Source organism: Schistocerca piceifrons, chromosome 2, assembly GCF_021461385.2.
Source record: "Schistocerca piceifrons isolate TAMUIC-IGC-003096 chromosome 2, iqSchPice1.1, whole genome shotgun sequence".
Taxonomy (NCBI): Eukaryota; Metazoa; Arthropoda; class Insecta; order Orthoptera; family Acrididae; genus Schistocerca; species Schistocerca piceifrons.
In genome coordinates this window covers 887,011,223-887,155,401 of record NC_060139.1, presented here as the reverse complement: position 1 = coordinate 887,155,401, position 144,179 = coordinate 887,011,223, and the positions used below count along the sequence as shown (strand labels likewise).

Below are 144,179 nucleotides of genomic sequence, written 5' to 3'. Positions count from 1 at the left end.
TAGCTTCCCATACAGTACATTAGTTTTTCGTATTCACTTATTTGTAGAGCTAGTTTTCAATAGAATAGTGTGACGTATTGCATAATCGATACAGTTTAATCGGTTGTAGTTTTATGTGAACTGCATTGTTCCTTCTTATTGTAAGTAGCTGCAGATAGTGTAATATAAATCGCACTTAATTTTCGCACCGTTAGTATATTCATTAGCCTTTTCCTCTTTGTAGCTTACTCATTAACATTTGTTTTATTTATTCCTTGGTATAATGTTAGATTTTCTGTAAATAGTTCTTTCCTCATGCTCTTTCCATGTAAGTAATTTCTTTTACATATATAGCTTCTTACATGACATATCATTCTTCTTGTACATAGTCCTACACCTACGTACGGTCATATGTATGGAGTTGGTTTTGAAGTTTGTCACATAATGACGTTGCAAAATGGACATGTTATTAGATAAGTAATACTCGTTATATATGTTTATTCCTATGGTTAATTCATTGGCTAGTTATAAAATAGTATTTGCAGTAAGAGGTCACGTATCCAGTCCACACAGCGTGTCTGTGTGGTGTATACATTCTGATAACCCTGTTAAACTGACGAAATACCCGTTCTTTTGCCTGGCCTTGGGGTAAATTTGCATATATATATACATTTTATTTTATGTGACTTGACAAATTTTTTCCACTTCGCACTTGTGAAATTAGCTGGATTATCAGTCAGGATAGCTTTTGGTTTCTTTTCAAAAACATGCATATATTGCGACCACGATGTACGTAGTTTTTATTTCTGTGTAGTTGATAAACTACCTGGTTCTTCTACTATGGATAGTACGTAAAACTCTCATTTCCTCTGTGATCCCTTACTCTGAATAGTGCGTAAAACTGTGATTTGTTCCTTACATTGATCGTACATGTAAAAGACTTCTGGATACATCAGACAGATATTTATTTTATCTGTCAAATGGTTATTCACACCAGACTTTGTTTGCATTAAATCACCTGAAATAACATTATAGCTTGAGTGAAGATAACATCTGCCGTTGCCTAGGTCTATTTTTAGTTGATATTGTCTGAAAAATATCCATACCTGAGAGTCAGTTAACAATTAGTTTTCTATCACCAGGAAAGTACAAATAATTGTGATTCCAGAAAAAGTTATTTGAATATAGGTTTATAATTTGATGCCTTTTAACTTATTTCCTATAACTATTAAAATATGACAGCTCTGCACAGGTAAAGTTAATAGGTTTAGTCTCCGTTTTATTTCGTTGAACTAGCTGTATGAAAAAAGAGTTGTAGCCGCTCCTATGTCTAGCATCACATGTACATCTATTGTTCCTCTTTTGGCATTAAGTATCGTCTGTGTATCATCGTTTTTATCTTTTGCACCATTTCTCTTACCTGTATAAATATCATCTCGCATATCGATTACTTTGTCACACCTTAAAAAATAATTATTTATTAGCGTTGTGCCCCCAACTCGCATTTTCGGTTGGCTGCGCAGAATCTAGGCTCACTGATCGCCGTTTACGATCAATGTTTACAACATGGTCGGTAGTTTGCCATGTTCTTATTCGAACCATAATTGAGGGAGGTGTTTCACTGACTTTGGTTTACGCCGTTCCAATTTCCGTTGTTTTCATAATTGTTATTTATGCGTGGGTGTTCATTTACGTTCCTATATCCATGTTGCCTATTATCGCAGGGACCGCGACAACTATTACGTTTATTTACTGATGGCGAGCCACGGTAGCCTGAATTTAATTTCTCTTATTTCTCCCAAGCAAACCGTTACCTCGACGATTTCCTAATCACCCATAACCGTTAGATCCCTGTGGCTGCTCATATGGATGCCAATCTCAAGCATTTGAGTTTTTACTGCTCTCATAAATGAGTTTAATCTAATCCACAATCGTGAGAAACTGTTCCAGGTCATAAGTTGATACAGTTACCAAGAATGTTATTCGGCAAGCAACCCTTTAATATTTTCGAATGTGATATCGGATTATTCCAGTATCTTGTTCAACTATTTTTCGAAATATCGGCGCAGTCCTCCTTATTTTATGTTCAATGTCTGTGTGACAAAAACATCCACTGCCGGCCGGAGTGGCCGTGCGGTTCTAGGCACTACAGTCTGGAACCGAGCAACCGCTACGGTCGCAGGTTCGAATCCTGCCTCGGACATGGATGTGTGTGCTGTCCTTAGGTTAGTTAGGTTTAATTAGTTCTAAGTTCTAGGCGACTGATGACCTCAGAAGTTAAGTCGCATAGTGCTCAGAGTCATTTGAAGCAGCCAAAAACATCCATTCGTAGTCTTTCCTGAATGCTCTACTTCCAGTATTTCTCTCGGAAGGCCTGTTCAGATTCCTCACACGTTCGACAATGATCGGCATCTTCGGCTGCACACAACCGCGCATCACCGTGTGTGAAACCAACGACGAACTGAATCTCTTGTATTTCGAACCAGTGCCGAGGTAAAACATTTCTAAAAGCCCTCCCAAAGACAACGGGTTGTGTTTCCTTGGATTCTTGTGAGAAGACTGGGAATTGTCTATGTTTTACCAGACGCTCGTCTATTACGACTGACGATAGGCCAGGTATTGCGTCATCAAATTGCGACTCCGTCCTACGCCTTTTTCGGAGGCGGTTATGTTGGGTATGGTGACACTGGCACATACGTGTGAGTGTAAATATTACACACTGTAATTGAATTATTGAATTAAAGAGGAAAATCAGCATTTATGGAAAATTTCACTCGCAATATACATTCGCGAAAAAATGGCTTCTCATTATTGTCATTGCTACGTATATAAAAATCATTTTCTATGGCAATGATAAGTAAACTCTGCCATAAATTTTATTGCTTGCAAAATGGTTTTAAGCGGATTAAGGATCAGGATATTGTGGCGAAATTGCTTTTGCGTGCAATGATCAACAGAATATTCTGGATCCTAACTTCTGTTCACATTCTCTAAGGTCTAAACATTTGTCACTGCTGAAAATTTTCTTCAGTTTTCATAATTTTATTCCGTTCTTACTGGTAACATTCTCCTTTTCTCATTTATGCTCATTGTCCAGTATATGGAATAAAGACAGAATACAGTTAGTATTTTAACAATCACTGTTACAATTACATTACTTTCTACCGGAGACTGATCCTATCACGGTAACCAGGCTATTGTATTCTATTTTTTACAACTGGCTGGATAATGAATTAGAGTTTTTGAATTGAAAATGTTTTCTGATTTTTAACTATGAAGTCATAAATAGAAGTTAATGAAATGATTTTATTTCCAGGTGCCGAACAGACACCGTCAAACATATCTGAATCAAAATTTCTAGGAAATTTAATAGTAAATGTTATTAGTTGTGTTTTCTTCTCAGTGAGAAACCTTACCTATTCTTTCTGCCTCAATAGTCGTCTCGAACACAGCCGCCGTAGGAGTTACTAATTGTTGACCGTGTCGTCTAATGAAAGAAACTAATATTTCGATGTTGTGTGGTGAACTGTTCATCAAATAATTAGACAGGCACTGTAATTTACTGCAAGTTATTTACTTTAACCCAAAATCCAATATGATTATGAAAACTGTAACAGTAAGGAATAGCGAGAAAATGTTCACGCTCTCTCTCCATCAAGAGACACCATCGATTTCTCTCTTTTTGCCAACTTAAAAAAAATAACAGTCATATGTCTCTCATCAGGCGGAATCTCTGCTGCAGCGCAAGGACTCCCTTTTTATCTTACATATACCTCTTTGGAAACATCTAAGAGGTGTCATTACACTCTATAGAAATTGAACTGCATGTTGGCTCGAATATGTGGGCGCTGTCCCATAAATATTCGCCAGTGTTGGTGCTAACTATACCATTAGTGTGTGGACCAAGGTTAACACACACCACATTTAGTCCGTGCCAAAACTTATAAAGCATATTCCATTCATATGTGTTGCCACTATCCACTAGTGAAAACTTAAGGCAGAAGTTTTTGTTTAAACGTGTTGAACAAACTCGAAACACTTGAAATCAGTCTCTCATTTTTACAAAGAACAGTTTGCAACGCACAGTCACGAAATCAACTTTCACACAAAACAGTTACAATGTTGCTGGTTTGGTCATTACCCTGAAGACTGGTTTCAAGTAACTCTCCATGCTTCTCTATCCTGTGCAAGCCTCTTCATCTCTGAATAACTGCTGTTACCAACATCCATCTGAAACTGCTAACGATATATATCTCTTGGCCTCCCTGTGCGATTTCTACTATCGAAACTTCCCTCCAATGCTAAACTGTTGACATCTTGATGTCTCGGAGTGTTTTCTACCGACTGATCCCTTGTTCCAGCAAGGTTGCGTTACAAATTTCTTGCTCGTATACTCCATAGGCATGCCTTCTTAAAAGATTTCCTATCGTTTAAATCCATGTTCGAAATTTTTTTTTTCTTAGAAACGCTTTCTAGTCTTCATTTTATATCCTTTCTACTTCGCCATCATCAGTTATTTTGCTGTCCAAATAACAAAATTTGTATACTACTTTCAGTGTTCCGTTTTCTAATCTAATTTCCTAAGTGTCAGTTGATGGAATTCGACTACATTCCATTATCTTTGTTTTGCTTTTGTTGATTTTCTTCTTCTATTCTCCCTTCAAGACTCCGTCCATTCCGTTCAGCTGTTCTTCCAAGTCATTTGCTGTCTCAGATAGAATTGCAGTGACATCGGCAAAACTCAAAGTTTTTATTTCGTCTGCCCGGACTTTAATACAGACTCCAAATTTCTGCTTGGTTTCCTTCACTACTTGCCCAGTGTACAGATTGAACAACATCGGCGATAGGGTAACAACCCTGTCTTAATTCTTTCTCAACTGCTGCTTCCCTTTCACGCCCCTAGCTCTTATAACTCCCGTCCGGTTTCTGTACAAGTTATAATTAACTTTTCGGTCTATGTATTTCACCGACCCTACCTTCAGAATTTAAAAGACAGTGATCCAATCAACAGTGTCAATAGCTTTTCTAAGTCTACAAATGCTATAAACTTAGCTTTGCTTTTCCTTAAGCTTTTCTTTAAGATAAGTCATAGAGTCAGTGTTAACCCGCGTGCACATTTTTTTCCGACTCCAAACTGATCTTCCCTGAGGTCGGCTTCTGCTAGTTTTTCCAATCTTGTGTAAACAATTCGTCTTTCAGTTTTGGAACAATGACTTATCAAACTAATAGTTGATATTTGCAGTTGTCAGCACCTGCTTCCTTTAGAATTGGAATTATTACATTCTTCTTCGCCTGCCGTGGTGGCCAAGCGGTTCAAGGCGCTTCAGTTAAGAACCGCGAGACTGCTACGGTCACAGGTTCGAATCGTGCCTCGGGCGTAGATGTGTGTGATGTCCTTAGGTTAGTTAGGTTTAAGTAGTTCTAAGTTCTAGGGGACTGATGACCTCAGATGTTAAGTCCCATAGTGCTCAGAGCCATTTCAACCATTTGAACATTCTTTTTCCTCCCCTACGACTTATCTTAGAAGATAGATTAAGGAAAGGCAAACCAACGTTTCTAGCATTTGTAGACTTAGAGAAAGCTTTTGACAATGTTGACTGGAATACTCTCTTTCAAATTCTGAAGGTGGTAGGGGTAAAATACAGGGAGCGAAAGGCTATTCACAACTTGTACAGAAACCAGATGGCAGTTATAAGAGTCGAGGGGTGCGAAAGGAAAGCAGTGGTTGGGAAGGGAGTGAGACAGGGTTGCAGCCTAACCCCGATGTTAATCAACCCGTATATTAAGCAAACAGTAAAGGAAACAAAAGAAAAATTCGGAGTAGAAATAAGAACTTTGAGGTTCGTCGATGACATTGTAATTCTATCAGAGACAGCAAAGGACCTGGAGGAGCAGTTGAACGGAACGGACAGTGTCTTGAAAGGAGGATATAAGATGAACATCAACAAAAGCAAAACGAGGATAATGTAATGTAGTCCACTTTTTGAAGCAATTAGGATAGGAAATGAGACAACGTGGTAAATGAGTTTTCTATTTGGGGAGCAAAATAACTTATGATGGTCGAATTAGAGAGGATATAAATGCAGACTGGCAATGGCGACGAAAGCGTTTCTAAAGAAGATAAATTTGTTTACATCGGGTGTAGATTTAAGTGCCAGGAAGTCGTTTCTGAAAGTATTTGTATGGAGTGTGGCCATGTATGGAAGTGAAACGTGGATATTAAATAATTTTGACAAAAAGAGAATAGAAGCTTTCGAAATGTGGTGCTACAGAAGAATGCTGAAGACTAGATGGGTAGATCACAAAGCTAATGCCGAGTTATTGAATAGTCTTGGAAAGAAGAGAAATTTGTGGCTCAACTTGACTAGAAGAACGGATCGGTTGGTAGGACGTGTTCTGAGGCATCAAGCGATCACCAATTTAGTATTGGGGGGCAGCGTGGAGGGTAAAAATCGTAGACGGAGACCAAGAGATAAATACACCAAGCAGATTCAGGATGTAGGTTGCAGTAGGTACTGGGAGATGAAGAAGCTTGCACAGGATAGAGTAGCATGGGGAGCTGCATCAAACCAGTCTCTGGACTGATGACCACAACAACAACAACATTTTTCTTGACGTTTGAAGGTATTTCGTCATATATCTTGACCAGTAGATGGAGGAGTATCGTCATGGCAGGCTCTCTCGAGGCTATCAGTACAGTGCGGGACGTCTGCAGGTGAGTCGAGCAGCTACGAAGTCCCGCGCAGAGTGGCGCCAGACAGCAGAGCGGCGCGGCGTGGCGCGGCGCAACGGCTCCACGTTTGATATAGGTACTCGCCAGGCGGCGTCCGGCGCCTGGCGCGCTGTCCGTGTTTGCTATGCGCATCCCAAATGCGCGTCCCCAAAGTGTTTACGGTCTAAAAGAGAATTTAGGGCCGCTCACCAGCCGCCCCCTCCAGCACCGCAGCCTCGCGGGGCGCTCTTTCGAAGCGCGTGTAATCGCATTAAAACCACGTGCACTGCGCAACGGGTGCTTCAGCCGCTGCCGCTGCCGCTGCTGCCGCCAGGTACGGATGACAACACAAGCGCCAAGGCCGCTTTTGCGTGCGTTACCGTGCAATTTTCAGGTGCTTTTTTCGAGAAGGAATATGTCTACATATTATACAGCGGCTTCTTTATGAAACCAGTATTCCAATTTTTTTTTCTCTTTGACGTGTGCCTAGGCCACTGAACCATTAGTTGAACAAATTTACTTCAGTATGGAGGTCCCTCGCTCCATCCCTCTCCATACACAGAGTGACTGCGAAGAAGTTCCTGATTTCAGAATTAAACACCTCAAAAACAACAGACGGGTACAACAAAAGATTTGTTTACTGAGAGAGCTGTAAGTACCCAAATTACAAAGAAAACTCGAAATAGTTTGAAAAACTGCTGTCCACTGTGCAGCTCGTACAATTACAGCGGGCACAATTAAACTCGTCTTCTTTAAGCAGTCTTTACAATTACATAAGAATCTTTTCGAAATGTCCATCACTCGCAGTGCGGAGATGGTGCAAACGAACAATGAAATTTGCCATCTCATCCTGTAGTATCTCAACGGAGATTATACTCGTCCTTACCGTTTAGTAAGTTGTTTAATACCTGTTGTAGTGAATATAAAAACCAAAAAAGAGAAAGGCCTACTATAATGATGACGAAAACCGCAAAGTCATGTTTACGCCTATCTTTAACACGGTGATGTGTGACGGTGGAAAGATGATTAATCAGTTTTAACTATCAGAATCAAAATGTCGCTTATAAATCGGACTTCATCTGGATGAAGATAGGTTCGGTTAATGGAACGTGCTGTGAGCACTTAACGCTGCGACAGTGGCGGCCGACCCATTGCATCATCGTATTAAGACGACCAACAGCGAATATTTGCTGAAAAAGATTAAAAATTATTAGATAAAGACAAGGAGTAAATTAAATAATACAAACGAATAAAGTAAATATTCAGATTAATATAATTCAAATTATTTAAACGGTCGTAATGAGACACCGCATTTTATTCCATCCATTCATTAAGAGGCTACGACGAGCGAGGGAGTACGAGAAGTAAAGACACGAACTACATTTGTTTAAAAATAAATTAGAATCAAAAGTAAGTCATAGTATATATCTTTGAGATCGGGAAGCTGTGAAAACGCTGATAAATTGCCGAATTACAAAAAGGACTGAGATACCAGACAGATCATCGATTGAAGCTCGTACGTCGTGGTGGGATGGTAGCGGTAGACAGTACCTTTCATTGTGCACCACAAAAAGCAGTCACGAGGAGTCAAATCGGGCGAATATGGAGGCCAGTCCATTGATGTCCGGGGTGGTCTCTTGCATGAGCCACTCGGTGCCTGGTTGATCCTCCTAGCTGTGTAGCGACAATATGTTTCAACACTGCAACGTAAGGTTCACTACTGATCGTTTCTCGCATGAAAAGGGGGCCGGTCAGCCCCAGCAGTAACTTTGGGAGAATGCTGTGGTCTCGCTTTACACAAATGGGGATTTCTTTTCGCCAGTTTTGTTTATTCATAACTCCAGTCAGGTGGAAGTGTGCTTCCTCTGTAAACAAGAGGCAGCCAGCATCACATCCTTCATTGTTAATCATTAAGAAAATCTGGTTCGCAAATTCAGCCCTCTGCAAGCACAGCTCCTACAGGTGTGTCCTGGACGCATCGAATTTTGAACGGAAACGTGTGTAGGCTCTGTCTCAGTTTTTTCTGCGTGCTGGAAAGCTACCAAAAAAAAAAAAAATCTCTGCTGCTCTTCTCCGGCTAGATTTCCTTGGATTTTTCTAAATAAACCGTAGCGACATTTTTAGAAGGTTCTACAGTTCACCTAAGATCAACAGTCTCTGTTAGGCGACTGGAACAGTCCCTGTCCGTTGGAATTTTGTGAAGAGCCTGCGAATAGTTGGATCGTTTTATGTTTAGTATTCCAAAAACAGAAAATCACCCTGTGCAGTGGAATACATCATTCCAATCTCTTCCTTTGGTGTGCTAACCTCCTTTCACATTTCATCGGAACTGATGGCTCTGAGCTGCGGGGCACTGTTTATAGGCAGTATGTATCCAATTACAGCACCATCTGTTAGAAGTTTTACAAACTATTGCGAAACTTCTGTATATCCTTCAGGAAGTGTTCTATCAATTGTCCCCTTCTTCTAGTCAGGTTGTGCTATAACCTTCCTTTTTCCCCAATTCGATTCAGTACTATCTCATTAGTTATCCGACACATCCATGTTTAGCATTCTTCTGTGGTTCCATATTCCAAAACCTGCTACTGTCATTTTGCCTGTGATGTGCATCATCCACATTTCAGTCCTGTATAAGCCTACTCTGCAGACAAATACTTCACCACCTCCGTCTCCTCAAACTCCTCTCTGGTCGAACATGGGGATTAGACCCTTCCATTATCCTACATACCTATAAGTCCCTCATCTGCCCCATCCTGTGTTATGCGCACCCCACTTGGGTCTCCGCCCCTCCCATCTACTACAAATGCCTCCAAATTCTTGAGCGTCATGCACTCTGCCTCACTTATCGCACCTGTCTACCACCCCCCCCCCCATGCAGATCCTTTATGATTTGATTCCCTTCCTCCATCTCCTCCTGTTCCTAGAATGAATGCGGATCCTATATGCCCTATCCATTCGCACCCTAGCCCGCTGCCACTCCTGTACCACAGCGTCCCACCTGGTCACCATCTCCACACACTCCATACCCTTGCCCAAAGTAGCTTCCGCTTACTCTCCCTTCCAAATGATGTCCTCATGCCTTCCATCTACCCCTTGTACCAGATCTAATCCATCCTTCTTACCCCACTCCTCAGGGCTCCCTCTCACCCTCCCTCTCACCCTTCTCTTCTTCTTCCTTTTCCCCTGCCAAACATTTCTTTCCCCCCCCCCCCCGGGCTACCAACTCCTTTCCTTCTCCCCTCCACTGCCCCCCTCCTCCCCCTTCCCAGTTTTCCCCTATCGTCTCTCCCTCCATTTCCTCCCCACCCTCCTCCCTTCACCCGGTGCTAGGTCCCCTTCGGTGCAGTGATTTTTAACGTTTTCGTTGTGGTGTCAGTGTTACTCCAGTGCTGTGTGCAGTGCTACGTTCCACCAGCACCAGCAGTGTCACCAGCATCATTTATTTGTGTTCCTGCTGTGTTTCTTTGTTTTCATGTCAACTCACATTGTTCATTCACTGCATGTGTGTATGGCTCTCATCTATGATGTTTTTAAATCTAGCGTTTCTACTCATCTATTTTTGTTCTTGTTAATTCATCACTTTATACCATTCCATGTTATGTGTTATTTTCTCATTTGCCTATATTTTCTCTGTAACTCACTTGGCTGAAGAGTGGCTTATTGTGCCGCTGCCAGGCCGCACCTTTTTGGGGAGTGAAATAACAATAAAGAAAAATAAAAAACAAATACTTCCAAACAATTTCCTAACACATGAATTTTTGTATTTGACACAAATATTTCCGTTTTTCAGAAAAGCTTTCTTTCTATTGTTGGTCCGCATTTTACATTCTCTCTCTCTCCCACATCGCCGGTTACTTTCTTCCCCAAATAGCAAAACTTCTCCAGCACTCTCTGTTTCTCAGTTCCTAATCTGATTCTGTCTGTTTTACTTGATTTATTCATTTTAGTTTGGTCGATGCTCATCTTATAACATTTGTTTGGACACCATACGTTACATTCAACTGATCTGCCAAATCCATTGCTCTCTCTGCCAGAACTTCAACGTCAACAGCAAATTTGAAGTTTTTATTTCTACATATTGAACTATAATTCCCTTTTCAGATATCTCCTTGGTTTTCGTTACTTCTTGTTCAGTGTGCAGAGTAAATAACATGGGGCAGTCATGGGGCAGTTATTATCAACTATTGCCTTTATTTTATCTCCTACAATGTTAGGACTGCTGTCTAGCTTCTATACTGTTTGTATATAACATTTCACTCCCTTTATTTCATCTCTGATACCGACTGAATTTAAAGGAGTGTGGTCCAGACAGATTTCCAGGTACTTTCTCCGCATCTATAAATACTGGGAACGTACCATTGCCTTTCACTAGTCTAAGTCATAAGGTCAAACTGCTCCAAGCGTTCCTATAATTCATTGACAGCGAAACTGACTTATCCTGAGTGGATTTCTACCAGTCGTTTCATTCTCCTGTAAATAATTCGTATAAGCATTTTGCATCCACGACTTATGAAACTCATGTCTCTCTAACAGATAGATAGATACTGCAATCGTCTGTCATAACTGTGGGTTCTTTGGTTGCTCTGGGAGACGATTGATTGGAAGTACATCATATAAAATACTAGTTCACTTTATTACGATAATGATAAAATGATTTACATAACTTAATACAATTATTAGCCACAGAAGTGTGGCGAATAACCTGTCTTTGAATATTAAAGTATCACTTGATGCAAACATTTAGGCAACTATTCTTTGCAAATACAAATATCTCTGTATTCAAAAGCACAGTTCCATCTAAAACATGAGTGACACATGAACCCTAACTAGTCGATGTTGTCTTCTTGATCGGAGGTCAGCACCTCGGACATGTGTTCCTTCGTGCGCCTGCGCTGCAGAGCTGAGAGCCAGTGTGTGCCTCCGCTAGCGCGTCCCATTCGTCGGTGCGGATTGCGGCGAGTCATCGCTATCTTCGATGGTATCTATGCGAGTTGCCGACTTTGGTATGGTACCGCCATCTTTGGACGATATCAGACTATGCACCTCACAAATCCACACTGCTGATGAGGTCGCTGTCAAAACATTTTCCACTAGCACTTCGCTGCTTACAGGGGTTAAATTTTAAATAACTTTGCTTTATCTACTAAACAGTAGCGCCTGCATTCACTGATGGTTCAAAATGGCTCTGAGCACTATGGGTCTTAACTTCTGAGGTCATCAGTCCCCTAGAACTTAGAAGTAATTAAACCTAACTAACCTAACGACATGACACACATCCATGCCCGAGGCAGGATTCGAACCTGCGACCGTAGCAGTCGCGCGGTTCCAGACTGTAGCACCTAGAACCGCTCGGCCACCTCGGCCGGCCATTCACTGATGGGGCGGGAACAATTACAGCCAAACCATACGAAAATCCTCTTGTAAAAACCTTAAATAATCAAGGAAACAGTGAAAGGTGGCTACACTGAGCCACCGCGCCAGAGATCGCGCCAGAGAATATTGTTCCGCCGCCTCCACTGGCTGTGATTATTGAGAGGTAGAGGTAGCAGCAGGCAGTTCTTGCCGAGAAGTTGTGGTGGTCACTGCTTTTCGTGAAGTCGGAGTGAGATGTGATAGTGGAGAGTGTTGTTCCATGTTTTATGCAGTTATTTGATGAGAGAGATAGCAGATGTTATTCTAATGGAAATACTGTAACGATCAGAGTGTTTTTCGTCAATATATATGAAGGTAAAATATTGCGTGTTTTTTCATTAATTCCATGTTTTAAATAATGCGTCATTACAGGTTCAGTCAACAAAGCATCTGGCGTGTGTTCTTGTATTAGAGTTTAATTCTGCTTTCCTTACGCAATTGTAGTATTTGTAATTTTCTTTTATAACGTCAGTATAATTGGTATTTAAAAATTCTTGTCTTGTTGGAGAAGAACCGTGCCAGATGTGTACGTTGAGTCACACTCCCACATACAGAACTGTTACTCTTGTGCTTTTTGGTTTCGTAGGTTTTATAGTTGCTGGGGACTTAATTAATTAACTGTGTTTATGAAAATTTTCATTTCATTGTTTGTTGTTGTTCTAAGCAGTCAGATTGCGTAATAAAACTAGTCAGGGCCAGCCGTTTACGAGACTTACGTAATCGGACTTACAGCTACTAAAAACTAAAAAATATTTTCAATAATATTTAATTAAGCCCCCATGCACGTGGCGACCGCTGCTTCGGATCGTCCCTTGGAATCTTCTGATTGTAAAAATAGTAGACCGTAGTATTGTTGTAGTAATTTGAGTTTAGTAATTGTAGTTTATATTGCATGTGTAGATTTGGTAATTGGCATTCTTCTAATGGTATTTTTCAAAATTTATTTAAATTTGTTGTCTTGTCAACGGGTTTGACAATTTTGTGCAATTATTTCAATTGTTCGTTAATCGCGTTTGAGGGAAATATTTTGTGTGAATGGTATTGTTGTGTGCAATTTTCATATAGTGACGAGTTTTGTATATTTTGTAAATGATTACGCGGTCAATGAAACATGCAAAAATGATGAATAGTCAGAATAACGAAATTGTTGACATGGCGAACTCGCCAACACAGGACAACAGTATGATGAATAATGGTGTTGTAAACAATTTAATAAGCAGGGAAAGTAGTCCGGGAACAATTCAAAATTTTTCTCAATCGAAAAATTCTCAGATGGCGTGGTTAACGACAGAAGAAATGGAGCAGTTAATGAGTGCAATATTAAATTTGGGATCACAGTTACGATCTGAAATTAGAACTGAGATGGAAGCAATGACAACACGGTTATGCTCACGAATAGGGACATGTTTCAAAAATACGAATGATGAATCAAAGAAAGAAATTAGAGAAGAAGTACAACCGATTTTGAATGCTCACAATAATAGTTTAATTTCAACAGAAATCAGACAAGAGGAACAGGACAGAGAATGGGAAGAAAAAGATCGCGTAATAGTACAAAAATTTTCAGAGTTGAATTTACAACGTGCGCACGATAAGGAGGAGATGTTTGAGATAATCGAGGAATCCGTACCAAATGACAGAGTAAATAACCTAACACAACAATATGAACAGCTAGCTACCAAATGTGTCAATACTGAAACCCGAGTCGCGACACTTACGGAAGACGTAAATAAACAGAAAGAACAATTAGGTGACTTAAGAGTTGAGGAGATTTCAGACAAACTGACAAATCTTAGTTTACATGGGGACAGAGATTCGGATGATACAGCTCCATTACCATTCGCAGAAACCGAAGAGTACCAGAACATAAATAAACATGTTGAAAATCAGGGAAAATTTAATGAACGCGTTAAAAGGGAAGTTGAGACATTACGAAAGCAAGTCAAACAGATCGAAGGCGAAATCGTAGGATAAGACAGCAGAAGAAATTTAGAATCGCAGATAGCAGAGGGCTTTGAAGAAAATAATTTGTTTCATTTACGGGATGCAACAAGAGAGCGCCAGGCGCGTAAATTTAACAATAATCGTCATTGGGACTGGGACAGACGCGGCAGGTCTTTGTCGCCACGAGGCGAAAACTTTGATTATAAACACTTTTTCACTGTCTGGAAATTTAAGATCTTCCGCAACTCTAAGAATGACATACATCCATGTGCATGGTTAGATCAATTTATGTACGCACTTCCGCCAAATTTGCCACTAAGTCACAAACTGGAAATTATGTGCGGTTATTAAAGTCCTCAGGGGATTCACTACACTAAGTGAATATGTGCCGTAGCGAGCATAGGGCCCTGAGCTGTAGTGGTGCTATTTCTCTTTTAGTTTTCTGTACCGCTGCCTACTCTTTTACTATTCTTTGCATCTATCAAACCAACTCTTCGACTATCAATCTATCTAGTGAGTAAGTAAACATTAACCGGATATGACTGTTTTACCCAAAAGTGATTTCGGAAATTACCGTTTGGACTTACTGTACCTTCAGCAGCATTCATTCCTAGTTTAAACGAAATTTTACCCGTTTATCTTCGTGACAATATTACTTCATATGTTGACGACATTCTTATTGCTAAACATTCTTGGAGTGATCACAACAAAATTTTGGATTCATTATTACGTATCTTTGTGAGAGTTGGCATTACAGTAAACTTGGACAAATCTGAATTTGGTCGTTCTCAGGTGAAATTTCTCAGTCACATTATTGCTACAGAAGGTATTCTTCCTGATCAAGAGAAACTAGATGCTATTTAGTCCGCAATGACATTCTTTTTAAACGAAAATCGGTTGACAACTCCGTTTGGTTAGTTTGTATTCCTGATGAGTGGGTCAATAAATTGATTTGGTATACGCATTTCAGTTATGCACACTTTGGTCCCAGAAAATGCTTTCATAAATTACGAGAAAATTGTTATTTCAGTAATATGGAAAAACGTATTCGATCTGTTCTGGCCAAATGCAAATTATGTCAAAAGGCTAAGCCGCCAACAGCTTCTCACAGAGCACCGTTCTTTCCTATCATTCCAGCGAAATTAAAGGACATGGCTGCAGTCGATTTGTTCGGTCCAGTGGTTCGTTCTACTAATGGTTTTGCGTACATTTTCGTAGCAGTGGAGTTGACGTCAAAATATGTGTGTTTTACACCTTTACGCAAAGCAACAGCTCGTTCAGTATCTAATGCTTTTATCAAACATTTTCTTAAAGAAGTTGGTCATGTTGATAAGGTTATATCAGATAATGGATCACAGTTCCGTTCTAAAATTTGGCTTCGTACTCTACAGCGTCGTAAAATTAAACCAATTTTCATTTCATTTTTTCACCCTCAATCTAACGCTTCAGAGAGATGGATGAAGGAAATCAATAAATTGTGTGGTCTTTATTGTCATCAGAATCACAGAACTTGGGATCAGTATCTTCATATTTTTCAAAACATTCTGAATGAACTCCCTAATGATTCAACTTCTTTACCGCCTATATTGACATTAAAAAACAAAGCACCGACAAATCGCATATCTGAAATCGTTCCTTTTCCGCCTTCACGGAAACTGCGTCATTCTGAAGTTGTCAACCTGGCTGTGCGAAATATTGCATCTGCGGCTGCTAGAAGAGAGAAATCAGCTAAGCGTCCTGGTCGTTCAAAAATCTTGTCAGTTGGTCAGAAGGTGTTAATTAAGTCCCACCGTTTGTCTCACAAAGGAAAAGGCTTGTGTCGCAAATTTTTTCTGCTTTATAACGGTCCATATAGAATTCGCAAAATTATACATGATAACACTGTTGAAGTAGAAACTCTTAAGTCACGACGCTCTAAGGGAATACATCATATATCTAACGTAAAAATTTTTGTGGAATGACATACTTGTGAGAAACCAACAGCTAAATGTAAACATGCGGAGAGTACAAAGATACCGCGCTGTGTTTTGGCGGCGGCACATACTCAAAGCAACAGTCAAGTCTGCGCGCCGCACAAGGCAGTCGTTGACCGCGAACAATTGCTTCCTACGTCACGCGCCTACAGCTGATCGAGCGCTCAGTGCGAATGCACTGACAGCTGTAAACAAATACACAGTCTAAGTTCTCCGATTAAATTCAGTATAAAGCTATAGTGACTTGATGAATTCTGTTATTAACATTCAGTATTTTTCAGGATAAGGTTCTATAAAATATTTAAGAACTTCAGGTAAATTTTGTGCGTGTCCGACGTTAAGACGACTTGCTATCGAGAAATTTTCAGGAAGAATGTAATTTCGAAGAAGAAACTAATAAACTAAAAAGGTAACTACTAATTGAGTTTATTTTTCAGGTAACATATTTCCACTTAGGTACGTACTTTAGACGTAATTTGCTGCTCGCGATTACGTGATTCATGCTTTGTGCTAATTTCATGTTCTATGAAATTACTTGTGAAGCGACGTGCTTGCGTACGTTAACTGATTTTGACAATGATTATTAATGAACTGGGTTGTAATTTGTATATATTATGCATCGCTTGGCTGCTATGCTTTTTCACTGATGTCATGTTTATTTATTATATGTTTGCTGTGCTTATTTATTTAAATTATAATTGTAACCTGATTAATTGTGCTGACTGTGATTATGTATGTAAGTTATACTTTGTGATTTATCTGCTTGCGCCTTCATGTTTACTTATTAAGATTACATATGAACATTTATTTGCTTATGCTGATATGATGCTAATGACCTGTTGATTATGTTAGATAACATGTTTACTGCTATGCGTATGGATTGCATATTTATATATATCTGTTGTTGTCATAACTACTCTTTAATCCGGTGTATAGAAATGCTGATATACTGTGTACAAACATAGAGTTTAGGTCACACTATTGTATTAATTATAGATTGTTCGCTTGGCAGAGCCTCGTTGTACGAATTGTGCTGCATCCACTTGTTGACATTCTGTTCTCTACTGGTATATTTACTCGCTATTGCTTGTTTTGCTTACGCTCAGTGCCTTATATTTTTAAGATAAGAAAATGAACTGCTATCATTCGACGTACGACATTGGTACAAAGAACTTCGTTGAAGTCACATGAGCTGAGGTTTTATGGAAGCTGTATAAATTTATGCTAATAGGAAGGAAGCTAACGACATGACAAACCATTACTAGGTTTAGACCATTGACAGTTATTACACTGCATTTTTCGTGAGCAATTGAAATAGGAAGTGACACTTGATACAAGAAATACTCCACATGTTTGATTCTGCCATAATTGTTGAAGTGGTGTACACACTGTGAAACATTATGATCATTCACATTCCGTAATCGTACTTAATTACTGAGAATTATTCGAACTAAGTCTGTTAGAGGTCATGTATGCATTTCTTTGTTTATAATTCACAATGAGTAGAAGATATGGGTCAGATGGATTACACAGAGGTTGTGTGTTGACAATGTGTCTTCGGATTGTATGGGAAGATGAGGTTGCATTAGGATTTTATCTGTACTTGTTCGAGGAGACTGACTAGAGGAAAGAGTTGTTATGGAAGTGAAATGATATGGGTAATAAGGTTCATATTTATCGACGTATTAAAGAGGTATTATTGAGGTATAGAGATTATATGAAGTTGATGATTATTGGAGTTTTTGTAGACAAGAGGTAAGGTAAATGATATTGATGGTAAGATTTATATGTATCGACATAAGAAGTATTAGTGAAGTATTGAGATTATGTGATGCTGATGATTATTGGAGTTTTGGTGTATAAGAGGTAAAGTAAGTGAGATGCATATTTTTTTTGTTGGTCTTATGGAACAAGGAGGATGAAGATAGCAGACTAGAACACTAAAGTAGAAGGAAGATAGTCTATACACACACTTTGTTAAATCACTAAGCAGTATATAGTTTTTTTTGAAGAGAGGAAGTAATTGCATATCGTGGCTCACTGACAGTTGTTCAACAACAGTACATTTGATCTGGCTTGGCAAACATTGGTCTTGACATGATGACTATGACGTTGACCTAACTATTATTGACTGTTATACATTGCTGCCAGTACTACTTGATACACATGATGAACATCAGATTTTGACAGAATTACATTTACACAATTAACACTATTCAGTTACACAGTAGTACTTAATGTGGATGAGAGATGAGTGAGTGTGTTTTGTGTGTTTTCCTTTCGTAATCCTACCCACCTATCTCCTAAATATTATTTTATTTGTTTGTAGTGGCTTGCACTGACACCCATAAATATTATAGGTTTACTGATATCTGAGTATTTGTAATAGTTAATATGACAATTATCTGATATCATTTGTGTGTTTATTAGAATTTGTATGTTTAGTGTAAGAGCATTGTAAAAGCATTTGTATGTGCATTCAAACTATTGTTCATGCCTGAACTGTCTGATCAGTGATCGTGAATATTATGGACTGTTACTTGTGCTTTTTCTTTGGTGTCACTAGGACATGTTTAATTTCTGCTGATGAACAGTGTCATTAGTATGTGCATTCAAACTATTGTTCATGCTTGAACTGAGTGATCGGTGATAATGAATATCATGGACTGCTGTCTGCACCTGCTCAACATTGCTGGGTGCAACTGATGGACTACTTCTACTGAAATGAAGTCACTTGTCGGTGTCTGCACCTACTCAACATTGCTGGGTGCCTCTGATGGACTGTTTCTACTGAAATGAAGTCACTTGTTGCTGTCTGCACCTACTCAACATTGCTGGGTGCCTCTGATGGATTGCTTCTACTGAACTAATGTGACTTGTTGCTGGGTGTACCTGCTAAACTTTACTGGGTGCCACTGATGGACTGCTTCTACTGAAAAGATGTCACCTGTTGGTGTCTTTTTTTGTATAAACTAATCATTGAAAGCATTTTATGTGAACATTTGTATAAACTGATTTTTTGTGTATTGTGCAAACTATTATGTAAAGCCACATGTATGAAAAGAAGTTGTATTGCTTACTGTATTTTATATATTTATGTCTTCGGATTGTATGGGATGATGAGGTTTGCATTAGGATTTTATCTGTACTTGTTCGAGTAGACTGACTAGTAGAAAGAGTAGTTATGGAAGTGAAATGATATTGGTAATAAGGTTTATATTTATTGACGTATTAAAGAGGTATTATTGAGGTATAGAGATTATATGAAGTTGATGATTATTGGAGTTTTTGTAGACAAGAGGTAAGGTAAATGATATTAATGATAAGATTTATATGTATCGACGTAAGAAGTATTAATGAAGTATTGAGATTATGTGATGGTAATGATTATTGGAGTTTTGGTGTATAAGAGGTAAAGTAAGTGAGGAGCATATTTTTTTTGTTGGTCTTAATGGAACAAGGAGGATGAAGATAGCAGACTAGAACACTAAAGTAGAAGGAAGATAGTCTATACACACACTTTGTTAAATCACTAAGCAGTATATACTTTTTTTTTGAAGAGAGGAAGTATTTGCATATCTTGGCTCACTGACAGTTGTTCAACAACAGTACATTTGATCTGGCTTGGTAAACATTGGTCTTGACTTGATGACTATTACGTTGACTTAACTATTATTGACTGTTATACATTGCTGCCAGTACTACTTGATACACATGATGAACATCAGATTTTGACAGAATTGCATTTACACAGTTAACACTATTCAGTTACACAGTAGTACTTATGTGGATGAAAGATGAGTGAGTGTGTTTAGTGTGTTTTCCTTTCCTAAGCCTACCCACCTATCTCGTGAATATTATTTTATTTGTTTGTAGTGGCTTGCACTGACACCCATAAATATTATAGGTTTACTGATATCTGAGTATTTGTAATAGTTAATATGACAATTATCTGATATCATTTGTGTGTTTATTAGAATTTGTGTGTTTAGTGTAAGAGCATTGTAAAAGCATTTGTATGTGTTTTCAAACTATTGTTCATGCCTGAACTGTCAGATTAGTGATGGTGAATATTATGGACTGTTACCTGCACTTTTCAACGTAATGTGTGACACTAGGACATGTTTAGTTTCTGCTGATGAACAGTGTGATTAGTGATAGTGAATATCCTGGACTGCTCTCTGGACCTGCTCATCATTGCTAGGTGCAACTGATGGACTACTTGTATGGAAATGAAGTCACTTCTTGCTGTCTGCACCTACTCAACATTGCTGGGTGCCACTGATGAACTGCTTCTACTGAACTAATGTGACTTGTTGCTGTGTGTACCTCTGCAACTTTACTGGGTGCCACAGATGGAACTGCTTCTGTTGAAATGATGTCACTTGTTGATGTCTGCACCTGCTCTCAACATTGCTGGGTGCAACTGATGGACTGTTTCTGCTGAAATGATGTCATTTCTCGGTGTCTGCACATGCTCAACATTGCTGGGTGCAACTGATGGACTGTTTCTGCTGAAATGATGTCACTTGTTGGTGTCTGCACCTGGTCAACATTGCTGGGTGCAACTGATGGACTACTTGTATGGAAATGAAGTCACTTCTTGCTGTCTGCACCTACTCAACATTGCTGGGTGCCACTGATGGACTGCTTCTACTGAACTAATGTGACTTGTTGCTGTGTGTACCTCTTCAACTTTACTGGGTGCCACAGATGGAACTGCTTCTACTGAAAAGATGTCACTTGTTGGTGTCTGCACCTGCTCAACATTGCAGGGTGCAACTGATGAATTGTTTCTACTGAAATGAAGTCACTTGTTGCTGTCTGCACCTGCTCAACATTGCTGGGCGCAACTGATGGACTGCTTCTACTGAAATGATGTCACTTGTTGGTGTCTGCACCTGCTTAACATTGCTGGGTGCAACTGATGGATTGCTTCTACTGAACTAATGTGACTTGTTGCTGGGTGTACCTGCTAAACTTTACTGGGTGCCACTGATGGACTGCTTCTACTGAAAAGATGTCACCTGTTGGTGTCTTTTTTTGTATAAACTAATCATTGAAAGTATTTTATGTGAACATTTGTATAAACTGATTTTTTGTGTATTATGTAAACTATTACGTAAAGTCACATGTATGAAAAGAAGTTGTATTGCTTACTGTATCTCATATATTAGGTTATTGTAAGGTCAGTGCAAAGCCAAAATTTTTAACTAATTATGTGATGTTTAGGTATTAATATTATCTTTTATTTTTGTCTGTATTTTTCTGGACGAATTTGGTGGTATTTTCACCACCAATTCTGGCAAAAATACCATCAAATTCTGGCCTGTGGAGGAGGGGCATATGAAAGGTGGCTACACTGAGCCACTGCGCCAGAGATTGCGCCAAAGAGTACTATTAAGCCACCTCCACAGTGCGTGGAGAGAACTCGTGGTAGTCAGTGCTTGTTGAGAGCTCGTAGTAGTCAGTTCTTGCCGAGAAGTTGTGGTGGTCACTGCTTGTCGTGAAGTCGGAGTGAGATGTGATAGTGGAGAGTGTTGTTCCATGTTTTATGCAGTTATTTGATGAGAGAGATAGCAGATGTTATTCTAATGGAAATACTGTAACGATCAGAGTGTTTTTCGTCAATATATATGAAGGTAAAATATTGCGTGTTTTTTCATTAATTCCATGTTTTAAATAATGAGTCATTACAGGTTCAGTCAACAAAGCATCTGGCGTGTGTTCTTGTATTAGAGTTTAATTCTGGTTTCCTTAAGCAATTGTAGTACTTGTAATTTTCTTTTATCACGTCAGTATAATTGGTATTTAAAAATTCTTGTCTTGTTGAAGAAGAACCGTGCCAGATGTATGTTGAGTCACACTCCCACATACAGAACAGTTATACTTGTGCTTTGGTTTAGTTGGTTTTATAGTTGCTGGGGACTTAATTAATTAACTATGTTTACGAAAATTTTCTTACATTGTTTGTTGCAGTCAGATTGCGTAATAATTCTAGTCAGGGCCAACCGTTTACGAGACTTGCGTAATCGAACATACAGCTACGAAAACTAAAAATATTTTCAATCAAATTTAATTAAGCCCCCATGCAACAGTTACGAATTTTGTAGGGACATATAAAAATATTTTTGAATCACAACTGAAGAGTCATTATCCGAACATGGCGTAAGACGCTTGGTGTTTACTTCAATGAAAACCAAGATGATTCAAGCAGGCACTATTTCAGCACTTTTTATAGTCCGGCATAGAGAATATCTGCATAATGAAATGTAACCAAACGTAAATTATTGACTGTTTCAAAGTGCTGTCCAAAGATATTAAAAGCCAGTTAACCATAAAACCATTATCGTTGCGACAGTTCTTTGTAATCATACGACCCTATTGAGTTTCCCACCAATTGTGTCATTTTCAGTTATTTTACTGTGCTAATAGACTAGTAATACGGATCTTATGCTAGGTGCACTAAAATAAAATTTACTTTGCGTAACAGTTGTTTCTCTTTTCAGATATTGAAAAGGTCGTAAAATTACTTTACAATCAACAAGCGACTGTAAGAGATGCTGAAGGGAATCCAGAAAACGATCAGTCTAAAGTAATTTATACTGACTGTGAGATACTTTTAACAAGACTGACGGATTTTTCAAAAATAGAAACTACAACTATAACGGATCTTCATATCTGTTACAATTCAACGGATGTATAAACGATTTGCCTTTCTGATAATGAGCAGCAAATAGCCAATTACTGCAGCGTCTTCCTGCCTCTTACCAGAAATATAGTTGCAGCTAGTCGTTTTGATTTTCCATAACCATCATGCACGCTGAACTTGTAGAGCGAGCGATGTTAGATTTTTACAGCCTTAAAAAATCTTGCATCCAAGGCAATGATATAAAAAGAAAACAAAGTACTATAATTATACACAGCTGAGTCCTTCGATCAACGACACGCAACGCAGTTCGTAGCAGATAACTACTGCTCGTTGCGAGTGTCTACCTGAGAATGTCTGACCACGACTGACTCACAAGTGCTACGCCAACACTGCCACTAGGCAAGACGAGGCACCACAGTAAAAGGCATCTTGGCATCTTATCTTCCATACTTGAATGGTATAAAACCAAGTTCAGAAACAGCATGATCGTCCGTTAGGTAAAGATCAGTAATTTACATTTATATTTTAAGGTTTCACAAGATGAACAAATATTTTCTTTATAGCAAAAAAATATTAGCTTGTCATAGCAAATATTATGCACAAGTGGCTCATACAACGCCAGTTTAGTAGTTGTTATACAGAAAGCCTTTACATAGGACCGTAGTCGATATGATGATACAATGACGAAGATAAGAATTAATATAGAAAATATTATTTTGTTACTTTGCAAATACTGCGAGTAACGTACATTTTTGGAAATAGTGTGTCGAAGATTTACGCTACTGGTAACTTACGAGTCATGAAAGACTGCGGCAAACAGCAGAGGAGAGATGCTGAGCAACGCTTTAGTGAACTGATGTATCACGCTTTGTTGGGTGTGGTTAATCACAGACACGCAGAAGAGCCAAAACGTTACGTGGAAGATAGCCTTAGCTGCCATACAAAACTTCTGAGGCAACAGAGAGAACTTGAGTTTCGTCGTTGCTGGAACTACAGGCGCCGGTCGTAATTCTAAACTTCTCAACAGTAACGGTAGTATGTCAACGATTTTCTGTAGTCTCAGCGTCTAGCCAGATTTTTAGTCAGATTTCTCTTCAGAGCACTCGTTACTACACAGATAATCTAGGATTATAAACAATTATTTTGAAACTCTACTTTTTAATCAAGTTGTCACTATTTTGGTCCTGTTTGCAGTTTGCTCCTCTGTTCTGTACAATAATGATTTACATGCATGAGTCGTTTTTAGTATCCAAACTGGAGAGTACAATTAGAGGAGTAACAGGATCTTACCTAAATTTTATTTGGCTGCCACTATTAACAGAAATGAAGCTTCATTCCATCACAATTACATAATACTAACACCTAATATGGTACAAGAGAGTATCAATAAATCAGCCCCTCTGAATCTTTTCAGCCCTACAATAAAAGGGTAATGAATAAATAGACGCAAATACCCACACACAGTTAGAGGAGAATGCAGGAATACACAGTAAAAGATTTTGTCCCATAACCAAATCCTAATTATCCTCAGCCAAAGCTGACACCTTACTTAATATCAGCAGTCAGTAAAAGGGAGACAAAATTCACAATAAAATTTACCATATGTACACTCAGATGACCTTCAAAGATAAGAACACTAAACCAATGAAACCCAACAGCAATGACAAATAAAATCGTATTAGACACACTACCAAGAAGTAGAATTGTTTCAACTGAGTACTCTAGGCGACCCCATCGCTCTTCACAAATGCAAAAAATAGGCAACTTAATAAGGCCAGACGTGACTCAGTTGTGTGCACTACAAGCTAGCGCTTGTCTCAGCAAGCATGCTCTCCTCTAACTGTCCCATCCGAAAACACTCCGCTGCAACCAACTATTCGGTCAGAGTTGCGCTGTGGTTCCTGGATCCACGAAGCCAAGCACTAACCGCTTCGCCAGCTGGAACAATGTCCTGTGTTGACAACAAGCCCCCACAAGCCGAAGCCGTCTATACACCAAGCTGCGTTGCTGTTCCACGCCACGAGGCCTGCTTCGTCCCTCCAGATAGTTGTTCTTGTACTCCAATTTCCTAGTAGTGTCACATGGTTTTTAATGGCTGAACAGTTATCTAGATAGCGATTTGGAAACACAAACTGGGTAAACTTCCTGGCAGATTAAAACTGTGTGCCGGACCGAGACTCGAAATCGGGACCTTTGCCTTTTGCGGGCAAGTGATCTACCAACTGAGCTACAGGAGAGCTTCTGCAAAATTCGAAAGGTAGGAGACGAGGCACTGGCAGAAGTAAAGCTGTGAGGACGGGGCGTGAGTCGTGCTTGGGTAGCTCAGTTCGTCGAGCACTTGCCCGCGAAAGGCAAAGGTCCCGAGTTAGAGTTGGAGGTGAGCCGCCAGGAGTGGTGGATGTGGGGAGAGAGACGGCGGAGTTTTGAGAGCGGATGATCTGAACGTGTGTCCATCAGAGACGGTAAATTTGTGAGACTGGATGTCATGAACTGATATATATATATTATGACTTTTGAACACTATTAAGGTAAATACATTATTTGTTCTCTTTCAAAATCTTTCATTTGCTAACTATGCCTATCAGTAGTTAGAATCTTTTATGTAGCTGGCAGTATTGGCACTCGATGTATTGCAGTAGTCTGAGTAACGAAGATTTTTGTGAGGTAAGTGATTTATGAAAGGTATAGGTTATTGTTAGTCGGGGCCGTTCTTTTGTAGGGATTATTAAAAGTCAGATTGCGTTGCGCTAAAAATAATATGTGTCAGTTTACGTGTTGATCAGAATAGGTAAAGAGCGTAATTTCTGAGTACGTTCAGTTCTGCTCAGCTGTGTCAAAATCAAATAATGTAAGTGGTTTATCAGCATAGTAATTCATTAATTTTTCTAAGCGGACGTTACATATGTCGACCCTTAGCCGAGCATACCTCACTGGAATCTTCTGATTTTTTCTTGTAGTTTGTGTAATTAGTGTAGCTATTGTTTATTGCTAGCGCGTAATTGTAGAGAGAATTTTCTTTGTAGTTCTAGTTTTTCATTGTTGTACAGTAAAACAGTTGTGGCATGCATGTAGATTTGCACCAAGTATTTCGCATCTGCGCTTGCAATTAACTAGATATTATTTTCAGTGTTATGTTAATGTGTTTTCTTATTTTGCTCTTCAAATTGTGCTTTTCTGTGTTGTCGTGTGAAATATTGTGACAATAATGGCGTGTGAAAAATGTAATACTAGGCTCCAAAGTAAACTGAGAAATGACAGTGAAGACGAAAGCAGTGTGTTAGCGCCGCCGTGTAATGAATTAACTAATGTTCAAACTAGTAATTCGGTAATTGTGCATAGGGAAATGGAGCGGGCTGCAAATAATGGTGTAGGCAGTGAAACAATTAGTGAACAGGGAAGCATTATCGATCGATCGGTCGGCAGCAGCTCGCCTCAGGAATCCGAAATGACAGGACACAATCTCGCAAATACTGTAGATTCAGGTTTTGGGTCCCCACCGTTTTCTCAAATAAGTCAAGACACATTTTCTGCTTGTCAAAATGTGAATGTTGACGGTGTAAATGCACTGCCGAAAAGCATAGAGGAACATTATTATTGCAGTTAATGCAACAAATGAAACAAAATCAGAGACAAACACATCAACAGTTAGACACAATGGAACAAAATCTTCAAAAGTTAGACACAATGGAACAACACCAGAGACAACCACAGCAACAGTTAGACGCAATGGAACAAAATCAAAAACAGTCATAGCAACAGCTTCAAAAGTTAGACACCACGCTTGAACAAACACGTGAAGGTTTAACTGCTGAGTTACTTAAAATCGAATGAAAATGTCAAAAAGTCTGTAATGACGTAAAAACACAAATTTGTGAGCATTTCCAACCTATTTTTTTCGCGTCATGAAAATGCATTACAGAATCACGAAGCAGCCACAAAAGAATTGCAAACTATTGTTCATGAAATTCACGACACTTAGCAAGCTAAAATTGACTCCGTTGCATCTACTGATTCGGTTACGCAACTTGCAAAAACTCAGGAAAAATTAAAGGATACAGTAGATACGATTTCATCACAAACGGACACTCTGAAACTTGGTTGAGAAAAACACACTGAGGAAATCAGTTCACTATCGAAGAAAGTAGCCGAACTTTCGGATCAGTTCACTAACTTATCTACGAAGGTAGATGATACTCTGAATGACACAAGACCGGTAGTCTTTAACGACACAGAAAAGTATGAACAAATTAGAAAATTCAAACAAAATCAGAATCAAATCAATACACAGTACAAAAGAGAAATCCAGGAAGTACAAGATCAGTTGGACAAGTAATACAAGAATTACATATTTCAGAGGAGACTCGCACTCCAACACGGGAAGAGGGACTTAGAAATACGGAAAAGCCACAAAATAAAAACACACGGCATTTCGGAAAGTATGAAAGAAATTGGCAAGGTACACCGAATTTTGAGATGGAACCTCCGAAACGACGTAACAATGACCGACATGCGACTCGCTGACATGATGATTTTGACTATAAGCTGTTTATTACTACACGTAAATTCAAAACATTTAAGAATTCTGGCAACGACATTCATCCACAAGCATGGCTCCATCAATTCTCTCACTGTTTTCCTCCCAACTGGTCACTGGAGCACAGGTTAGAATTTATGTGTGGCTACTTAGAAAGTGAACCAGCTGTAAGAATGCGATCGGTCATTCACGATTGTCACAGTGTAGGAGAATTTTATCATGCCTTCCTCTCAGCATATTGGTCTCAAGCTACACAAGACCGAGTAAAACATAGCATCATAATGATGAAACATTTCGAACAATCGGAATTTTCTAGTCTTGTCAAATATTTCGAAGACATGTTACATAAGAATCTGTATGTTTCAAACCAATACAGCCCCTCAGAACTCATCCGCATTTGCTTAATCAAACTGCCTGAACATTTACGACATATTATTTTGGCTGGACGTTGCAAAGACGACATTGACGCTTTTCAGGGACTCTTACACGAATTGGAAATTGACACTGACAATTGCGGGACACGAAACAGGAACACAACAATTACAGGTCACATCCGTGACAATTCCATGATGAAAGAAATAATAACTGGACACGACAAGGCTATTCTTAAAACGCAAATCGTGAACAAAACAGACACCACCCATATGACAACCACTGGCAGAGTAATAGTTACAGGGAAAGATGGCATTTCCGTAGTAATGAATATGACAGAGACAATCATAGAAACGGACAATATGGCAACCAGAACTATTATTATCACGGGAGACAGAATAACTTCAGACGCAACGGTCCACCGTGCAGTGATAATTCAGGGAGAAATTCTCCACCACTTAACCGACAAGAAAGGAACTACAGGAACTACCGACATGATGACAGACGGTATAATCGTAATTTACAGACCTGAATTCCATCAGAACTGGCTGGATTCAAACAGGGCAGGGCCCTCTCGACAATTTGTAGAAGTTATGTCTCCTAATCCCAATAACGACGCACGCCAACAGAAAGATAGCAGACAATGACTCTCACCGCAGGGAGCCACGTGCGCCGGGTGGCTCAGAGAAAAATAACATAGACGCTAACCTTGAGAAAAATTTTAGCATTCTTTACCGATGTACAATACCACATGATAATTCCGTTGAAGCTGGAGCTCTGCATAGTAGGAAGAGAAAAGGATTACACTACATTTCACATGTAAGACCATTTATTGAGAGATAATCTGCTTTTTAAGTTAGTTTTTACTACAAAACTTTTGACTTCACGTTACCAGTATGCTTTGTCAGACTTAGAAACTGTTAACATGAAACAATGTTTGAAGTTAAATATCCAGTCATGAACCAAGAGAACTTGTTTAGACAGTAATTATGAATGCATTGTTATAGTGAACAGACGACACAGTGTTATTGTGTGTGTACATTCTTGTTTGTTAGTTACACGATTAGGTAATGACTATAAGGCTCATTACTTAGAACATATACCAGTATCGCTAATGACATTGTAATGCAACATTTTGATTTACTTGAAAATACATTCTGGATTTAAAATACTTTCTGAGAGATACCAGATGACACAGTGCTTAGTTTATTTTTATATCACGACGCTACTAATGTGTGACACAATTTACATTGTTGCTTTTATGCTGTATCTGTTTTATATCTGCACAGTTTTTCTGAATTATTCTGGAAAGTAAAACATGTTTTAGTAGTAACTTTTGTGGTATAGCTACAACGAGATAGCCTTTTCTGTAGCACAACAATACGTTACAGCACAGTACTTACTTCATCACGGCAATAAGCGTAACAACTACGATATCTATAAGCATAGCAATTCACTTTGTTTATTACGAAGTAAGTTCATTGACTTCTATAGAACTTTGCTTATGGACGACGATAATTACGACAATTGGCACATTTTTAACGTTAAGTAATGACAGAGATTATCTTACAACAAGATGCACAGTTTAGCTCTATAGGACACGTATTTGAGTGATTAATTTTATTGTTAAAGTTTTTTGAATCACAAAGATACAAAGGTTTTCTGTGATACATTTCATTCCATTGCTGTAATCTATAACACCTGACGGTATAATTACACTAATCTTTAGGGGGGTACACGCTTACTTTGTGTACTATGTGTTTGGCAAGCACTAGGAGCCCTTTCTAGTATGGTATTTGCTTATACAACTTTACACATCGGTACCATATTTCTCTAACACATAATTACACAGCTATCTGATCATTTAACAGAGAAACAAACATTTTTTACTATGTCAGTGACACATGTTTACGCAGTTACACAGTTGGATAACTTCATACTTACGAAATTGTATTTTGCCTGTACTTTGTGAACTGTTCATATTTTTTCGGAACCAGTGTGATACTATGAGAGCTTTGAATGGTGTATTTGGTATGGAATCATGACTTTTAAAGTACGTTCAAGGTAGATGACACTATTTAAATGAGCAGAGAATTTTTTTTAGGTTTTGAAATTATTGGAGGAAGCTACGACGATTTTGAGATTTGACTGAGGTGTTATGATGTTATTATTCCAACGACGATGTGTACTATGCTGTTGAGGTATGTTTATGATCAGTGAGCTGATGCTATATGAGGAATTTGATTGTGCTACATATTTATTATGATGAAATATTGAAGAAGTGTCGACGAATATGTATATGTGTAATAAGCTAAGGAATAGCGAGTAGTGGTTAGGGACTCTGATTTGTGAAAAAAAGATGTTGGAAACCAAGAATCGTACCTTAAGAGTTATGAAATGTGTGTCAATGCGTGACGAAAATTTTTTGGACACTGTTATATTTATAGGATATTGTTTCTACACATTTGTATCGCAAATTCTCAACCTGCACAATTTTTTTATATGAGACTGTCACTGCTGTCGTAAATATTTCGGTAAGAAAGTTAAGTGGCCTACATGAAATGTGTCGTGGGCACTCAGCTGTGCTACCTGCCTGGAGAAAAAGCCATTAGGTGGAGAAAAAAAGAGACCATTAACCTCGCTATTTACATTCCTTTGTAGAAAGCATCGCAAATACGACACGCTATTACTTAGAAACATAGGATTATACTGTGGAGCACGTACTTTGTGCTACATACTGAAATGCCTAATGAAATAATGAGAAACATTTTACATCTATTGTCTTTCTAGTTGAGAGATTGCTCACTTTGTTTAATATCTAGTTTCTAGCTGCACTGCTTGCGTTGGTTAAAATAAAATTTAATAGATGTACTAATATAGATATTTTATGCCTACAGATCCAGTAAATAATAATGTTATGATCTACTGCAAAAAAAAAAAGAGGGAGCACAAAAAGACATTTCACTTCACTGGAATTGCATAAATAATTTTTGTCAATGAATGGGTAACTTGTTTCGTAGTGCTAGTCAAGGTGATGCATCACTCTAGTGTTAAGATTTGACATAGTTATTAGACATTTCCTATCTTTACTGTAATATATTTTCTGCTTCAGCTTTGTAATGTTGAGGTATAAGTTATAGCATTTGCTGCTGCTGTTTGCCAGGCATAGTGTTACTGTGTTACTGGATTTGACTTGGCATTACTCTGTTAAGCCAGTTTTACTACTGATTTATTTGTCTTGTTGCTGCTCATTGCCTCATATTAGTTGCAATGTTGCATTTGCTTTGATAATTTAGATATACTGCTACTTGCTTTGCCAATTTGCATTTTTTTGTCATTGCTGTTTGTGTTAATTTGTTGTGTGTTGCTGCATTGCCTCATCCCTTAGTATATATATCTGAGCTCAGTAGATTTAAGTTAGCTTAAGAGGGGGTAGGCTATATAATGGAATGAGTTGTGATGAATTGGAAGAAATGCATTGACAAGCTATAAAAAAAGGTGAAATAAGAGGAAACATCTATGAAATGAAGTTTTGGGTTGGACTGCAGTACCAAATGTCACACTGAAAACAAACCCTGTCCTGTCGTTTTGTGTTATTCCGCTATGTGTTTGTGTACTTTTGTGTATTTATGTTTTTCCTGTCTTTATGTGTTTATGTGATAAGATTTATGTTGTAGAATTTTTATAATGATGTGTTTTTTACTATGTAAAGATGTTTAGACAATATTAATTCTGTTCTGTTTCAATGCTCATGTGTGAAATTAATGTTTCGAAAACTATTCTCAATATTTTATTTATTTATGTCATAATTCCTGTATCACTGATGTACATGTTTATTTCTATTCTTTTGTAAAGCCTGTCATCTGTATTATTCTGTTTTTTAATGATGTTTTCTGTGCCTTTGTGATTGTATTCTCATGTTATAAAATTGTAATGGACACCAATTCATCAAATTAAGTAACTTGTAAGCATACATTTCACTGCACACATTTCTGTTGGTCGTAGTATATGCACAATATGGGAGAAGTTGGGACTGTTAGTGTTTGCACGTGTGTTAATAATTCAGCAAGGGACTGGTTAATAGCATTGCTGGTTCTAAGGACAATTCCAAAAACTTTGTGAGTGCACAAGTGGTGGTTTATGGACTTGCTATATTATCTGCAAGACTCTTCGATGGTGATTGTGCACCTGCACAGTCGCAACAGATGGCTGCTGCCCATCTCTACAAGGACTGCAGTGGGTCTGCACCTTTGATGGCCGACCAGTACCAGTATCTCTACAAGGACTGCAGTGGGTCTGCACCTCTGGTGGCCCACCAATACCGTAATCTCTAATAGGACTACAGTGGACTGCTTTGTGATGACCTACCTACCAATATTCTTTAACTCCGACTGACTCTGCTGTGGGTTTACTCTGTTGTGGCCCATTACCTGTCTGCATGTCAAGAGTCAGCACTGTCTTCCCGTTGGAAGGATAACAATACTTCTTCAAGTCTGCATGGAAATCCACTACTTCTGTGTGCAATTTCTTTTACTAATGAGACTTTGTGAAAAAAACTGTAATTACTATTGTGATAAATGATCAGGACTGTCTTTATTAGAACAATTTTTGCTTTTGACCAACAGTGTATCCATAAGTGTGTGCATTTGATTTCTTTGTTATTGTAATTATGAAAAATTATTTCAAATCTGTATTGGCCACTGCCCAAAACAATTTGTAAAATATTTTGTGGGGAGCATGGGGGCTATGTAAGTAGGCTGTTTAGGTTTTTATATTGGTAACGCCATGTAGCGCTCTGTAGGAAATCACTGGCTGTGCTGTATGCAGTCTGTGGCTGGTTAGCATTGTTGTAATATTCGCTACTGTAGTGTTGGGCAGTTGGCTGTTAACAGCGCGTAGCATTGCGCAGTTGGAGGTGAGCCGCCAGCAGTGGTGGATGTGGGGAGAGAGATGGCGGAGTTTTGAGAGAGGATGATCTGGACGTGCGTCCATCAGAGACAGTAAATTTGTAAGACTGGATGTCATGAACTGATATATATATATATTATGACTTTTGAACACTTTTTTCTTTTTTGGTTATCAGTCTACTGACTGGTTTGATGGGGCCCGCCACGATTTCCTTTCCTGTGCCAACCTCTTCATCTCAGAGTAGCACTTGCAACCTATGTCCTCAATTATTTGCTTGACGTATTCCAATCTCAGTGTCAGGAAGTCATTTCTGAAAGTATTCGTATGGAGTGTAGCCATGTATGGAAGTGAAACATGGACGATAAATAGTTTGGACAAGAAGAGAATAGAAGCTTTCGAAGTGTGGTGCTACAGAAGAATGCTGAAGATTAGATGGGTAGATCACATAACTAATGAGGAAGTATTGAATAGGATTGGGGAGAAGAGAAGTTTGTGGCACAACTTGACCAGAAGAAGGGATCGGTTGGTAGGACATGTTCTGAGGCATCAAGGTATCACCAATTTAGTATTGGAGGGCAGCGTGGAGGGTAAAAATCGTAGAGGGAGACCAAGAGATGAATACACTAAGCAGATTCAGAAGGATGTAGGTTGCAGTAGGTACTGGGAGATGAAAAAGCTTGCACAGGATAGAGTAGCATGGAGAGCTGCATCAAACCAGTCTCAGGACTGAAGACCACAACAACAACATTCCAATCTCTGTCTTCCTCTACAGTTTTTGCCCTCTACAGCTCCCTCTAGTACCATGGAAGTCATTCAGTCATGTCTTTGCAGATGTCCTATTATCCTGTCCCTTCTCCTTATCAGTGTTTTCCACATATTCCTTTCCTCTCCAATTCTGCGTAGAACCTCCTCATTCCTTATCTTATCAGTCCACCTAATTTTCAACATTCGTCTATAGCACTACATCTCAAATGCTTCGATTCTCTTCTGTTCCGGTTTTCCCACAGTACATGTTTCACTACCATACAATGCTGTACTCCAGACGTACATCCTCAGAAATTTCTTCCCCAAATTAAGGCCGGTATTTGATATTAGTAGACTTCTCTTGGCCAGAAATGCCTTTTTTGCCATAGCGAGTCTGCTTTTGATGTTCTCCTTGCTCCGTCCGTCATTGGTTATTTTACTGCCTAGGTAGCAGAATTCCTTAACTTCATTGACTCCGTGACCATCAATTCTGATGTTAAGTTTCTCGCTGTTCTCATTTGTACTACTTCTCATTAACTTTGGCTTTTCTCCGATTTACTCTCAAACCATACTGTGTACTCATTAGACTGTTCATTCCGTTCAGCAGATCATTTAATTCTTCTTCACTTTCACTCAGGATAGCAAAGTCATCAGCGAATCGGATCATTGATATCCTTTCACCTTGTATTTTAATTCCACTCCTGAACCTTTCTTTTATTTCCATCATTGCTTCCTCGATGTACAGATTGAAGAGTAGGGGCGAAAGGCTACAGCCTTGTCTTACACCCTTCTTAATACGAGCACTTCGTTCTTGATCGTCCACTCTTATTATACCCTCTTGGTTGTTGTACACTTTTTTTAGAATCTCGAACAGCTTGCACCATTTTGTATTGTCGAACGCTTTTTCCAGGTCGACAAATCTTTTAGCTTTGCTTCCATTATTAGCCATAACGTCAGAATTGCCTCTCTCGTCCCTTTACTTTTCCTAAAGCCAAACTGATCGTCACCTAGCGCATTCTCAATTTTCTTTTCCATTCTTCTGTATATTATTCTTGTAAGCAGCTTCGATGCATGAGCTGTTAAGCTGATTGTGTAATAATTCTCGCACTTGTCAGCTCTTGCCGTCTTCGGAATTGTGTGGATGATGCTTTTCCGAAAGTCAGATGATATATCGCCAGACTCATATATTCTATACACCAACGTGAATAGTCGTTTTGTTGCCACTTCCCCCAATGATTTTAGAAATTCTGATGGAATGTCATCTATCCCTTCTGCCTTATTGGACCGTAAGTCCTCCAAAGCTCTTTTAAATTCCGATTCTAATACTGCACCCCCTATCTCTTCTAAATCGACTCCTGTTTCTTCTTCTGTCACATCAGACAAATCTTCACCCTCATAGAGGCTTTCAATGTATTCTTTCCACCTATCTGCTCTCTCCTCTGCATTTAACAGTGGAATTCCCGTTGCACTCTTAATGTTACCACCGTTGCTTTTAATGTCACCAAAGGTTGTTTTGACTTTCCTGTGTGCTGAGTCTGTCCTTCCGACAATCATATCTTTTTCGATGTCTTCACATTTTTCCTGCAGCCATTTCGTCTTAGCTTCCCTGCACTTCCTATTTATTTCATTCCTCAGTGACTTGTATTTCTGTATTCCTGATTTTCCCGGAACACGTTTGTACTTCCACCTTTCATCAATCAACTGAAGTATTTCTTCTGTTACCCATGGTTTCTTCGCAGATACCTTCTTTGTACCTATGTTTTCCTTCCCAACTTCTGTGATGGCCCTTTTTAGAGATGTCCATTCCTCTTCAACTGTACTGCCTACTGCGCTATTCCTTATTGCTGTATCTATAGCGTTGGAGAACTTCAAACGTATCTCGTCATTCCTTAGTACTTCCGTATCCCACTTCTTTGCGTATTGATTCTTCCTGACTAATGTCTTGAACTTCAGCCTACTCTTCATCACTACTGTACTGTAATCTGAGTCCATATCTGCTCCTGGGTACGCCTTACAATCCAGTATCTGATTTCGGAATCTCTGTGTGACCATGATGTAATCTAATTGAAATCTTCCCGTATCTCCCGGCCTTTTCCAAGTATACCTCCTCCTCTTGTGATTCTTGAACAGGGTATTCGCTATTACTAGCTGAAACTTGTTACAGAACTCAATTAGTCTTTCTCCTCTTTTATTCCTTGTCCCAAGCCCATATCTCCTGTAACCTTTTCTTCTACTCCTTCCCCTACAACTGCATTCCAGTCGCCCATGACTATTAGATTTTCGTCCCCCTTTACATACTGCATTACCCTTTCAATATCCTCATACACTTTCTCTATCTGTTCATCTTCAGCTTGCGACGTCGGCATGTATACCTGAACTATCATTGTCAGTGTTGGTCTGCTGTCGATTCTGATTAGAACAACCCGGTCACTGAACTGTTCACAGTAACCCACCCTCTGCCCTACCTTCCTATTAATAACGAATCCTACACCTGTTATACCATTTTCTGCTGCTGTTGATAGTACCCGATACTTATCTGACCAGAAATCCTTGTCTTCCTTCCACTTCACTTCACTGACCCCTACTATATCTAGATTGAGCCTTTGCGTTTCCCTTTTCAGATTTTCTAGTTTCCCTACCACTTTCAAGCTTCTGACATTCCATTCCCCTACTCGTAGAACGTTATCCTTTCGTTGATTATTCAATCTTTTTCTCATGGTAACCTCCCCCTTGGTAGTCCCCTCCTGGAGATCCGAATGGGGGACTATTCCGGAATCTTTTGCCAATGGAGAGATCATCATGACACTTCTTCAATTACAGGCCACATGTCCTGTGGATACACGTTACGTGTCTTTAATGCAGTGGTTTCCATTGCCTTCTGCATCCTCATGTCGTTGATCATTGCTCATTCTTCCGCCTTTAGGGGCAATTTCCCACCCCTAGGACAAGAGAGTGCCCTGAACCTCTATCCGCTCCTCCGCCCTCTTTGACAAGGCCGTTGGCAGAATGAGGCTGAATTCTTATGCCGGAAGTCTTCGGCTGCCAATGCTGATTATTTATCAAAATTTAGGCAGTGGCGGGGATCGAACCCGGGACCGAAAACGTTTTGACTATGAATCAAAGACGCTACCCCTAGACCGCGGGTACCCTGCTACTGTTTTTCGAACACTATGAAGGTGAATACATAGTTTGTTCTTTATCAAAATCTTTCATTTGCTAACTGTGCCTATCAGTAGTTAGTGACTTCAGTAGTTAGAATCTTATATTTAGCTGGCAGTATTGGCGCTCGCTGTATTGCAGTAGTTCGAGTAACGAAGATTTTTGTGAGGTAAGTGATTTATGAAAGGTATAGGTTATTGTTAGTCAGAGCCATTCTTTTGTAGGGATTATTAAAAGTCAGATTGCGTTGCGGTAAAAATATTGGCTGTCAGTTTAGTGTTGATCAGAATAGGTAAAGAGCGAAATGTCTGAGTACGTTCAGTTCTGCTCAGCTGTGTCAAAATCAAATAAGGCAAGAAGTTTATCGGCATAGTAATTCATTAATTTTTCTAAGGGGACGTTACAGTTGCTCTATATTACATTGTCGAGTGCTTTTTCTAGATCGACAAATCCTATGGTCGTGCCCTGATTTTTCTTCAGTCTTGCTTCCATTATCAAGCGCAACTGAGAATGTCTGTTGCCTTCCAAAAGCCAAAGGCACTGTCATCTGACAGATCTTTAATTTTCTTTTCCATTCCTCTTCATATTGTTCTTGTGAGGAGGTTGGGTACAGGAGCTGTTACGGTGATTGTGCGATAGTTCATGCATCTATCTGCCCTTGTTATGTCGAGAATTATGTGTATGATATTTTTCTGAACGACTAATAATATTTCGGTTGCGGGTTCGAATTCTGCCTCGGGCATGGATGTGTGTGAGGCCCTTAGATTAGTTAGGTTTAAGTATTTCTATGTTCTAGGGGACTGATGACCTCAGATGTTAAGTCCCATAGTGCTTACAGCCATTTTTTGACTTATAGCAAGGTTTTGCACACTTCAAGATTCCGTGTGAACTTACAAGTGAAGGTGGCACTGGGTTATTGCTAAAAGGATGCTGTGGCTCAGTGAGGCGGCTGAAGCCACCCTGTGGGATATTCCGGCCAAGAGTGATATACGAAATTTGCATTTGACATAAAAAATCAAACAATTTCCTTCACAGCTTCGAGAATGCAAAATACTTCACAAGCAACGATAAAGGTGAAGCCTTTGTTACAAATTATGGAACGTCGTCTTATGCTTTGTAAGATTTTAAGTGTCTTAAAGACCCTGTCAGTGAGTTCATCTACTAATCCTGTCGGCATCGAGAACATAACGGCCTTTATGCAGCCTTACTGGAAAAAGTCGGTAGGGTGGAGATCAGGAAAGCGCAGAGGGCAAGAACTAGGTACTCCCTTCCACGTGGGCGCGCTCTCTTCTTGAATATGTCTGTGAGATATGTTTGAGCCAGGCGATTTAAGTGCGCTGCCCTTCATGGTAAGAAAATAAATTTCTTACAACTATGTGGAACTGAACAATACTTTCACTGGTAGTGCAACACAGGTTAAGACAATAAACAAACATTCAAAAGTAGAGAGTGAACACTTCAGCAGATCTGAAGCTCTATGAGCTGAGTGTCGCAGAAGAAGATTAACACCTGAATGAATGATTTCGTATTGGCGTCCTATGATTCTACTCTTTGTCATGACGAAGCATGTATTACTAAAAAAATGCGCACTTTTATCCATAACCTCAGAAAAAAATGGTACACCCAAGACCCACTCAGAATCAAAAAGTTAAGTCTTTTGTTTTTTAGTTACACTCCCTGTTCTTGAACAATTCGCACATAAGCCCTTGTCATGAAAGCAGAAGACCATCTAAGCGGAGTCCGGAATAAGTTAATATACAGTGCAGATAACACTGATTAGATGTTGCGTATCAGTTAGCTTGTTACATTGGCTTTCGTAATCTCTACCCAGGAACAATTCTTGGCCTAGCCCCGTATTAGTGCAAATAATGCTGCCGTAAGAAACGAAGAGGCTCCCAAAGTTAAGTAAAACATTACTATAGCAGGGCAAGTATCTCTCACACAACGCTGCCCTGTATTTCAAAGTGATACAGATACATAACGTTGCTCTTCATCGTAGCCACCAGGCCTCTGTAAACCGCCGTCAGAACGTTCTACCAGTCGTTCACTTCCTCGACGATAAAAGTTCGCTCCTTGGAAATATTCGAGAACTGTTTTGCGAAGGTGTTGATCACTGGAAAATTTATTTTCCCACAGATACTGTTTCAGCTCGCCGCAGATATGTAAATCAAATGGCGCAAGTTCTGGCCTGTATGGCGGATCAACATCACACAAGTCTGTGCGGCCTTTTTGAAATCGTTCGCGCCGTTTCATTGCGGCTGGGCACTACTTTGCGTTTGGTCTGTATGTCGCCTGAATTTTACTGTGATTCTGTGTGCAATTTAGACGTTTTCCTCGCAGGATTTTACCACGCAGCGTACATTTACTATGGACATGTTTCAGTTGGACGCGCCATTTCGCTCTCACGCTGTCTTCTTTGTCTTGCTCTTCTTTTTCCTTTTCTTCTTTCTCGAATGGTATTGGCATTGTTATGTGGGTTGAAGCAATGTTAGGGGCTGATGATTTTCACGACGCCACCACTTCTCCCCCCACTCCACTCCCTCCAACCTCCCTCTGCGGTTAGAATCTGTGTATCCCCTCTACGCTCAACCCCTTTCCTGACTTCAAACTGCACCCAAGAACGAAGAGCAACGCCATGGCCTGGCTACTGGGACACACTGCCTATGCTATTTTTGAGTTACAATAGAGTGACGCAGTGCAGTACATGGCCTAATGAAACGTCCCCTTAGAAAAATTATACATGACTGTCCTTAAACTGATACACAATATTTTTAGCGCAACGCAATCTGACTTTCAAAAAATCGCTACAAAAGAATGGCCCTGACTAACATTAACCTATACGTTTCACAAATCACTCACCTCACAAAAATCTTCGTTACTCGAACTACTGCAGTACAGCGAGCGCCACTACTGCCAGCTAAATAAAAGATTCAAACTACGGAAGGCACTAACCACTAATAGGCATAGTTAGCAAATGAAAGATTTTAATAGAGAACAAACAATGTATTTACCTTAATAGTCATAATATATACAGCAGTTCATGACAAATTTCAAAACTCCGCCATCTCTCTCCCCACATCCACCACTGCTGGCGGCTCACCTCCAACTGCGCAACGCTACGCGCTGTTCACATCCAGCTGCCGCTGCCCAACACTACAATGGCAGACAACAATGCAAACTAGACACAGACTGCACACAGCACAGCCAGTGATTTTTTATACAGAGGTGGCGTTACCAATAAAAAAAACCTAAACAGCCTACTTACACTACCTGTGGGAAGGTCATCAACGACTGAACCATTCACCGAAGTACAGTGAACATTCTGCACAAACAGTTTATCAGTTGCGTTAGTGTATGGTTATCAGAGGATGTTTCAGTTAATGTGATATCTTTGCTAGAAGTATCCTTTTGTTTCCCATTTTTCATTAGAGTTTTCCATTTTTTTCACGTTATTACATGATATACCTATTTAAATTTGTTTAAATTTCAAAATTCATACACGTTTCTTTCAGGATTGTTACCAAAAGCACTCTGTGAATAACTTGACACACATTTAAATTGCTTTTGTCTGCATTCTGTTTTCTTTAAACGATTTCGATTCTGTATAATATTGACCTGCTACTCACAATTACATTTCTGTTCATGTATGGTTGTAATGATGTAATGTTAATAAATAAATATATAAATTAAGAAAAGCGCGTCCTTCGGCGGGTGCATAATTTTTTGAAGTCGGGATTGTGCTCGCGTTAACCTGCCGAATGTAAAAAAAAATAAAAAAAAAAAAAAACCTCTGAGGACCATGTCTAGGACCTAAATGTTTACTTATTGAGTTCTTGTCCCGCGCAGGATCCCATGCCGGGGCCAAGGAGCGGCGCTATAACGCGCTCGGGTATCCAAGAGGGTTGCACTGTCACACTGTGATGCGCCACAGAAGCAAAACTGTGTCTGTAGGATAATGCGGCACTCTTGGTCTTATCATCGAACGACATATGTAACTTACTTTCTGAAGTTACCATCTGACTCTGAGCACTATTGGACTTAACATCTGAGGACATCAGGCCCGTAGAACTTGGAATTACGTAAACCTAACCAACTTAAGGACATCAAACACATAAATGCCCGAGGCAGGATTCGAACCTGCGACCGTAGCGGTTGCGGTTCCAAACTGAAGAGCCTAGAACCGCTCGGTCGCATCGCCCGGCTGTTACCATGTGCTTTTGTAAAATTGATGAAAATGTATTATAAGTTGGGTGTGTCAATTCTAATAAAAACAGTGCGTCCGCTGTGGTAAAAGTACCCTGAGGCGTGAAAATTTATGCGATAGCCATATGCAAACTTACAGACGGCTGTAGTAGCGCGTACACAGGGTGTATAAGAGCTGTCATTTGTACTCAGCTGATTCATGCGAAAAGGTTTCCGACGTGATTATGGCCGGACAACGGGAATTAACAGACTTCGAACGCGGAATGATAGTTAGAGCTAGAAGCAGGGGTCTTTACATTTCGGAAACCGTTAGGGAATCCAATATTCCGAGATCCACAGTGTCAAGACTCTGACGATAATATCAAATTTCAGGCGTTGCCTCTCACCACGGGCAACACAATGACTGATGGACTGCGCTTAACGTTGGCGTTTGGGTCGAGTTGTTAGTGCTATGAAACAAGTAACCGCAGAAATCGATATCGGATCCACTACGACAATGCGGCGAAACTTGGCGTTAAGCGGCTAAGGCAGCTGACAACCGTCGCGAGTGCCTTTGCTAACAGCCCGAGCCGGCCGCTGTGGTCGAGCGGTCCTAGGTGCTTCAGTCTGGAACCACGCGGATGCTACGGTCGCAGGTTCGAATTCTGCCATGGGCATGGATTTGTATGATGTCCTTAGGTTAGTTAGGTTTATGTAGTTCTAAGTCTAGGGGACTGATGACCACAAAGTCCCACAGTGCTTAGAGCCATTTGAACCATTTAATAGCACAACCTCGCCTCCAGGGCCACTCCTTGGTTAGTGACTTAATCGGTTGGACCCTAGACGTCCGGAAAACCGTGGCCCTTTCAGATGAGTGATATTGGAGTTAGTATCTCCTGGATGTGGGATTCGAGTGTGGCGCAGATCGTACGAAGTCGTGAACCCAAATTGTCAACAGGCACTGTACAAGCTGGTGGTTCCTCCACAATTGTGTGGGCTGTGTTTACAGGGAATGGTCTGGATCCTTTGCTCGAACTGAACTGATCACTGACTGGAAACGTTGCGTTTGGCTACTTGGAGATCATTTTGAGCCAAAAAACGATGGACTTTTAATTGATGACAATGCGCCATGCCACTGGGCCACAACGGTTCACGATTTGTTTGAAGAACATTGTGGAAAATTCGAGCGAAAGATTTAGCCACCCAGACGGCCGGATCCCGTCGAACGCTATGGGACATAACCAAGAGGTCAGTTCGCGCACAAAATCCTGCAACGGCAACAATTACACAATTATGGAAGGTTCGAGCAGGCACACGGGGAGAGGGGTTTATTAGTGATTGGGAGCTCCAACGTCAGGCGGGTGATGGAGCCCCTGTGGGAAATAGCGGAAAGGTCGGGGAAGAAGGCCAGTTTTCACTCTGTCTGCTTGCCGGGGGGTCTCATCCGAGATGTGGAGGAGGCCCTGCCGGCGGCGATAGAGAGCACTGGGTGCACCCGACTGCAAATTGTTGCTCATGTCGGCACCAATGACTCCTGCCGTCTGGGTTCAGAGGTCATCCTAAGTTCATACAGGCGGTTGGCGGAGTTGGTGAAGGCGGAAAGCCTCGCTCGCGGGGTGGAATCTGAGCTAACCTTTTGTAGTATCGTTCCCACAACCGATCGCGGTCCTCTGGTTTGGAGCCGAGTGGAAGACTTAAACCAGAGGCTCAGACGATTCTGCGGAGATCTGGGGTGCAAATTTCTCGACCTCCGCTATCGGGTTGAGAAATGTAGGGTCCTCCCGAATAGGTCAGGCGTGCACTGCACGCAGGAAGCGGCTACAAGGGTAGCGGAGTACGTGTGGAGTGCACATGTGCGTTTTTTAGGTTAGAGAATTCCCTCCCTAGGCCCGACAAGACGCCTCCTGAGACGCGGCAAGGTAGGAGTAGGCAAAATGCAACAGGGAATAACAATATTAATCAGCTAATAGTAAACTGCAGGAGCATCTATAGAAAGGTCCCAGAACTGCTCTCATTAATAAACGGTCACAATGCCCACATAGTACTAGGGACAGAAAGTTGGCTGAAACCAGATGTAAACAGTAATGAAATTTTAAACTCAGATTGGAATGTATACCCAGGGGCAGCCTGGACAGTGAAGGGAGAGGCGTGTTTATAGCTATAAGAAGTGCAATAGTATCGAAGGAAATTGACGGAGGTCCGAAATGTGAAATAATTTGGGTGAAGGTCACGGTTAAAGCAGGCTCAGACATGGTAACTGGATATCTCTATAGGCCCCCTGGCTCAGCAGCTGTTGTGGCTGAGCACCTGAAGGATAATTTGGAAAATATTTCGAGTAGATTTCCCCACCATGTTACAGTTCTGGGTGGAGATTTTAATTTGCTGGGAGACTCAAACGTTCTTAACGGGTGGCAGGGACAAAGAATCCAGTGAAATTTCTTTAAGGGCTTTATCTGAAAACTACCTTGAGCAGTTAAACAGAGAACCGACTCGTAGCGATAACATATTAGACCTTCTGGTGACAAACAGCTCCGAACTATTTGAAACAGTTAACGCAGAACAGGGAGTCAGCGATCATAAAGCGGTTACTGCATCGATGATTTCAGCCGTAAATAGAAATATTAAAAAGGTAGGAAGATTTTTCTGTTTAGCAAAACTGACAAAAAGCAGATTTCAGAGTACGTGATGGCTCAACACAAAAGTTTTGTCTCAAGAACAGATAGTATTGAGGATCAGTGGACAAAGTTCAAAACCATCGTACAATATGTGTTAGATGAGTATGTGCCAAGCAAGATCGTAAGAGATGGAAAAGAGCCACCGTGGTACAACAACCGAGTTAGAAAACTGATGCGGAAGCAAAGGAAACTTCACAGCAAACATAAACATAGCCAAAACCTTGCAGACAAAAAAAAATTACGTGAAGTGGAATGTAGTGCGCGGAGGGTTATGCGAGAGGCGTTCAGTGAATTCGGAAGTAAAGTTCTATGTACTGACTTGGCAGAAATTCCTAAGAAATTTTGGTCTTATGTCAAAGCGGTAGGAGGATCAAGAAAAATTGTCCAGACACTGTGTGACCAAAATGGTACTGAAACAGAGGATGACAGACTAAGGGCCGAAATACAAAATGTCTTTTTCCAAATCTGTTTCATAGAGGAAGATTACACTGTAGTTCCTTCTCTAGATTGTCGCACAGACGACAAAACGGTAGATATCGAAATAGACGACAGAGGGATAGAGAAACAATTAAAAACGTTCAAAAGAGGAAAGGCCGCTGGACCTGATGGGATACCAGTTCGATTTTACACAGAGTACGCGAAGGAACTTGCCCCCCTTCTTGCAGCGGTGTTCCGTAGGTCTCTAGAAGAGCGTAGCGTTCCAAAGGATTGGAAAAGGGCACAGGTCATCCCCGTTTTCAAGAAGGGTCGTCGAAGAGATGTGCAGAACTACAGACCTATATCTCTAACGTCTATCAGTTGTAGAATTTTGGAACACGTAATATGTTCGAGTGTAATGACTTTTCTGGAGACTAGAAATCTGCTCTGTAGGAATCAGCATGGGTTTCGAAAAAGATCATATGAAACCCAGCTCGCGCTATTCGCCCACGAGACTCAGAGGGCCATAGACACGGGTTCCCAGGTAGATGCCGTGTTTCTTGACTTCCGCAAGGCGTTCGATACAGTTCCCCACAGTCGTTTAATGGACAAAGTAAGAGCATATGGACTATCAGACCAATTGTGTGATTGGATTGAAGAGTTCCTAGATAACAGAACGCAGCATGTCATTCTCAATGGAGAGAAGTCTTCCGAAGTAAGAGTAATTTCAGGTATGCCACAGGGGAGTGTCGTAGGACCGTTGCTATTCACAATATACATAAATGACCTTGTGGATGACATCGGAAGTTCACTGAGGCTTTGCGGATGATGCTGTGGTATATCGAGAGGTTGTAACAATGGAAAATTGTACTGAAATGCAAGAGGATCTGCAGCGAATTGACGCATGGTGCAGGGAATGTCAATCTCAATGTAGACAAGTGTAATGTGCTGCGAATACACAGACAGAAAGATCCCTTATCATTTAGCTACAATATAGCAGGTCAGCAACTGGAAGCAGTTAATCCCATAAATTATCTGGGAGTACGCATTAGGAGTGATTTAAAATGGAATGATCATATAAAGTTGATCGTCGGTAAAACAGATGCCAGACTGAGATTCATTGGAAGAATCCTAAGGAAATGCAATCCAAAAACAAAGGAAGTAGGTTACAGTACACTTGTTCGCCCACTGCTTGAATACTGCTCAGCAGTGTGGGATCCGTACCAGATAGGGTTGACACAAGAGATAGAGAAGATCCAACGGAGAGCAGCGCGCTCCGTTACAGGATCATTTAGCAATCGCGAATGCGTTACGGAGATGATAGACAATCGCTCAGTAGCTCGTTACGGGCTTTTGTTGAAGTTTCGAGAACATACCGTCACCGAGGAGTCAAGCAGTATATTGCTCCCTCCTAAGCATATCTCGCGAAGAGACCATGAGGATAAAATCAGAGAGATTAGAGCCCACACAGAGGCATACCGACAGTCCTTCTTTTCGCAAACAATACGAGACTGGAATAGAAGGGAAAACCGATAGAGGTATTTAAGGTACCCTCCGCCACACACCGTCAGGTGGCTTGCGGAATATGGATGTAGATGTAGATGTAGATGTAGATGTAGAGGCTCAATATTTACGCAGGGACTTGCATCGACTGAGTCCCTGCCGCATCCAGTTGCTGCGCCACGCCTGTCAAAAGGAGGTTCAAATGGTTCAAATGGCTCTGAGCACTATGGGACTTAACATCTGTGGTCATCAGTCCCCTAGAACTTAGAACTACTTAAACCTAACCAACCTTAGGACATCACACATACCCATGCCCGAGGCAGGATGCGAACCTGCGACCGTAGCGGTCACGCGGTTCCAGACTGAAGCGCCTAGAACCGCACGGCCACACCGGCCGGCCTCAAAAGGAGGTCCGATACGTTATTGGGAGGTATCCCATGAGTTTTGTCACCTCAGTGTAAGTTTGGTGTATGTCGCAGAGCTGAAAATAAAGGTGGGGTTCACGTGGTTTTAGATGTACAAAGCAGTTCTATGTTCACTGAATTCCGCACTTTTACACTATCTGCGCCTGCTAGCACAGTACAACAGCATTTCAGACCACTAACGTACACGCCACCTACCATTGCATCCTCGATATAGCTGCGAATGTGCTGCTACCTATACTCCTGGTGACTTGCAATGCCGCGAGTCTGTTGAATTGTAACAAAAATGCACTGAAGACGGCTATTTATAGCCGATATCTAGATTAGCAAGCATAATAAAAACTATTTTAAGCCATTTTGACTCTTTTCGACCGTGACTATCTCAAGAAATATGTAAAGGTTTTTTTAAATAACAAGACGTGCAGAAGACATTTAACCATCTGACACCACATATATCGACAAATCGACAGTCAAATCGAAACCAGTAGTATTTCTACCGCCATCTTGTCCATTGCACTACAGAACTGTTTGTGATCGTGTTTCCAAGTTACTGTTATGTTAGTGACAATATGTGAACAGTGACCAAGAAAGCCACTGAAATGGAAACACCTCAACGCATCACAACGAGACTGCCACCCCAGAAGAACAAATGAGTGACCGTTATAAAACATTGTCCTGCAAACATCAGTCCAGCTTCCATAGTGGCATCGCCTCTTACTAAGTTTTCTCTTATTCCACAGGATGACCACAGCATTTCGAAAAGACTATGTAAGATCAGTATGACCTTATTGTAAAGTTATTTTTGTAATGCCATTTAGCCTGATGATGGGATATAACCCTCGAAACATGTCGATAAATAAATAAGTAATACAATAGCTGACAAGTTTGTGACTGGTAGCGGTAATTTTGAAAAAAAATTTACATAATTAAAAACTAATGGGACTGCGACTGACTGCTGTGTGCCTCTCCTTCCTTACAATCCACGGTCGCTGTGCGCAACAGTTCCTGGTGGAATCGAATTGGTTACTCGTTAAAATGTTTATTTCGTTGTAGGCCTACATGAGATGGCGAGGAATATCTGCGTCGGTGAAGAGCTTTATTCGGCGCAGTCGGTATTGCTCTGCAGCTAAAAGAGATCATTTCTCCCCATCTGCGGAGCAGCCGAACTGCCGCCATTGATCGCGGCATCGCTTTGCGTCTGACAATGCTGGGCAGCGCGTGGTTGTCGATGGGGCGCCGTGATCGATTTCAACCCGGCGATACTGTGCCAAGGGGATTCCCCGCCCGCGCCGTGCCACGCCGCAGTCGCGGTGTATCCCGTTTCACCTGTCAGCGCCACTCGCGCCCCACGACGGCCTAATCCAGAGGACAGGGCACGGCCCCGGGATAATCTGCCGAGACCCGGCAGTCGGCACTTACCGCCTGCGGTTGGGGGGCGACCCGGTTATTAAAACCGCAGCCCGGCCCCACGCTTCCAGAGTGCCGCTGAATTAAACAGCAGCCGGGGGGCACTCTCCCGTTTCTCTCCTGCTAATTCGTCCCTTCACCCTTCTTCCTCTCCTGCTAATCGTCATTTCACCTTGCGCTCGAGAAGCCCACTCTGACTGAGACACGACGTCGGAAGGGGTGTTCCCCCTTCACGTGCTTTAATTGTTTCATTATCTCGAGACATTTTGTGTAGTCATGATTAACACTAAGTCCAAATTTCACCCTACAGAAGTTCAAAGCAGTAATCACAGAGCAAAAGTTTTCTCAACTTCAACAATTTCGTTACGTTGTTCACCATTCTACAATCTATATTCTATTTTCTGCCTTTATCATAATTTCTCAGGGAACCGTGATCTCCATTGGTGTAGTGAATGGAAAAACCCATTTGTTCATTATTACACTACTGGCCATTAAAACTGCTACACCATGAAGATGACGTGCTACAGACGCGAAATTTAACCGACAGGAAGAAGATGCTGTGATATGCAAATGATTAGCTTTTCAGAGCATTCACACAAGATTGGCGCCGGTGGCGACACCCACAACGTGCTGACATGAAGGAAATTTCCAACCGATCTCTCATACACAAACAAAATGTGACCGGCGTTGCCTGGTGAAACGTTTGTGTCATGCCTCGTGTAAGGAGGAGAAATGCGTACCATCTCGTTTCCGACTTTGATAAAGGTCGGATTCTAGCCTATCGCGATTGCGGTTTATCGTATCGCGACACTGCTGCTCGCGTTGGTCGAGATCCAATGACTGTTAGCAGAATATGGAATCGGTGGGTTCAGGAGAGTAATACGGAACGCCGTGCTGGACCCCAACGGCCTCGTATCACTAGCAGTCGAGATGACAGGCATCATATCCGCTTGGTTGTAACGGATCGTGCAGCCACGTCTCGATCCCTGAGTCAACAGATAGGGAAGTTTGCAATACAACAACCATCAGCACGAACAGTTCGACGACGTTTGTAGCAGCATGGATTATCAGCTCGGAGATCAAGGCTGCGGTTACCCTCGACGCTTCATCACAGACAGGAGCGCCTGCGATGGTGTACTCAACGACGATCCTGTGTGCACGACTGGCAAAACGTCATTTTTTCGGATGAATCCAGGATCTGTTTACAGCGTTATGATGGTCGCATCCGTGTTTGGCGACATCGCGGTGAACGCACATTGAAAGCGTGTTTTCGTGATCGTCATACTGACGTATCACCCGGCGTGATGGTATTGGGCGCCATTGGTTACACGTGTCGGTCACCTCTTGTTCGCATTGACGGCACTTTGAACAGCGGACATTACATTTCAGGTGTGTTACGATCCGTGGCTCTACCCGTCATTCGATCCCTGCGAAACCCTACATTTCAGCAGGATAAATCACGACCACATGTTGCAGGTCCTGTAAGAGCCTTTCTGGATACAGAAAATGTTCGACTGCTGCCCTGGCCAGCACATTCTACAGATCTTCCACCAATTGAAAATGTCTGGTCAATGGTGGCCGAGCAACTGGCCCGTCACAATACACCAGTCACTACTCTTGATGAACTGTGGTATCGTGTTGAAGCTGCATGGGCAGCTGTACTTGTACACGCCATCCAATCTCTGTTTGACTCAATACCCAGGCGTTTCAAGGCCCTTATTACGGCCAGAGGTGGTTGTTCTGGGTACTGATTTCTCAGGATCTATGCACCCAAATTGCGTGAAAATGTAATCACATGTCAGTTCTTGTATAATATATTTGTCCAATGAATACCCGTTTATCATCTGCATTTCTTCTTGGTGTAGCAATTTTAATGGCCAGTAGTGTATTTTTTTTTAGTTTAGTTTATAATTATCGGTTTCGGTCAGGCTAGCACATGATGTTCAGTTCTAAGTTGGGAAAAGGTAAAATACGGTATTATGAAGTAAAAATTACACAAATGCCACACTATAAATAATACCGACAATCGTATTACAAACGACATTAAAATATCTTGAAGTTATTCATACCCAGCGCTGAACACTACAGTATCTCGGTAGTGGTAACAGTGTACGAGAAGCATTCGATATGCAACGCCTTTTTTTTATCGGCCGATTTCGGTTGACTTTGTTGTAGGACACAGTGGAATATTCCTGCTTCAGCCTCAAAATTCTCATGAAGTTCCGATAGGTGGCGGCGCTATACGTAGCCTCCAAAATGTCGTCCGTAAGGAAGGTACGTTCCAAACAAAGAACTGTCATTGAGTGTTTTTGCCGGAAAACCCGAGCAACACAGATATTCACAGCCGCTTTCAGAATGTCTGCGGAGACCTGGCAGTGAAAAAAAGGGCCAATCTTTGGATGTGTCGTGTGTCAACAAGGTCGCGCAAACCTGTCTTACTACCCGCGTGCTGGCCGGCCACAGGCAGCTGTGAATCGTGTAGTATTGCAACGTGCGGACACTCTCATTCGAGGTGACATACGTAACAAATGGATCACAATCAAACATTTCGCTTCTCAACTGGAAGTCTGTGTTGGTAGTGGTGACACACTCACCCACCAGTTGGGGTAATCATAGGTGAGTGCCAGCTGGATTCCTCGCATTGTAACTTCCATCATTTTGGTCCATTGATGATGCAGTCCGCGGGCAGCAGTACGAGGACGAGTGGGAGGCTATTGATGCAGCAAGACATTGCCTCCGACATCGACCAATAGACTGGTATCATGTGGGCATAAAGGCCCTTCCAGAAAGGTGGCGTAACACCGTCGGATTGAACGGAGATTATGCTGAAAAATAGGGTATTGTAACCAAAAGAATGGGGCATAAAATGGTGTATTGGAATCCTGAATAAAACAAACCCGCTTCCAGAAAAAAGTGTTGCATTACTTAGTGAACGCCGAATGCCCCTATTATATATGAGGGTATTTTTGCTCTGTCATTGCAACTACTTAAATGCGTGTTTTCTTCACCAGACACGTTTCGTTTTATTGAGGTAAAGCATCATCAGTGGTCTGTAATTAAATTATTTACATTTTGAGTTGTTTTTAGATCGAAAAACAGTTCGTTCAGAATATATTGTTTTGTACTTAACGGTGATTTTCCCTTGATTTCTCGCTTACATAGGGAAATGCTGTCTACTAGCACATCGTTGCTTTTCTGCGTTAGACACATAATGTTGGTCTAATTTTTAGTTGTTCTGCAGCACAATGCATTTCTTATGTTTTTCAAAACACGCTTTTATGCACACCACTGTATTCTGTTTGTTTTCGTACATCTACGTGTGTGTTGCGATTTGTGATTTGTAGTGTTGGCAGCATAACTTTTCCACTACTTTGCCTTTGACCTACAATCTTTTTTTATATATATATGAAGATGCTCACCGCCCATTTGACCATCTTCTTCTGTGCGGATGCACAAACAGTGCCAGAACTCTTACGGGAATCGGCGGTAAAGCCGCGAGTGATGAGTATGATGGGCAGGGGCACTATGAATATAGTGCGGGACAATAAGCTGGGAATGTGGGTCTCACGGGAGGCGTGCCAGAGATAAGTCCCTGCAGTCGCACTATCCTCTGTGTCCTCGGTGGCTCAGATGCGTAGCCGCACGGTAGCTCTGCGTGTTCGGTCTGAGGGCTGCTCGCTCTCTGTAATAATAATAATTAAAAAAAACTGAGTAAAGGAATCAACTATCAACTTGAACGGATGTCTTGTCCACCCAGACCAAACTCAACAAAAAATATCGAACAAAATACAAAAAAAAAAGATGGATAGAACGTCTGCCATGCAAGCAGGAGATCCCAGGTTCGAGTTCCGGTCGGGGCACACATTTTCAACTGTCCCCGTTGACTTATATCAACACCTGTATGCAGCTAGAGGTATTCATTTCATTGTAATTTATTTATTTATTATTGTATGCGTGTAATTCTATTTAATTATGTTTCTGTGTATTTAAATACTGTGTAAGAGTAGGGAAGGAGTAGCGAGGGAGGAATTTTTTTTTCAGTGTAGGGGAGGGATAAACCATGATGAATGGACACAAGTGTATAGCAGTGTGGTGGTGTGTGAGTTACAGAAAAAGGTGTGGGGCTAGAAGTGAAACGAAATTGTGAGTTTGAGGGGGTGAAGGATGGGCCCTCTCTTTTCCACGTAATTTCATGAATTATTTTATGTAGAGTCTGGCTTCCAATATTTATTTCGTCATTGAGCAACTGTTTGTATGTTGAAAGGGAGGAGGTGTCTGTCTTTACTGATTTTTATGATATTCATATCTGTGTCAATATTTCTTGGTCTATGGTGTTATTGTTTTAGATGATCTGCAAATGATGAATCGTTTGTACCGTATTTAAATGGTGTGCATAAAAGTGTGTTATGAAGAACATAAAAAAGCATGTGCTACAGAACAATTAAAAATTAGACCAAAATTATCAGTGTGTAACGCGGAAAAGCAACGATGTGCTAGCAGGCGGCATTTCCCGAAGTAAGCGAAAAATTAAGGGAAAATTACCGTAAGTACAAATCAACATATTCCTAAGTAACTGTTTTTCGATCTAAAAGGAAATCAAAATGTAAATAATTTAATTACAGACTAATGATGATGCATTACCTCAATAAAGCGAAACGCGTTTGATGAAAAATATCACATATTTTTGTTGTTGCAAAGGCAGAACAAAAATACCCTCAAGAATTGTGAAGCAACTACGGACACTATGGCCACACAAATGAAGAATATATATACAGGGTGTTTCAGAAGTGATGGTCAATATTCAAGGATGTGACAGGAATGATCATTCGAAACAAAAAAGTCAAATAAACATGGGCTGTAAAACGCATCCCTTAAGAGCTATGAGCAAGTTTTGATCTCTGTACTGTGAAAAAAATCTCTTCTACTGGAAGCTCTTTGCTTTCCATATTTTGGGAAGTGGTAATATGGACTAAAAGAAGAAAAAAATGTCCAGTAAACATGTGCTCTAAAAAGCATACCTTAAGAACTATGAGCACTTGTTCATCTTCGCTACTTTGAAACACAAATCTCCTAATGAACAAATGCACATAACTGTTAAGGTATGCATTTTAGAGAACATGTTCACTAGACATTTTTTTCTTATTTTGGTCCATACTACCACTTCCCAAAATATGGAAAACAAAGAGCTTGCAATAGAAGAGATTTGTTTCACAATTTCGAAGATCAATAACTGCTTATAGCTCTTGAGGTATGGGTTTTAGACGCCATGTTTACTTGACTTTTTTGTTTCGAATGGCTATTTCTGTCATATCCCTGAATATTGACCATCCCTTCTGAAACACCACATATATATATATATATATATATATATATATATATATATATATATATATATATATATAGGGTGTTTCACTAAATGTGTTACAACCATAGGTGGAAACACAAACGGCCAAAGACACTGCTAGCCAGGGCATAGCCACCTGTGATAAACTAACATACATTAACAAGCGACAAACTTCGGCAAGCCCCCGCATATCAGTAACACTGGTAATTACCAGCTGCTATTAGAGCCGACCAACAGGCCACAGCAGGGACACCCACGAGCTCGCCCACTGACGCACAAGCAATTCGCCAACATCACCGTACACTGTGCATCCGATATATGACCTATCGGACGCAAAAACGATAGTAAACCTAACTGTTGCAGGTTGCTGACGCTGAACGAGAGCTCAACACCGGCACCCAGCCGCAGCCGCCGAGCAACACCACCGCCCAACGTCAAAGGTGTCGACATGCATGATACCCGCTACTAACAAAGCCTACCCTTTGCACGACCTATTGCAGGCAGCAAGACATCCGATACTGCTCTTACCACCGGGCCTAACTATCGCAGAGACTTTTTTCCCTTGGCTCTTGCCTTGGCATTTTTTTCCCTGTGCCCTTCAAACTGCTGCCCTTCGTTCGACTTCGACCCACTCTATCTCCAGATGAGCGCGTATTAATGGCTAACCTTAGCCAGACGTATGCAAACATCGCAGTACCCACATCCTGCGACACCTCACTTCAGTGAAAACTAACTCTTATGCAGAAATGGCAGTAGACCTTTTGAGTTGGCCATCATGCATGTGTGGGCGTGGAGGGGCTCCACCTCCTTTTTTCTTTAATAAAAAAATAAATTTGTTTGCCACTGTAAGTTACGAAGTAATAGGCGATGGAAATATTTATTGTTGTAGGTCACCATAACAAACATTACACTGTATGCGGAGCTATGAACATAGTTTATTGTGTTATTATCCAAAGAGTTACAGCAAAAAGATACAGTTTTTTAAATGTAACAATAGTTTTTTTTCATGCACTGGAATTAGTAACACCAGCTGTGTATACATCAATTTAAATTACATTCCCATCAGTTTTAGTTTGGGAGCTACAACCCTTCAAAGTTTCAGGGGCAGATACCACATGCTGCGCATAACGCAATGCGCCTTCTAAATGTGGTGTGGTGGAGTTGTAACGTCGCCGGTGTGCCGGAGCGAGAAGCTTCTCGATGCGCTGTTAGACTGCCGACTGTCGCCGCAAATGGCCGTATACCCGACAGTTCGAGCCACACAAACGAACGGGGCTCAATATACCACAGTTACTGACATCGGATGAAGATGGCATACACGAACAACGAGTACGTTGGCTTGTTGCTGATGCTCGGCGAGTGCCGACACGATGCCACTGAAGCAGCCATGGCGTATGCGGTGAGATATCCTAGGCGAAGAGCTCCGGCAACCATTACGTTCTTACGTGCCAAACAACGACTTCGGGAAACAGGTAGCTTGGTAATGCAGTAACATACGAAGAACTGCAAGAAGTGAGGAGATGGAGGTGTTTGTTTTAGCTGCAGTACACCACTGTCCTCATGTCAGCTTACGAGCCGTTGCTGCAGTCGCTGGTGTCAGCCTCCCATCTGTGTGGCCTATAGCACACGGCCACAGGTTTCACCCGTACTGCCTGTCACTGACCCAGGAGCTGCATGGGAACGAATTCCGTCGAGAGTTACATTCTGTGAATAAGCCATTTCCACGGTAAAAATAGGGACTTACAATACAGTTAGCAATGATATCGCACCAAACATTGACACTCCACTGTAGTTCATGAGCAGCTGCGCGAATCCAGTGGGGGTTTTGCACGGGCCAGTTGTGCACGTTCTGCAGATTCACATTACCATGATTTGTAAATGAAACCTCGTCCGTATTGCTTAGGAATACCGGATTACCTTGCTACTGCTGAAGTGAAAAACGACAGAATGCAATGCGGGATTAAAAGTCAATCCTGTACCGTTCTTGGTGCAGTGAGATATGGAACTGATGAAACCAATGCCGATGCAACATTCTGCACACACTGTACCCACCTGAGGATTGTGCGCTACAGCAGCCAGAACAGCAGTTTCGTTTCCATTGCCAGTCGCCGGCGTTGTACGCCTACGTTTTGTAGGAGCTCAGCTTCCTGTTCCCTTGAGTGTCTTACAGACGTTGTCAATGGTTCGACGTGACGCACACCGCCGATCTGGGTAGCGTTCAGTACACAGTGTCACATTACATTTCTGTGATATTCACCATAAATTAAAATAATATCTAGTTTTTCTTCATTACTGGAGGCCGGCACATCGACTAGACGACGGTGAATGTAACAAGCCAGAAGAAAACAGGCTTTAATGTGGCAACGTATGTTAATTACGTTACAGTATGAGAGCAGTTCAGCAGCCCACATTAGGAGACACTTGTACACTGGAGGTAGATCGTACCGTGGTGATATTTATATGTTTACGGCAGGATACAGGCGCCCGTGCATGCAACCCCTGCTCTGAGCACAGTACTACATGGGATGCATTACGTCAGAAACTACGACACCGTTGCTATCCTTTACAAGCCGCATATTTCAGAACTTATGAGGTTTAGAAACGTGAAACGAAGTGTGTTACCACTAATTGTACCTCTAGCTGTCGTTTCACAACAATAAATGTTACGTGCAAGACATCCATCATTCTGAAACCACATTATTTGACACATTATAAGAGATTGACCGGTTCAAGTAAGGTACAGCTCAAGAAGGGGCTAAACTATACCGCTTTATGACCACCATCAGTGAAATATGGGTCAATGATGTGTTGTCTTACAGTACCACGCCATACATTAACACTCCACTGACGCAGTACGTCACTCACATTTCGATTAGCGGCAGCGTGAGGTGCACGCTTCAGTCTCAGGACGTATGCTTCATTTATTTCAAGCGCCAACTAGGCTTCGCAATTTCTCGGGATGTAATTGACGCATTGCGATGCAACCAACGCCATTATTTTTGTAATTTTTCATGCTATTGATTGCATACGAAATATCAGGGGATGTCTATTTAAAAAAATACACAAGTTTGCGTTGAAAATAGTATTTGTTTACGTTTTAAAATTTCGCATAGTACGCTCCTGGAAATTGAAATAAGAACACCGTGAATTCATTGTCCCAGGAAGGCGAAACTTTATTGACACATTCCTGGGGTCAGATACATCACATGATCTCACTGACAGAACCACAGGCACATCGACACAGGCAACAGAGCATGCACAATGTCGGCACTAGTACAGTGTATATCCACCTTTCGCAGCAATGCAGGCTGCTATTCTCACATGGAGACGATCGTAGAGATGCTGGATGTAGTCCTGTGGAACGGCTTGCCATGCCATTTCCACCTGGCGCCTCAGTTGGACCAACGTCCGTGCTGGACGTGCAGACCGCGTGAGACGACGCTTCATCCAGTCCCAAACATGCTCAATGGGGGACAGATCCGGAGATCTTGCTGGCCAGGGTAGTTGACTTACACCTTCTAGAGCACGTTGGGTGGCACGGGATACATGCGGACGTGCATTGTCCTGTTGGAACAGCAAGTTCCCTTGCCGGTCTAGGAATGGTAGAACGATGGATTCGATGACGGTTTCGATGTACCGTGCACTATTCAGTGTCCCCTCGACGATCACCAGTGGTGTACGGCCAGTGTAGGAGATCGCTCCCCACACCATGATGCCGGGTGTTGGCCCTGTGTGCCTCGGTCGTATGCAGTCCTGATTGTGGCGCTCACCTGCACGGCGCCAAACACGCATACGACCATCATTGGCACCAAGGCAGAAGCGACTCTCATCGCTGAAGACGACACGTCTCCATTCGTCCCTCCATTCACGCCTGTCGCGACACCACTGGAGGCGGGCTGCACGATGTTGGGGCGTGAGCGGAAGACGGCCTAACGGTGTGCGGGACCGTAGCCCAGCTTCATGGAGACAGTTGCGAATGGTCCTCGCCGATACCCCAGGAGCAACAGTGTCCCTAATTTGCTGGGAAGTGGCGGTGCGGTCCCCTACGGCACTGCGTAGGATCCTACGGTCTTGGCGTGCATCCGTGCGTCGCTGCGGTCCGGTCCCAGGTCGACGGGCACGTGCACCTTCCGCCGACCACTGGCGACAACATCGATGTACTGTGGAGACCTCACGCCCCACGTGTTGAGTAATTCGGCGGTACGTCCACCCGGCCTCCCGCATGCCCACTATACGCCGTCGCTCAAAGTCCGTCAACTGCACATACGGTTCACGTCCACGCTGTCGCGGCATGTTGTGTTAAAGACTGCGATGGAGCTCCGTATGCCACGGCAAACTGGCTGACACTGACGGCGGCGGTGCACAAATGCTGCGCAGCTAGCGCCATTCGACGGCCAACACCGCGGTTCCTGGTGTGTCCGCTGTGCCGTGTGTGTGATCATTGCTTGTACAGCCCTCTCGCAGTGTCCGGAGCAAGTATGGTGGGTCTGACACACCGGTGTCAATGTGTTCTTTTTTCCATTTCCAGGAGTGTATTTGGTTTCTTAAGCTCCAGCCGTACGTTCATGATGGTGAAAACCGTTTTTGAATATCAATTGTTGTTCCAGAGATATTTGAGGTGGCAGAGCTAGGTTCAAAACGGTTCAAATGGCTCTGCACACTATGGTACTTAACATCTCATATCATCAGTCCCCTATACTAAGAACTACTTAAACCTAACTAACCTAAGGACATCACACACATCCACGCCCGAGGAAGGATTCGAACCTGCGACCGTAACAGCAGCTCGGTTCGGGACTGAAGCCCCTACAACGGCTCGGCCACAGCGGCCGGCGTAGAGTTATAGTGTGTCCCATTTATCTGGACCAACCTAAATAACTGTTTGTCCAGATGCAAATTACAAAATGTTTCAAACAAATGTTATTTAGCCGGCAGGGGAATATCAATCAGCATGATTGCCTTCGTTGTAGCTTTGTTTTTTTACAAATACTGTATATCAACGACGGTATGACTTTTTTAAATGGCACCCTGTATTTTTTATTCGGTAATTCATTTCCACTGCTAAAGACCTATTCAAAAATGTATCACAGTGTACCATTCACTGAAACACAACGTTGTTAATTGCATAACACAACATCGACGTTGACTCTCTGAGCGCATAGTCCAGGTACTCGGGGTAATGGAACACATCCAAGTGCAGACGTTGACAGAGGACAAATGTAAACATAAGTAGAATTCACACCCGTCATTCCGTCAACCATCGTCAGTTGAAGAGTTTGTGAGTAGGATGTACACCAACGAATAGAAGGTAGAAATGCTACTCATCTATAGGTCATTTAAGTTAGCACAACAGTAACTGCAACGATGTACGGGTTACATTCAGTACAGTAGTTTAGTCCTTTTAAATACTGTCGTGTAGAGTAGGCATACAGTAAAGGGTGTCCCTGCAATGACATAACGTGCAGAGAAAATGAAATTTTAAATGTAAGAATGAACTCTAGAGAGACTACACATGATAGTAAAAAGAGTAATTATACGCATGACCTAAATAAGAGTGCTATGATCAGAGAACAGAAAATTGTCTAGTATCGCCTTATAAAAATATGAGTGCCTTTATGTATAAGTGTTTATACGCTCTACAACGGTGTCAGAGTACGTAATTATTCTGCTTGTGCTACTGTCGACTTCTAACACCACAAAGAACTCCCAACTCTATTCTAATAGAAAGGAAGTGATATCTATTTTTTAAAAATGCATATGGATCAAATTCAGCCGTAAATCGCGTTAGACGCACAGTGGAGGCGGGAGGATCGAGCGTCTCCGCAAGTAACGCACGCTTTACTCAGTGAGCGAGACCGCCGCTCCATTCGGCGAAACCCTCGCGAGCCGATCTGAAACTCGCAGGCATAAATCCCGCCAGATCCTGCCGCTATCCGAATAAATTCGGACGCGAGTGAGCAGATTGAAAATAAGCGCCCCGCGGAGCCGGCGCTCTGTATGCAAACGAGCCACGGTTACGGCCCTGCAGAGTCGCAAGTTAGGCCCGCCAGGAGCGTCTGGGCGCCAGGCACCTCACACGCGCAGATTAAACCGCGCTGAGAAAATGCTTTCGTAAACTTCAGCTTCTTACGAGGCGCACTGCAGTCCGTACTCGCGCCGTGCTCCCTGCCGTAGATTCGCAGCTTCTCCCTTGTTTTTACTGCCTCTGCTGCAGTAAAACAGAAGTCAAATAGTACCGCTTCCTTCTTCGGCAGCTCCACGTATGGAAATCCTTGTACTCATACGGGAGTTGGCCAGGTACTAGGTAAGGAATGGTTCTATTGACGATAAAAATTATATTTTCTTGGTCGTTGGTTTGAAAATAAAATATCTGATTACGGACTGTTGTGATGGCTGTCAGCAAGTGCTCCAATGCAGACCTGTTCAGGATGCGGCTAGGAGAGCACGAGTGCCCACGCTCGCTCGCCGCCGGGGATCACTAATAACAGTCAGGGTCACATGTTAAAAGTTCCACGTGTTCATCTGGACACACCATGTTTTTCGAAGGTACAACTCTGCATTGGCTCCTCGCATGCATCAATAGCCAGGAAGTTCTACATATACATCGAGAAATATGCCTCGAAACGCTGTTTACAGAGACGTATTACAGTAGTATTTTGGTATATTGATAAGTTTTACTTGTGAACCGTCTGACAGCAACTGAATAAAACACAATTATAGTGCCATACGCGTTTCGCCTTTATTTTCTGCAAGGCATCATCAGTGGCGTGGAATAAGTACATTTGTTTGCTATTTAATCTACATTTTTGTCACTGTACCTATAGGTTATAAACAGTTCTGGTGGTTGGTATTTCCTATCAAGTAGTAATGTTTTGAACTGTACTTACAGGTTGCATGGACAATTTCTTACGTATTACGCTCCTGTTGCGTTTTTGGTGTTGTTCTTCTTCTTATGAATGCCAATTTGCGGCTTTTCCCCACATTCCACAGCACTATGAACTGAACGCCTGTTTCGATGCAATGTTTTGGTTTCTGTTGCCGACTGTCAAATGTTTTTGCCAAAGATCGAATGTTATTGCCAAACTTTCGATTGTAATTATGGAAGTATCTGTGATCTGTTCGTGTATGCATTTGTGTGTGCGTTTGTGTATGTGTGTGTGTGTGTGTGTGTTCTGGTGTGGTATATATATAATTTTTTGTGGGCTCTGCTTATATGTATGTATGTATGTGTGTGTGTGTGTGTGTATGTGTGTCTGGGTGTGTGTATTTTGGTGCGATACAATTCTTTTCCTCTTTCCTTTTTTTATTATTATTTTTTTGTGGACTGTGTGTGTGTGTGTGTGTGTGTGTGTGTGTGTGTGTGTCAAGAAGGTGAAGGGGGAAGATTTTTTTGTTTTATCTTATCATTTCCTTTATTAAGTGTAGTAGGGAGCCTGTGCTGATGTGTGTTTGTTCATTTATCACATGTCTGTTTTCTGATATGGCTTTCTGGATGTGGAAGTTTTCTTGCATTTGTGTAAGATGTTTGTCATGGTTGCTTATTCTCATTATTTTCATTTCTTGTTCCATGTTTTTAGGATGATGGTTACGGTGCTTTAAATGTTCTGCAAATGAGGAATGGTTTGTTTCATACTTTCAACATCTGATATGTTCTTTGTATTGTGTTTCAAAATTCCTGCGTCTCATGCCTATGTATACTGCATCACAACTTTGACATTCAAGTTTATATATTCCTGATAGTTGGAATTTGTCCCTCTTGGTACCTGGCTGGCTTAGGTGTGATTGGAGGGTTTGCCCAGGCTTATATGCTATTTTGAAACCTTGTCTCCTTAGGATGTTTGCAACTTTGTGTGTTAGTTTATGTGTGGAGGTCATGGTGTACCATCTGGTTCTTTTCTGTGTGGTGTTGTCATTGTTTGTGTATGTAGAGTGTATTTGTAAGTTTTCCGCTTGTGAGTTCTCTTGTATTCTGGAAGTGTTGTCTTTGTTTTGTATTTGTTTAAATGGTTCAAATGGCTCTGAGCACTATAGGACTTAACTGCTGAGGTCATCAGTCCCCTAGAACTTAGAACTACTTAAACCTAACTAACCTAAGGACAACACACACATCCATGCCAGAGGCAGGATTCGAACCTGCGACCTCAGCGGTCGCGCAGCTCCAGACTGTAGTGCTTAGAACCGCTCGGCCACTGCGGCCGGCCTTTTGTATTTGTGTTTTATTTTTTGATTGAGCCTGTGTACCACATTTGTGGCATACCCATTGTTCCTAGCTATTTGTATGATTGTACTCATTTGGGGTGGTTGGATGTGGAATTTATTATTGTGCCTGTGGCTGTTGGTTTTCTAAAGATGTATAATGTACGTTTGCCATTTTCTTTTTTTATTGTAATGTCAAGAAAATTTATTTGATTTTCTTTTTCTTTTTCAAGTGTGAATTTTATGTTCTGATGAGCTTTGTTTATTTCCAAATGGAGTTCATCAATTTTTTCACTTGGCTCATCTACCAGACAAATGTCATCCACATATCTGTACCAATATATGATTTTGAAACTTTCATTAGTGGCTATCTTTTCAAATATCTGATTTTCTAGATGACTGATGAAAATGTTTGCTAGTGTTCCTATGGGCAGTCCATCACTTTGTAGATAATATTGTTTCTCAAACTGAAAGTAGTTTTGTTCAGTTGTCAGTCTGAGCATATCTGTTGAAGATGTATTACAGTAGATTTCTGGCCCTCCATACATACCAAGATAATTACGATCTTTTCCGTGCTAGGCATGTCGCAGGCAGTCGTGAAATTACTTACTCCCTTCATTGGCAAATTTTATAGTTAGATTCTCGGTCGCGGAAAATTTGTTCCTGACGAAAACGTATTAATTGTGAGCGACATATATTTTGCCAACTCCTTCCATCGTCTCAAAACTTATAGTTTCTTTACGATGTTGCGTGATTTGCTGGGCCACAAGTGGCTTGCACCCCAGCGCCTCCAAGAGACAACTTGTGTGATGGCTGAGACGCGTGGATAGTGAGTTTCGGGATTGAATCTTCTTTGTGAATAACGATTAACTGCGAGTAACACCTCGGGGCGCAGCTAGTTTCATTTATAAATGGCTTTTTGAAGGGTATCCTCGCTGCCAGCTGTAAGAAATCGCTGGTCAGCGCTCACACTCTACTCGACTGAACCAGTCACTACACAATTCTAAAGATATTAGTTATAAGCTTGTTCACACTCTCTAGTAAAACACAAAAGAGGCAACGGTCTCTATCGGAACGCAGATTGTAATTACTGTAAAAAGGCCAGACGTGCGGCTGAGGTGTGCCAAACGAAGCGCAACCGACAAAAACAACAATGGTTAGTAATAAAATATCAGGCCACGTTTTTGAAATCTTATTTTCCCCTTTAACCTTCGAGTCATTCGTTTTTTGCACTTGTTCCGGCAACTAATATTCGTATATCTCTCTTTCTTCATCTGCTTGTGGAAGTCCGCGTCATCTTCGCTGAAACACCCTTCATATGTCTAAGAAACTTGACTACATTTAGCCACTATTGGCAAAGTTGGGCTTCAAGCTATTTCTAAACTGACTGCTAATACATATCGAAGTATGTACAGTACATTCGGATCCACAACGTGCGTCGACAGTTACTTACGCGAAAAAGTCTGCAAGAGGTAAAACAGAAAATAACATTTCATATGGTTGGTAAACGTACCACGTATGCACAATATGTGTTCTCACTGGCGTGCACGTACAAAAATGAAAACTCTTTCTCACAGGTGCATCTCTTTTTGGAAAAACTTGGACATAATTACTGGCTCATGGAATCAAGCAAACTTGCTGGGCCTAATTACAACTCTTACGTTACATCATGTGCTTTCACTGCATCACTCGTTTTCGTCTCTGTATATTCCCAGTAGGTAGCAGCTTCTGCTTAAAAAGGCTATTTATTATAGTGCCAGTACATTTTCGAAAAATAAAGGTAGTTTTTGTTTGTCTCCAGTAATTCTGGACGATAATGTGTTTCGACAATGCTGTAATATGCTAATACATCCTACACTATCAAATAAGTGATTGTTTATTTCACTAGAACAATGTAGCGATATATTGTTATTGATGTAATATTGGGATGAAGTTTGGCAATGACTTATATTTTTTCATTCTAGTGATGTAATTTTCATTGTTTTTAGTTGTTTACTATTGAGTTTTCCGAGTACTGCACATATTTCAATTATTTTCTAACGTTAATGGTATTTACTTTGAACATGTTCCAAAATTTTAGTGAATCACACCATTTTTAAAAAATTTAGTATTTAGTTCTTATTTTGGCCATGAACAATGCATTGACTACCAATATAAACATTTTCTTCATGAAGTCTAAGCTCAGATCTGAGGAGATCATCACTTGTTATTATGGAGATTATATTATTCATTCTGGCTGTCAAATATTACTTTATGGCCCCAGAATCATTGCCGCTGTATCATATTTACGATGTTTATAATTTTCCAGAGAAATGGTGGGATGAATTACTAGCCTTTGTAGAAAGCGCTGATCGGTTTTTAGAGTACGAAAGTTAAGTTGCTGTACAGCGCCTACATCGATAGAATGGAAATATCTGATTTACTTGATGTTGAGCGTAAGGCTCAATGGTCGACAACAAATATCACGAGAGGTCTCCACCAAACAAGCATAACCAATCGTCTGGCGTCTCTTAGTTCCGAGTAGCAGCCTCCAGATGGCGCTCGAAATTGCAGACCACTTTCTGCTTCAGCGCCACGTCTATCAGCGCGTTATACTCGTCCGCTGCGAGACCCACGAGAAAGAGCAACCGTGACGCGCACGTCACAGCACATGACGCGGCAGGTCTTGCGAGTGCCAGCAGCCGTCTCCGGCGGCGAGAGAGTAACAACATACGGGTTAAATATTTATTGACTGTGTTCCTAAATACGTGCAAGCTCTTGATACTACACGACAGAGTTAAGGCCTTTACGTGTGAACCATTTCAGTTACATGCACAGAGCCGAGCGTTCGCGAAGTGTGACGAACAAGTCGACTAGTGTGACGTTGTAACGTCCCCTTAGAAATATTTATTTATGTCGTAATTCCTGTAACACTGATGTATATGCTTATTTCTATTCTTTTGTAAAGCCTGTATTACTACAAATGTTACCTGTACTGTTATGTTCTTTAATGATGTATTTTGTACCTTTATAATTGTATTGTTATGTTGTAAATTTATAATTGTATAGACACCAGTTCTCCAAATTAAGTTACATTTCGCTGCACACGTTTCTGTTGGTCATAGTATATGCACAATATGTGGGAAGTTGGGACTGTTAGTGTTTGCACGTGTGTTAATAATTCAGCAAGGGACTAGTTAACAGCATTGCTGGTTCTAAGGGGACGTTACAACGTCACAAGTTCGTTGCGAGGCCTATGTTCCTCGTGCACCCCGCGTCCACAGTCGCCAAAGGGAGCGCTGTCAATCGTGGGCTGCACTGCTTTTACGTTGTACTCGCGGACAGGGAAATCTTTCCGCAGACAGGCTAGGAGCACGAGGCGCTGTAGACACGTAGTTGAGATCTTGCAGTCAGACAGTTCAGTTCATCGCCTGCAGCCAGTTCAACACAGTGCACGCAATTACGCTACAGAGTGCAGTTCTACGGGTACCGCTGAGAAAACAACACTCTGCCTTAGCAGTCGCTATTTGGAGAGTGACAGGACAATCACGACTGTCTGCATAACTGTGTTCAGTAACAGTGACAGTATAATAGACTGCCAAGACAGACCAACATTGTTTGGATTAAATTGCATTAGATTTAGGACATGAAATGTCAAGCATCAAACTGTACCAAAGTATTACTTTGTAACAGTCTTAATAAATGTTGTTGGTTGTATCTTATTGTCAGAAGTTTCTGTATCTTACTGTGTTTCCACATTCCTGTTCTCGTTCCACTCTGTGAACCAAGTTCAAATAAATGGTTCAAATGGCTCTGAGCACTATGGGACTTAACTGCTGAGGTCATCAGTCCCCTAGAACTTAGAACTATTTAAACCTAACTAACCTAAGGACATCACACACATCCATGCCCGAGGCAGGATTCGAACCTGCGACCGTAGCGGTCGCGCGGTTCCAGACTGTAGCGCCTAGAACCGCTCGGCCACCCCGGCCGGCGTGAAGCAAGTGTCTACGTCGATGCTTATAGCGCAAAATCTGCCACTTTTAAACTAGTGTTTTGCTACGGTAAATATCTGGGATGAGTTAATAATAGCATTCAGTTACATCATCAACGCTTAATTGTCTCTCCTGGAGTAGGAATAGCCAGCCGTTGTGACCGAGCGGTTCTAGACGCTTCAGTCCGAAACCGCGCTCCTGCTACGGTCGCAGGTTCGAATCCTGCCTCGGGCATGGATGTGTGTGATGTCCTTAGGTTAGATAGGTTTAAGTAGTTCTAAGTTCTAGGGGACTGATGGCCTCAGATGTTAAGTCCCATAGTGCTCAGAGCCATTTGAACCATTTGGAATAGGAATTGTTAGCAAACTCTCATAACAGCAGAAGAGGGAATATTCAGCCGTTTGGCCACCTCTTACTAAGTTTGATCTGGATCTAATCTCCTTTCTTTTATTTCATACATACACAGATAGTGAACATAATTACAATTTTACCGACTTCTGTTTTCTTCAGAATCTAGAATGGGAAAATGAGGTAAAGTCTACATGACATCTACATCTACATTTATACTCCGCAAGCCACCCTACGGTGTGTGGCGGAGGGCACTTTACGTGCCACTGTCATTCCCTCTCTTTCCTGTTCCAGTCGCGTATGGTTCGCGGGAAGAACGACTGCCGGAAAGCCTCCGTGCGCGCTCGAATCTCTCCAATTTTACATTTGTGATCTCCACGGGAGGTATAAGTAGGGGGAAGCAATATATTCGATATCTCATCCAGAAACGCACCCTCTCGAAACCTGGATAGCAAGCTACATCGCTATGCAGAGCGCCTCTCTTGCAGAGTCTGCCACTTGAGTTTGCTAAACATCTCCGTAACGCTATCACGCTTACCAAATAACCCCGCGACGAAACGCGCGGCTCTTCTTTGGAACTAGTGTTTTGCTACGGTAAATATCTGGGATGAGTTAATAATAGCATTCAGTTACATCATCAACGCTTAATTGTCTCTCCTGGAGTAGGAATAGCCAGCCGTTGTGACCGAGCGGTTCTAGACGCTTCAGTCCGAAACCGCGCTCCTGCTACGGTCGCAGGTTCGAATCCTGCCTGGTACGGATCCCACACTGACGAGCAATGCTCAAGTATAGGTCGAACGAGTGTTTTGTAAGCCACCTCCTTTGTTGATTGACTACATTTTCTAAGGACTCACCCAATGAATCTCAACCTGGCACCCGCCTTACAAACAATTAATTTTATATGATCATTCCACCTCAAATCATTCCGTACCCATACTCCCAGATATTTTACAGACGTAACTGCTACCAGTGTTTGTTCCGCTATCATATAATCATACAATAAAGGATCCTTCTTTCTATGTATTCGCAATACATAACATTTGTATATGTTAAGGGTCAACTGCCACTCCCTGCACCAAGTGCCTATCCGCTGCAGATCTTCCTGCATTTCGCTGCAATTTTCTAATGCTGCAACTTCTCTGTATACTACAGCATCATCCGCGAAAAGCCGCATGGAACTTCCGACACTATCTACTAGGTCATTTATACATATTGTGAAAAGCAATGGTCCCATAACACTCCCCTGTGGAATGCGAGAGGTTACTTTAACGTCTGTAGACGTCTCTCCATTGAGAACAACATGCTGTGTTCTGTTTGCTAAAAACTCTTCAATCCAGCCACACAGCTGGTCTGATATTCCGTAGGCTCTTAATTTGTTTATCAGGCGAAAGTGCGGAACTGTATCGAACGCCTTCCGGAAGTCAAGGAAAATGGCATCTACCTGGGAGCCTGTATCTAATATTTTCTGGGTCTCATGTGCAAATAAAGAGAGTTGGGTCTCACACGATCGCTGTTTCCAGAATCCATGTTGATTCCTACAGAGTAGATTCTCGGTTTCCAGAAATGACATGATACGCGAGCAAACATCCCAAAATTTCTGCCTGCTAGTGGCGAAAAGTAAAAATCTAAATGTACGCAATTCATACCCATACATCATCGTGGTATATACCAATGAAACAGTGCACAAAACCAGACCAGGGTATTATATACAGAAACCAGGTAGTATAATAACTTTTCTATTCCTTCCACTGGATGTGCGTGCTATCTACAAGTCAGACCACAATCTGTCAAACTTAAAAAAAAACAAAAAAAAAGTAGGAATTAAATTTGTAGGACTTTCCAGACGGTCTTATATGAATGATTCTTTTAAATCTAAAAGTAGTTTAATTTTTTTTTACTGCAGCATATGTGCTCTAACAATCAGTTATCAGTTACTTATAAAGAGTGCAAGTCATAAATGTAATGAAAACATATTTAAAGCAGAGCAGTAACTTCGTTTTCAATAACGGCCTCAAATCGCAATTCGTATGGTATACGTAGACTCAATTTAACTACGTTGTCTGCCCGCAACTTCCTCCTCCAATTTACAATTGTCCACCTACCGTCACACTCTCAAACACGTAGCCATCCGTTGTTTGACGATAACAGTGACTCTACATGTAGGATGTATGGACTAGTAGTCTTGTGCTGAACTTTTGTGGAACTACATGCACTTTTCTGTGGTCTTTCCTGAACTTCGGCTACTTCGTGATCACCAGCTTTTTTCACTTTAAGTTTCCGATGTCCTCATTCCTGTTATTTCTCATTACTATTGTCTTTCTTAGAACAACCCTCAACACATACTCCATACTCATTAGACTGTTCATTCCATTCAACAGATTCTGTAATTCTTCTTCATTTACACTGAGTATAACGTGTCATCAGCGAATCTTAACACTGAAATCATTTCATCTTGAATTTTAATCCCACTCTTGAACCTTTCTTTTAATTCAATCGTCGCTTCTTTGGTGTATTGACTTAACAGTAGGGGCGAAAGACAGCGTCCTTATGTTGTACCCTTTTGAATCATTATGGCTGTTGTTTTTACTTGAGGTAAATTATAGAAAACGTAGTAATTCCCAGTATGATCTCACTGTTAGCTCTTATTTCACTGTTCACTTGAACTGTAGGAATGTGGTACTACTATTTTGATAGTGGCTTCAAGAGGCATACCTGGGAACATTATGGAGGCATCATCTGCTCTCAAACGTCAATTTCAAAACAGAGAGCCAGAAAATGTTCAATTAACTATTATTGAAGTATGGCGAAATGCAGGTAATAGTTTCAATTATTCAAAAGTACTTACGAACAGACTTATGGGAGAGTACTTTGTATAAGTGACCTGCGCAAATGCTGTGCTGAAACAGTCTAGAATCAATATGGAGTTCATACCAAGAGAGGTATAACGCATGCAGTGCTGTTCTGAAAACATGTATCGCTCTCTGGAAGCGTTGCCAGCAGAAACGAATAAATCATTACGTGTAATCGGCTTAGTTTGCACTGATCTCGTTGTGATTGTATTTGCACGTGTACATACTATGTCCAGACACGTTCCTCTTGTTTTTTTCCGTTCATGGTTAATTGGCAGGGTCTTTCATTATTCCTATCACTCACTCCAGAGGTAATGGAGAGGATTAGACTGGTATACGTTACTGGGATACATAATGACTGAAATTGTTCGTTTCCAAATTATAATGAGAAGAATGTCGACCCACGTTTTTAATTGTAGTGCTGCATTTCTCAGAACAAACATGCAAAGCAAAGTGTCCACCTATGCGAACGACGAGATACTCTCTAATTATCTTGCTGATAGTCACTTACATTTTTACGTCGTTACTTCTGTTTATGAACTTCTGCCTACAGACTAATTCTTTGGCAACTTCTTTCGGCGCCTGGCTCATCTTTGCTGACACCTTAGCAGGCGAATATCAGAAGGGTAGTAGTGCTCACCACATTTAAACTTACTCCAATCGCGGAAACTTCGACCTATGATCATCCTGCATAAAAGTATGCCTGTGTGTGGATTTCCCTGTGAATTTCAAACAGTGTAAAGCATTCGCTAGGAAGAATGATTGCGGATATGATTTCCTTCATAAGTACACATATTCAGACTGAAGCGACGAAGAAACTGGTATAGGTATGCGTATTCAAATAGAAAGATATGTAAACAGGCAGAATACAACGCTGCGGTCGGCTACGTGCCGTATTGCTACAGTGTTGTTGCAGGAGGATCAAGGTATAAGACGCCCATCAACTTTCTTTTCTAAAGGTTGTCTGCTCCTGAGATGAAATGCTCTGTTTATGAGTGCGAGGCGCTAGCTGTACTTTTCGCCTTACAGAATTTTCAGTTCGATCTTGAGCATAGGGAGTTTGATCTCGAGATGGACAATCAGGCCCAAAGTTGGGTGCTTTCTTGACCCAGGAAAAATGGCAGGATTGCCAAATGGATGGTCCACATCTCCATGTTTCATTTCGAGGTGCAACACATAATAAAGGATGTGAGTACCATGTCGCATGTTTCAGGAGGAGGGGGCTGTCGAGAATAAGGGCTCTAGTGAGTCTCACCTGGTTGTGTGTACCGTTAAGTTTCCCAGTTGTTTCTGGACCTTAAAACGAAACAGGATCAAGATCCGTTGTGGGGTCCGTTAAGAAAGCGAGTACTCCATCAGGAACGGCATACTATGTAAACGACATAACGAAGGCGGGGACTTTAAAATTTGTTTGCCTCAACAGCTGGTGCCTCCCGTTTACTACTATTTTCATAATTCTGTAGTGGGAGGACATATGCGCCCCAATAAAACCTTGGAAAAGGTTAAGGCTCACCTCACTTGGCCCACATTGTATGAGGTTATCAGGCAATTAGTGGGTGAGTGTAAAACCTATAAGAAGTCTAAACCTAGTAGTAGTCCTCCAAAGGGGTTATTGCAATCCGAGAGCGAGGAGTATCTTATGGAAAAACTTTTTATCGATTACGTAGTGCTTCTTCCTCATACCAAGAAGGGGAACCGATATGTTCTGGTGGTTGTGGACACGTTTTCCAGATTTGCATGGTTAATACTTAGCCATGGGGTCACGGTGGCCACTTCCATTGCTCATTCGACCAACGTCTTCAGCTGGTTTGGATCCCATAAGGCTCTTGTTAGCGATATCGGTCTGGCGTTTGTTTCAGAACAGTTTAAGCAGTTTTGCTTTCGTTATGCTGTTAAGCACCTTACCAACAAGCCATATTATCCCCATGTCTTGGCTCAATCCTACATTTTACACTGCGCACTACGAAGCATTCAAGGCAGTTCCCGTCGCTCTTTTGTTTGTGTATTCCAACCATTTCCGTCTGTCTGACTTGTGGGATATCAACGACCTCCTGCCTTCGCCCGTTACTCCTGAAGATCTTAATGAAAATTGGGAATGAGCCAGTAATAACATTAGGTTAGCCCACCGCCGCTAGCCACGGCGATGTAATAGGATTAGATGCTCCTTTCAGGGCAAGTTAGGAGATGAGGTTTTCGTGAACAGCTGTGCCAGTCAGGTGACGTATGGTGCCAAGTTTGAGAAGTTCGCACCTCGTTTCATAGGGCATCAAGATTCTGGGTCTGGTTAACTTGCTTCTCAGGTATCTACCAACTGGTAAGGTCCTCATGGTACACCTCAATCAACTTAAGCCCGTTAATTAACCTTCCCCTTATTCTTCCATAGGTTGGACCAGGGTCCATTGGTTTAAGTGGGGTTGGGGGTGGGAGGGGGAGGAGAGCCTGAGCCGTGGCTGGACTGCTGGAGTCGCCTTTCGAATTCCTGGCACCACAACCTCGGGTTGCTGATTTGAGGCCGTTACGATCTTCGCTCGAGGTTGTTGATGGGGAGGGGTGTGTTGTGGAGTGGCCAGTTGGCGAGTGGCAACAGAGCGACGGGGACGGCGTGAGAGGTTCGCCTGGCGAGTAAGGCAAGCACCTGGGCAGGAAGTCCGGCGAGTTGTTGCTGGGCATATTTGAGGACCGATGTGATACCATGGCTAACTTCGAGTGCCGTCTTACGCTGGACATCCAGCTCGACGTAGCACACCAGTGAGAGAGTTGAAGGCAATTTCGCCGTGCTGAATTCTTGGCCCCCTTTGGAAATGGCAAGCTTCAGCTTCGATTCTTGAACTTCGGTTAAGTTTTGGATTTTGAGAGCTGTTATTAATGAAGGCCTAACTGTTTTCTGTTTGTTAATTTTACTTAGCTGAAGCTGTTATTAAGGATGAACTGCCTGGTTTATATTTGAGTAATTTTGCTTAACTGAAGGTGTTATTACTGAAGATCTGCCTATTTTCTATTTGATTTCATTCAACTGAAGCTGTTATTAAAGAAGGCCTGCCAGTTTTCTGGTTGGTAATTTTACTTAATTGAAGCTGTTAGTATTGAAGATCTGCTTGTTCCCTATTAATTAAATTAAGAGCTATTTCATAATTTTGGTTAGCTGAAACTCTTACCAGCCAAGCCCTATCTGTTTTTATTGCCCTGTTATTGAAATCTTATATCTTCTCAGACTGTGTTGTAATTAACTAAAATTGCGTTTGTCAAAGGCCTACCTGTTTCAGGGGTATTTATGTCAGTAAGTTAGTAATAGGACATGCCACATGATGGTACATGGGCCATAACCTTTCGACTTATACCTCTTTACGCATAACTGCAGGTTTCAGTGGAAAGACACGTGCGCGTTCACAAAAGATAATGTTGTGGATCTGGTGGCACAGGGACGGTATGGTGCACTACGACTTACTGCTCCGAGGTGTTCCCATCATTCATCACATTTATTTTCAACATCTGAGACGTCTTACAGACAAAGTCCAAGAATGACGACCAGGAAGTAGTGCTACTCCACGATAACGGCAGTCCGCATTCCGACAGACTAATAAAGAACAGGAGGTGGGTTGGGAAACCATTCCACACCCACTTTATTCACCTGATTTTTCTCCCTCACATTTTCACCTTTTCCGCTCCCTCAGGGAACTTCCTTTCCGGAGGCAAATGTGCTGCATATATGGCTCGACGAGTTCTTAGCTTCAAAAGAACGTGATTTCTGCGAGCGCAGTGTCGACAATATTGTATATTGTCTTTTTTGTGATGCAAACATCATCTGTGAGTGCTACATATATGAACATGGCAATGTGCACAATGTTCTTTTTCATTTTAAATGTTTTTTTTTTTTTTTTTTTGATACGTTACATTTTATCTATACGAAAACTTCGTGTGAGGTCCAACTCAAAATGAACACGTTTTATAACATAATTTTTTGAAGGCCTGAAGATAACAGCAAAGTCTGTCGAAAACAGTTGTTTGTAAATGAAGAAATATTTATGCGATCCCTGCTTTAGAAAGTTTTTACCAATCAAAAAGATCGCTCTTTCTGATTTCTGAGCATGAGATGATTCATTGGGAAGAATCGTCGTATTATGAAATACAGAGATAGATGCGTTAAGAATGATTGTTAGAGTAACTGTAACGCAATACTAATCTCCAGGCGACGGATGGGTATTCATGTACAGGGCTATTACAAATGATTGAAGCGATTTCATAAATTCACTGTAGCTCCATTCATTGACATATGGTCACGACACACTACAGAAACGTAGAAAAACTCATAAAGTTTTGTTCGGCTGAAGCCGCACTTCAGGTTTCTGCCGCCAAAGCGCTCGAGAGCGCAGTGAGACAAAATGGCGACAGGAGCCGAGAAAGCGTATGTCGTGCTTGAAATGCATGCAACGACACTTCAGGACGAAGTTCAACAAAGATCCACCAACTGCTAACTCCATTCGGCGATGGTATGCGCAGTTTAAAGCTTCTGGATGCCTCTGTAAGGGGAAATCAACGGATCTGCCTGCAGTGAGCGAAGAAACGGTTGAACGCGTGCGGGTGAGTTTCACGCGTAGCCCGCGGAAGTCGACGAATAAAGCAAGCAGGGAGCTAAACGTACCACAGGATGGTGCTCCACCGCACTTCCATCATGATGTTCGGCATTTCTTAAACGGGAGATTGGAAAACCGATGGATCGGTCGTGGTGGAGATCATGATCAGCAATTCATGTCATGGCCTCCACGCTCTCCCGACTTAACCCCATGCAATTTCTTTCTGTGGGCTTATGTGAAAGGTTCAGTGTTTAAACCTCCTCTACCAAGAAACGTGCCAGAACTGCGAGCTCGCATCAACGATGCTTTCGAACTCATTGATGGGGACATGCTGCGCCGAGTGTGAGAGGAACTTGATTATCGGCTTGATGTCTGCCGAATCACTAAAGGGGCACATGTCGAACATTTGTGAATGCCTAAAAAAACTTTTAGAGTTTTTGTATGTGTGTGCAAAGCATTGTGAAAATATCTCAAATAATAAAGTTATTGTAGAGCTGTGAATTCGCTTCAATCATTTGTAATAACCCTGTATAGCTTTCACTTCTTCTTGTGTACTTTCGAGTGAGTATTAATGTGATCTCTTTTCTGCAGTGAATATTTGTTTCCCCGATTACAAAAATTCCTTGAGCAGTATCACGTAACTGAATGCACATGTACTCATTGCAGAGGCCTAGTAACATTTCACATATTTTAACCCTGAGATTATATGAAGTACATTGCATACTACTTTTCCTATAAAAGATGTGTCCACGTTAAATATCGAAACTAAGTTTCCTTTGTCGAAAATATGCGCAAAGCAGAATTGAAATATATCTTAACAATTATTATTGATGTATGTGGCTCCAAGTATCTTTTATCTAAAGTTATTACAAGGCTCGAATTTATATCTTCTAATATGATTATTAAAAATATTAGCATTAATTGGTGCGTTGCTCTCATCTTGCGATATTCTGCAGTTGTATTTTGTTCATACTCCAGTATAGGCAACTCTCTGTGCACATAAATTTTGTACATTTTATCCTAATTTCCAAGTCATATATATATATGTTCACAAATTGCAATATCTTCTAAAATTTTCGCGCTAATTAAGGCTATATAAGCATCGTCTTTTGCGAATGTACTTCTGACCAAAAAGCGATTCTATAAGATGGAATCCAAAGTTTTTGTTAATCATGCCTACTGCGTTCTTATGTAGATATTTCCATAGCAACTTTCATCTTCCAACAAATATTTCCCTACGTCTAAACCAAAAGCGATATAGCACTTTTCATATATTTAGCATTCAATTTTTTTAATGTAAATAAATATTTTCTTACAAATTTTCATGCTCTATTGCGCTGCCTTAGGGACTGCATTTCCAGAAAGAGTGAAGTTTTTTAATGTAACGAAATATTTTCATGCTTCATTGCACTCCCTTAGGGATTAAATTTCCAGAAACAGTGAAGTACGTATTTTTTTAATTTCTATCCAGGAAGTCAAATACAATGGGCATAGGTGTAGCCTTAAAAGTTATTTAGTTGTTTTTAGTAAATATTTGTTTAAAAAACTTTCACCCTATTTAGTGTTTAAATTTCCCAAAATTATGAAATACGTTTTTCTTAACTTTCTGACTGAGAAACAAAATAATAATTTTCCATTAATAGCCTTTCATCCTGTATTTCCCTCCGTTAGGAGTGGAGTTTCAGACAATTCATTTTTAAACGATGCCTACCATATAACAACGCCATCTCCAATCTTCAAGTTCATATCCTTCGCTGTTTGGGTTGCGCAGTGATAAGTCAGTGAACCCCTTCGGGGTTGAATTTCCTAAAACAGTGAAACACACTTTTTATCTCTAACTGGGAAGCCAAACATCAAGTTCTGTAGATCTAGCTTTAAAAATGTTTACACAATGAAATATTTTCATAAAACGTTTCACCGCTATTTCACCCCCTTAGCGGTTGTTTTTCCAAAACAGTGACATATGTATGTTTTATTTCCAACAGAGAAGTCAAATACAAACTTACGTAGATTTAGCTTCAAAAATGCTTGTGCAACGAAATATTTCCTTAAAAATTTTAATCCCCTGTTTCACCCCCCGAGCTGTTGTGTTTCCTAAAACAAAGAAACCCTTTTTTGTAATTTCTGATTAAGCAGCCAAATTTAAATTTTCGTAGACTTCGGTTTAAAAATGCTTTCATAATAAAATATTTACATAACATATCTCATCCCCTGTTTCGCCCACTTCAGTTTCCAAAAACAATGAAACGCGTATTTTTTTATTTGCAACTTTAGTAGTTCTTTAATAATGGTACATTTAAAAAAAAGCTTTCGGTCACTGTTTCATGTTTCACCCCCACTGGGTTAAATTTCCAAAAATGCTGAAACATGTACTTCATTTTTGACCGAGAAACTAAATAGTAATTAACGTGGGTCTAGCTTCAAAATTGCCTTAATGACGACTACTTCAAAAAAAGAACTTCATTCCCTTAGGGTTGAAATTCCTTCTAACGCCTACAGTATAAGATCCACACCATCCCCAAATTTGAGGTTTCAGTCCTCAGCGGTTTGGGTTAGGCGACGATGAGTCAGTTGGTTGACAGTGGTCATCTGGGCTAGTCCTGGTCCCTCATTCATTGCTGAATACAATACGATGCCATTCATTAGTAATTCACACTTTCCAGTCACAGCACCACTACAAATAAAGCCATTGGTGTTCTGTTGATCCAGCTGATGCTAGGCTCCGACCAATGGTGTGGGTTGATGCAGGAAGTTTCAGGGAATCCCTTATTTGCTACTGGATGTCACACCAGATGTGAATGTGTTATCAAGTTCTTGGTGCACTATACGGCAATCTTCGTTTGCCATGGTCAGACGTCAGTAGGGTACCAGAGCTGTTACGTGGACAGATAAGCAAGGGGCATCCCATCCAGTAAGCACCCTTTCCAAAACACGTTGACAGACATCAAAAAAAGTATAGTCATCTCCGTAGCCCATGGCCATGTTACCAGTACGAGCTTATGCTTTGCTACACCACAGTTGATAAGCAGTAGGTTATCAGCCTGAGTTTTGGCCGAGATAACGATCTCATCACATTCGGTGTCAGATGTGTAGTGATGAAACTGTGTAGTCGTCAGATTTCACAGAAATGGCGGCACCTCTCTTCCAGACAATGGGAGTAAAATAAAATGGCGGGATCCCCAGTGGACCAATGTGGATCAAGTACCCCTTTCTCATTCTCCTTGTCATCGTTTATCAGTAGTTCAACTATGATTAGGCCACATCATTTGATGTCTGAGCACCATGGGAAGTAGCTGCAGGTTTGTTATAAACAATAACAAATAAGTCACAATAATTTTCTCTGTTGAACTGCACGATCTTAGTCAATTGTTCCATGTAGTGAAATAGTTTCTAAATAATAACACTGATATAAAAAATGACTTACGGTTTGTTGACAGTGGTTCTTATTTTTAACAATTTCTCTTTTATTTACAACAGTTTTTGATGAAATATCTCAAAGTATTTTTGTTATACGATGTATTTTTCACGTATATAGTAATCTGCAAAGGTAATTTTTTACAACTATTTTTATTGATGTCTTAGCATAGCCACTGTATTTTCTTACACGTATATGCAATATTTTTATTTGCAAAGACATTTTTTCTTATGACTGTCAGCTACATTTTTTTACACTAATGCTAGAAGAACGTAAATATTAGACTTCGCATTTTGTTTCTGTATTCACATTCGTACAACATTTACATTTTCTTTCTGATTGGTTTTCATTATCATTTAATATTTACATATTTTCTTTCTGATTATTCTGACCATATCTTGTATTTACATTTCAATTAATGGTTTTTGTTCTGTTTTTTTGTTCTGTTCTGTTTACTATATATATCTTAGCAAGTGAAGAAGAAACCACACACCCTCTTCCCACCCTCAACCCCCCCCCCCCCTCATACATAAAGGTATATACAATCTTTTAATCTTTTATAAGTGCACATAGCATGCAGACAATATATATGCAAACGCAGTGCGCAATGAATGATTCCTACTCTCTCATACAAAACTACGACACATAGCTCGTCAAACTATTCCACACACACTCACACATCCGTTACTTACAATTAAATACACATTCACACACTCAATTACTCCTACAGTGTGATTACAGGACGATCCCAATCCTATCCCCATAGATGAACCATTTCTCGTCATGGCATGACAGGGCCCTACTTTCAGTTGCAGCGGAGTTGGTACATATTGGCCTCTAAATACAAAGGTTATCTGGCGTCTCATGTGTGGATGTGCACCAACGGCCTCCAGAAGGCGTCAGAGCCTTCCAGAACGGATGATGAATACCCTTAGCCCGCCTCTGGGTGGCACCTGCATTTATACAGCAGATGTAAATCTTAGATCTGAGCCCCACAAACTCCACAGTTTGCAAACCAGTTGCTTCGCCTTTCAGCAGGATTATAATCTTTCCGTTTTAAAGTGCTATTCCAAAAGGATTATTAGTCGCATATCCACTTGTGTAGAATACTTTATAATTACTTCATATAGATCGCAGCCTTTCACTCAGCAGATGAAATTGTGTGTATACATATAAAGTAACTTGGGAGCGGTGGTCTTCAGCTTAGCAAAGTCGCAGTCAAAGTGATACATGTGAAGCTTAGAGAGGTCCAGAACACAACTATACAGACAGGTTCAGTGAGGGGCACTCAAATCTTGGCCACCTCCACAGTGACTAATCCTTCATTGAAGATTGCGTCTGGTGACGTAATCTCTTGCTCCATAACGCCAATCCCGCCAGTCGTCTAATTGAGCCTCGTGGCGTTCTGTAACGTTGTCCACGGTTTTTCCAAAAACTGACTTATTCATTAATTTGTAACAGCCGTAAGAGGTGATGCTGACAATTTGAATCCCCAACCTGAGAAACTGCTGGAAGTTTCTGCAGTGAATTATGTAACGTTGTTTGTTCACTGGTGTTACCAACAGGGTCTGGATGGCATCGTTTTGTGGGAATGGACTTTCTGGACATAAAACCAAGTCACTGTGCTCATCGTGCAAATACTTGAGATATTCCGGCTCTACCTCCAAGACGTATCCCTCACCAGCCTCCTCAGCCTCCCTTCAAAGTATGATTTCTTCCTTGAGCATCCATTGGAAACCTTTATGCGATAGACTTTGTTGCATGACTAGCCCATGGATGTAACTTAAATCGTCAGAAGGCCTGTACTCCTCGACACTCATTCGTGGTTTACTTGCCTTTGCACACTTGAGCTTCCACTGGCAAGTCCCTCATGAGTAGCGCATTTTAGAAGACCAACATGTCCCTATTGGTGAAAAGTTCGATGCTGACACATGTCTTCCTTAACACTGCGTTCCACGGAAGCGCAGATGTGGTGAAATAGAAGGCAGGATCCAGAAAGTATGTGCCCCGGCATATACTCGAGGATTTCTCAGAGATGTCTATGTGCAGGTGAACGTCAGTATTTGTGCATTATTTTTCTTATTCGCCTAAATTAGTAATAACGAATTCCTGCCAACCACTCAACGTCTGCTCATATACCGCATACACTAACTGCCTGCTAGTTTACTGGAGAATGTGGTAACATCGGGCAATGTATTTTCGTGGAGTCTCTTCACTGAATACAATTATTGGTATGGAAAGACTCCGTTCTTCTTCAAAAGCTGAAACCTAGCGTTATCGAGATATGTGGCTCAGCATATCCTCAGGAAATATCGTTTCAGCAAGTTTCTGAAGAGACAATTGCACGTAACAGAGCGAATCCATGGAGCGGATCGTTATTCATGGTGTGCTTCCCTTTGAAAACAAGATGTACTCAACGGTGTCAGGAATGTCACTGGCCTTATCGTACTTCAACCCAAAATCACCCGAAGTGTGCTCATACCTACTCAAATTGTGGAAATGGGTATATGCTTTGGGTAGTGTTGATCAATTTGAATGCATTGTCAGCTGCACCGTGGAACTTCCCTGTTATATGAAAATGGTCTCTACGTTGAGTTCCCGCATCCCTATCCAACGGCAGCCCACACTCAACTGCCTCGTTCTGCAATGCATCATTCTCCTCCAAGCTGATCGTGGGGACGTTGTCGTTATAAATGCGGTCAACTTCGCACGAAAGATTTTCTAGCTCTACGAGCAACCATCTCCGAGTATCATCATCAACATATGATTCGAATTTGTTTCCACTAGTGTCATGTGTGCACACAACTTGATACGATGATACATGTTGCAGTGACTTTCTGTGAAGGACATGTGGGATGCAGAGGAGTCGCCTTATCAATGCGCCACAGTAGCTGAGGCACACGAAAACGTTGTAAACTACGAAGGGACATCGCTCCTGGTGGTGAACGTTCGTCATCGTCAAGAACTTTTTGTCCTCATGACGCTTTGCCACATACACTGGTTTCTGGCTCCAGCAGTTAACGAGATGCCTTTCAAGACACTCCCTCGTAGTAAATGAACTGAAAAATATATATCAAGAATGTCGTTTATGTTCTTGTTTATTCACTTGGTAGGAAAATAGGAAAGACATGTTTTGGATTTACGCACACCCTTGCTTATCGCCATCCGAGATTAGCTACAGGTCTACATGTTGGGGATCTTTATCAGCTAATTCGGAAAAGTTCTACGCTTTACTTCTTTGTTATACATAGTGTGCTCTCACTCGTGTTCATCTTCTGGCTCATCAACTCACATGGTGTAAACATGAATCGAATAATTGGCTTTCTGCCTCTCTGATTTCGGAAAGTCTTGGAGTTATATGGGGAATGATATGCCATGGAAATTATAATGTTTGCAGATGTTTTGATTTATTTGTGTCCTCAGAATCAACGCTATAATTTCAATCGCTAGTCTTCTCCAGCGTAAGTGTGGAATAGTGCCTTTCTATCCAATGACGATGGGCCACCAATAGTACCCATAAGACTTGAGCCAAGAACGCCCTTTCTTCTGCTTCAGCGCAGGAATATTAGACTATGACGATGGACCACCAATGGTAGCCACAAGAATTCTAACAGATACTCCCACTTCTCCAGCACAAACGCCGGAAAACTCCCCTTTGTAGGAGAACACGACACTGGTCTGTGACAGTGTTCTAGCAGTAGTGGAGACTGGAACATCCTGAAGATGATCCCAGCAGAGAGGTCGGAACGTCGATTATTTTATAAGGAAATATGACGCGGCCTAAGAACCCAGAAGATTTTAACTTTAGTGACAATGGCCACGAAAGTCTGCAGACTTACATATTAATTGTTATTAGAATGAGATTTTCACTCTGCAGCGGAGTGTGCGCTGATAAGAAACTTCCTGGCAGATTAAAACTGTGTGCCGGATCTAAACTCGAACTCGGGACCTTTACCTTTCGCGGGCAAGCGCTCTACCAACTGAGCTACCCGAGCACGACTCACGCCCCGCCCTCACAGCTTTACTTCCGCCAGTACCTCGTCTCCTACCTTCCAAACTTTACAGAAGCTCTCCTGCAAACCCTGCAGAACTAGCACTCCTGAAAGAAAGGATATTGCGGAGACATGGCTTAGCCACAGCCTGGGGGATGTTTCCAGAATGAGATTTTCACTCTGCAGCGGAGTGTGCGCTGATATGAAACTTCCTGGCAGATTAAAACTGTGTGCCGGACCGAGACTCGATCACTTGCCCGCGAAAGGTCTGGCACACAGTTTTAATCTGCCAGGAAGTTTAATTGTTATTGTTTGACATTTTAACGGGTTAATAGGCGATCTGTTGGTTAAGAAACCTACTTCAAGATCGCAAAATCTTCTTTATTGTTTATAGGTTTTGGCACATTGACGAGCCATCCTCAGATCAAAGTAAAATGTTGTTCAGTGTGTGACAATAGCACACATCATCACTATCTTACAGCGAAGTCGCCGTAAAAAGAAAAATCGTTGTTAGTTACGTAAACTGAAAATGTTTATCACTAATCAAGCTAATGAGCTGACGCAGGTAATCAATAAAGGAAATTTGTGATATTGATATAGGATTTTTGTCCACATATGAGATAACCTACTGGTTATGAGGTCTGGTGTATCATGTCATAAACCTGTATTGACAACATAGCTGTGAGCCACTGAAATCCTACAACTTTTCTCGGTGTTTGTCCATGCGTTTGGGAAAGGATGCGAGATGAAGCACCAGAAATAATGCGTCACTCGATGTTAACCTGTCTTTTACCGGTACTGGTATCCTACAGACATCGCTAGGCCAGAACCTTTCTGAGTATGTCTACCCCCACGTTCCCATGGAGTCCAAAACTGGGCTACTGTCACGTCTGAATGCCCCACAAATCTGGACTTCTTCGATTCGACCATCTGGCCAAATGGGGCCCTAAAATGAAGTCTCTTTCCATCCCTATGAAATGCTGATAACGTTACCTCACACGAGCACACGGCAACTCCGTGTCCTTCACAGTGATCATTCAATATCTGATGTTGTTGACAGCACTTGTATATACTACGACGCCTGGTAACAACAGAAAACACGAATAACAGTAATGCACTCTTGTGACTGTGTACCTATCAGTAATAATTGCAATTCTAATCGTTTCATATCTGCCTTGGTGATCTGATCATGACTTCTGGGTGCTTAATTTTTTTTGTTACGCACTGTAATTGTATAGGTATGATACTTTGAAGTAAAAGATTGCTGTCAAAGATTACAACTTTCTTATCAAACACTAAATACTATGATGTATATCACGGTGAAAAGAGTTAAAGACTGTTCTTACTTTTTTTGTTGAATTGATTTTTGAGGTTACAGAACAAGGTAAGACGAAAAATATAGCCTGCAGAGAGTTGGCTTCATAAACCAAAGTCACTTGGAATTGTTGGGAAAGGTCTATTCTCTGTATTTTTACAAATTGCCAACGTACCAACAGAAAAGATACTTATCATCCACGGCATTGCAGTACTTCAGTTTGCTGGATATCTTTTCAATAAAAATAATTTCAGGTTTTCAAAGTTAGTGCTACTGTTATGGTAACACCTGTCTGATTAAATGATTCATGATCATATTGATGTCTATAGTGACATTAATCGTATAAAAATGGTTAATGTAAACATAGATATCAAAAATCTGCAATCTGCTTTTAACGATTTATTGTAGTGGGGACTGTTTTATTTATCGATTTATTATGAGATTTCGTAAATTCATATTTTTCGTTCTTTAGATTTTTTTACAATTTGACTCTTTTATTAATCTGAAAAACTGTATATATAGGGAGTTGACCGCAATTTCCATCTATTTAAAGTAGAGATTGACTTTTACATTGGTTTTTGACACACAGATGGCACTTAATACCATACGTTGTCATTATATAGAGAAAACATTAAGTAAATGTTTGTCACATTATGATTTTTATTATGTATTGTGATATTTTGTGATTCCTGTTGACCTGGTAATGGTTCTCTATAACGAAACGAGTATCCAGTAAGAAAAATAAAGAAAAAGTGCGACTGTAGGCTAAAATAAAAAGTTTTCAGTGCCTTTTTGTTGAATCTGTGGTGTGTTTGCTTCATTTTGTATCCGAATTTTTTTGTAATTTTGTAGGATGTCCAGTTTTCCGTTTTCGTTTTATACATGTAGTAAACAAATTAAAATGTAATGTTCTTCCTGTCAACGACCATGATGCATCGGTATTTCCAACCTTATTTTCTCCTGTGTCACGCACCTACGTGACTGCTATCGCCTCATTGGATTTACAGCACACTGCTCCTGGCTCACATTAGAGGTTATCGTGTTAGAGTGAAGGATCTCAGCGATGCGTGTTGATGACAATCTCCCTCGACGATTACGTCTGAGCCCTCGACGTCCCCTCAGGGATATTCGACGTGGTTGCAGCAGACAATTGCATTTCATATTACGCTACCATGATTGCAGAATCACACGGGAAACTAGATTTCTGTGCGGTAAAATCTCGGATAAGTTGCCCTAGGCATGGGAGGTAAATGTCAAATGACGTCTACAGATCGCTGGCCAAGCCCGAATTGCGTTCAAAGCGAAAAGCACATCTCTTTTCTATTTTTGTTTTCCTGGTGCTTGTATAACGTTTAATAGTGACGTATGCAGCTGCATGAAAGGGATGTCGTCTGTCCGGCATTTGCTTGTCAACGACGCTTGAAATGCGAGTGAATGTCTCTTAGAGTAAATGGTAGAAGCTGTTAACGCCCGTTTAACAATTCGCCTAAATGCGTCATTTAGAATGAAGATATTCGTTTTACGTGTGTGTGACATCTAGTTCACTTTAACAAATGAAACTCTGGGTTTTATTTTCCAGGAATAGGATCACTGCGCGTAACAGAAACTGTTGATACAAAGACGTTGCACTTAAAACTCCTAAGTTCTCACTTTTTATTTTTCCTTACTCAACAATGTTTGCAAAGAGTGATATCATTGCCACCAACTTCTAATTTCAAATGAGCACTTTATTAACCACTACAGGCCAGTAATGATTATGAGATCATTCGTAAGTGCACAAGGACACGCTCAAAACGAATGTATTAATGATGTAGTGGTTGTTGGAAGCTATTCACAGATGTAGCATTAGTCTACAGGAATAGTGCAACGCCAGACAACTGTAGCTAAATACAGAATCACCTGCAGACGATCGACATTTCAGACACAGATTGCACACCTTCTTTTACGACTGTAATAAAAGCCTTACTTGGGCTATAAGTTTCGCTTTATTTCAAAGCATCTTCAGTGATCACAGCAACAACATAGCTTCTGTTACAAACGTGTTTGTCAACACCGTAAACAGTTCTAATGTTTTACATTGCTGCTATTAAATAGAAAAAAAAATGTTCAAATGTGTGTGAAATCTTATGGGACTTAACTGCTAAGGTCATCAGTCCATAAGCTTACACACTACTTAACCTAAATTATCCTAAAGACAAGCACACACACTCATGCCCGAGGGAGGACTCGAGCCTCCGCCGGGACCAGCCGCACAGTACATGACTGCAGCGCCCTGGACCGCTCGGGTAATCCCGCACTGCTATTAAATAGAATTAAATTAAAATTATTACTCACTCCTTTTTTCTTTCCAACCTTATTCCGCATTTTCTACACGTAGGTGTGCATTTTTCGAACACTGCACTTCAGTTCCATTGGATGTATTTACTTTTTCATATTGTGTAGGTGCACTTAACAGCTTGTGTAGTTTGTGTCGACGTTGTGGGATACGACTGTCGTTTGTTTTGTTTTCTATGGCTGTGGAAGCATCTGCTATTAGTCTGTGAGCGCTTATATTTCTTCCAGTAATACGTGTGTGTGTGTGTGTGTGTGTGTGTGTGTGTGTGTGTGTGTGTGTGTGTGTGTGTGTGGGTGGGTGGGTGGGTGGGAGTGTAGCATAGACATATGTCATAACTTATGTGTGTCAAATTATTACTTTGTTAGAGCTACTTTTTCTGGTGAAGAAAACTAACAACGGTCGGGAGAGTGGTGTGCCGATCAAACGCCGCCCCATATCCTCATCCAGTGATGCCTAGCGGTTGCGGATGATACGGCCGTCGATCGGTACCATTAGGCCTTCCAAGGCCTGTTCGGACGGAGGTGGATGATCATGGGTGGGTACGTTGGATGCTTCTTGTGATACTGTTTTTGTGGTGTCTAGAGGGATTCTTATTTGTTTATATATGTTTCATTGGTTTAATAGTTGCGTAGTTTATTTGATAGTTTATTACATTTTCTTTTCTGTGATTGACATTTAGTTACTGGCAGTTGAACTTCAACTTCAATAAAAATGAAGTATTTCGCATAAATAGGTGAAGAGATCCACTACCGTTCGATTACACAACTGATACCAAATGGGTGGGAACACTGCCGTACTGCAATAACACACGTAAGAGTAACCACAAAGAGCGATCTATAGTGAAAATGAGTGCATAAAGGAAACTGTGCGAAAAGCAGCTCTCAAATATGTCTCGTCAATCGACAAGGACCAGAAACTCAAAAAGAATAGAGCCGATATCGAGGCTTAGCTAGAATCATTCTTCTTACGAGCTGTTCGCGAATAGAACAGGGAAGAAAAAGGACAGAGGTACCGGGAGTACCCCGCCACACACCGTAAGGTGCGTAGTGGAGTACAAATTAGGACGTACTAACTCTCTCTCTTCTTACACTCTCGTTGTGTAACAGAAATAAGTCGATGACCGCCTTTTAAGGTCTGTTGCATTCGTATGTATCTAGAGTAATGACCACTGTAATATTTCTATCGTATTCAGCCATCGTATTAGGCTCCAAGAAGCTATTCCCAGGGCAGTGGAGATGCAAGAAGCATAGAGATGACGCAATGTGGGATGAGGTACCGGTGACAGATGTTAGATTGGGCACCATTCCCGTGAGAAAGACCGCCTGCATGATGCTGCTGCTCTGTGATTGGCTGCTGTGTTCGGCGGTAGGGCGCCAAAACGTTAAACTTTAGTTGCTATTATTAATTAAACCTGTCATCCAAATACTTCATTTTTTTAAATAAACATCTCTCAACAGGCAGCTATCAATCAGTCATTTCAAAATTATTGAAATCGAAGTATTACTAAAACAAAAGACCGACGATATTACTGCCGATGCACTTCAGTGGCGTTCGGGTCAGGCCTTGCTGGTTTGGCGCGCGAAGTGTCTCGGGAAGTCCGGCTTTCCAGTTCTGACCGTTCCAGCAGACAGAGATGTTGTCTGTTAATTTTATTTACTACAGTTCCAACCGTCGCTACGTACAGACATGTTGTCTGTAATAGTAGTATTTGATTCATGTAATATTATTCTCCAGTTCTGACCGTTCCAGTAGACAGACATGTTGTCTGTTATAACAGTATTTGTTTCATGCAATTTTATTTCTACATTTCCAACCGTCGCTAGGTAGGCAGACATGTTGTCTGTGGCAGGATGTATTTCATGTTATTTCAGTCAGATTTAATGACTGTGGAAAGATATGTTCAATACGTTGTGATCAAGAATAGTTTCTCTTATCTATATCAATAAAAACGCAAGTGGCATCCCAAATGAGTTACAGTTTATCCGTAGCAGCAGTTCTTTGCGAAGTTAATTTCAGCCTCAAGAAAAAGAGTCCACGACCTGCGTGCTGTTTTCTGCGCTGGGGACATCATCATCATGAAGACAGCAGGTTAGTGAAGTGTACAAGAACTTATGTATTCCACACAGGGCAGTGGAAACAACTAGGCACCTCACGTGTACTATATGCAGAGTACAAATGTGCTCAGTGACACGTCATCTGCAGTAATGCAGAGGAGGTAAAGAAGGATGAAAGTATTAACACTTATTCCTTTTTCTTGCCGTATATGGCATTCCTGGTGGGGAAATCTTCGATGTTTTGAGTGCTTTGGAGATATGAGGCTTGATTATTAGCGAGGACTGTGAACTGTGGAAAATTCTTGGAAAAATTCATAACACCTAAAGTGACTGTTTTGCTACTACATGACAATTGAAATGTGTAGGAATTGTATCAAATGACTTTTTAAATGTGTTTGAACTCTTTTGAACTTTAGTTGAACTTAGATTTTTTATGCCACAGACAAGTTTTTTTTTATTCACGAGAACATAACGTCCGTGTATAGTAGATGCTGATAGTGTTAAAGTGCAAGTGACAAAATCAAATACGTGTGCGCGGTCCATGGGATTACATTTAATTTTCATCGAGATTTCGGCATGCTACGAGGCGACGCAACGCAGCGCGGGGAGGCAGAGCCAGCGGCCGCAGTTGTCCGCGTCAGGTGCGAGGATCGGCAGCCAGCAGCGGGCGAGATCAGTAGCAGCCGCTGAACAGGGTGTTCCAGCAGTCCGGACAGCCGTACGACACTTCAGCTTTAGCAGCCAGAGCAGAGAAGGAGCTTCTCGGCGGCAGCACGCAGAATAGCATCGAAGAGTAAGTGTTATTCTGGCGCAAATAGCCTATCTCTGTAACGGACAGTAGAATAATATTGTAACTTCAAAGTCTAAAATTGATCACTTTAAACATATTTGGCTAAAATTTGTAAATTATATTAAGTGTAAAATGTCTCCCAAAATTGAGAAAAGATGTCCTCTTAGAAGTAAGGAAAGGGATCAAGTAGATACTGATGGCAATGATCCTTCAGATCAGCAACAAAACTTGCAAATATATTACATTGTTGATGATCTATCAGATAATTTGCAAAGTTTAGATAATGAAACTGAAAATGTTTCGGAAAATGCTGATTCTGTGTTAAATGATCGTACTGAAAATGTAGACACTGTCGCTCCTGACCACAACGACGTAGTAGATTTGGATGATGACGTCAGACACTGAATCTGACGTCAACATTGCAAATGAGCCAACAGTAGAGTCACACAGATTATTCATGATACTGCTTTAGCTGAAACATTGCCAACAGTAGATAATGGGGAGACAGAAATCAGCAAGGAGCAAAATACGTTATCTATGTTATTATTACTTTTAAAAGAAACCAACGAAAAAAATTAAGGGCAAAATGACACTAAAGAAGAGATAAAAGCCGAGTTAAGAGAAACAAAAGGTGATGTCAGGAAAGCATATGCACTAATGACTCAAATCAATAGCAATTTTAAGGCTTTAGAACAAAAGGTATCAAAACTTGAAGCTAAAACTGTGGCTTGTTCCAGTAAAATAGATCGAGAAACAAAAGAATGGGGTAAGAAATTAGAATTATGTAAGCTTGAGATAAATCAGAAGTTTGATTGTAAAATTAAAAAGCTGCATGATGATATGGGGGCTCAGGATTGTGTAATATCAACAATAAGTAATAATGTCAGCCAAGTAATAAACGAGCAAAGCAAGGCTGCTAAAGAATGTAATGATAAACATGAACAGCAGTTAAGTGAGTTAGAAAACATCAAAGATGACCAGCAGGTACCTAGTCGTAAGGTTTCATTGTAAAGGTACCACAGATGCGATTCAAGATAAATTGAAGGAATTTGAGCAAGCAATTACGCAATTTCCTGACAAAAGTAAGGGCAGAGTGTGTGTACGTGCTAGAGATGTAACAAATCCCATTATTGTTTACCATCCTTCTCTAGTAGAGGTAACATACATCCAATTGATTTTATTAAACAGTTCGAGGGTACACCGTGAAAATCTAACAGAACAACAAACAATAAAAGCTGTTGCAAGTAGATCGCAGGGAGACGTAATATCATGGGGAACCGGGGTCAGTAACACATGTACCACATACAAGGAATTTGTACAAGCATTTTTAAATCAATACTGGTCTACTAGCACACAAAATAGCGTCAGGAGTGAAATTTTTGAGGGAAGGAGTTTCGCTAGTAGTGGATGTAACAGTTACAAAGAGTTTTTCAACACTACTGGGAAAAGAATCGACACTTAACTGAACCTTTAAGAGAATCAGACCTCATAGAAATAATCATACTTAAATTTCCAGTGTCTGTACGAGAGAAGTTAATCAATGTAAACAAAAGCGATGTCAATAACCTACTGCACGTTCTCGAGCAGTTAGATGCGTTGTCAGGCAACAAGCAAGTGCAGGAAGGCTGGAGAAGGAACAGGTGGCGTGCAGACCGCCGTAATGACCGTGAGTCAAGTCGAAACAGAGGCACAAACAGAAGCGACGAGCGTCGCGACAGAGAGGAAAATAGGCCGCCTCGTTACAGTCACAGTCCTTCAAGAAGAGGGAGAGGTGCTTTTCAGAGAGGTATGAATAGACGAGGCTATTATGGTAGAAATAGAGAATATCATAACAAAACCCTCAGGGGGCAATAGCGTTCTTTGCATTGCTAGGTAGATGACGACTACCAGGTACCCGAGTAAACTGACAGCATTACTTCATTTTCTTTCATGCTGTTCGTTCTTCCTCTTCTTTCATTCTGAGCTATATTCTGTCTTCTTTACATTCTTCTCTATCCACAGCTACGACAATTTTTTACCCGATTTGTGACAACAAACATAATTAGTTTTTTTTATTAAAATGGCTCTGAGCACTATGCGACTTAACTTCTGAGGTCATAAGTCGCCTAGAACTGAGAAATAATTAAACCTAACTAACCTAAAGACACCGCACACATCCATGCCTGAGGCAAGATTCGAACCTGCGACCGTAGCGGTCGCTCGGCTCCAGACTGTAGCGCCCAGAACCGCACGGCCACTCCGGCCGGAAAACATAATTAGTGACAGCATAATAACCCTGCAGTATAAACATCTGCATTGCATGGGTGAAAAACAGGAATTAATGGAAAATATGTGAACAGCGAGTTTTATAACACCAAAGTATAGCATCACAGATACACAAGCTAGAGAACACAGTATTACGTTGCCTTAAGAAACATCAGTATAAGCTTTTAATGACATTACATCTATCACAAAGTATACAGTGGAACGATTTATTTTTGAATTTTAAGAACTAGTAAGTACTACACATCACACATTATGTTTGAAAAATCTGGAAAAAGTAGCAAATAAGTGAAATATGGGCTCTTATTATAGACCTAAGCTAGCAGTTGCTGAAGAAGAGGACGACGCTAAACCAGGTATGTGAACATGACGAAAGACTGAGATTTGGTGGCAGAAAACGATGTCAGGAGATTATTAGTGCAAAGGCTGTGTTAAGTTTTGTGGAAATAAATATATTATTTTCTTAAGTATGAATTGCCAGCGACGCAATTTCCGCTGAGGCAAGAGAGTATGTATTTGTAGGCAAGGGATGCTCCTGCCAAAGAGGTTTACGTTGTGGAGAAAGTCAGCCAATTGTAAATGAAGAAGTGAGGAGATGAGAATTATTTGGCGACGTGTAAGTCTGCCCTTTATTTATGAAGTATGAGGGAGTGGAGGTACAAGGCGACGTGTGAGTCGGCCCATTATTAAGGAGGTATTTATTGGCGAAGTGGTTCCGCCAACTGGTTATGAAGTAAGAGAGAATAGACGTATTGTTATTGACGTGAGCAAGACACAACACCAGCACGACCATCTCAAGGGGCACTGAAACAGTACAATTAAGATTTAAAGATAAGGCCACATCATATAAGATATGGAGAATAGCTCACTGGAATGAGATTTTCACTCTGCAGCGGAGTGTGCGCTGATATGAAACTTCCTGGCAGATTAAAACTGTGTGCCCGACCGAGACTCGAACTCGGGACCTTTGCCTTTCGCGGGCAAGTGCTCTACCATCAGAGCTACCGAAGCACCACTCACACCCGGTACTCACAGCCTTACTTCTGCCAGTACCTCGTCTCCTATCTTCCAAACTTTACAGAAGCTCTCCTGCGAACCTTACAGAACTAGCACTCCTGAAAGAAAGAATATTGCGGAGACATGGCTTAGCCACAGCCTGGGGGATGTTTCCAGAATGCGATTTTCACTCTGTAGGCTGTGGCTAAGCCATATCTCCGCAATATCCTTTCTTTCAGGAGTGCTAGTTCTGTAAGGTTCGCAGGAGAGCTTCTGTAAAGTTTGGAAGGTAGGAGACGAGGTACTGGCAGAAGTGCCTCTGTGAGTACCGGGCGTGAGTCGTGCTTCGGTAGTTCTGATGGTAGAGCACTTGCCCGCGAAAGGCAAAGGTCCCGAGTTCGAGTCTCGGTCGGGCACACAGTTTCATATCAGCGCACACTCCGCAGCAGAGTGAAAATCTCATTCTGGAAACATCCCCCAAGCTGTGGCTAAGCCATGTCTCCGCAATATCTTTCAGGAGTGCTAGTTCTGTAAGGTTCGCAGGAGAGCTTCTGTAAAGTTTGGAAGGTAGGAGACGAGGTACTGGCAGAAGTAAGGCTGTGAGTACCGGGCGTGAGTCGTGCTTCGGTAGCTCAGATGGTAGAGCACTTGCCCGCGAAAGGCAAAGGTCCCGAGTTCGAGTCTCGGTCGGGCACACAGTTTTAATCTGCTAGGAAGTTTAATAGCTCACTGGTTTATAATAAGAAGTGTAAAAACTACAATGCTAGCAATGAATAGTTCTGACAGCCCCTGCATGAAGTCACATAATACTTACATACAACTTTTGACACAGGAACGATTACAGAAATGTACACATATGAACACTTTAATGCAGTTCCACTAGCCGGCCGCGGTGGTCTCGCGGTTCTAGGCGCTCAGTCCGGAGCCGCGCGACTGCTACGGTCGCAGGTTCGAATCCTGCCTCGGGCATGGATGTGTGTGATGTCCTTAGGTTAGTTAGGTTTAAGTAGTTCTAAGTTCTAGGGGACTGATGACCACAGATGTTAAGTCCCATAGTGCTCAGAGCCATTTGAACCATTTTTCTGCAGTTCCGCTGGTTATAGAAATAGTAACAACGCCTACACGAGAAGAGAAAGGTATGGGAACTTTTACTGTTGAGTGATGCAACGGTTCTGACAGGCAAAATTTCATTAAGAGATTTATTCTGAAGGGTTCTCTCAATATCTGTGAATCGCAACTGTGTGCCTATTGATGATTAAGAAAACTGTTTACGTGATATCTGAAATGATACTGTATCGAAAAGTGTAGAAATAACGTTTGAGAATGAGTTGGAGGTGCAGTCATATAAGTCTGCGTAATGAAACAGTTACACGGCGCAGAGCTGTCTGTCTGAGTTACAGCGTACGGCAACAGCTGGCGTCTGTATGAATGAGTCACGGCGCTAGTACTGAACGTCACATGTTGTGAGTGGACATCGACCCATCATACGCCGCGGGCAACGCCCTAGCCTTGTGGTAGCAATCACTGTTTATAAACAGTGGCACTGCATTCAAACAGAATCAAGTTTACTTTTTAGGTCTATTCATGTACATATTCATTGTATTGTATAATCAAAAGTTTATTTCAGGGATTAGTTAAGTTTTATTAGAAATCTACTATAAGCCAATTTGTATTGTTACATGAAATGTACCGGTCCTGTATGCTGGAGTTGGAGACTGAGAATGGACAGTCACTTGTGAAATCCAGCACCAGTTGAGATGAACTACGCAATGCAAGACTACTTAATGGGCAACGGAAGCCCCTGTTGCTGTTGTGAGTCACATGCGTTTGTTCCTGTAATAGTGAAAGTGTACGTAAAAGAGTGATTTTCAGTCATTTATTTTCGAAAGTGTGAATAGTGATTTTGAAAAAGACGGCAATGAGCCAAGAGGGTGTCTCTATTTTAATACAATTTATATAATTCTGTAATTTCTTTTGAGTTTCAATGGACGGCAACGAGCCGATAATAATGTGAACATTTGTGTGCTGTTAATGTTTTTTAGATAACTTCATAATCTTTTTGGGTAAATTTAAAACACAGCTATAAGCTGATTTTTTCTTGTGTTTCAGATAACTATGTGATTTACTTTGAAAATCCATTTATTTCTCAAATGCTTTGTGTAATCACATGATGATATACTATTTATAAAATGTTTACCAACTCTTCATATTATTGTGTTAGGAGCTGAAGATGTAACTTTATGTTGACAATGTTTGTGGTGTAGGGTTTACTGTTTTGGAATTTATGACAGGCATCACATCATTTTCTTCTTCTCAGATTTTGGAATTTTAATAATGATTTTAGGGCAGATTGGTTGCAGCAAACTTCTTGTATACAGTTTGATTTTTTAAAGTAGGGACAGTGGACAGCTTGGCTCTTGAGAGATTACCTATTTGTTCACAGTTTTATCAAAAATTGGTTCTATTTTTCATATATTTCCAAAATTGAATGTTGTCTTCGAGAATACCCCAATAGTCGGAAATCTCAGAAGGAAGGGGATGTGTAATATTTCTGGATTATTCAGCCATCATATTAGGCTCCAGGAAGCTATTCCCAGAGCAGTGGAACTGCAAGAAGCATAGAGATGACGCAATGTGGGATGAGGTACCGGTGGCAGATGTTAGATTGGGCACCATTCCCGTGAGAAAGACCGCCTACATGATGCTACTGCTCTGTGATTGGCTGCTGTGTTCGGCGGTAGGGCGCCAAAACGTTAAACTTTAGTTGCTATTATTAATTAAACCTGTCATCCAAATTACTTCATTTTTTAAAATAAACGTCTCTCAACAGGTAGCTATCAATCACTCCTTTCAAAATTATTAAAATCAAAGTATTACCAAAGCAAAAGACTGGCGATATTACTGCCGATGCACTTCAGTGGCGTTCGGGTCAGGCCTTGCTGGCTTGGCGCGCGAAGTGTCTCGGGCAGTCCGGCTCTCCAGTTCTGACCGTTCCAGTAGACAGACATGTTGTCTGTTATAGCAGTATTTGTTTCATGCAATTTTATTTACTACAGTTCCGACCGTCGATAGGTACAGACAGACATGTTGTCTGTGGCAGGATGTATTTCATGTCATTTTAGCCAGATATAATGACTTTGGAAAGATATGTTCAATACGTTGTGATCAAGAATAGTTTCTCGTGTCCATATCAGTAAAAACGCGAGTGGCATCCAAAATGAGTTAAAGTTTATTCGTAGCAGCAGTTCCTTGCGAATATAATTTCAGCCTCAAGAAAAAGAACCCACGACCTGCGTGCTGTTTTCTGCGCTGGGGACATCATCATCATGAAGACAGCAGGTTAGTGAAGTGTACAAGAACTTATGTACTCCACACAGGGCAGTGGAAACAACTAGGCACCTCACGTGTACTGCATGCATAGTACAAATGTGCCCAGTGACACGTCATCTGCAGTAATGCAGAGGAGGTAAAGAAGGATGAAAGTATTAACACTATCTCACTTTTATTCCTTTTTCTTGCCATACCACACATTTGTCGCATTACCCAGTTATTTTTCAGTTAATTACTTATAGCTTGATTAAATTGCAGGCAAAGTTACGGTAGGCGAAATAAAGAATTGTCCATGAAACAAGTGGGGAACTAAAATGTTTACTGAACGCTCCTTGATACCACTAGTACCGGTACTGATTTGTGAGCTTGATCAAGAATGCACTAAATCTGGCTCTCTACATTACTCTACATCATAATTTTAGCCTTAGACAAACAAGTGAGAAGGCGTACCTTAAGTGTCAAGAAGTCCATCTAATATTTATGGCCACGCGAGGTAGCCGTGTGGTCTGGGGGGGGGCCTTGCCACGGGTCGCGCGCCTACCCCCGTCGGAGGTTCGAGTCCTCTTTGGGCATGGGGGTGTGTGTTGTCCTTAGCCTAAGCTAGCTTCAGTTAGATTAAGTAGTGTGTATGCCTAGGGACCAACGACCTTAGCTGTTTGACCCCATAGGACCTTGCCAATTTTTCTTTTGTTTAAATATTTGTGGCCACAGAGAAAGCGTATTATTCCGTATCCGTAAATGGACTATGGAGTATATAGGTAAAGAAGCACAGTAAATAACCCTTATTTGGAGAATGTACCACCAAACTGTATGCAGAAGCTAACGTAGGGAGAAGTTGACTAAGCCAATCCAAACATCAAAAGGACGTAGAAAGGGTGCAGAATGCCACTGACGTTGTTTATTTTTGCAGTACATATTTGAATGACGGAATGTATCGTGTGGAGGTACGGGAATTCTTGTCTGCCACGGAAATATCTGCTCATTATATGATTATCTGCTCATTTTTATTTGTCGATGATCAAATATTGATAGCACAAAGTAGGGAGGATGCGAAGTTAGTGGAAGCATATGAACGAGGTGGGCTTGCAATAAAGAAGAGCAAAACTGGGTCTCTAGTAACCGGAGGAGATGGAAGGCATATAGTACTGCAGAAGGGACTGTTAAAGTAGTAAATTAGGTTAAACACCTTGGATCGATTATCCGTACCTTGGACAGCTGTAAATCAGATAGTTAGTTAGTTAGTTAGCTAGTTAGTTACTTACATGTTGCATAGACCATTTGAACGATTCTTCTATCGATATGATGTGGAACAAATCAGTTTACAGGAAATGTAAACATGGCTAGTGTTAACATTAATGAAGAGATTATCATTTTATTCCTACTTAAGCAATAACCCTTATAAATAGATGTGGAAGGCAGGATCCACCAGGCATGAGGAGCAATTAAGATGCTAAATTGAGTTCTGTGGAACAAGGGCAGTATCAAAAGAAACAAAAAGTATACCGAGTGCGTAACCGCCAGTTGGCGCCAGTACGATATCGATACTTCGCGCACATACCTTTTTGATTTGGCTGGGCTGAGCCTGTCATTTATGCCAGAAGAAGGCAGTGGTGGCTGGTAACAAGTCTGTTTAGAGGAATTCCCTGCTAGGTCCAGAGGAAGTCGACTCCAGGAAGTAGTAGCGGGCGTTGCTCGTGGACGGAGTGTACTGCGGCAGGGCGGCGTAGATGCGGAGCGGGCACGTTAGGAACGCGGCAACGCTGCTGTAAGGTGCCTGTGCGGATCGGGCCAGTGGGCAGCTGGTATTCACACGTGAGGCCGTAAACGAAGCAACAACCGTTGAGGAATCCGCAGTCCGTTCAGTATCGTGAACACGGTGATAATAATGGTGACTCGAGATTCATTTGTTCCTGTAAGAGCATCCATTGTGTTTTAGGTCTGACTGCCACCCCTGTAGAGAGTCGAGCACGGACCACAAAACTGTTATGTGGTGTAGTGTGTAGCTCTGCATGTGAGAGGCATTGTTAGTATGGAAGTTGAAGCACTGCTGCAAGTTATATTATAGTAAAGTGATAAAATAAGTAAATGATTCAGAGGAAAGTGCGTCAAGAAGTGATTTAAAAATGAGCGGGTCTAGTGAAGCAGGGGATACAACCCGTCGGCTTTGACCAATGACGTCAGACATTAGTCAGAGATAGTAATGTCTTCACTTCGAGGCATAGATAGTAAAACAGTTCTGTGTTCCGGATAAGCGCTATCATTATACATTAAAATAATAATTCGTAATGATATTGAGGTAATTTGGAGTATTAGTTTGCTATTGTAGAACAATTTTTAGTGTCTTATTTTCGTTTATAGGAATGGATTTGTCTGTTTGTGGGTATGTAATTTTCGTTACTGTCTGTCTAGGCGATCTTCGGTTATTCCTCGATATTTCCGTGTGGTAAGTTCACTTTTCCATTTGATTCTTTCACCGTTTTTCATTATTTTGATATATTTCACTGTTTTATTCCACCCTTATGTGTATTTTCGTTTTGTGAAGTACGTAATAGGAAGTTCTCAGCTGTCGATCTTCTTTCGTTTCTCAGTGCTAGTATCAGTACGACATTTTCGAATGTGTACTTGCTATATTACAGGCGAAACCCCCGGCGCAACTAAAATTTGTATGACGTCCTTCACTTCGCCTTTACACTGACGACACAACGAAAATTTGTATCCCATCCTTCACTTCGCCTTTACACTGACGCTATATATGTCAATTGGCTAGCAAGATACAAATGTTGTGTATAGTTATATAGCTCAAGTAACGAATGGGATACTTTTAGCGTCCAAGGCAACAAGGAAACTGTACCCCATAGTGAAGTACGGGATACAAATTGTACGTGTGTCGTCCTCTTGTCTCCGTATAGTTCAATTGAGGTACAGGTTGCAAATGTAGCATACGTCTATTTCCACCTTTTTGTTACCAGTGTACATACATAGAGGTCAACGGAAGACTGGTATACATATATTACATACGTAGGTCCTTCTGTCTTCAGTAGTACCGATATGTACGTAAGAATAGACTATTAGTAATAGCGGAGACGAAATAAACAATACATCTGCAGTTTGTATCCTGTATTTCACTTAGGGTTTACTGAAGCGGATGATACATCGTTAAAGGGAAGAACAGGACAGTAATGCTAGTGACAAACAAAGAAATCGACTTAGACAAAGTCGTATTCCGTACTGTACTTAAGCAACACACTTCGGATGAGCTTTTAATTTGTATCGAGTGTTTCATTTACGGTTAGTACAGCAGGGGATACATAGTTCAAGTGAACAACAGGACAGCAATGCTAGTTGAAACTAAGAAATCGACATACGCTGAACTTGTATCCCGTACTGCACTTAAGCAATACAGTTTGAAAGAGTTTCGAGATACAACTGACATACATGTACCGTGATGTATTCTTTGATAGTAATTATTTCATTCATTTCTTTCCATTGTATTTTGCGAAGAAATACTAAGATACAAACACGCAATATCATTAACGTGAAAATACTGACCCCTATATATGTGAAGTACAGTTCCTCTGTCTTGCGTTCCTTTGTTTCTGAACATTCTTCTCAGCTCTTTCATCTTTATAATACATGATCTCTGGCCAATTATGACGTCATTGGTCAAAGCCGAGGGGTTGTATTCCCTGCTAAACTAGACCTAAATGAGCAGTGCCGTCAATAACGTATTTATGTATCCCCTCGTTACGTGTCGCACAGCATCGATCATCCGCGCCGTGTTCGGTCTCCCAGAATGAATCAATGTGAATCAGTAAAAATTAGTTACCATAAAAGAGTGCAGTTAAGTGACAGTGTCTTGTAGCGAGCGTGAGAACGTGCGTTCGGTCACCGCGTTCCGCATTTATCAACAATCAGCCTCGTCGCGACGGTTTCGCGCACACTCGTACAAGTGAGAACTGAGAACTGAAAAATTAACTTTGAGAACAGTGCCATATCATTATTAGTGTCAAGGAGGACTGGTACCAAATATCTGTGTATGCGTGACGAGCGTAAGAACTTCCGTGCGATCATTCGGCTACCGCAACATCAACGATCACCCGCGTCGTGTCAGTTACGCGTACGCTCGTCTTGAGTGACATTGTGGACTGGTAATCATCCATTACTTGGGATAAACACTTATGAATTAGAATGTAAACAGTGCAACCAGCGATTTCCTCTAATCGTCTCAGAATACAGTTGTTCATACCAGACGTCGATCAGTGTTGTGTTTTAACGTTGAGTGGCTCCCCTAAACCCGCGTGCATAATTCGATAGATAATTTCAGGCAAGCAAGCAGCGGTGTGGAGCAGAACAGTGTGACCGCCGCGGGATTATCAAGTACGTGGTGTGGATAGGGCGCACGGTCGAAACGACAAACACTTTAAGTAACCCCACCCTCATTAGTACTCCCGGGCGTGTTACACTGTGTGCCGTGAATTACGGTACGGCTTCAGTAGTGAGGGCGTGTGGCCGGTGTATTTTGATTAAGACTGAACAGAAATCGTCTGTGTCGCCGTATCAGCCTTTGTGTATTTAAGAGCAATTAATTAGGCAGGGTTGTTATTTTGGCTGGTGTCGTTGAGCTTCGCTTCCCTTGATACAGCCGGCAAGTGGATGTCTGTTTCATTACGCTCCCAACTGTAAGCATTGCATAATGGAGCTGAACTTCTTAGCCGCCGTGGCTGCTTCAGTTGAACTATGTGGAGCTTTGGGCGCCGTAGAACGTTTCATAAGTTAAAGCGCTATTTAACGATGCACGCTTTGAAGCTTAGATTCAGTTTTAAGGACATGTCTTCTGTGCCATTTTGTGTACGCAATTATCAAGTTCCTTACCGGCTAGTGTGTCGTATTTGTGAAGTGCTCATCGACTGAGATCTGTCACGCCATTTGGTTAGGTAAATATTTCGCGTGAGCAATATTATAAACTTACTAGTACTGGCTATTACGTGCGTTACAGATGTAAGGTAGTGGTACGGTGATGATTATGATAGTTATCAGAGTCCATTCATTTCTGCTCAACGCCGTACCGGTATCTGCATTGTGGTGTTATTGTTCGTTTCTCATGGATTTGGATACGTTTGTTTTTAATGTCATCTGCTTGCCTGTGTTCCTGTTTTGACACTACTAATTATTTGTTCAACTGTGTTGTAGTTCAATCAATTTTTGCAGACATATTTTCTAGAGGTATTTTGTTCAAACTCCTTAAAAGCATAATTGTTAACAATTGTGAACTGATAAAAGTTGCCAGTTATTGGAAATTCTTTAAGGTTCTTGCAAAGAACGTTTTGGTCTGGGCCACTTCTGTTAAGTGTATTGAACTGGTAAAATAAATTTTTTAGTACTAATGTACTAAAGATGTGCCATCTTTGTGTTTAAGGTTGTGTCTTATGTAAGCTCACCAGAGTCTTGGAATTTATTTGGTTACTTATCCTTTTATGGAACTGGGGAAGCGATACGTGCCCTATTCTACCCTCTGAGAGTTAAAAGATAGGGATCATGGCTAATGTGAAACTTTCGTAATCATTCACTGTCTTGTTTAAATCTTGAGTAGTCTTTACGATAAATATTGAAGGTTAAGACTTATTTTGCACAACCTACCTTGTATTGACGAAACTTCCAATCTATAGCTAATTAAGCACTGTTTTCTTCTAACTGGCGACGCTTAAGACACACATTTTTTGGTAGGTACACACACACACACACACACACACACACACACACACACTTCAGATGGACGTGAAGATTAGAAGCTAGGTAATACCTGCATGTGAATACTTGACCTTCTTTGTGATGAGATTGGTTTCTTGGTTAACTGAGTCTAGTGGACTGTTTAACATGTGTAACTGACTTATATTAAAATGAAATAAAGTGTTATTTAACATGTAAGAGCAGTTTACTTCTCCCAATCCAACCACAGACCTACCACCCCAAAGACGATTCTGCAAACAGCTGTTGAAAGCATGTAGACACATGGCACAAAAGGATGAACCCTGGAGGAGCAATAGAGAACTATACAGACGCTAATGATGGGTGGAATAAGCAGAGCAGCCAGGATATCTGGAACACAGAGGAGAAGAGTAAGAAAATTGTGGAGGTAATGGATATGGAACATCCAGTCGTGTGCGATCTCAGTTCTTCACCCGACTGGATGGTTTTATTTGCAAAGGCATTTTCCTCTTTGATTATCAGACACTGTTTACAATAACGCTTGAAGAACTTCAATACTATGTTTCCCATTTATTTAATACTTACATTGTTTTCTCTTTCTGCTCATCGTTTATTAATTTTAATCATATCTTTGTACTTATATTTCATTTGATGATTTCTGTTCCGTTTACAGTAAACACTTGAGAATGAGGACTTGTGCAGTAAGTGAAGAAGTAAACAGACAGACACACACACACACACACACACACACACACACACACACACACACACACACACAAAGAGAGAGAGAGAGAGAGAGAGAGAGGGAGAGAGAGAGAGATTTATATAATATTATAAAAGAGTGTATATGTGCAGACAGTACTTTATATTACTGGTGATCACAGACTTTATGAACATATTACAGACACCAAAATTACAAGTAATTGTTTCCATTTTTAAATAATATTGTAATCATGCATAGTTTGTGCCTGAGATTTTTTTGCTGAAGAAACTTAGCTAATTACTTAGTTAAGCATCAAATATTAACAATTTACTGTAGGCAACAAGTAAAACACACGTTAAGAAGGTTGTACTGTGTGGTTGTAACGTTTCGTCATTTCTGCGTACCACGTTCACTGCACAGGGCTGCTTCTACCATTACGCAAGACTATGCGTCTTCCTGGATGAGCAAAATTTTAGGGGCGGAAAGTGCGGAAAAAACAAACAGAAACAGGGAAAAAATTGAGTAAATCAGGGGATACATGAAAAACAGGAAAAATTAAAACACCGAGAACAAACGACAAGAAATTGACATTTGTAGTCCTCAATCAGTTTCAAAGGAACTGTGGACAAAGCATGAAAACTGAGGACTGTCCCCAGAAAAATAGGACTTAGGTCACATTTGTTTAATAATTAACAGTGTAATATGAGATCCGCATTGCTCATTGCTGTGCCGTTGGATGTTGATGGTGGAGGCGACGGAGATATCAGGCAGACCGATGGTAGCCAAAAAGAGGGGTCGTCGATATTCAGTTATCGTCTAGGGCGGCAAAACACCTAGCAACGACCCTGTCGTCGTAGCTGTAACTAACGAAAATGAGGATCTAATGATAGAAATGCTGAATTTCTCAGAGGACACAGACCACATGACAGAAAGAAACTAAAGTTTTTGAATTACTGTTGGCTGCAATACACTGCATAGTTATCACATTATTCAGGTAAATAAAAAACGGTTATATGGTAGTGACGAAATATAGGAGAGAGGGTAACAACGTTTACCTAAACATAAGAACTGAAAATAACACAGAAACGGAGGAACGAAAGAAAAACTATCTAGGGAAAAGGAGTAAACAGAAGGACCGAAGCAAATACGAAACCCGGAGTAGATGAAAATTTCGGATCGGACATACATTCAGAGAGGAAGGCGTTCAGAAAGAAACGGGCCAGAGGCATTATTACAGAAACCTGTATGTTAGAAGTATTTACCCTGCCTGTTGAGACACTTGTCCCGCTGTGACACAAGGCGTTGAATGGTCCCCTCATAAAATGTAACCAGTTCTGCACCTACAGCCGGACGTTGCGAAAAGGAAACCACTGTGGAAATCAAAAATATGTTTTATATTCAAAAGTTAGCGACACTTTCAAGCTACATCTCTACGTAGTTGCCGCTCGGACTTATACATTTATCGTAGCGTTGTGCCAACTTTCCAATACTCTCGTCATAGAAGGCAGCCGCCTCCGCTTTCCGCCAATACTTAACCCTGGTCTGCAGCTCGCTGACTGTGCCAGAATGTAGTCCTCATAGCCAGCGGTTCGTGTGAGAAGTGATTAAACTCAAGGCAGCCAGTTACCGGCTGTATTGTGGGTAACCGAAGACTTCCCATCAAAAACGCTGCAGGAACATCTTCATTGCCTCTGCAGAGTGCAGCTGAGCATTTGTTGTGAAGAAGGAACCGCATGACAGTTGTGTTATGTGGGTTGCATGACATCAGGTGAAATTTCTCACCAGGCACTCATACTTGACGGGAGACGCTATTTCCTAGATATCTCTACGTGCTCACCTAAAGCTTGGAACTGGAAAGAGCGACGTGACCGGTCGATGGGTATACTAGAGACGCTGCCCAGCACATTTGTGCAAAGCTTCATCGGATTTTCACAGTGGTTTACGTTTCGCGATCGATCGTTCTTTACTTTCCCAATACCCCTTGTATTAAACAGCAATTAAATATGAAGCACTGGTTTCTTTATTTGTTTTATTTGGCCACTAGAGTTTTTACTCTACTGAACCACACGAATACATATTTACCAATTGAAAATACAAGCTGTCAATTTTTTCCCCATAAAACGTGTATAAGAAATAGAATGATAAGTAAACTTACACATTTATATTATTAAATCACACTAGAACACGAATTTAATAATGAGTGATATAGACAAATGAAAATAGAAGTCTTTACTAAACTCTACAGATTTTTCACTTCAATCTTAAGAAAACTGAAAATCACTTTATACAGAAGAATGTCGTTAGGAACCAAAACAGGTGACGCTGATTTATGGAGGAGATAACCCAAACTCACCGAAGTCTTCAGAGTTCCGATCGTTCGCTGTCGAATTAGCAACACGAAAACAAGATGTGATTTACGTCAGTTTCTGACTCAGAATCGCACTCACAAGCAGAGGAATCGTAAATTTTGATTGCATACAGATGTATAGTAAACGAGGCATGGTTAAAGCGAAGTTGAATGATGATGGAAATCGTAGATCGGTCCAAATATATCCTCATAAACCAAGGCCTTGTGAAATTTGACGTTGAAATGCTGCATAATATCCAACTTTCTTTTGTTGCGACACATTTCACATCTCTTGCTATTGCTTTTTACCACGGATATAAATTTCATGTAAGTAGTACATATATGGCGATTGTAATGTTTGCGAACGACGCACAAAATAGAACCTCATGTCTCATAACAATAAAAAGAATAGCGAGTAACAGAACTACTCATGACAGTTTCTAAAACCTCACATCTCACAACAAGAAAACGGTAGAAATTACCAGTAACTGCTTATGACAATTTCTGTAGACATTCCGTCATGCGGTTTTAAAAGCGGTCATTAGACTGCAACATCAACAAGGAAACATCATGTGATCCCAGGAACAGCATCCTCTAGGTACAACTGTAGCCTATTTGAATTTTTCAGAGTGGCAGTCATAAAACAAAATAATCTGTATAAAACGTCCTCGTCAGGTTTAAGATTTAGAGCTTCTGTTCCTCTCTTCCGTCCCATCATACTTCGATTCGCTCTTAGTGCGCCTCCTTTCCTTAACGTTCTTTATAACACTGTTTTCGTCGCTGCTTCAATTCTTCATAAAGTTTATTCTGTCGAACGATTCTAAGATTTTCATACAATTGTTCTTTCTATCAATGCTTCTTCACATATACCGGTTCGCCTTCCTCTCTGTACGTATGTTTGATCAGAACTTTTTCATCTACTCCGGGTTTCGAACTTGCTTCGGTCATTCTGTTTGCTCCTTTTCCCTAGATAGTTTTTCTTTCGTTTCGTCCATTTTTGTGTCATTTCCAGTTATTATGTTTAGGTAAACGTTCTCATCCTCTCTCCTACATTTCGTCACTTCCGTATAATAGTTTTTTTTTTAATTTACCTGTATAATGTGATATCTATGAAGTGTATTGCAGCCAACAGTTATTCAAAAACTTTAGTTTCTTTCTGTCATGTGGTCTTTGTCCTCTGAGAAATTCAGCATTTCTATCATTAGATCCTCCTTTTCGTTAATTACTGCTACGATGAAAGGGCCGTTGCTAGGTTTTTTGCCGCCCTAGGCGATCAGCGACCCCTCTTTTTGGCTACCATCGGTCTGCCTGATATCTTCGTCACCTCCACCACAACATCCAACGCCACAGCAATGCAGGTCTCATATTACACTGTTAATTATTAAACGAAGGTGACAGAAGTCCTCTTTTTCTGGGGATAGTTCTCAATTTTTACACTTTGTTCTCAGTTCCTTTAAAACTGATTGAGGACAACAAATGTCGTCAATTTCTTGTTGTTTGTCCGTGGTGTTTAATTTTCCCTCGTTTTCATTTTCTCTCCTCATTTGCCCAATGTTTTCGCCGTTTAAATGTATTTTTCCGCCCTTTCCCCGGGAAAATTTTACTCCCCTAGGAAGACGTTTAGTCTTGCCTAATCGTAGGAACGGCTCTGTTTGACGAACATGGTACGCAGAAATGATGAATCGCTATAACTATACAGTACAACCTTCTTAACGTGTTTTCTTTTTCTTGTTTTCCACAGTAAATCGTTAATGTTTGATGCTTAACTAAGTAATCAGCTAATTATCACACTTTTGAAGTTGCTTCAGCCAAAAAATCTCATGCACAAACTGTAGGGGATTATAATGTTATTCCAAAATTGAAAACGGTTTCTTGTGTCTGGTGTCTCTAGTATGTTCATGATACATTATCACCACAGCAACATCTACTTCACGCCTGATGAAGCAATGGGAAGGACACATATGAAATTTAAGGCTACCATTATGATGTTGATTCTCCGAACATGAAGTAGTTCATTTACCTTTTTGTATGAATGAGTTTCACCATACGTAATACAGTATATGACCACCAGTAAGATAAAACATTAAGAATTCTCCAGAAACAGTGTTTATTACTGAGGGGGATGGGCTGACCACAAAATAAATGTAGGAGACGTGTGACAGAACGTTCACGGTGTTGCGGTAATAAATGTGTAAACACTTGGAGCTGCAGTACGTCGGTCGAGGTCGCAGAAGCGTCACGTAGTCGGAGGTCAGTCTGATAACTCTGAGAGATGTATACAGAGCTGTGTGGACGATACGTAACATTGCTGGGACGAGTCGTCAATGTCACCATTAGTTGTAAGTCGAATGCAATGTTTTGTAATAGGTTAGAATGCTGCAATAACTAGCGCCAATACCCTTTGATTTGTGGAAACAGTTACATAACATAAATGGAGGTGGTAGTGGTGATGATGATGATGATATGTTGTTTTCGGCTCACGACAGCCAGGTCTTAAGCACCCATGCTAATTTTTCTTATGAAACGAGTGTGGTTAAAACTGGAAAAACTATAAAAATTCAACAAGAATTCCGTAAAAACTGCCTGCACGGAGACCCATAAATGTACCCCACGCGCTCTCGCGCGTACACACACACACACACACACACACACACACACACACAAGCGCGCGCACGTACACACCCGCGCACACACAAAATGCAAATACGAAAATTGCCGATTCCATATCTTCCTCAACTAAAATATTGGGCAGATCCTCACTTAGAATTGCTTCTGCACTCGTCTCAAAAAATAAAATTCTCTCAGTTGCAATGTGATGTGTAGTGACCTGTATCTCACAGGCACGAAAGACTAGTGAGTCTTTTCATCGCAGTTTGAAGTCATGATTTAGTGGACTTTTCTGATTTTGAGAGCGGACAGGGTGACTTCAGCCCGTGGAAATGACCGGTATGAGGTACATCATGGGCGGATGGTTGATTTCGCTTATTGTCCCTCACTAGCTTGCACTCCAGTCTCACACTGTTGCATGGCTTAGCAGAGAGATGATAGCAGAGAGATGATAGCCTGTACTGGAATGGCACATTGTGCTATGCTTTCTTTTCTATAGTCTTTCTTGCCTCCTTAATCTACTTTTTCACTTCCGCAGATCCTCACGAGCACTAGTGCCCAGCAGTTCTTTCCCTGCTGTTGAAGAACTAGCAGTTTGTGAAAAATCGTTTCGTGTCACTTTCTTCATTGGGTAAATCTGCTGCAATGCTTGTAGGACTGTAACGAAATCACGACTCCATGAGAACCATTTTGCTTGACGATATGTCTGCTCCAGTGTCTTAAGGATCTGATGGATCTATTCACTAAATGCAGCGTACTGATTCGTAAGGCGAGTCTATTTTGTCAGCCACGGAGGCAACAGTGTGCAACCAACATCTGATTGTAGCGCACAGTGGAACAAATTATGCGTGTAGTCCGGGCCCTGAAGTCAAACTTGGATCATTCCATCGACTGGCGGAGAAGGATGATAAGACAAGCCTCTCCGGAATTTCAACGAAGTTCACAATCTGCAGCATTTTCTGAAGGACTAACTGTGGGCATCTGGTTCTGCGTCGAGTGGAAGGCCTGAACCAGAGATTCTGAAGTTTCTGTGACAAGCTAGGCTGCAGCTTTCTAGATTTGCGCGATAGTTTTGGTGTGCAATACTCGTCAGACGTTGCTACACGGGTAGTAGGCTGTGTGTAGGATACATAAATGTTTTTTTCTTATTTTTTTTTGTTTTACATTGGGTGACTCTCCATCCAGTCCGGATCACAGTAGATGTAGGAGAACTAGATGTATCAGTGTAAACACCGAAAAAAGTGTCACACAGTGGCGAGATTGTTAAAATTCTAGTGATCAATTGAAGAAACATTCGCAGCAGAGTGCCGGAGTTTGAAGTACCTCTAAAAACCGGTGGAGTTCACATAAAACTAGGCACAAAAAATGCTTAAAACCCGAAGTTGACTGCAATGATGTATCTGGGTAAAATTTAAGTGTTTATGAGGACTAGCTCATGGGAAATAGAATTGGAGCATTTGTCACATTAGACGAGAAAATAAAATGCGATGAGATAGAAGTTAAAGGTGTATATGAGATTGTTTAGGCGAGACACAGTATCAAGAGAGAGTATTAACTGATAAGTGACTCCCTCTATGGATAAGAAAACTCATCCCTATACTTAAGCGAAGTTGTCATTTTGCTAATACGTATGTTTCCCAATCATACTGACACCATCGAAGAATACTTTCAATATTCATCAGTAAGTTGAAGTAAATCATAGTTCTGTAAATGATAGGTTATGAAGACATCCTACGAAAAAATACAAATTGTATTCTCCGATAGCTATTCAGAACAGATAACACGGAAGTCCATCCTTGACGCAAATATGTTAGATCTAGTTGCAAAAAACCGATATGATCGCTTTGAGGATGTCCATATTGAAGGCATTATCGTTTTCAAGGGGTCTGTTGTAACTACAGTGTATACTAAAGTTCAGATATTAACTATGACAAGTCGAAGTATTTAGATGTTCAGCAAAGTAGAGGTGTAATAGCTCAATGAATACTTCAAACATATGGATCTGGACAGAAGCGTGTGGAACTGTAATTCATGTTCAAGCAATATCTGACTATCTACTCAATAAACGTGTAGCTAGTAGAACAGTTAATAATGGTAAAAATCTCAGTGGTGCACTGCCAATATAAAGAAACTTTTAAGGAAGCAGAGCGCAGTGATTTCTGCGTTATAAGTGTGGAACAAAGAGTTGGGATGTAGAGAGGTGCTGAATGTAATGTGTTCGTGACTCCCTCAACGACTACAATAGCACAGTATTCCAAAAGATCTCTCAGTAAACACAAAGAATTTCTCGTCATGTGTGGAATGCGCTATTTGCGTCCAATAATGAGACAGGAAGTATCAGGGCCATAATTATTAAACATACACAGCTTGTGTTGAACAATGTTTATTAACCTGCACAGTTTAATATAATAAAGCTCATAAATTTAACAATCCTCACAGGAGCACAATAAAAAGTTTTCTTAAACCCCTGTTGAAATATGCATAACAAATGCATGAAACATTAACAAAATTTCTGTTGGTGTAAATACTTAATACAACCAAAACTTGCCAAACTCTGATCCCGCAAGACTATCCTGTACAATGACTTCCCTTCTGCGATATAAATTCATACCAAGGTATAACATTAAGGCATAACATAAGGTACACAAGTAATAATAAAAGCAACTTCTAGAACTTCAACGCTTGGCAATGAAGACATCGGGAACACTAACTTCTGGCTAAGGAATAATCCAGTTGATGCCAGTGCAGGGAGGCACTCATTAAAATAACAAACTATTAATAAAAACAGCGCCTGAGCATCTAAACATTCCCTGAAAACATACGCACATAAAGCCCTCCTTTGTAAAACTTAAATTTCACGACCAGCACACATGGTACAAATATAATAAACACATGGCTGATAAGGGAATAGAGAATTAATAAGGCGGAGCCTCCAGCAATCTGTCCGGCACTAATTACAGGGTGAAACCCAGTTTTACGGGTTTAAATTCATATTTCGAGAGAAAGGTGCATTCGCAAAGCGGCGGAGGAACGAGCTACAAAGCTTAAAGATCTGACAGAGCCAGAAACAAAGAGAATAGCAATACTGAACTTAAGGACGAGATCGAGAAAGAAGGCCAGCAACATGGAGCCCCGTCTAACGAAACACAGCTCCACTGGCAACGGCCAAGTCGTCAAGTCCCGGTGCCACGTCCCACCGTACCGGAGGAAACACACTGTGCTCCGCCCAAATGAAACATAAATCAACTACAACATCGACACTTGCGAATGCACATTCATATTACATAAAGAATAAAACGTTATATTATAGCCAGAAAGCTCGCAATTTTTTTTTTCAAACTCAACACTTCAGAATTCAAATAAACACTACAACACACGCTTAGATAAGATTGTTCGGGCAAGAGCCCACTAGAACTGCACTTTCGTGGTCGCCGAGGAGGGACCCTGTGACCGCCGGACCCGTTTCCCTTTGGTGGCCCTTGGCCAGTAGGGAGTGCTTGCATTGCTGGCTCAGCGGCGTAAATCATTAAGGACGCTATCCCCGTCCGTGACGTAACGGGCCGCACAAAGGTGCGGGGACAGCCCGTGTCCTCCGCGAGCTAAGCTCTGAGATGAGACAACACAGAATTCCGTTACTCGCAAACTAAGGCGCAAATTTTGGTACTTAATCACCAAGGTTACAAGAACTTTTAGATATACAATCACTCAATAATGAGCAACTCACCGGGCTTCCTTACGTATAGCTGTAGATCCTCCATCAAGTGGTAGGAAACTAAGATGGAAAGCGCAAGCCCAGTTATCATGCCACGTGTGACATGACCTGACATGCCAGACTCGTCACCAAATTCACATTGAAGACAACATTAGTTGACCATTGCCAAATATAGATAAGCACACAATTGCACCTGTTCACATCGAACACGCACCATATGCCCAGTAGAGCGGTTAAAGCTAAGCGACGCTCCAACAAGCTCCTCTCAAAATGCTCGGCGTGACAAGGAAAGCCGAACACCACGCCTCGTGCCGGTACCCAAGCCTTTCCGCCGCCTCTGGCTGCAGCACTCCAGTAATACCACGCGCAATGAGCATGCGCACCAAGTAAGGTCCAACCTTCCGACCCCGTTTTAACCGCGATCAATAGACCACACTGTGAGATCAGCTGCCCCGACGCTGCAGACTTAAATTGCCGAACCCGCGATGAACAACCGACTCGCGGCCAGCCAAAGTGAAATCGATGGCAAAGATGACACTACAAGAAAGAGGTACTGGCGCCAGCCGCGCGACATATCAATATGTAAAGGCTATTAGTGGCACCAAATGTTAGTGTCCAGACATTCATGGACGACACAGGAACTGAAACTGAGGCTAGCAAAAGAAAGGTATTGATGCTGAACTGCTGCGCGGGTTTAGCCGAGCGGTTCAGTTGTAAATAAGCTGGAAAACAATAATGCTTGACAAAGCGGTAGACAAGTTTATTTCCATATCTCCTTAAGCTGGCTTCTCCGACCCTAGGTTCCCTATCTCAAACTGCTCAGTGGAGCATTCTCTATGTCCAGTTACATTGTTGCATTCTCTCACGGAAGCACCTTGCATGTAGGTGTAGACTGCAATCAGAAAAATCGAAGTGTATATCTGACGACACAACACTACCTGCAGTGCAGTGTGTGTCTAAAGTCTTAGTTCATAAGTTTTGTTGTTCATCTCCAGAGGACAGAAATATAAACAAGCGGATAGGTTTAACTCTTTCCTTGAAAATGTCAATAGTGCCCTTCCTACTGTCAACCATACACTCAGCGGCGCTGTACTGCAGTACATCCATATTTGATGACACACGTGTTACGTCTTTAGACTCGGTTAATAGCGAGTTGGCAGGTGCCTGACAAACAGAGCACATATAAACCGTCTATTCGTAAGATAATTAGGTACTCCGGCAGTTAAACAGCAGAATCCTGCGGGAGAACGGTTAGGTGGACATCAAACATTCGCTGCTGAGAAACCAACGATGCTCTGCGGTCGCAGAGAGACGTGCGGCCAGTCGCAGAGGAGGGACCCTGTGACCGCTGGACCCGTTTCCCTTTGGTGGTCCTTGGCCAGTAAGGAGTGCTTGCATTGCTCGCTCAGCGGCGTAAATCATTAAGGAGGTCCCCACCGTCCGTGACGTAACGGGTCGCACAAAGGTGCGGGGACAGCCAGAGTCCTCTGCGAGCGAAGCTCCGAGATGAGAGGCGACGCTTCCTAAAGGGCTCTGTTGACGGGTTGTATCCAGTGCCCGTCGATGGACACCGTTACGATGATATGTTTACTACAGCCCAGATGGGTGCAACATAAATAAGTCAGTCTGGAGATGTATACAGTGTGCCCCATTTATCTTGAGTACCCCAAATAACTTTTTGCCCAGAAGTAAAATGAATAATGTGTCAAACAAATGTTGTTTACCTATCAAGCAGAATGGTTTCGTTTCTTGTATCTAACAGGTGTAGAAGTACGAAACCGGAAATTGGTGGCAATAATTACACGTCTGTTGTTTGAAACTGTTAAACAATATTTTATTCAAGATAATCTCCATTGCTATTCATACATTTCTCCCACTTCCCCGGCGGGCTATGAATGCCACGTCAAGAAAACAGTTCTTCTTTTGAAGTGAACCAGTGAGCGAGCAATTAACGTACATTTTTCACACGAATTAAAGCGTTTTTCAGCGAGAGCGTGTCCCAGTGATGCAAATAGATGAACATTGGACGGAGAATAAGCCGCATGCCCTAGTATTTCCCTATCGAACGCCTCAATAGTTTCTCTGACCTGTTTTGCTGTGTGTGATGGGGCATTATCATGGAGCAATATGACTTTCTGTTGCCTTTTTCCATATTGCTGTCGTTTTTCACATATGCTCAATGTAAATCGATCATTTGCTGTTGGTAGCGATCAGTGTTCACGGTTTCAGTAGGTTTTAGCAGCTCATAATAGATGACACCCTTCTGATCGCACTAAACATAGAGCATTGTCTCCTTTCGAAAGCGATTTGGTCTTGCAGTGGATGTCGATGGTTTTCCTGGATTCACCCATGGTTTACGACTCTTAGGATTTTCAAAATACATCCATTTTTCATCACGTGTCACTAATCGATGGAGAAACGACTTTCTTTTTTATCTGGTGGGCAACATTTCATAAGTGGTCTTTGATTTGATTGCTATCTTTCATTCAGTTCATGCGGAACCTATTTTGCCACTTTCTGCACCTTTTCCATAACCCTCAACCGAAGAGAAATGGCTTTCTGCGTCTCATTAAATTGTTCCGCAAGTTCCTGTTGAGTTTGAGTGTCATCTTCATCCAATAACATCTGCAATTCGTTGGTTTCGAACTTTTTCGATGGTTTCTCGCGCTTGTCATTTCTCACGTCAAAATCATCACTTTTGAATTTTTTGAACCACTCGAAACACTGTGTTTTCCCAAAAGCATGTTTGCCGAAAGCTTGGACAAGCTTCCGATGCGATTATGCAGGAATACCCTTCAAATGATAACAGAAAACCAATGCTGTCCGCAAATCGTAGCTCGTAGGCACTAAACTCGACATGTTTACTGTTTTGCAACGGATATCGATGCATGGAACTTGTGTTACTGTGTCTTGAATTTCGCCGTCAGCCGTTACAGGAAGCAGATGGCGCTGCAGAAGCGGTCTCATGGTTCCTACACTGACGGCTAGCACCATATATAGCGATATTCCGGTTTAATACTTCTACGCCTGGTATGTTCGTTATGAAGAAATGAAGAGCAATTAGAATCATCTATTTTTTATTCGTTAATCTATCTTCTCTCTTCAAGACCTGTTCAAAATAGTATCTTGTTATAACGTAAATATTTAAATTAATAAGAAACAGACAAGGGGATTTTTTGAGGCTTTAAATACAAGGCACAAGAGAAATCTAGAACACACATATAAAGTCTTCAGAGAACGTAGCACTAACAAATGAAGAGTTCAATAACACCACAGTTCAAAAACTAGAAATCTGCTTTAAGAGGATCAAAACTTACTTGGCCAATCTTGACGCAATAAAAAAATACAATTATTAAAACTTATCAATCAGTAAATGAATATATAATCTTTACTAAAGGAACTGCGGTCAAAAGTGCCGCGACTTTCAAAAGAAAATTATAATTATTTATACAGAAAAATCCTAAGAGTGCTTTCTTTACAACATATCTTAAAATTCTAAGGTTAGCTCAAATTCTCGACTGACAATAATCAGACTTGGCAGCCTGGTTAAATTCTTTCGGTACAACTTAACTTCATAATATAACCATTGAGAAACAATTTAATTCTCATCGCCCTGAGTGATGGTTACAGAGGAATCAGCCCTGATACAATAATTCAGTCAGAAAATAAACCATTTAAAACGTTAAGCTAAACAAACCACGAAATGAAACACCAATCAGTAACATTTGCATGCAACGGGGAAGGTTCAGAAATAGGGCAACAATCTCCATCCTCGTTCATTCTACACTGTTGTCAATCCAAGATGGTAGCTATCCCCTTCCTAACAGATGACAGATGTGGCAATGCCACATTCAAATTGATATCCACATTGATTAAATTGATATGCAAATTAATTACATTAATTACACGAATTAATAACATTAAAATGGACAGGAATTAAAGAACATGTTGGTAACTTGAAATGAAGGTAATAATTCAAAAATTGGTGTGAATTTCTAATTTTGGTGCTGTAGTTCACAATGCCATCACCAGAGAGTGCTGCTGGACACCCCCTCTGCCACTTCCCCCCTCGTCACCACCACTTTTCCACTTGTGAATTGGCATGAATAAGACTCAGTGCTGAGCTGCTGGAGAGGAAGCTATAGTCCACATTTATTTTGAGGGGAAAAGCTCGGTTGTTGGTGTGGGAGTTGCATGTATTGGTAACTACATATCCTGTGCACCTTCATATTTCCGCCGCGAAACGATGGTTCCATAAAATTTCGCCGGTGCAGCCGCATGAATTTCACCTCTTCTTTTAATATTTCGGCTGCATATCGTCCAGCCATCTTCAGAGTGAGCCGAGGTGACTGATGCTCCATCAGCTCCGTCTTTTTAACCCGCGTACCGCGCTACTGCGCATGTGGCCACGGATACACAAGCCGCCAGAGACGTTGATGGGCAGCAAAGGGGTATAACACTTGCATAAAATTAGATCTGTGCCTGCACGGTCGATCCACATGGTGATAGAGGAAAGGGTAAGGATGGATTAAATACAGAAGAACTTTGAAAATAAGCAGAAGAGAAAGTTCTTTTGTGGGATGGGACAAATAAAGAGAGGATATCAGCCAAGGATGGACATGCTGAAAGATTAGACAGGCAGTTTGATAGTTGGAAAGGAAAAAGTGGGCACAACATTTTGAAGCGTTACTGTTAAACAGACACATCGTAAGTGAAGAAAGGAATGGAGGGGCTAGAGAAGAAACTGAAGAAGAACAAGAGGCGGATGGAGATGACGATGGGCAGTGGACACAGAACAACCATAGAAAGAAGAGCGAAAAGTGATTAAAAAGTAACTTGGGAATAACAAAGCTCCTGGACACGACCTAGTAACGGCGGAAATGGAATACAATGTAGGATTAGAACATCTCTTTATAGACTTTAAACAGGCCTATGACCGAGTTAAAAGATCAGCACTGTGGGAAAAAGTGCAGACATTCAAATTTCCTAAGAAGCTAATAAAAATAACTAAGATAACGCTGGAAAACAGCAAAAGCCAGGTTAAAATTCAGGGATGTCTGTACAGATCGTTTCCAATGGAAGAAGGACTAAGACAGGGAGACCCACTGTCCCCAGTAGTATCCAACCTGGTATTAGAGAATGCAGTAAGATAAATAACCACAAACCCAGGAGTCAATATTTACAACAGACTTCTGCAAATCTTAGTCTATGCAGATGATGTAGTAAAAGTGCTAGAAGTACTGAGGCGCTCACATCAGCCTTCAAAGAGTTTGAAGCCGCTGCCAAGAACCTTGATTTAGAAATTAGTGAGACAAAATCTAAGTATGTTGTAACTGAGAGAGATTGAAGAAACACAGATGATCTACAGTTAGAAGGGTACATCTTTGAAAGAGTGGATAACTTTATTTATCTTGGCTCAGTAATAACATCAGAAAGCAAAATGGTGGCAGATAAAATAAATCTAATTAAGGCTGCCGACAGATCATGTAGAGCACTATATACTGTGCTCAAAAGTGAGAACCTAAGTAGGAAACTAAAGCTGACATTGTACAAAACAGTGATCTAACTAGTTTTTATGTGTGGCAGCGAGGCATGGGTACTGACGGAGGCTTTGGAGAAGAAACTAAATATATGGGAAAGAAAAGTGCTGAGAAAGATTTTTGGTCCAGTAAAAGAAGGTGAGATATGGAGAATTAGGACTAATGAAGAAATAAGGGCTCTTTACAAAGAACCTGATTTGCTAACCTCAATCAAAACGGGAAGGCTACGATGGTTAGGACACGTACAACGTACGTAAAGGCTCCCGAAGAAGATGATGATGGGACATCCTGGTGCCAGAAAGAGAGGCCGACAGCGTGTGAGATGGCTGGAAGATATGGAAGCCGACCTGAGAACAATGGGAGTGAGGAGGTGGCACAGGCGTGCTGAAGACAGAGACGATTGGAAATCTGTGATTGAGGAGGCCAAGATCATCAGAGGACCGTAGTGTCATAGTAACAGTCAGTATATCGTCCAGCCATCTTCAGAGTGAGCCGAGGTGACTGATGCTTAATCACTTGCTCCGTCTTTTTAAACCCGCAGACCGCGCGCTACTGCACATGCAGCCACGCACACACAAGTCGCCAGAGACGTTGATGGGCGGCAAAGGGGTGTAACACTTGTATAAAATTAGATCTGTGGGTGCAATGTCTATATCCACACGGTAATATCGATGTATCACTGCGACTGCATTCACAGAAAGTGCCGGATTCCATGACATTTCCAAGCTGAAGCCTCTATCTCTATTAATTAAATTTGTCTCCGACCGAAATTTCAATTGCTTCTTTCACTACTCAGTCTCAGAAAGATGAAGACGAGGATAAAATTTCGAAGTTACAGTACACCACGAGAGCCCTGTGTCCATATAGTGCTCTGCTACGTGCGAGTTATTAGGTTGTTAAGACCCAGGTGTACCTGAGATAATCTGTGCATCTCTCATGGGACTGTATGTGTCGTTTGTCCGATGTATGAACTGCCACACTTACAGGGGATCTTGAAAATGACAGGCTTCTGAACCACCACATCATCTTTAAGGGAAGCCATGAGTGCTGCTGTCTTTGATGGAGGGCGAAAAATCACTTTCACTTTGTGTTTGCTGAGATTACGTCCTATTTTTGTCCACAGATTTCCAACGTATGGCAGAAAAGCCACGTATTTAAAACATTCCGTGTCTTCTTCTGCTTTCCTTATGCCCTCTGTGGCTTTCATTTGTGAAGCCTTATGTATCTGCTGTGGAGAGTACCTGTTGGCTTCAAAAACTCTTCTCAATTGTAGAAGCTCGTCCTCCAGACTGCTCTCATCAGCAATGACGTGTGCTCTGTTTACCAGAGTTCTCAGAACACTCATCGTCTGCGAAGGATGGTGCATCTGTTTGCAAGTAAATATAAATCCATATGGGTTGTTTCCCAATACACTGCATGTCCCAAAGTGCCATCATATTTGCGTCACAAATGGAGGGCACCCATCTTTTTCGATTTCCACCGTGAACTGAATTTGTCTATGGAAGGAATTCAGTTTTAAAAATTCTTTTAATTTATCGTCACCATGGGGCCACACTACGAAAGTGTTATCAACATACCTCCAAAATACTGTGGGCTTCGAGCTAGCAGATTCCAGCGCCTTCTCCTCGAAATCCTCCATAGAAAAGCTGGCCACCAAGAGCTACCGATGGCGACACGGTCAGCCTGTTCATAAAATTTGTTATTGATTAAAAAAATATGTCGTATCAAAATATGTACAAACAAAGTTGAAATCTTTTTATCATAGGTTTTGACAACGAGAAATAATGTTTCAGGAAGTGGTGCCTTTGTGAACAACGACACTACATGGAAACTAACTAACATATCAGAACTGTTCAGTTTGAGTGATTTTAGTATGCCAATGTTGTGTGTTCCACGAAGTGTAATTCGTACTGTTCCCCTTCTTTTGCCATCGTACCTTGGTGTAAATCTTCTTTCCCCCAGAACTGAAGATGTTTTAATGTCAGTGTCAGTTCTTTACATAGCACAAAACGACCGGCCGCAGTGAGAAACTGGTGTGCTCTGCCGTTCGATACTGTCCTGATATGATCGAAAAATGCTCTGTCTCTCGAAGCACGTGATGATCAGCTCATAAGGATATAGTCCATAACTTCTGAATGTGTAGATAACATTCCACTCCTAGTAATACGTGGATGTTTCCAGGACAACAAAAATCTGGATCAGCGAGTTGTAGACCTGGAAGGTCCCATATACTGGGATCAATTATTTTTTCAGGCAAGGTATCAGTTATCTTCGGCAAAACTAAAAATTCGACAAACGGCATACACCGGGTGATCAAAAAGTCAGTATAAATTTGAAAACTGAATAAATCACGGAATAATGTAGATAGAGAGGTACAAATTGACACACACGCTAGGAATGACATGGGGTTTTATTAGAACCAAAAAATACAAAAGTTCAAAAAATGTCCGACAGATGGCGCTTCATCCGACCAGAATAGCAATAATTAGCACAACAAAGTAAGGCAAAGCAAAGATGATGTTCTTTACAGGAAATGCTCAATATGTCCACCATCATTCCTCAACAATAGCTGTAGTCGAGGAATAATGTTGTGAACAGCACTGTCAAGCCTGTCCGGAGTTATGGTGAGGCATTGGCGTCAGATGTTGTCTTTCAGTATCCCTAGAGATGTCGGTCGATCACGATACAATTGCGATTTCAGGTAACCCCAAAGCCAATAATCGCATGGACTGAGGTCTGGGGACCTGGGAGGCCAAGCATGACGAAAGTGACGGCTGAGCACACGATCATCACGAAACGACGCGCGCAAGAGATCTTCCACGCGCCATCTTTCAGACATTTTGTGAACTTTTTTTTTTTTTGTCATTCCAAGCATGTGTGTCAACTTTTATCTCTCTATCTACATTATTCCGTGGTTTATTAAGTTTTCAAATTTATACTGACTTTTTGATCACCCTGTACTTGCTTACACAGGAGCCACTAGTACAGAGACGCAGTGTTGTGTTTTTGAGTGGCTTGCACCTATTCCTTGAATCTGTACTCTGCTGTGCCACCATTTCAGCCTAAGGCGATGTGCACATGTTTCCAATATGAAGCATGGCCCAGATTCCAACAAATTACTGCAAGTCTGTCATTTTCCATTGATACTTTATAACTTTATTCTCTCTGTCGTGAGGAGTAATCCTTTGCCTGGGCTGATCTTCAATGAACAATAACACGATGCACATGACTGATGTTTGCCATTGTGTTCGTGTTGCATGTCACTTGGACACTACTTCCTTGTTCCATGCCGGCCGCGGTGGTCTAGCGGTTCTGGCGCTGCAGTCCGGCACCGCGGGACTGCTACGGTCGCAGGTTCGAATCCTGCCTCGGGCATGGGTGTGTGTGATGTCCTTAGGTTAGTTAGGTTTAAGTAGTTCTAAGTTCTAGGGGACTTATGACCTCAGATGTTGAGTCCCATAGTGCCCAGAGCCATTTGAACCTTGTTCCATCTTGTGCGCATTGTGACTCTGCGTATAATAGCGTGTGGTGTCGTTTACCGCAAGTATGACAACTAATGGAGTTAGAATCCTATATTCATTGTTCAGACAATTGTAGCATAATTTGTGGCGCATAACAACGACCTTTCGTTCGCTACATGTGGATTGTTCGAATTTGTTGCAGTTGTGCAACGAAAGGCTGGTGGCACATGACACGTGCAGTACTGATAGTGACGTATGTCTGTTTAGAAAGCCCAAACTGAATGTTGTTGGACGTATTCTGATGTTTATTAACAAGTACGTCTTGACCTAGTGGTACTGTAGCCCTGAGATTTCTACATTTATTTTCGAGAAGAGTAACATTTGCTTTGTCAGAAAGCTCTGCAAACTCAGACTAGCTTCAAACTCTGCTCTTCTAGACAGTTGAACACCTTCTATAGGGAGATGTGATGTAATTATGTCTTGTAAAATTTAGCTGTAATGCCATCAGCCATGCACATTACTTGAAACCTGATCCAATAGTGCGTGAGTTGCTGATGGCATTAGCAGTTTCCTTGAATGTGCCGCTGCAATCAGTAGAGGATTCCTGCATCTGTTAAGAACCACATCAAAGGATAGCTTTACGTGAGTGTTCGTCATTGGAAGCTGAGCAATTAAATTGTGTGTTTCACCTGTTAATGAACTAAGCAGAGGATGATATGTAGCAATGTCCAGAATTTCCTTGTTATTTGCGACGAGCAGCATGAAGAATATCGGAATTGCGATACATCACCGTTATATGATGGCAGTTTTATGGTGGGGAGTTTGATGCTACGTTTTGATGCATTCAAGGTACACCCAGCATCTGACGAAACCTCGTTAGAAGCATCGGCGTGACTCTTTTGAATCACTTCCGTTTTTTTTCTAAGATTTCTCGGTCCTCAGCATAAATCTGTACGTCTTTAAACAATTTGAGCTGTGAGTGCGCATCCTCACACGTCTCCAAGATCTTCGACGACTGTTCCATCCCGACGGTAATATCAAAAGTGTCAGATTTGCCTGTTACTTCGAATTCGCTTGCAAACATTAACACTTTAAGAACTGCTTGAGGCTTGTTTTCGCCAACGAGAGCGTAGTCATAAATTTCTTTCCTAAGACTTCATCCATCATGGAAAGCTAACGGTGGCAGGAAACAGAAGAAGTAGCAGTTAAATTGAGTATCAATTACAGAAAGCAGGATAGCCAGACCACGTACTTAACTTTTAGATGTGTCGTGTCGATGCTGCTGGCTGCGTCTCCGTGTTGTTTCATTGCAACTCATCGCTGCTGTACCATAGATAGATGGCTGCTGGCGAAAATGTATAGAGTAAATGCACCTGAGGACCAAGAATTTATCAAGAACGTAAAACTGTTCGGATCTATTCGGACTGTATTGAATGACGAGATTTGAGGTAATCACTTACGGCTCACCATTAGGTTCATATTTACAAGTCCAAATACACACACTTGCCTTTTATACGGCGCGTGGCCACGAGCTAAGGACAGCCGACGAACTGAGAGTCCATTAAAACATTGTTCTCACCAGCACTGCACAGTTATGTGCCCTTGGAGGGATGGAGGGCGTTATTACCATTGTCCCTCCAGGTAGAAATATCTCCAGCGAAAGCAGCACTCTCAAGTGGCTCGGTAGAATATTTCGACAGAACATGATTAAAATACAGATGATGTCAGAGCATTAGAGGAACGAAATCGATCACTACTCAGGTGATGTGTATAAGCCAAGGGATCAAGATGGTGGCAGAGGAAACAGAGGTTAGTGTTTAGTGGTGCAGGAAACTAAATTGTGAAGTGTGAGAAACAATTTAAGCAAGCTCCATGACAAATTAATAGTCCACCACTCAGCTGAGTGATACAACTTGGGTTGGGTGGAGATTATTGCATCACTACTCCAGAATGCAGTATATCTTAACCATTGCGTCACATCCATTCCGGCAGATGTAGGCTACATCCAATCCCACCATTTTCCCTTCCACACTACTACTTACAATTAACAAGCACTGATGTACAATCATTCACACTGGATGGTTACGAGCGTAGTACATTTAACTTTTGTTAAGCTGTTACGTGGCACTTTATTTTGAATCTGTCACACATCCTGTTTGACAATGTAATATGCACATCCCGATAGTCAGCATAGTTGTTTCTTTAACGCTTCATGAAATCTGAAGACAATATTCATTGCTGTGAATCATTGCGCAGCTAATTACTTCTTCTTCTCCTTTCATTTTGTAACTATGAGGCGGACCTGCTATTTTCTGCAGCCTTGGGAGCTTTATTTAGCTGATTCATGATAGGGAAGTTAGATTAGAAGGACGTGTCATTAACTTTTTGAGCAATGAAAGCTGGCCCCAGTCAGGTATAGAAGTCACTATGTCCCGTCCCCGCCCGCCAGACTAAGAGGAGGGGGGCCCGTGAGCCGTAACAACTGCAAGAAGCTCGAAGGAATCCTTTCTGGCAAGATAAACATCTGAAACCTAGGTATAGCATTTATAACTTGAGACAGTGAGATCAGCCGTTGTCCATGGGCAGGCCACGAAAGAATGTTCGTTTTAATCTGAGTAACACGGACTGTGACTGGCGTAATTATTTCGGAAGAAGATGCATTTTCCCCATGTGAGTCTACGTGCAAGTGTATTCGCTTGTGGGAGATGGAGACCGGTAACATAATGGGAGAGGTTTTCTGCCTTCCTGTCCACGCTTCATCGCTGTTGGTCAACCATGACAAAATCCGTGAGAGCAGATATTTGTTAAATATGTTTACATGATTATTTATGGTCAGAAATCACAGGGTCTGCTGAAACTGCCCGGCAAGATTCCTACGCTGGCAGAACCAACGAAGATTCGGAGTGGAAAGTCCGAAAACGCGACAGGGAGATAAGAGAGAGAGAGAGCTCGTCGTAGACAGGCAGGAGGGGACATTTGCTTCAGGTGCATCGTAGAGAACGTACTTTACTTTATCCAGCAGCAGAGACGGTTGCCTTCGACTTAGAACAGAGTATAGAGGTCGAGGTGGCCTCACAACTTCCTGCAGTTCCTGTCACAATCCTCCATGCCCACACCACTTAAGAGCGGTAAGCACGAGCCAGTGACGTAATCAAAAATGGTTCAAATGGCTCTAAGCACTACGGGACTTAACATCTGAGGCCATCAGTCCCCTAGACTTAGAACTACTTAAACCTAATAACCTAAGGACATCACAAGCATCCATGCCCGAGGCAGGATTCGAACCTGCGACCGTAGCAGCAGCGCGTTTGCGGCTGAGGTACCTAGAATCGCTCGGCCACAACGGCCGGCAGTGATGTAATCACTGAGCAGAGAGGAGTACGAGGGTAGTTAATTTCTGTCCGTTTTTAACTGCACTGTTTCAACGTTCACAGCCAATTAGCTGCTACCTTGAACAGCGTAGGCAAATCTGTTTGTGTTTATCCATTCTTTCATGGTGTTCTTTCTTTAAATCACTAAACATTTTCATAGTCATTGGCTGTATGTGTGATATAAGTTCATATTATGCTTTCATGTATCCACCTACTTGTGCCAAGGCTGTAGTTCATAATTACACATGTTATGACCACTTGTCATTCGTTTATATGTTTGGTTCAGTGGGTAAAGAACTTGTTTAATGACTTTTGTCAAAAACCCGAATTGTTCTAGTGATGGTTGGTCTGCTTTTGTAGTCAGATGAACCCCTTCATTGATATATTCTTGTAAGGTGTGGTACGTTCATACTTAACTGGCCCACCCCTAGTAATTTTTTAAAAATAAGACTTTTTCCATTGTACGACATTGTTTCAATAAACTTTGCATGATTTTGTTTCAATAAACATTGCATGATTTTGTACGTCACTGTGCACCAGATTTATTGCATCTTATGGGTATGCTAAACATGCTCAACCGACACCTCATAAAGCACGCTGTACCAAAATGGCCATATGCGAATGAAATGTACGTTGCAAGACTGTGTACGTCATCGTCATACGGCCTGAGGACCTGATGTATAAAGTATGTCGTGTTATTGGGTACGCAACGCGATACTCTCTTATTCCATAGCCCGCACATTTCTGATGTGCTATGGCCACTGGCAGTGTCATATTTTCGTGACGTAATCTTTCAGCAAGATAAAGCAGGACTGCACGTCGCCCGCGTTGTCCTGAAGTACCTAGGCAAAGAGAGTGTTAGACTGTTTGCTTGGACAGTGCGATTTCTAGATCTCTCAGCCACTAAAACATCTGGTCATTCGTTGCTGAGGGAGTGGGCGAGCACCAGTCGCCAGCCACTACGATACATGCAGTCTGACACAGAGTTGAGGCGTCATGGAATTACACAGCCGCATCTATCATCCGAGCTCAGTTCGACTCCACTCTCGACACCCAGTCACGTCAGACCGTTCCAAATTTCATACCCTCTATACCCCCAGATCATATACAGATTCAATCACGTATTGCTCCTAACACGTCTACATGCGAAATAAGTACAATATTATTATCTGCTACTACTCCTGCTGTAAAAATTTTGATTGCTAGTGCAACGTTCAATGTCAACGATACGTCAGAATGAGAATAAGAGCAGCGTGGACTCGTGTGAAGGCTATGTTGAAATACGAGTGTATTTTCGACCCAGAAACCACTTTCAGACAGAGAACTTTTCTCTATATCCTCGTAATCAAAGCAATCTGTAGCCAGAAGACTACGCTCATCTCAGTTCTTGCTACGGTTTTGTTTTTCAAATAAGTCCAGATCTGGTTTTAGCAAATATTCGTAAAGACGTTCAATAATCAGTGCTGATATGCGATATAGGCTTTTTGAGTTGTGTCTCTCTGAGTCACTCCCGAATAGTGTGCGTTGTGGCTGTGCCCTCCTGTAAAGTTTTGTGGTTCCAGGCTGGATAAGTGGAGGGTGGTATGGTAGGTGAGTGGCCGGTTTCCTCTGACTACAACGCAAAACGCGCACTTGATTAAAATAAACTTTATTACAGGAATTACTTAACTTCAATGACATGAAGTTGTGTGGCTAACTGCAATCAAATAATAAATTTTAATTCATAATTGTCCGTGTCCATATCACAACTATATACAATTGCTAACGTTTTTTCAGAACTAGCAAAGGTGACTAACGCTTTTGAGATCCGGTGGTCAAGGAAGGCAGGATTCGATTACGATTGTGGATGGGGCCGTAATCAGTTACTATTGGTTGGCATTTTTTTAATCACACACAATTTATTTAAAATCAACAACAGATAAAATAAGGGCAATAATTTAAGAATTGTTTCACGACTGAAGTCCTTAATGGCAATAAAATAAGAATTGTTTAACTTGTTGCATCTTACAAGTACAGTTATTAAAATATTGAAAACAAATCACCAAGGTCTTAAAGGTTAACTGCTAAAATACAATTGCCACATTAGAATTTTAAGACAAGTAGCGACACTCATGGCTGAAGGCCCTTACCGCCAAGAATGGCAATTATTTAAAAAATTTAACAAAATACTGTCAAACATCAAGGCAATAGCAAAAGTTAATTTAAAGACAGCCAACTGATCACCAAACAGGTGAGACAAAATGTTAGTAAACTTGGTAGCACAACCGTTTACACTTGCTGTAACGCCAAGAATGGCAATCATATTAAAAAAAACTTTAGAAACATACAATAAAGCAGCAAATATAATAACAAGGTTAATTCAGAAGGACAAGCAACTGATAAGTGATCACCAAACAGGTGAGACAAATGATGGTAACTTGGTAATCCTATAGTAAAATAATAACACAATAATAAAGCACAAGGGCTAGTCACAGACGGTGCTCCATGAATCGACCTCTGAGTAGGTCAGGCCAAAACACTTTTGCGAGCGATGAGAAGGGCAGCCAAAAGTTGCAAATGGTTCAAATGGCTCTGAGCACTATGGGACTTAACATCTATGGTCATCAGTCCCCTAGAACCTAGAACTACTTAAACCTAACTAACCTAAGGACATCACACACATCCATGCCCGAGGCAGGATTCGAACCTGCGACCGTAGCAGTCGCGGGGCTCCGGACTGAGCGCCTAGAACCGCTAGACCACCTCGACCGGCCAAAAGTTGCATTCACTTCACAAGATGGTAACTCAGACTAGTGGCAGTCTAACGAATGACTAATGATAATCTGCTGAACCTACCTAACGTCCGATAACCACGATAGAACACCATGTCAAAGCCGGAACTAGAGGTCAGCACTACGTCCTTAGAATGCTGTGTTTAGAGCGTCTGAAAGGAGAAAGAAACCACTACTGTCAGAGTAGAAGAAACACCAACCGACCTAAAAATCAAGGAAACTGTGAAAACTACCCGCTTTACCGGACACCAGCGGCAAGGCGAGGAAACATACACTGACGTTACATACACTAACCTCCAGGGCAGGTCACAGAGGCGTTAGAGGCCACCAGGCAGGAAAAATATCACTGGTTGAACTTAACAAATAGTAACACATAGAATTCAGCAATTAGTAACATGAAGTCGAGGAAAACTAATTAGATCCGCCTTCACCAAGCAGTCGCCTCGCTGCTCTTCGTCTCGGCGACACTGCGAGCAGCAACACGAACCCAAGTCACTGGAAAATCGCGAGATGTCACAGTGGTGGAGGTTTCACTGCTAGGATTAAAATCCACTTAACTTAAAGCTTGTTGGATCCGGTTGACGACTAGGTTGTGTACCCTCGCGACCACAGCCCTTCCATCTGGCAGTGCATGCGTGCCGCCAGCGGTCCTGGCGTGTTCTCGCACTGCCCTCTTGGCTCCTCAGGAGTCCCCAACCGAACTGCTCACTCACACGACCTGGAAGAACAACGACGTCACCCCAAAGATAGGGCCACACTACATATCGATAACGCCGCTGCTGCCAGCAGCGGACAGGCAACGCTTGCGAAACCAAGTGGCGCCAGTCAACACAAGAAGAATACAAACAACCGCAGCCATGTCAACTAAACGATACAGTCTGGCCTCCAGCAGAGGACGGAAACCTACAGCAGCACGGCTCAACTGTGGAAGAAGAGAGCACAGTGCGACGTATTGCGGTGCAAAACGAAATGATTCCCGATGCGACCTCCTGAGGTACTAAATTTGAGAGATTAAGCCAGCTCGGTCTCCGGCGGCGGCCTACATGCACGCTGCTCAGGGGGCGTTATCGGCGCCTAGCCTTGAGGCGTGTCTTTGTCTTTTCTTGTCATAGACGCGCCTAGTTCGGCGCCTGCTGTACAATCTTTCCCAGTGCCGACCGGTGTGCTGGCGGCGTCGTACGCCAGCACAGTGTGTTTACCTTTGGTTACCTCCACCCGCTTCCAAACAATGAAAGAGTTTGCGACAGTTAGTTTGGCTCAGGCTTTTGAGTGACACTTGTTCCACGTCGGCGAACGAGGAGCTGCGGCTGTTGAGAGAGAGCCTTGCGCGCTGGCTTCGCTGCCATAGTAATGCCTCTCTGGTTAGCGATGGTCGCCCGTGATTTAATCTCCCGATTTGAGACGCTGGTCTGAGGGTCTTTGACTGGAAGACTGTTTAAGCCCCCGCAGCGTATCGGTCGCTCTCAAGCTCTGTAAGTTTGGTTCCGCTGTGATGCGAGGATACACTGCGAGCTGGAAGGTCACGTGGCTGCTGGCAGAGTGGGCGAGCGAGTGGACGATGCAGTCAGGTGCGTGTTGTCCGATGTGACTTTGCGGAGCCGGCGTGGTTGCTGAGTACGAGTTCGTCCGAAAGTTAGTGCATACGTAGATGCGAGATGCTTTTAATAATTTCTACAATGAAACATTGTCTCAAACTATGGTAGAAAACTCAGATTCTGGTCGTATGTAAAGTACACCAGTGGCAAGAAACAGTCAATACCGTCACTGAGCGATAGCTATTGAAATGTTACCGATGATGATGCCACTAAAGCGGAGTTACTACGAGGCGTGTTTTTTAAGTAAGTACCGTTTTGAAATTAAAAAAAATATGTGCTAAGATATCTCAGTAATTTAATTTTACATGAAAGCCTGTACTTTAATGTACTTTTCTACATAATTTCCGTCAATATTGAGGCATATATCATAACGTTGTACCAGTTTTTGAATACCCTCCTTATAGAAGTCTGCTGTCTGACTTGTTAACTTCTGCATCACCACTGTTTTGACTTCGTCTTCGTCTTGAAGACGCTGACCGCCCAGGTGTTTCTTCAAGTGCAGGAACAGAGGGTAGTCACTCGACGATAGATCGGGGCTGTACGGAGGATGATCTAGAGTTTCCCATCGAAAAGATGTGATGAGATCTTTGGTCTGATTGGCCACATTCCAACGGGCATTGTCTTGCAGCAAAACGATGCCCTTGCTCAACTTCCATGGACTGTTGCTTTGATTGTGGTGTGACGTAGGCCACCCATGTTTCATCGCCCTTAACAATTTGGCTTAAGAAATCAGCACCGTCGTTGTGGTACTGCTCAAGGAAAGTCAATGCACTGTCTAAACGTTTGGTTTAGTGCACAAGCCGGCCGCGGTGGTCTAGCGGTTCTGGCGCTGCAGTCCGGAACCGCGGGACTGCTACGGTCGCAGGTTCGAATCCTGCCTCGGGCATGGGTGTGTGTGATGTCCTTAGGTTAGTTAGGTTTAAGTAGTTCTAAGTTCTAGGGGACTTATGACCTAAGATGTTGAGTCCCATAGTGCTCAGAGCCATTTGAACCATTTTTTTTTTTGTGCACATCCTTCAACACTTTCGGTACACAACGTGCTCTCAGTTTTCGGTAATTCAAGAGCTCTATCACAGTGCGACACAAAACACTCCTAGAAACATTAGGAAAGTCACCCCGCAAGAAGGAAATCGTAAAGCGTCTGTTATCTCTTACCTTATTGTCCACTTTCTGCACCAAATTTTCATTAACGACCGAGGGACATCCACTCCATTGTTCATTATGCACATTTGTGCGGTCATCTTTAAATGCGGTCACCCACTTTCCTACCATTCCATTACTCATAATGTTTTCTCCGTAAACTGCACAGATCTCACTATGAATATCGATCGCTTTTAGGCCTTTTGCACTCACGATTACCGGAGGCATCTTAAACACTCAGTACACAACGTAAACAAGGAAGAATCAGACTGTATTGACGTCATTGCGTAGATTAAGATACAGACTTTCATGTAAAAATGAAATTATTGAGGTATCTTAGCACATCTTTTTTTTAATTTCAAAACGGTACTTACTTAAAAAACACGCCTCGTAAATACAGTTTTCCGTAATTCTTTTACGAAAGAAGACGAAGTAAATATTCCAGAATTCGAAACCAGAACAGCTGTTAGCATGAGTGACATAAAATTAGATATCTTAGGTGTTGCGAAACAACTCAAATCACTTAAGAAAGGCAAGTCTTCCCGTCCAGATGGTATACCAATCAGGTTCCTTCCAGAATATGCAGATACAATAGCTTCTTTCTTAGCAATCATATACAACCGCTCACTTGACGAAAGGTCTATTCCTAAAGACTAGGAAGTAGCACAAGTCACACCAATATCCAAGAAAGGAACCGCGCGAACGCTACGGTGTTCACAGGCACCGGTGGTCTGGTCGGTTCAGTGACTAAAAGGCTGTTTAAAGCATTAGTGTGTCCCACAGGCTGTTTACAGTAACAGTACGACTACGGTTCGCTATTATATACTATTCTGTGGCCGCATCACTCTACTGAGCGCAGCTGGTTGGCGTAAGTGCTTTGATATTAATAATTTGCCCACGTCGTACTACTCAAGCTTCTTTCGCCCGTTAAGAAACATGTTAACTTCTGTGGGCTGCAATTTAATACGGTGTTCATATTCGAAGAACAGTCAGGTGCTGGTGTTGTTGTTTCACCGCACTTTAGATATTTTGCACCTTAAGGGGAGTTCCTTTCACTCAACCATTATGTAAAGATTATCTGGTTGTATGATCACTGAACTGTTTATAATTCTAGTGCGATTAAGTGGGCTGACTCTGTTGCTTCTCGTGAACCGAGGAGTTGTTTGTGATCTAGCTGTTGACTTCCTGAGTGCGTCTGGAATACGAGTAATTGGGTTAAATTGTTTGCGCTGCTGTTGATCCGAAATTGTTTCAAAGGCTCTAGTCTGCATCGATCAAATAGTTACTTCTTAGATGAAGTGTCTGGAAGTGATTCAAATTGTTGGGTTGTTTATTGGGTATGAGAGGTAGCAATCATCCAGCGGCTTAATTCAAATATGGCTAACTTAAAAGGTTCAAATTAAATGGGTTTCTGTCGTTTAATGCCCAGGGATAATTCTAATACTTGTAATTGCTTTTCATTGAATATTCTCTCTCTCTCTCTCTCTCTCTCTCTCTCTCTCTCTCTCTCTGTGTGTGTGTGTTTGTGTGTGTGTGTGTGTGTGTGTGTGTGGTTACATATGTTATGTTTGTTGCCGTTGTTAAGGATATTAATTAAGGTATGTGATTTCTCGTCCGCGCCTAGTGCTAACAAGTTTATGTTACATGTATCATAAGTTATTTTAACCAGAAGGGACAAGACGTGAACTATTATAAGAGAAAGGCCAACAAGTTCACTTGAGGACCAACCATTTGTAAGACTAATACCAAAATTGTGGCGATTAGCCCCCTCCCCCCTCTACTAGTGAAGTACTGTTGTTTATCCCTTGGTTGTCAATGGATTTGCAAGCACTGTATCTGTTGTTGAATTGATTGTCTTTAGTGATTTCTCAAGTCAGCCATTTGTGAAATTATGAGTTGTAATTATTTGTTTTAGGGAGGAAAGGTCATAATTGAAGATTCTTGGACTTCTTTGTACTTGTGGTTTATTGTTAACATTATTTTATAGTCAGCAGTCACAATCGTAAAGTTAATAATGTTCTTTAACGCTGGTTATCAGAGTTAGTTTACAGTTTTCTGAACTGACCATCTGTGTTCTAGTGGTTAAGGTTTTGAAGAGGCTAAAAATAAATTTGTTTTAAGGTATGTGTGTAAAGTGGCTTGAAACCCTACCGCTCCCCTTCCGCTCCTACCATTTCACAGAGGTGGTGGCAGAAAACCGGAGATTTATAAAGGATCATTAAAATTTAACGTACCGTCGATATAAACTCATTAGAGGTTTAGCGCAAGCTCGGATCACGAAAGGAAGGGGAAGGAAATCGTTCGCATCCTTTTCATAGGAACCACCCGCCATTTTCCTGCAGCGCGGAAACCTAAATCCGAATGACTGAACGGTGATTTGTATCATCGTACTTCCGAATGGGAGTCCAGCGTGCAAACATCTACGCCATCTCGCTCGGTTGTAGATTTCGTGATATCGTTTCAGTTGGTTATTGCTAATAAGGAGGGTTTTAAATCAATTCATTCGTGTGATATTCATATGGTACGTCTTACTGTGCCATCATTTTGCCTCACTTACTGCGATGAATTATGGACATGAACCGATATTTTTAGCCCGAGGTATTACAGTGGCTCAAGGTTATCGCGTTTTACACTAGTTGGAAGGCGGTTAGTGGGTCGTGTCGTAGCCAGTCAGTCAGAACTATCATGCACTCAATTTTGTCATTTCTCCTGAAGTTTCGACTGTTCTATGCGTTGATGGAAATCGAGTATACAAAACTTGATTTGTGATTGGTAGAATTTCGAGTTGATCTCACGTTTACTGTAAATCCCATATGGCTTGAATTCACTGTTGTTTGATCTGAAGACAGTACATACACATCATGTAACTTTGCTGTTACTTATTTTTGCTTTTTCTACATCATTTACTGTATATTTAATCGAATCTATGGTACACCCATCTCAGGTGTCATCTTGCGCACACCTGTTGCAACCATTCGCTTCTTGTCTATTGGATGGGAACAATTAGTTCAGATAATGAAGTAACTGAGATAATGTACCGCTTTCTGCTGTTAGTAGTAATAAATATGCCGCTCTTCGAATGCATATATTTCGGGTGTAAAGGTACGTTCTGTTTCTGGTTCCTAAATGCAGAACTGCAGTGGCAGATTTTCTCTACATCGTGTGTATATTCATGTCTCTGTGAAATAATTTGCATAGAGCACGGTACTAGCCTCTTCAGCATTTTGTAATAATTGAAACAAATTTAGTCTTATGAGACACGTCATTATTCAAATCATCTAGTGCAGTGACGTCAGAAATTAACCATTTTCATGTTAAAGCATTGTGATTATAGTCGAGAATCACAGTACCATTGACTTGTATACAGCAGTAATGGAAACATTTGTATACCATATAATCCATGGTTTATTTTCAAAGTATTTTACGTTAAAGTCAAAATTACAAATGGGTGAGTTATTGCGAAAGGATATTGCTGTGCCCCAAGGCGCCGACAGCACTAAATTGTGGGGAGGGGGGGGGGTGACTCATTAAGTAAGGTATACATCAGAAGGGGGTCTAAACGGGAGATCCCCTTGAAAAAATTGGCCCATAAAACCACTTTTTGGAGTATTCTGTATTCCTCAGACCACATATTTCAATGACACTTAAACGTCCTACATCTTGCCCATTTATACCTCGATTAAAACGTATTTTACGGTTACTGAGTATAAAAAAGTCATATAATGTTAAAACTTAATTTTATCTACAGTGTGTGTACAATTATTATGTATTATGTCCTAAACAACACTGGAAACTATTTCAAATTAAACAGATTTTCAAATTAAATTCCTCTTGATTTTAATCGGAAATGTAAACAATTAGAGTATTAGATACCTGATTTCCTTTAGTTTATTTTTCTAACATTAAAAATACATTTAAAAGGACAAAATGAAAAACTATGAAAAGTAAGAATATCAATGTAAGTAGTTGAAAAACTGTAAATAAGTACTACATCAAGAGCATCATGTAAAATAATCTTATAAATTTCGTCCTACACTGATCCCAATACCTTCTTCTTTTATGTGTCAAAATTGGTTATAAGTATTCTAGCAAAATTGACCCAACAGAAATTTTTATACACTGCCTACTGTTTCGTGATTGAGCCTCTGCTGTATCACTGTCAAATGCAGATAGCTCCTCAGTCGTTGTAGAGCAGTCAAACTGCGTTCTACTTCATACACTACAAAAGCTTCAACATTAGTTAATAATTCTTTTACCCCTTTTTTCATAGAAACCGGACTGTCTTTTGTGTGTTTCAGACATTTACGTTGTATAGTAGATGAAAGAGTTCAAGTTCTGCTTGCAAAAACTGGACATCAGTTTCGGGGTATGGAGATACATCAGTCCTGGTTTCTCCAATGACACTTTTTCCAAGGAAACCTTTTATTTTCGTGCAATGTTAGTGAAATATTCGGTATCTAAGGGTTAGGACAGCCATATGAGTGATTTCAAAACATTCCTGGCTGTAAAGTTCTTCAAGCAATAGAAATTCATCTGCATGCGTGCCCTAAGGCAACCACTTGGAAAATCATTTTTCCCTTTGGAAATTATCGCATGCCGTTTGATTGTTAGCCTTCTGCCTGCTGGCCACACCTTCAACAAACTCACAGCAAAACCGAGCATATTCGTACTTATCTACCTCGCGCCTTCATCCTCGTAGACGTACCAGCACGATTCATTCAAACATGGAATATTGCCTTTTTAGCAAATAATTTGATTTACTGACATGTTAGTAAATCCTGCAAACCACTAATTCTTGCTGCAGAAGCACTTTTATTATATGTTATTCGTTAAGTTTGGATGTATTCGCTCAGTGATGTCAAAACATTGAAAATGCCATTAAAAAAAACATTGGTATGGGCCGACGCTCATGACTGTGGCCATTCGTTTTCCTATTCTCGAAGTCAGTCTGCATTGATTATTGAGTCATGAGTTTATTTCATTGTAAAATATAGTTTTATTTAATCAAGGTCTAAGTATACTGTTGAGTATGATAGTTTACTTACTAGAACAGTAGACCACTTACAGAAGCAGCCACCACGATATTCCTACAAGTTATGTCTCTGTTTTGCAAAGTTAGCTCACAGTACACGTAATGTAAATATAGGATCGGCACGTGTGGTGGAAGGATATGTGTTGCAGAAAGCACTTCCCTGTGGGTGTTAGTAAACATGCAGGAAAGCTCACTGTACGGGAGACACACAGTGCAACGCCGGCTAGGGGTTTATCCCTCAGCCGCTCTGTTGCCGGGTTGCCGGTACCACCCGCGCAGCTCCTCAGCCCTGTCCCACTCCCCCTCCGCCTCTCTTGCTGTCCCAGAGCCGGTGGCGCAGTCGGGTCCGGGCACGGTCGCCATTATTGCGCCATTGCCGCGTGCTCCTGCTCCGTACCGCCTCCGGCCGCTCGATATATCGAACTCGCATTCCGCGGTTATTGCGACTGCTACTCGCCGCTGCCGCCTCTACTTGCATGCAAATTGCAGACCGCCAGCGCGCAATAATGCAAAGCTGCGCCGCCTGAGGAACTGGAAGCTTCGTGCACTAAAGAGAGCGCGAGGCACACACATATACCACTGTGCGAAAAGTGTCACAGGTGAGTATAAATCCACTCGTATGCTGGAACGACTCTACTGTGCAGGGGAACTAGGCAGTCCCTTAGGGCGCGAAGTGTGGGTCGTGTTAAAATATGGGAGGAGATTTAAAAAAAATTTCGCGACTAGGTTCGTAAGCAAAACGCTTGTTTGTCCATCTTTGGAGTGAAATATACTGATTCTCCTCATGAGGGATCTGACAGTTTGTTGGTAGGTGTGTGGCATCAGATATCTACGCAAAGGTTATGTAATTCGAGTAAAAAACGAGGCGCTGATTTGGGTAAGGAGTTGGAGAGCTCGGTAGAGGCAGCAGAGCGGTGCGCCTGCAACGGTAAACACAGGTGTGGCCAGCTGTCATGTGGACATCGTTTGGCTGGGGCGGCAGACAGTGTTTCCTTCATACGTCCAGAAGAGACGGTAGCTAGTATCAGGAGAGGAATTGCGTGAGAGAGTTTGCTTTTCGGCAGTTTTAAAGCAGGGCATAAGAGAGTCTTGCGCCAGTGAGTGTGCTTGTAACTGCATGGCCGTTGGTATCAATATGTGACAAGTATCTGTAGTGTGAAAAAAAATGGATCCGTGTTGAACCTATATAAGTACAGCAGCACTTGCGTAGTGGAGGTGTGGCGAGGCTGTAAGGTGCTCTGATTGTATTACAATTGTAAATGAATTGAAAAGGGATGGCAAACCTGTCATGTGGTCTAACTGTGTCATAGAGATAAGTTTTGTAATTCTGTAACCCGTTTAAGCTTGATTGTACGTTACCTTGTTGGGTTAATGAGTATTGTGTTGTCTGTCCCCTGTATGCTTAAGGTGTTGATTGAAGCTGGGTGTTGTTGGATTTTCTCATAAGCTAGCGCCACTGTGCAGGGTTGTTTCTACGATTCTTGTAAACCCAGTTGCGGTGCCCGACGATATGTGTATGTGTGTCTTAGGTTAAACGTTATTGTATGTTCTTAATGGCATGTTTGAACCTTGTGTTATACAGGACGAGCCGCGAACCATTGCCACCTAGAATAACTCCGAACGTATGATGGTAGCTGAAAAGTTTGTGGGATAAATGCTGCACGTGGAAACGGGGGCCATAATATGACGTTGGTTTTTTTGTTGCTAGATGGGGTCGCGTCGGAGATATGAAGGTCAACTTTTTTTTAAAATGGATGCTATCATTTGGTACTTATTTTCTGATAACGGCTATCGAGACGAATCCAACGATGTGTAACAGTAAGGTCTTTGACGGTCAACAAAAGTAAAAAAGGTGGCATGGATGTCCATTTACAGAAGGTGTTCGAAGTGATGACCAGAGGTATCAATGCAGTGCTGAAATCTTCTTATCATAGATTGAGTGGTATTCCTTATCACTTCGGCACTTATCAAATCATAAGCTCTGACAATTCTCTCTCGTATATCGTGAAAATAGTAAACATTCGCCGAATACGGCGTATCCATCTAACGTGTCATTACATGTAAACACCATTCGACAGTTTCGCAATAAACACTAATAGCAACGACCAGACTAGTATCGTCGTATTAAGCAAATTAGAAAGATATATTACTTCGAAGAAAAAGTCGATATGCTTCTTATTTACGGAGAATGCCAACGAAATTCAGTGAAAGCCAGAGACTTATACACTGAAAGATACCGTCATCGTACTCACCCTACACGTCGTACATACAAATATATATATATATATGATAAATTGAGAACTGATTCTTTAACGCATCGGAAACATATAAGGCAAAAGAAAGTTACTAACGAGGAAACGGAAATTGGTATTCTTGCCACTGTAGTTCGAGATGCTTGTGTTAGTTCACGTCAAATCGCAAGGGAATCTGGCATGAGCCAGAGTAGTGTTGTTCGTGTTCTACATCGCCATAAATATCATCCTTACCATATCAGTATCCACCAAGAATTAACTGGTACGGATTGTATGTGTCGCATTGAATTCTGCCGATGGGCGCAACGTCAGAATCAGAGGGATGACAGATTTATTAATTTGATTTTATTCACTGACGAGGCTACATTCACGAACCATGGAAATGTTAATTTGCATAACATGCATTATTGGACAACTGAAAATCCATGTTGGCTGCCCAAGTTGCACACCAAAAGCCGTGGTCAATGAATGTATGATGTGGGATTCTGGAAGACAGAATTATAGGTCCCAATTTCACCGAAGGAAATCTTAATGGTAGGAAGTACACCACATTCCTGCAAGAAACGTTACGTCTGATATTGGAAGAAATAGCTTTACGAACAAGGAACAGAATGTGGTATCAACACGATGTGTGTCCGGCATATTTTTCGCTGATGGTTAGAAATGAGTTGCAGAAACAATTCCCAAATCGTTGGATTGGACGCGGAGGAGATGTGTTATGGCTGGCTCGTTCGCCAGACTTGACGCTTCTGGATTTTTTCTTGTGGTGATTCCTAAAAGACATTGTTTTTAAAGACGTTCCAACTGCACCTGAAGATATGCGAGAGAGAATTGTCAGAGCATGTACTTCGACAAGTGGTAACGAATACCATTCAACCCACGATAAGAAGATTGCAGCACTGCTCTGATGTCAGTGGTTATCATTTCGAACACCTTCTGTAAATGGACATTTGTGGCCTTCCATGACCTCCAAAGACCTTACTGTTACGCATTATTTGATTTGTCTCGATAGCCGCTATCCAAAAATGAATACCAAAACTATACCATTCCACTAAAAAAAAAAAGTTGACCATCATATCTCTGAAACGACCCCACCTAGCAACAAAAAACGTACGTCATATTAAGGCCCCCGTTGCATCCCATGCATCTTTGGTCCCTCCAAACTTCCAGCTCCTATCATACTTTCGGAGTTATTCTTGATGGTATAAATGGAAATGTCGTGTGGCTAGGGCCTCCCGTCGGGTAGACCGTTCGCCTGGTGCAAGTCTTTCGATTTGACGCCACTTCGGCGACCTGCGCGTCGAATTCTTGATGGTAATAGTTAGTGACTTACCCTGTATACAGGGTAACAATTTTTTAATTATATGAAAAAAAGTAAATTAATTGCAAACTATGCCGTGCACGCACTTTATTCAACATGTAAACGTGACTATAGATATTCGGATTTCGGCTGTGGCATGATCGATATGCCTGCCATCGTTGACGAAGATGTGGTGCAGACGAATAGCAAAATTCTGCATGACCCGCTGAAGTGTCGGAACACCGATGCTGACTATGACCTCCTGAATGACTGTTTTCAGCTCAGCAATGGTTTTGGAGTTATTGCTGTACTCCTTTTCTATAATACAGTTGCGCAAGAAGGAGTCGCATGTGTTCAGATCCGGAGGATATGGCGGCCAATCGAGTCCCATGCCAGTGGCCTCTGGGTACCACGTAGCCAGAATGCGGTCCTCATAGTGCTCCTCCAGGACATCAAACACTGTCCTGCTTCGATTGTCGAAATCAGGGTCACTTTAGATAACGGGGATGAAATCATCTTCCAAAACCTTCACGTACCGTTGGGTAGTCACAGTTCCATCAAGGAATATCGCTCCGATTATTTCCTGACTGGACATTATTCACCACACAGTGACCCGCTGAAGGTGAAGAGACTTCTCCATCGCGAAATGCCGATTCTCAGTCCCTCAAATGCGCCAGATTTGATCATTGACGAACCCATCCAAATTGAAGTGGGCTTGGTCTCCAAACCAAACCACTCAGCGTATACTAATTCCCATCATGCTCCGTGGCTAACGGTGCAGTTTGAACATCCTAACGCAAACTGTTCGGAATTAAAGACAATTTCGTTTCATATAGCTCAATAATTGTCACACTATAGTTCCTGTTAGGTGAGTATTTGTTTATTTAAATATTGTTTAATTCGAAGTTAGCTGACTTGACGTACAAATGAACAAAGAGGGAACAGTAAGAGTGGAAGACCAAGAATAAAGTACTCCGAATAAATAGGGTATAAGACAGAGATGTTGTCTTTCTGCCCTACTTTTCAATGTATACATCGAAGAAGCAACGGCGGAAATAAAAGAGTGGGACTGAAGTTCAGGGTGAAAGGATCGAAAGTAATGAGAAGTAGCAGAAATGCGAATAGCGAGAAAGTTTGTAACACCGAAAATGCAGGATGCATGGCACTTGCTACCGATATATAATTTTTTTAATTGTATGTAAATATTTGTAATTTAAATGCTTTCTTTTCATAAGTAAGGACATTGCTTCACTGTATGTGTACATTTAGCTAGAAGTCTGTTGACGTTTTATTGTATTTATCTATGTTTTACTGTGAAACTTATAAGCTCTGGGAAAAAGCCAAAGGAATAGTTATTTGCATCGACTAGCAACATAATAGCAGTGCTTGTGCGTTGTAAAATCTTTGGGTAGGGGGTTGTTGCGCAGAGCGCGCGGAGAGAGCGGGAGACTGGTTTCAGCGCTTGTAGCGCGCGGAAGTGTGGTGTTAATGCTCTCGCAGTAGAGAGTACCATTTCGGCGGCATCACGTACGCGCGCTGGCCAGATGGCTAGTAGCAGGAGGAAGGACAGTGGACGGGCGGAAGAGGCTGTATTAATTACGATTGCCCGTTCCTGTAATTAGCCGTGGCCCCACAAGATGCTACCGTCTTCAACAACAGCAACAGTTCCAGCAACACAGATTCGTCGTCGGCTCCGAGTTCCGTCGCAAGCACAGCACTGAAGTAAGACTGTTCATTGGTAGAAAGTATTAACGGCTAACCCAGCAGCGCAACTGAATGTGATTTGATTAATGAACTTTATTTAAATAATAATCAGTTAAATTCAAGGCGATTGTCCTCATTTCCCCCTGACATTGTTACCAAGCAGGGTCCTTGTTCCCCTTTTTCCTTATATGCTAACCGAAGTTTGGGAATCTACCACTGGAAAAAATCCAAATATAAAGAAAATGCACAAATTAAGAGGCGGAAGTTCTATTTATTTTACATAGAGCTTGGAGCATATGGCTGTCTGGTTTGGTACATATTCTAGTATATAATTCCTTTCAAGTCAGTAAAAAAGGCTCAGTTGTTCACACAATAATATGAAATCCAATTTGAAAATTAAGTAACTGCAAAGTAAAAAGTGCTTGCCTTTCTCTAAATTCCTTTGATGACGTTATGTTGAGGTCTCCGAAAGTCACTGTTCACGTAACGAAGTTCAGTACTAACATACAGTTTAAATTGATATTTTCAAATCATTACACGATTGCCTTTTTCAAAATTTAATGACAAACTTAACGTATGGGTGCCTTCTCAGTTTTCTTTATCATTACATACTCACTTAAAATTAGTGTCAAAAAACGTGACAACCTTCAGTTACCACGTCAATGTTTAGTAATAAATGTTTTCCTTTCCCATCATCTTGAACAGGATTTTGAATGTAAATCGCCCTAGTGGGCTGGCGACCGTAATTATTTCCTTTTCGTTCATCAGTGTAACTTTTGAAATCATGATCAGTGGTACCCCTTTTCTGTCCAGTGTTGTTCGTGAGTGAATGCACAAAACAACTTTCATTTTTCCAAATTGTATCCCTGTTCGGTTTAATTACTTTTTTATTTTAGTAGACTTTTCTATCAGAAAGATCGGTTGTACACTTTCCCCCTACTTATCGGTATTCCTTCTTCGGTAAAGATGGCCTTATCCAATTAGAAAAATGCCATTAGGTATACACGCGATTCACGGTCACATTTTATATCGCAAGCAGGATAGGCCTATTAGTAAGGGGGAGGTTACAAGTTATCGTAATCGCTTATTGCGAAGTAGATGAAGTTATGGAATTCTGCCACCTAAGCAGCAAAATGACCCATGACGGACGGAGAAAGGAAGTCATAAAAAGCTTGTGCTAGCAGAAAGGGCATTCCTGTCGAAGAGAAATCTACTAGTGTCAAAAATAGGTATTAGTTTCAGGAAGAAATTTCTGAGAATGTATGTTTGATATACACCATTGTATGTTAGTGTGGAAAGAACTGTGCGAAAACCGGAACAGAGGCGAATAGAAGCATTTGTGATGTGGCGCTATGGAAGAATGTTGAAGATCAGGTGGTCTGATTAGGTACGGAATGAGGTAGTTCTTCGTAGAATCAGCGAGGAAAGGAATATATGGAAAATACAAAGGAGAAGGGATAGGATGAGATGATAAGGTGGGCACAGGAGAAACATTAGGGGCTGGCACCATCTTATCAGTCAGAAGACTGACGACTCAAAAAAGAAGAAGATCTGACAAGGAGCGAAACTCCTGAGAACTGGGATCTCGGAAATGAGGCTTGTCAGTAATTCGTGTGCCACTGCCATGATTATCTGCGTAAAGCGGTCGAAGGACGGTGAACGCTACAAGATGTTGGAGATGCACACCTCATCACAGAGCCGTCAGATACCAGGTTTGCCCACTTCGTGAAGTAGGATACTTGGCAGTCTGTGACTGATCTGATGGTATATTGCAATGCTGCTGGTGGCAGAAGTGCTTCAGTGCACGTTGTTGAACACGGAGCTACACAGGAGACAACCAAGCGACTCCCAACGTATTCCTAAGTCGACCCAACAAAATCATTAATTACGATAGTAGGCACACAAGATCATCGAGCTTGGGCAGTGAATCAATGCAAATGTGTCGAAACATCAGACGCATCACATTTATTGTTACACTGGCTTGTCGTGTCTGGATATGTTGTATATATTGTCGTTCAGGAGAATAAACATGCAGACCTGCGGGGACAGTATTATACTATGTGGAACATTCAACTGGCTGTCCATGGATACTGTGATAGTAGTCGAAGGCACCATGATAGCTGTGGAATAAGTGAACGTATTGCGGAGCACCTTGTGCAGGATGCCTAACAACTAATTCAGTAATACTTTATTGAAAATCTTAAGTTTTCTTTCACATTTGAAGCTGCGATCTGCTACAAGCACGATCTCACACAGTGCTTACGGACCTGGAAGTTGCGTTGCGTCAATATCATACCACCACTTCCTAAATGTTTTTGTCTAAAGCGGCTACTCACGCTACGTGGAGGAGGCGTGAGAACTGAGACACGTGATTGTTGCTGGCTGCGTCTTCGATGGCAGAGCACTGTAGAGGCTGTCTCTCTTGAGATCCTGCCGTCTGTCTCAGTTTGTTCGCTCCATGAGTTGCCATCAGCCTTCTCCCCTTTTTCCTATTCCTCTATTCCACGTCATATCTATGAGTGACAGGCGAAGTCTCGATCCTGACGTGGGCGCGTCGCTACGTAACTAGTACTTCACAATATATTCAAATGTTCAGTGTACGAGTATTTGACTCTATTTTCTTCTGACACTCTCTTACGATGGGAAGAGTGAAGGCCCCTACAGTTAGCAGGGGGGCTCGTATGATGATTGAGAAAGAAATGGGAGTAGATATGGAAAACATGTGGGATCAAATATCATCCATACAGTCTGGAATACTGCAAGGGCAGATAAATGGGAGACTTATCGAATCATCTTAGTTGATCATGTATTGAAGTTGCTCACAAAAATAGTATATGGAAAAATGGAAAAGAAAATTGAGGATCTGTTAGACGACGATTGATTTGGCTTTCGGAAAGGTAAGACACCAGAGAAATATTTCTGACGTTGTGACTGACTCTGGAAACGAAGCTAAAGAAAAATAAAGTACTTGTCAACCGGAAAAAAGCGGTCAATATAAAATGGCACAAGATGCTCGAAATTCTACGAAAAATAGGAGTACGCTTTAGGAGAAGGCAGTACATGGAAGAACCAAGAGTCAAAATAGGAATGTAGGCCAAGAACCAAGTACATTGATTAAAAAGTGCCAGGGATGCAGTAGTCGTCCTTTACTGCTGAATCTATGTATTGAAGAAGCAATGATTGAAATAAATGAAAGGTTCAAGGTCGGGATTAAAATTCACGGTGAAAGGATATCAATGATAAGATTCACTGATGACTTTGCTGTCCTCATTGAAGGTAAGAAGAATTACAGGACGAAATGAAGAAAACGAATCACCACAGTCATGTCATCAAAGTAGTTTATTTCATACGACTAGCTGCGTTGCAGCATCACTGTCAGTGGGTGATAACATGTAGCATATACACTCTTGATGTATGTGATCTCCGACAACTAGTATTACATGGGTACTTCGTGCAAAATTCGGTCGAACAAGTACTTTGTAATCAACTGCTTTCGTGGGTGGATCACATTTCCCTAAGGTTCTCCTAAGTAGTCTCACCATGGCATCTGCTTTTCCAACAATTTGTTTTATTTGGTCATCTCACTTCAGGTCGCTCTGGACGGTTACTATATTTTAAGACTGCCACTTTTTCCAGTGAATTGTCAACAACGGCATAATCTAACGGTATGGGAGTCATTTAGCCATGTATACGCTGTTCGTTACGTGTGCTTACGTTCAGCGTCAGTTGTCAGCCCTGCACCAATCGCCGATTTTCTGCCGGTCTTACATAGTTTCACAAGAGTCTTCTGGGGTTGCAACCTTCCTACGGGCAGCAACATCGTTTGCGATAAGTTAATGAGACTAGGAGGTTATTCACTAAATCTATTCTGTACCAAGAATAAACACGCTTCTCCAAAACTACTGGACAAATTTGCGTGAGTTGTCGTAGATAACTGAGCACACCGTATGGGTTTTAATTCATCAAAATCGGATCACGAATAAAAAAAAGAAGAAAAAGAAGAAATATATCATGACTTGAAGGTTTTATCTATTAAATACAAGTGCGACACACCACACGTCGAGAATTGCTACAGAGTGGCTCTAGGAACACTCTTCTGAGTTTAGACACTGCCGCTGGCGACCAAACTCCGCAGGCATGAAAATTATTGATCATATCTGGGATACCTTGCAACGTGCTGTTCAGAAGAGATCTCCACCCCGTCTTACCCTTATGGATTTATGGACAGCCCTGTAGGAGTCATGGTGTCAGTTCCCTCCAGCACTATTTCGACGTTAGTCAAGTCTATGTCAACTCACTATTGAGAGGAATTTCGTTACACATATTGCCAAATGCAATGAGGTTGACGGACATCATTTTGAGCATTTATTGCATTAATGTGGTATTTACAGGTAATCACGCTGTAACAGCGTGCGTTCTCAGAAGTGTGTGGGTGTGAAATCTTATGGGACTTAACTGCTAAAGTCATCAGTCCCTAAGCTTACACACTACTTAACCTAAATTATCCTAAGGACAAACACACATGCCCATGCCCGAGGGAGGACTCGGACCTCCGCCGGGACCAGCCGCACAGTCCAGTTCTCAGAAGTGATAAGTTCACAAAGGTACATCAATCACATTGGAACAACCGAAATAAAATGTTCAAACGTACCTACGTTCTGTATTTTTATTTAAAAAGCCTACCTGTTACCAACTGTATCTCTAAAATTGTGAGCCACATTTTTGTGACTATTACAGCGCCACGTATCACAAAGCGAAAAAAGTGATTCAACTAAAACATTCATATTTCTTTACGTACTACACGAATATGTAATAAAAATGGGGGTTCCTATTTTAAAAAACGCAGTTGATATCCGTTTGACCTCTGGCAGTGCCATCTAGGGGGCCAACCACAGCGCCATCTGGTTTCCCCCTTCAAGCTAGACAAGTTTCGTTCTTTGTAGTTTTCTCGTTTGACGCTTATTTCGTGAGATATTTGGCCCTGTCGCAATCAATGGACCACCCTGTACATCAGGTATAAAAGAGGCATCGCAAGGTGAAGATAAGGAGACCAAGGAAGTGTATGAGGATATTCAACGCGTAAGTCAGTACGTAAAGGGAGATGAAAATCAAATACTCATTGGGGACTGGAATAATTTTGTGGGGGAAGAAGTGGAAAAAGGTGTTCCGGGAGAATAAGGATGGTAGAAGAAATGAGAGACTCGAAAGACTAAGTTGTGCAATAAATTTCAGCTAGCAATAGCGATTGCTCTGTTCAAGAATCGCAAGAGGAGGAGATAAACTTGGAAAATGCCGAGAGATTCCTGTTAGATTATATCATGTTCTGGCAGAGCTTCAGAAATCATACATAGGATTGTAAGGCGCACCCATAAGTAGATTGTGCAAAAAAAAGGTGGGTTCCCACATGAAATTTTAAAGTTGTTTCACGCCCCACTCCCAGGGGGCTGGGGTAGCGGGCTAATTTTAGCACCAGAAGATGTCCTCAAAAATAATCAAATTTGGATTCTACACATTTTTTCGTGTGAAGATTATTTTTCGAGTTATTCTGGTTTGTCAACTTAAAATTTACACCCTGTATATCAATTACAGTGTAACGCTTGTGATGGCAGATGTACAGTACAAACAGGCAAAACATTTGATTTCAGATTCAAAGAACAAATGAGAGCGTGGAAGTATGGGACACACCACTCCATATTTGCAGAACACCTAAGAAAACACAATCAAAAGCAAACCACTAGAGAAGAAGACATGACAATAATTAGAATCAACAATAAAAAGCACCTCCTAAACCTGCAAGGAAATTACCACATACAGAAAAACAAAGCAGAAAAGAAAACCTTGTTCAATGATCTAGTATATATATATACCAAGCAAGTCATTGTTTACGCTAATAGATAAAATAATAAAGTAACACTACCATAGAGAACTACTATCGTAATAATAATAATATTAGTGATAGTACCTCCCAATCCTCTTTCCACTCACTTGTCTGTGAATCTCTTCACAACATATTTCAACAAAAACTCAAATCAAATTAATAAAAATAAAACAAGCGTGATTACTCTCTCTCTGTCTCTCTCTCTCTCTCTCTCTCCCTCTCTCTCTCTCTCTCTCACACACACACATACACACACACACACTCGCTCACTCACACACATATAGATATAAACATAACATAAATGAACAGACGTTAGTTTTAAGCATATTATTCATTAGGTTGGCAATATCCAAATAGGATGAGGTGCAAAGTGAACTCGAAATAGTAATGTCTATATTAGTGTTATGTCTCTACTAGTCCGCAGCTCGTGGTCGTGCGGTAGCGTTCTCGCTGCCCACGCCTGGGTTCCCGGGTTCGATTCCCGGCGGGGTCAGGGATTTTCTCTGCCTCGTGATGACTGGGTGATGTGTGATGTCCTTAGGTTAGTTGTATTTAAGTAGTTCTAAGTTCTAGGGGACTGATGACCATAGATGTTAAGTCCCATAGTGCTCAGAGCCATTTCAACCATTTGTCTCTACTATAGTTCAATTCTTTTATCTTGGCGGCTCGTGCATGCCCGCCCAGACGCGGGAGATTGCTGCGTTGCCAGTTGCAAACAACGCACGCGCCAATAGAAGCAGCGCCATAGTATAGCATTGTTCGCAAGCTTACGTTTAGGGGGGAGCGCGCAGTTCATGAAGTAAAGCCACCACGGCCGCATTAACCCTTTCGCTGCTACAGAGACGTGCTCCCCGCATGTCACTGCACTGCTCGCCTGTGCTGACACATGGTGTTCCGACTGCTTTGACACTCTTATCATTCGATTCCACAAAAACTATTTGGCCCAAAAATTAGATTTTTACACATCTTCTTGACTGATAAATTCCCCCATAAATATTTTGTTTCGATGTTCAACGCAGTTATTATGCAGCATTAAATATAGTAAACCATTGCACGAAATTGTGAAGAGTTTGCAGAGGTAAAAGTCCATAGCGTATACTTTCCGTATGGTCGATTTTAGTTGCCACAATGTTGAGAATGAAATGTGGACAAGATACCTAAATTTCATATAAAATTTACTCTACAACAATATCTCATTTAAGTACCACATAGGTGTCGTATGTAATATTGAGAAATATTCCATCTTTCGCGACTGTAACAAAAGTTTTATTTACACTGAGCACGTCGGCTTTATTTTAAATGAAGAGACGAAGCACTAGAAATTTCAAAAAATTGGATTTAAACGAATATAATTCGTGAAGTAACGAACTTCGATATTGTTTTTAAATAATGAAAATATTACGCTCCGCACAAGGTTTAAACTCCTTACCTTTCGCGTAGAAGCCCATCACCTTATCCGTTACGCTAAGGCACCTCGTCTGACTGCAGAACCCCATGAAGACACTAACACGTCACGCAAAATACTGACCAACACTGTTGGTATGACTATGAATTACTCACGCTTCGTCGAAGTACAATAGGAAATAAACAATTACCACTGTTCTTTATTGCGAAAAAGCGGTCCGTGTGATTGATACAAACACCTTTCCTTGCTATCGCCTGAATTAGGAGTCTTATTGCTTGTTTGGTTTAATTAATTAATAGAATATGAAGCAATTGGTATAAAGAATGCTTTTTCCAAACTTTCTATAAAAGAAAGTCTGCTATCAAGACATTGCTTTTGTTCTATTACTTTATTTATGACTGAACGTTTCTAAAACTGAAGACACTCGTCCATGCTCTGCACTGCAATCGAGATCTGGCAACGTTGTTCTCTGTTCATTGGCTAACTGTGTTTTGTGACGTCAGATGCGCAGAACGAACCCTAAACTCGGCCGCCAACATAAATGACGCGCACTTTAGTGACAGAAGACTGAGAATGCATAAAAAAAACAAGTGCAAACAAAATGAGAAGTGTGAAGAAAAATGATCCATACACAGAAAACATGCTTATGTTTAGTAAATAGAGCAGCTGTGCGATCTCCATGTGACCGGAGGAGAGGAAACACGGCTACCAACTAAAAACAGGAAGAACTGTAAATAAACAATTATTTAAAAAAAGCAAGCAGTGAAAGGTTTTATAATCTACCAATAATACATGTCAAAACAAAAGCGTATCATAAGTGTATCATTATAGATCCCAGTGATGTTGCCTTAAAGTGAAAAAAGCCGGGACGCATCTGGGAAAACAAAAC

The 144,179-nt window shown here is 41.4% G+C and overlaps 1 long non-coding RNA gene across 2 annotated transcripts; it reads right to left on the bottom strand.

Moving 5' to 3' along the window:
• Positions 1-73,903: 73,903 nt before the first annotated feature.
• On the bottom strand, positions 73,904-123,543 carry LOC124777206. Of its 2 annotated transcripts, none has more exons than XR_007015696.1 (3): positions 123,049-123,543; positions 114,959-115,064; positions 73,904-74,083 (listed from the first exon to the last, which is right to left on the bottom strand). It is a non-coding gene; the product is annotated as an uncharacterized LOC124777206 (long non-coding RNA). The 2 variants fall into 2 exon arrangements; XR_007015695.1 differs by lacking the exon at positions 73,904-74,083 and adding an exon at positions 85,960-86,213.
• Positions 123,544-144,179: the final 20,636 nt, after the last annotated feature.